The 144,179-nt window shown below is 40.9% G+C and overlaps 1 protein-coding gene across 3 annotated transcripts; it reads left to right on the forward strand.

Moving 5' to 3' along the window:
* Positions 1-1,914: 1,914 nt before the first annotated feature.
* TLL1 (tolloid like 1) lies at positions 1,915-120,054 on the forward strand. Of its 3 annotated transcripts, XM_081925993.1 has the most exons (22): positions 2,215-2,757; positions 54,428-54,538; positions 61,082-61,162; positions 62,823-62,975; positions 65,858-65,975; positions 73,930-74,108; positions 76,112-76,217; positions 77,575-77,699; positions 82,260-82,375; positions 88,063-88,165; positions 90,593-90,709; positions 94,783-94,928; positions 96,581-96,776; positions 99,262-99,387; positions 100,859-101,019; positions 101,447-101,627; positions 107,712-107,831; positions 112,037-112,162; positions 112,945-113,072; positions 115,374-115,587; positions 116,104-116,354; positions 118,017-120,054. In XM_081925993.1, the coding sequence occupies exons 1-22, from the start codon at positions 2,604-2,606 to the stop codon at positions 118,149-118,151; spliced, it is 3,147 nt and encodes a 1,048-aa protein (XP_081782119.1). In that variant the 5' UTR covers positions 2,215-2,603; the 3' UTR covers positions 118,152-120,054. The 3 variants fall into 3 exon arrangements, with proteins under 3 accessions (XP_081782117.1, XP_081782119.1, XP_081782118.1); XM_081925991.1 differs by lacking the exon at positions 107,712-107,831 and having other exon boundaries at positions 1,915-2,757; XM_081925992.1 differs by lacking the exons at positions 2,215-2,757; positions 54,428-54,538; positions 61,082-61,162; ... (1 more) ...; positions 65,858-65,975; positions 107,712-107,831 and having other exon boundaries at positions 73,975-74,108; positions 76,112-76,230.
* The last annotated feature ends 24,125 nt before the right edge of the window (positions 120,055-144,179 follow it).

The following is a 144,179-nucleotide window of genomic DNA, read 5'->3' on the forward strand; positions in this document are numbered from 1 at the left end:
TTCGTGCCTACCGGGAAGTTTAATCAACGCTCTGGACAAAGCCCTCTTTCCCTCTCTCTCAACCTTTCCAGGTTTTTGTACTAATCATCACATCTACCAGGCTCCTATTGTGCCTGGGTATCTTCTTTTCCAAACATCCCACCATCCTTCCAGGGCCCTGTAGTCAGCAGCAATTCTAACTGTAGATGTGATGATGAAGCAGTTTCATTGTAGATGTGATGATGAAGCTCACACATACTTTAACCTCTGGAAGGAAACTCTGTGGCTGGAGATTCCCGGAAGGCCAGCATCCCAAGTCCTGATCCGAGAGGCCTTTGGAGCTGCCTGTTTCTTTTCTTTGCTGCCCTCCTGGGAAGGGAAGCCAGGGTCAGTCTGCATGGCATTTGTTACCATCTTGCCGCTCTGTTTGTTGCTGGTGTTGTTTGTGTGTTTTGGTGGGCCGGAAGCACCCTGTGAGCATGTCCACTTGTAGGGAGATGAGGCCGTTTTCCTCTCCATCTTTTGCCCAGAAGGGGAATAATTCCGAGAAGCTATTAAGATAGAGAGGAGCCTTTGGAGAGCTCTGTTGTATAACAAAGCCAAGAGCAACTTCGCAGCGGCCCTTTCAAATGCCTGTTAAATGTGACACCACAATGTCAGCATCAGCGAAACCTGCCAGTTAACTTGCGCCTCTTCCCTCCTCTCCGCCTTCCGAGGAGACTTGTAAAAAAAAGAGGCGGGGAAGTGTTGTTGCTGTTTTCTGCCTCCTTTCTACAGTAAAACTCTCACCTTTTGACAGATTTACACAACTCCAATGTGTCTCTTTGGCGAGCCACCCCCTCCATCCCAGACTCAACGGTGTCATTTCTATCTGGATGTGTTGGTTAGGGTTGATGTTTGATTTGATATATATATATATTTAATTTTTAACCATTTAGGAGAGCTATGCCTTTTCTTCTCCTAGGCTTGATCTGAGACTTGCCTGGGGGAAAGAAGGAAAATCCAGCTCTCTCTCGCACTGACTCCGTTTTCCAACTGAACGCCCCGTTTCCAAGGGAAGGAGCTGTAGCTGCGACGGAAACTTTGCTGCTGGAAGAAAACAAAAAACAAAAACCCTCTCTTAACCTTTCGCATCCGCTGGAAAGCCAGAGCCGAGCTGTCTGCAAAAATAGATAAATAAATAAATAAATTTCTACCGCGCTGTTGGTGCACAACCTGCTTTTCCTCATTTATTTATTTATTTTTGTTAATTTTGCATTTGCCTTCACGTGTGTGCATACTTTTTTTTTTAATGTACAGCTGAAACGGCTTTCGTTGGCTGAACTTTGCTGATCAATGGTCCTCTTATACCCTTTTATTTAAACAAACTGTGCTAGGAAAAGAGAGAGAGAGAGAAACTTTCCTTCCTTCCCTCTCGCCTTTGCACGCTGGCAGCTGAAAGTGAGCGGCGGCAGCAGCAGCTCTCCTCCTCGAGCGAGCGCGGAAGGCGCTGCACTTCTCCTTCATCGCCGTTCTTGTCGTCGCCGCCGCCGCCGGGCGCGCTTCCCTTCTGCCCGCGCCCGGATGCCGGCGACCCCTGGACGGAGCATGGCTTCGCTCTGATCGCCGCCGCCGCCCTCCGCCCGCCCCGCCAAGCCCTGCTATGCCTCGCTTCTCCGGGCAGACAGCAGCCCTATGGCGAGGGAGGCGCCCCGGGCAGGCGCGCGTGGTGTTTCCCTAAGGCCGTCGAGGGAGCCGAGCAGCAGCAGCAGCAGCCCGGATCCTGACCCGGATTGTATGAATAAGTAAGCAGGATGCTGGCGGCCAGGACGAGAATTAAGAGGAGTGGAGGGAAGAGGAGGAGTGGGGTAGGGGTGGGGGTGGAGGGAAGCCCAGAGAACAACAAAAAAGAAGAAGAAGGGGGGGGGAGAGAGAAGCCTTGGCACTTTTCCTGGCTCCCTCCAGTGCAAGCGCTTTGCCATCACTGCAGGGCTACGGTGGTGGGAACAGACTTGTGACCCCCCCCCCTTCTCTCTTCTTCTTCTTCCCTCTCTCTCCTCTCGGCAGCTCGCCGATGTGCAGCCCGACTCCGCCGCCCAGTAGCAGGCGAGCAGGGAGCAGCGACGGGATCCGGAGCGGCGCGAGGCGATCGGCGGACCGGAGGATCCCCCGCGCTTGCCTCCGCCGCTGGACAGCCCAGGCGACCAGAGCCCCCGCGCGCAGCCCCGCGACGCCGCCGCTGCTGTGGCGGGAGAATTTGCAAGAGCAGCGGCGGAGGCGGCGGCAGAAGCAGCGCGGAGGAGAAGGGGAACCCGGGAAAGTTTGCTTGGCCTTTGACAGAGGCGAGGAGGGCAGTCAGACGTGGTGAGAGGAGCGGGCGAGCGAGCGCCTCTCCGCCGGGCGCGGCGGAACAGAGAAGCCTTTGCCGCCCCGCGCGCGTTTTCCTTCGCGAGTGGGGAAGCGCCAGGTCCGGATCGGACACCCCCAGAGAGGAGCGCGGACGGCCAAGCGAGCCCAGCACACAAACACACACACACCACTCTCTCACACACAAATACACTCGCGCGCGCGCCCCCCTCTCTTGCTGACACTCGGCGGCGCCTTGGCTCTCTCTCTCCCCGTCTGGGCTGGGGAGGAGCGTGACCATGCTGGCTTGGAGGGTGGCTCTGTGGCTGGCCGGCGTGACCCTGTGCGGCAAGCTCGCCCGCAGCTCCGGGATCGAATACGACGACTACGCGTACGAGCTCGACGGAGGGGACGAGGCGGAAGCGATCGATTATAAGGATCCCTGCAAAGCCGGTGAGTTCAGGGGACCTAGTTGGGCTCGCCGCCCAGACCCCGGTGCTTTCCCGTGCGCTCTTTTCCCAAAGTAGGGGCTGTCTGGTTTCCCTTGCCTGGGGGGTTGTGTCTGTGTGCGTGGAGGGGGAGAGAGGAGAGGAACGGGGGCAGCTCACCTGCTTCCTCCTCCGGATCGGCGTGGGACACTCCAAACAGGCATGGCCAGGAGGAAGCGTGAGAAGCCGGGGCAGGCGCAGTGGGGCTCGCGCTAGTCTTCCTTTTTTGCAATAATGCCGCTGGGGGCAGTTTTCGAAGAACCTGCTTTTTCCTCGGGCTTACGAGCCTGTGTCCTCAAGAGTGCATACACAAACGTGCTTTCCAGGCGCAGCAACCACAACAGAGAGAAATCTGGAGTTTGTTTCCCGTGCCCCTTGATGACGGCAGGAATCCTAACTTTCTCCGGGACGATTTCATCTTCTCTCTTTCTCTGTGTCTTTCCCCAAATCTCCGTCTCTCCACATTGAGGCGCTAGTCAAAACAGGTTTCTTCTGCTTGGGGCTACAGAGGAGAGAGAGGATGGGGGGGGGGACTGGCAGGGAGCAGAGCAGTCCTATGGCCCTTTCAAGATTTTTAATTCTGAATTGAGAAGGTCAAGGTTGTCAGGAAATCACTCTTCCACCCTCTGCCCCCACTTCATCTCATAGCTTTGCAGCGCAGCAGCAGTTTATTGGGCAGGGTAAGGTAATCTATGAACACATTTCTATTTGGATTGGATCCTGCCTGAACCAGAACAGACCCTCTGAAATCAAAAGGATTTAAGCTAATTATTATTAACACAAGTCTCATTGATTTCAATGGGTTTGCCAACCCAAATCCTCTTGATTTCAGTGGGTCTAAGCTTAGCTAAGTCTGGATCCAACTCTTTGTTAGTACATCTCATGCGCCAAGATTGAGAACTTGCATTGAAATGGGTCCTGGGGAGTCAGACTCAGTGAACCCTGACTCAGATTGACTTACAGGGGGGGGGGGAGCTGGACTAGATGACACATGGGGTCCCTTCCAACTATACATGATAGGCATTGGTGGGCTCCTCCTGCCACCAACTGCAGAATGGCCAATGGTCAAGAATGACAGAAGCTGGAGAGCCACACAGGTTCTCCGTCCCTCATGTAGAGGCTGCTACTCATGTTGAATCAATACTTGCTTGGCGAGGGATAGAATCGACTCAGTTGATCTGAGAATTAAATTGTTTCCACTACAGTACATAATCCAGGAGCTCTGCAATATGCAGCTGCCTTGCCTGTGCATCTTTACTCAAAACAAACTCCTACTGAAGTCCGTAACTTCCAGGCAGAGCTTTAGATAGTTTTCCACTTGCACCGCTAAACCGAACAAGTGTCCCATGTTCTCTCTGTCTGAACATTTGTGAACTTCTTGGTTATAGAACGCAGGAAATGGAGTTGATTGTTCATAATCTTTCCCATGTGGTTTTTGCATTCATACTATATAGACAAAATGTAATCCTGGTGTGAACAAAGATAGATTGTAAACATGGCTCTGTCCCGAGCTCTCCTTCCTTTATTTACAGCACAAGGCGATCTTTGGATCACCTGTGGTAGACATTTCTTCTGAGGGTAGAAAACCCATTCTCTGGCAGGCTTTGCTGAGTCAGTGATTTTCTTAATGGGAATGAGAGGGGGTGGGTGGGATTGCTGGCCCGTAATCACCCTCTGGAACCGGCAGGTTTATGGCTCCAGCGAAAATGCATGGAGAGAGAGAGAGAAATGCAGTTCAGTAGCTGGAGTCTTTGTGTGCTTTTCACTTAGGAAGCGGTAGCAACAGTAGCAGCAGCAGCAGTAGCAGATGATTCAGTCTTCAGCTTCCCATTTAGTGTACTGGAGATGGGAGGGTACTGCCCTTGTGGTCAGAGATGGGGGGAAAGTGCCCTTGATGTCAGGGATGGGGAACGTGTGGCTTTCCAGATGCTGCTCCCATCAACTCTGGCCACTGGGCATGCTGGCTGTGGCTGATGGGATATATTCAGGGTTTCCCATCCCTGCTCTAGGTAAGCCCTTCTTTTGCATTAAGGAAGAATTCCTGCAAACTATGTCCATTCTGCATGGGACGTGGCTTTCCCATGGCAATATCTTACTTCTCCAGACTTTATCATCTCCAGCTGCAAAACAGATAGGAGCTTTCCAGTGCAGTGGAGTTTGGGATCAAGTCCAAGGTGCCAATTCAGTTACAGCATAATTCCTCCACAGAGGAAAACACTTAAAGAGGCATACATGTGGAAGACATTATAGAGGAAGACAAAATGCAGGTGGATCTTGGGGGAAATACTCAGGAGTAGTAACCAGAAAGACTCAAGTCTCCTGTTCATGTATCATTGCTATGTATTCACTGGATCCCTGCCCCCACAACACACACACATTCCACATACAGTGGTACCTTGGTTTACAACCATAATCCATTCCGGAGGTCCATTTGTAAACCAAAACAGGTTGTAACCCAAGGCGCACTTTCACCAATGGGGCCTCCAGAAAAAAATGGGTTGTAATCCCAAAAAAGTTTGCAAACCAGGACACGCACTTCTGGGTTTGACGTGTTTGTAATCCAGAATGTATGCAAACCAGACTGTTTGTAAACTAAGGTACCGCTGTATCACTGTAAGAAAAGTGTTACATCAGAGTTGATCCCACAAAAATATATTTTCACAGCAGAAGCCTGTGGAGGTTTACTCTTAAGTAAATCCTGCTGGATTCAGTTGCACTTTCCCCAGAGAGAGTGTGCATAGGTTTGTAGCCTGAACCAGACTGTTCACTGAACAGTTACTGAATGGCAGATCTAAAGAGATTAAGGCCACTCTGGATTAGGAAACATGGCAAATTTTGCCTTTCAAATCATGGAACAAGTTTTTTTGAGTCTCTAAAGTCACTTTGACTGACAGTTAATTTTTGATCCAGGCAAATCAGCAGCAGTGGGTAGGATCAGAACTATGCCACTGGACTTTAGGAAAGCAGTTTTATTTTTTAAATAACCAAAACTGTTTTTAAAAGGATTTTTTTTTAAAAAAAAACCTGCAAAAAGCAAATAAAATAAAATAAAAAATGTATGCTGTAAAAGTTTCTACCAAGGTTGGTCAATAAATAATCACTGACATAGCAACTTAAGTGTCACTGGTTGGAATAAGAAAGAGGAAAGATCAATTCAGGGAAGATGATTTTACCACCTTTGGACAAGCAAAGTGGATCAGATTCCAACGTATGGGCGGTGGCGATGCTCATTCCTTCAACCAAGCTTTTGAATATTTCTCATTTGGGCTAGAAACCAAATATTCAAATGCTTGGCTGGAGTGCATGGAAGAGCCTTATGCCTCCCACGTGAATTGCTTCCATGCTTAAGGTGAAAACCCTGGATCTATCCAACTGTCTCGCCTTGAGGCAAGGAACTCTAAACTGAATTGCATCTAAGAGAGGCTTGCCTCACATGTTGGATGAACATGTAAGGCCACGCCCACTAGCCCTGTCCCTGGCTTCTGCTCAATGAACAACGGTAGGGAGGCCAATTTTGCATGCATAGATTGCAGGCATGAAGGATCCTCCCTTCAGACTTTCTGTCTGTACAAGGGGATGCCAGGAGGCAGAGCTAGTTGGTGCTGATGGGGCTGGTCAGTGCTCAAGTGCAGATCTAGTGTGCAAGAGAGACTTCTGCATTGGGCAATATCTGTGGTTCTTTCAGAAGGCTTTTAGTAGTAGTAATTGTGTGCTGTACGCTCTAGGGGTAGGTAGTAAATCTTAGCAAAGTTTGCTTCCACCCTGTGAATAGTGCTTTATATTATTAAATCTGGTGCTTGGGTTTTTTGTGGTCAAAAGTTATGATGAAATTGAATGTGCCTTAGGATAACCTCAAATTCAGTTTTCATTACAGATGAGTTAATATTTCAAAGTTCTCAATAAATGGAAGATCTGCTTTTCCAGATTTCCATGAAACATCAGCTTGATCGTGTGACGTGCATGTTAGATTTAAAGGCTATTTAAGTGGCTTGAGTGAGTTCATATTGGATCTGTTGGATCCCACTCAGTGACTTTCCTGGCATTGGAGTTATGGTTTTTGAGTCATGGCTTTTGAGCTCAAAAATGACATATTTTTGCAGTGTGTGTATATGCCAAATTCATTTTGAAAGAGTATTATAAACAACATTGGTCCATGTGCTGCAGCTGGAGAGTAAAACAAGTGCTTGAGCTTTGTGGTCCCTTCTTTTGCATTACTTATTTTGTTCCATGAGACTTAGTTCAGCCAAAGTTAGTGTTCCTTTTGGCCACAATCCTCAATTATTTATTCTTTTCGTGAAGAATGGGATCAAGTGGTTTGAGGTTGGAGGAGTGGTGGGTGCACCCCAGAGTAAGTGATTTGAGTAATGGCTGTGTTACTTGGTTGCTTTTAGTCATAATTATTGAGGAGTATGTGTTGACAGTGCCAGATATGCTCTCTATCGCATGATTCCTTTTCTAATCGTAGAAATATGTATCACCTTGGTATAAATTGTTAAACATTCTTTGCCTGTAGATGAGGAATGTACAACAGCAGAAGTCAAATGAATTTGCATCTGCTCAGCTCACACACAAAAATTAGAGACATTTTGAGCACAGCTATTTCAAGCTTCTGAGCTCTCCGGTTTTATCTATGTTTACTTAGAAGTAAACCCTGCTGAATTCAGTGTGGTTCGTTCCCAGCTAGGAATTCCAGCTATTGAACTTTCGGAGCCTGCCCCTGACTGGGTTTACTCAGACGTAAGTCCTATTGATGTTGATAGGGCTTACTTCCAAGTTTTGCAGCCAGGTTTGCAGGCTAAGGCTCTGGCAGTTACCTGGCTATGCTCACGTACCTGGTAATAAGTCCCATGGAGCATTGCAGCACTTCTGAATCAAGTTGTGCGGGATAGCATTGCCGGTGTTAAATGGGAAAAATTAATTTGTGTCATATTTTTGTAAGGTTTTGAAACGGTTAGCACAATGAAATGCTTAAAGTTCTGCTCAGTCCCAAGGCACATGTTCTAAAATGTTAGTGGCATGGATATTCTGGAGTAAATAAGAAAGGAAAAGAATGAAAACATATTGGTGATGTCAGATGTTATATATATATATATATATATATATATATATATATATATATTGCTGAGAATCAATGCATTTGATTTAATATTTCATGCAGAATAAACAGTTTATATAAACAAATATATATTATTTATGATATTGAGAACTTTAAGCAATGCCCTTGCTTTGAGCTGAGTTGTTTACAGATGCCTTTGGTGAAAACACAGAAAGAAAAACACTCAGCCTGGGAGAGATGTGAATTGTGCACTCTGCAACCATTGATATGATCTTGTCTTCCACTGGAGCTGCCTATCTCCTTCACTTCGAGGATACTGTATGTGCGAAGATGGATTAACCCATTTCCAGGCTTACATTTCTGGCGGCCACAACAAATGGCCTTCCTGCCATGCAGAGAGTGGTTTCAAATCCCTACAACTTTTGGCCTTACCTTATGTCCTGGCTCGCTAGGTTCAGGAAGGCTGATCACTGTGCTCAGAGTTCAGTGCTATTTTTTTCTAGAAAAAGAGGTGCCAGAACTCTCCATGAACTCCTCCCTTGTTCTCTTATAATGGCAATGGAGCCCACCTGAGAGGTGCCAGAACTGAGTTCCAGTGAGTTCCGGCTGAAAAACCCCCCTGCCAGAGTTTTGAGGGAGAGGAGCAACATGTCACGTTTTTAGATTTTTCTAGAAATCGGAATGTTGAAGAATGTGAGTGGCAAAGTTTAGCTTTCTTTGAGCTGTGGAGCTATTTTGAGATGAAGCAGAATTTCACGTTTTCTGGCTTTCGGGTAGTGGGGCTGACTGGGACTCAGATGACTTGAGGCGTGTGTGTTGGCTAAAGAAACTGGCCTTTCTACAGCATTATAGAGGCCCCAGAGAGCCAAGCGGATGTCTTCAAACTAGGTGTACTGGTGAAATGCAAGAGTTACACAGCTTTAGCTTTCTGGGCAAGGAAGTGACCAAGGACATAGCAAGCCCAACTAGACATCGATGGCTCTTCCTGTCCTATCTGTGTTGCAACTATAGCAACTATCATGCTCTTATTTTTAGCTTTCTTTTATGGTTATACCCCCCATCCTTTGTGAGGAAAGTTAGTCACACTGTCTACATTTACACTTCATTTTGTCTCAACCTCCCATCTGTTCAGTAGTTCTTCAACTGTTGCTCTGAGCAAATTTCCTTGCTGGCTGTGGCAAGCAACCCCATTCGCTTGTCCTTGTCATCTTCTTCTTTGCTTGTGGCATCCGGTTTCTTAAGGCTCACCTCCTCACATCTGCCACAGCCTTTCTGTTGGGCTGACATCTTCCACTGCTTCACCAGCAGCATTTGTGGCACCCTGTGCTTGTCTCCTGTACATGTGCTTCCTCCTATGTTGCAGAATATGAGGAGTGTGGAGAGCTAGTTTGCTCATCCTGTCTCAAGGCATAAGGGTTCTCCCAACTCTGCAAAGCTTCTCAGAAATAAGAAAGGGCGGGGGGAGAACTGGGTAAGGTGAAATGAAGATGGCTTTGCTAGAGAGACAGAGGGAATAGCGGGCAGGACTTTGGGGCAGTGGTACCAAGTGAGAGAGCAAGCAAAAGTGATTTGCTTCAACCAGTGTTTTGATTCACCAGCATCGTGGTCTGTTAGTTGGAAAGATGCCTTTTGCAGGACAGCTGAAGAATATGCTGTGAACGCTGGACCTTGATGAAGTCAGTCTTCAGCAGGCATAGGCAAACTCTGGCCCTCCAGATGTTTGGGACTACAATGCCCATCATCCCTATCTAGTAGGACCAGTGGTCAGGGATGATGGGAATTGTAGTCCCAAACATCTGGAGGGCCAGAGTTTGCCTATGCCTGGTCTTCGAAAGCACGTCAAAGTGCAAGTAGATAAATAGGTACTGCTCTGGCGGGAAGGTAAATTTCGTTTCCATGCGCTGCTCTGGTTTGCCAGAAGCGGCTTAGTTATGCTGGCCACAAGACCCAGAAGCTGTACGCTAGCTCCCTTGGCCAGTAACCTCAGAGTCGTCTGCGACTGGACCTAATGGTCAGGGGTTCCTTTACCTTTACCTAGGTAATAATTTCATCCATTTATTACAAGTGGGCAATGTTCAGCTTCTAGGTCAGGAGCAGGGCTTCTTTTTCACCCCTGGGGCATTTCCTTCTGTGTAACTGTCCAGGGGCCACGTACCAATAGTGAGCAATGCCAGAGGCAAAAGAGGACAGAGCAATCGATGTAATTTTTACTTTTGTACAGTAAGCCAGTTTCTCTCACATCACTACTCTCTATCTTCCTCCAGCCAGGCAAGTCAGAGGCACTATAAGAGTTCAAGGATATATTCCATACAGGCAAAAACACTTGAGGAGGATCGTGTGAAGCAGAGCTGGTGAGGGGTGTGGCTTGGAAGAATCCCAAGGGCCAGAGGGAGAGGCATAGAGGCCACATTTGGCCACCAGGCTTCAAATTCCCACCCCCAATCTGCAGGCTATATGTAACAATTTTGTTTTTGTTTTAATCCTGAAAACTCTGTATATAAAAAGGTAAAGGGACCCCTGGCCATTAGGTCCAGTCGTGATCAACTCTGGGGTTGCGGTGCTCATCTCGCTTTATTGGCCGAGGGAGCCAGTGCACAGCTTCTGGGTCATGTGGACAGCATGACTAAGCCACTTCTGGCAAACCAGAGCAGCGCACGGAAACGCCGTTTACCTTCCCGCCGGAGCGGTACCTAGTTATCTACTTTTGAGTCATTGTGGTATGAGAGAGTAAACTGAATATGTTGTTGGCATCCATCTGTCTCGAGAAACAATGGGGTGCACATCTGGGGATGCAGCCATACCACTGGAGAATCACAGCAGCTGCTGTGGCTGCAGAGACCAGTAACTCCTAACTGCTGCCTCCCGCATTGTTTTTGCTGCATTAGTAGCGCCAAAGTGACCTCTCCTGGGTGCAAGCCTTGGCAGCGTATATGGAGGTCCTGGGCTGCCCAGATGAGAAGACAAAACCCCCGCTCTCGGCCTGCAGAACAATATTTTTGGCACCAGATTGGTTGCAGGAGTTTCCAGAAGGAGGCATGCAAGCCACCATCCAACCACCTTAGGGTCTCCACTCTGGATTTGTGTAGGGTTTACTCCTTAGCCTTTTCTTTTCCCAAAGACTCTGTGGTTTAAAAAAGCAAGTGGTATAGTTTGCAGTGTCTGACAGATTATTACATGCCTTCATTGTCTCATTTAGCCCCACAAAATTAATTTTGAAGAAGAAAGCCTCTGTTTCTGCTGCTAGACAGATGGCAGTCTGAGAAGGTCCGCTTGACAAAGGCCAAGCAGTGAGTTGGGATATTCAACCCCAAAGGCTCAGATTCAGCACTCTGTCTGCTGGGCAGCACTAGCTTCTACGGACATTCGAATGTGAGTCTGTGGTTTTTCCCTTCAATATTTAAAAGTAGAGATTGTAATGATTCAAAGAGGAAGAGATCAATTTTGGTCTAAAATAGCTCCTGGGCTCTTGTTTTATCGAAGTATGTGAAAGATGATGCCTGAGGGGAGGCAGTCTTGGTAATTAGCCACCTGCTCTGAATACTTAGCATTGCTAAGGTGATGTTTGCCTGAGAAGAGGACCAATAAATGAATAGGTGACAGATCTTAGGCTGCTTTTATTGGCAAGAACACACATTGTATTTGTCGTGGGATTTCATAGAATCATAAAATTGTAGAGGGCCCAACCCCCTGCAATGAAGGAATCTCAACTCTGCTTAAAAACCTCCAAGGAAGGAGAATCCACCACCTTCTGGGGGAATTCGTTCCACTGTCAAACAGCTGCTACCATCAGAAAATGCTTCAGAAGTTTAGTCAGAATATTATTTCATGTAACTTGAAGTACAAGACATCCTTTTCGCATGTACCACTGGCAATCCAGGTGTCTCCATTTTATATTTGTGCAGCTGGTTCTTCCTGCCTAAGTGCAGAACCTTACATTTGTCTGTATTCATTTTGTTAGTTTGGGTCCAGTTCTCCAGTCCATTAAGTTCTTCTTGAATCCCGGTTCCTGTCTTCTGCAGCATTGGCTACCCCTCCCAGTTTGGTATCATATGCAAATTTGATGAGCATCCCCTCATTTCCTTCATGCAAGTCATTTTTAAAAGACTTCAAGCAACAACGGACCCAAGACAAGAATTGCTTGCTACTTTTTTCCAGGATGTTGAGGAACCATTGGTGAGCACTCTTTGGGTTTGGTCAGTCAACCAGCTACAAATCCACCTAACAGTTACCTCATCCAGCCCACATTTTACCAGCTTCTCCACAATAATATCATGGGGAACTATGTCAAAAGCTTTACTGAAATCAAGATACCCTACATCCACAGCATTCCCCTTATCAACCAAGCTTGTAACTCTATCCAAAAGAAAAGAAAAGAAAAGGAAATTCAACTGGCATGAGTTATATTTGAAAAACCCATACTGTGTCTTACTAATTATAATATCATTTTCTAAGTGCTCACAGACCAATTGTTTAATTATCTGTTCTAGCACCTTTCCTGGTATTGAAGTCAAGTTCAGCAGTTGGCAGTCACCTGGGTCTTCTCCCTGCCCCCGCCCCCCATTTTTGAAGATGGGGACATCATTTGCCCACCTCCAGTCCACAGGGACCTCACTTGTTCTCCAAAAATTCTCAAATATTATAGACAGAGTCTCTGAAATTATATCTGCAAGCTACTCTAGTACCCTTGGTTTATTTTGCAGGGCAGCTTTGAGTTGCTCTCTGAAGCAGTTAGCTATGTAAATAAACTCTTATTTATACTTTGTGTTACAACAGTTGCATAAATGTTAGATAGCAGTTGTAAAACTCTTGAATGGAAACTTTTTCCACACTTATCATGAGCTGGCATATTTACTAGCTAGTCAGAAAGAGGATTTCCATATATTTGAATAAACATGGTGGGATTCTGACATCTAATGGACCAATTGACCTCATTCTGTGAACTCCACATATAATTCTGAAAACAGTGATGTGACAGGCATAATTCCTTGACCTATTTCAGCCTGGCTTCTGGCCTGGATAAAGAACAGAAAGGATATTAGTTGCCCTGGTGAACAATCTTTGCCTAGAGATAGAGGCCAGAAGCTTTAGGAGCCAGGCCGTTACCTGCTATTGGTGCTGTGCATGTTAACACTGGGAGAGCATTGAGGTCTGCTTCTGAACCTGATGCTACTATAGGAGGATCAAGGTCATTAATTAGGTACATCTGATATGCTGACTGCTTCACTTCCCACATCATCAGAACCTTGTAACAGATACCCATGCTTTTGCAGCCTCGGAAGCGCTAACTACTGTAATGTACCCTATGGAGGGATGCCCCGGACAGCAGTCCAGAAACTGAATTCAGTGCACATTGCTGCAGCCAACCTTCTGAAAGTTGCTGCCACTGGAGCAATCTAGGATTGAGGGAGGGAGGCCTTTACCTCTGCCACCCTTGCCCACTACCACTACTGTATTGAGCTGTCACTGCAACTGGGGAGTGATGGATTGGCAGGGTTTGGGAGAATTGCAGGGAAGTTGAACCCAGTCTGAAACATAACACCAGCCCATAGAAATAAGCCATTGATCCATCTGACTCAGTATTGACTATAATCACTTGTGGTGGCTTTCCAGGGTAATCAGATACTGTAAGAGTCTTTTCCAGCTTTTTTCTGGAGGTGCCATAAAATGAATCTGGAAGCTTTTACATTCAGAGCTTGTGTCCCACCATTTCCCTGTGGTCATCAGGACCGTAACAGTTTTCAAATTTGGGATTAAGCTGAGAAAAAGAAGTATCTTTTCTAATTTTGAATTAAAGGAGGGAAGCTTGTCTATCACTATTCTTCGCTTTTATTTCAGGAAGTTTGGGGAAAAATATCCACAAGGCTTTCAAAGCTGTCCCATCCAGTGTGATAGATGGGAATTACTGAAATACTCCACGCTTTCCAGTTCATGGAGATTGCTAATTTATTATGTACAGTAGTTATAATTAATTTGGGAGAATTCTTTTCTCGTTTCCCCTGTTTGGACCTATTATAAGAACTCAAACGTTCTGCTAATAATACATTACAAGTAGTTCATACAGAAATCCGAGTCCTCACATTTTGCACAACAATGCCATGCAGCCAACCTTTTGTTATGACCAGCCTCATACCCTCAAATAAATGATGAGCAGAATTTTAGATATACCTCTTACATAATATCAGTGTTTATTTCAGCATTTTGCATACACAAGCCAATTTTATTTGGTTTCATGAAAGATAGTTTTAGAACAACTCAGTGGGTGTGAGAACATGATGGTGATGAATATCTGAGGTGAATTGCCCAATTTCACCATCTGGCAAAATTTGCTTTTCTGCATTTATATAAATAAATGGCACGTTCTGTAATTTCATCCCACGTATTGAAAGTGTAATTTCCCCCCTTTCTAATGTTTGAAAAAATGTAGCCTATAAGTATTGGAATTAATGAGTAACCAAATATTGCACTATAGATGAATATTTCCTGAGTCAGCAATAAGCTATCTAACTATTTTTTTTAAAAAAAGACTTTATATTAGAGACCAAGACCTGCTAGAAAGTTAGGCATGTTTAAGTACACTTAGGTATGCTTGAGGATGCACCTGTGATACTTTCACTGGCTGCTGAATCACATATCTATTGTTTACCAGCCTTCCCCAACCCGGTGCCCTCCAGGTGTTTTGTGTTACAATTCTGATCACCCCATCCAGCATGACCAATGGTAAAGGATGATGGGAGCTGTAGTCTAGCAAATCTGGAGGATACCTGGGTTGGGGAAGACTGTTACATATGGTCCTCAAATGACCTTGGCAGATAAATTGCACTCTTCTCATTTGGCTGTACAAGAATCAACTGACATCGCCACTATTTCATAACCTGTCAGGTTCTGCATCCTCCACTCTCCAACAAACCACTCTCTTGTCAAGTGGTTCTTACCGAAAGAGTTTTGACAGATGTATGGTTGACATTCGCTACCTGAAACTTAACTCTGTGTTTTCAGCCAAATAGTTGCCGTGATGACGTAAAATGCGTTTACACCAATGAGTTTTCCCATGCTTTCAAGTACAGAAGGAAAAAGTGAGTGTGTTAAGGGACATCCTTTCACCTAGTAGTCATCTCTGTGATCACTGTTTGCCAGAGAAGCATGCCTGTGATCAAAGAGATGACTGGTGTCTTACATGACTGCATGGGAAAATTTGGTAGAGACTAGGTTCCAATTGAAACTTTTGTGTATACAGTAGCTCATTTGTATTCCTGTTCCAAAAATATATATACTGTATGTATGTGTGACTAAATATTGATGGAAATATCAGCATTCATAGTTCATTGCAAAAAATAATAATGGAAACATATATATGGTCTTGTGAATCAGGAGTCACTCCTGCTGGTGGAAATGCAATTCAGTTTCTTGTAGGAGTGTCAATTTTTGTTCCAAAGTAGTCAGAATTTAAATTACTGTAGCTGTGCTTGCATGATTACAGATCTGTCTTTCCATATATTTTTAATTGTTAAAATCACAAGTGGAAACCATTACGATAGTCCTGCTAGTATTTAGACACATGTTACTTGAAAGTAGTACAAAGAAGTAAGTATTAATAAGAATAGCTTGGCTAGAATCAGACCCTCATAATCTATTATTATTAATTAAATTTCTGTACTGCCCTTCATCCAAGGATCACAGATACATACCATAGAAACAAACAAAAACAATAATCCTGCCCCTCACAGTTTAAAAGGCCATAAATTGTTTAATGGACCAAAGACCTGGGAGAAGAGAAATGTTTTTGCCTGGCACCTAAAGGTATGTAATGAAGGCATCAGGCCCATTCTCATGTTGTTGCCCATTGGATGTCTTGTGGAGGAGGCACACAAAGAAGGGCCTCAGATGATGATTGCAGGGTCCAGGTTGGTTCATATGGGGAGAGACAGTCCTTGAGGTATTGCGGGTCTGTGCTGTTTAAGGCTTTATAGTCAACACCTATGAATTTGGCTGGGAAACAAATTGGCAGCCAGTGCAGTCAAGCCAGGATTAGTGTTATATGCTCAAACTGTCTTGCCTTGCTGAGCAACCCAGCCACTGAATTCTGTACCAGCTGAAGTTTCTGAACAGTCCTCAGAGGCAGGCCCAGGTATAATGTGTTGCAGTAGTCTAACCTGCAGTAGGTTACCAGAGGATAGACAACAGACATGTCATTCTCTTATATTCTTTAGTCAAGAATTTTCTGATCAGTGATAAATAGGAATAGGAATCAGCTTATTTGTCCTGATTCCCCCTTAAAAGGTATATGGATTGTCATGGCTTTGTCCTCTTCTTATAGTTTAAGTGAGAGAGCTGAAAATGTAAATTCCATGTTTTTTAGAAGGAAAAACAAAGCTGATAGTAATATTCTAGAACCCTCAGTCAGACTTCATCTTGGAGTAATGTATTCAGCAATTCCTCTTGATATCAACCCAGTTGTAGAACCAGTTGTGATTATTGTATTCAGCTTACGATTTATGGAATGTGAGTGATCTGGAGACATTGAAACAGCAGATAGTGTGTTGTTCACCCAGTACTAGAAGCCTCCCAGAGGGATGATAAAGACAATGGGTGATCAAAATGACTTTCTGTGACTCAGACATCTAGAGAAGACAAACTGTCGAAGGATTTGGGTGCAATTTGCCTCATCAGCACTTTAAACTGGACTTCAGCAGTGAATCATTCTGCCTGAAATAAAGAGCTCTTGGTCTCCAGAAGGTTTGTGGGTGTTAGAGATTTTGGAAGAACAGCAGGAGTTCAGAGAAAATCTGAGTATCCCAAGGAACACGGCTTTCTTTTTTCTTTCTTGTTATTGTTTTTAGGCCACAGTGAATAGTTTCATCTGTTGCATACTCTTAGCAAAGTGTGCCTGTTTGCGCTTGCCTTATTCTAAACAAGTGACTGTGCTCTGTCTCAAATTGTATTTTGGGATAGATGGTGCTGCTTCTTACTGCTTATTCATCATGCAATTGCTTGGTGAGCAAATTCATTTCCACTGGGAAATGTTCTTTGTTATGCCTTTTCCCATTTCTTTTTAAGTTTGTTTTTAGTTTTGTAAGTTTGCATGTTCTCTAGGTTTTCCCTCCACCTCTTTTTATTTTGGTGATAGGCTGATTGTTTGCCCCCTAGTTCAGGAAGATTAACTGTATACATAGTTCTCTCAAATATTTCTTTACAAGAAAGTTGTTTTAGTCTAAAAAGGGGCTATGTGCGTATGTGTGTTTTTAAACCTTTGAAGTATTGTACTATGAAAAACGTTAAAACTTGGGTAGTTGAAAAAAGTAGTTAAATCTATTTGAAGCAAAGGTCTCTCTCTGCAAAAGTCGCTCAGTGCAAGCTGCATTAAATTATTCAAATGCTATGTTTGGAGTTCTTTCTTTTGCTGGAGCACTGAATGCATTCATAATAACTATAAAATATGCAATAAAAACTTCCTAAATTCGCTGTAAAAATACATTAGAATTTTGTGGCAGGTAACCTGTTTATTCAGCCCAGATTTTATAAGCTATATAATTTGGGAACAGATAAGGGTTTTATTTGCATTAGTGCAAATGTTAACACCGATTCAGCTGCACACAGGAATGTAACTCTGTAGGACTGATAAGATAAGGGGAAGGCTTATAATCCAAAATAGTCAAAACATTGGAAAAGTCCAGAGTTATTTAGTGGGTTTTGCTTATATACAAAAAAGTGGACTTGCATTTGACTTGTTGAGCTTGAGGATCAAGGAAGATTAAAGCAGTGGTAAATCCATGGGGCCTCAGGGTAGATCAGGTCTTCTATTTGGCCCAGAGAGCAAAGTTAGTGCAAAATGATGCACACTTGGAAAACATGTCCCAGCTTGATATGTGAACCAGCAGGGCGATTGCTAGCAACTTTCCCCTGGTGGACATGAATTCATCTCCAACTTGTTTTGACCTTAGCACAGCCCCATTTTGTGGGTGAAATCAACAGACAAGGGGCTCCAAAATGTCTGAGCTCACCCTGGAGGGTTACTGCCCTTCCTCTGTGGACATACCCAAAGAAAGGATGCAGATTCATCAGCGTGTGTGAGAGACTGTATTCGTAGATGTCTCATGTGCAGGGGGTGGAGAGAACCATGCCTATATGACTTCTTAGGAAGTATTAGCACATACCCTGCAACATTTCTCCGATGAAAATAGGGACATCCCATTCCATAATGATAATTTTACTATTTATACCCCACACATCTTACTGGGTTGCCCTAGCTACTCTGGGCAGCTTCCAACATATATAAAAACATAATAAAACATTTTAAAAAACCCTTCCCTATACAGGAGTGCCTTCAGATGGCTAGGGAGTCAGATAACTCCATACCCTCCAACATTTATCCAATGAAAATCAGGACATCCTATGGAAAAGTGGGACATTCTGGGATCAAATCAGAAACCGACTTCTCTAAATTAGGGATGTCCCTGGAAAATAAAGACACTTGGAGGGTCTGTTAGCATTTTTATTATTATTATTATTTAAAAACGTGTCCTTCACTCATATTGTCAAACAGAGTAACACATTTTATTACAGACAGTGTCTTCATTCTGTTGTATAAATCCCATTAGAGCTATAATTTTGGACAGGGACAGTTTTTTAGAGAGACTGTCAGGGCTTGTAGTACAGCACACAGAGATATCAAGACAGTTAATAAATAAATCAAACACATGAAGTGCATTAACGTGACTGTGTTCATTGTGTTGGTTTTTTCGAATCTGGTAGTATAAATGAAAAATGAGTACTTGGTGCCACTATATGCTCTCAGTAAAATCATGCTGACGCGTTCACCAAAAATTTCATTGCTGTATGATTATTATTTTTTTAAGTTAAGTACTTTTTAAAAAGTTTCCACATTGGCCTTGGCGAATGTTATGCCATGCACAGGAAAACATAGAAATACTTCTTCTTTTTTTAAAAATATTTATTGGGGTTTTTAATAAAAGAAATACAAAAATAATAAACAACATTGCTTTGTTTTAACAAAATTTCATAACTTCTTTAGACTTCCTCACGTCTCCCGCTCCCACTTACATCGTTAATAAATTTTTCCAAGCAAATTATCATCTTATTTGCCATTTTGTAACCACTCATTTAAATATAATATAACAGTTCTCCAACAAATTTTGTTTCTCTTAATCTCACTTATCATCAAATTCCGATCCAATTTAGTGATGGCCAATTATTTATAACCAAGCATCCTTCTTAACATTCCACTAAATCACAATATTTCTGTAGATAAATCTTAAATTTCTTCCAATCTTCTTCGATCCTTTCTTCTCCCAGGTCTCGAATTCTGCCAGTCATCTCCGCCAGTTGCATATAGTCCATCAGTTGCATCTGCCATTCTTCCAGTGTGGGTAGATCTTGAGTTTTCCAATTCTTAGCGACAAGTATCCTTGCTGCTGTTGTTGCATACATAAAGAATGTTCTATCCTTCTTTAACACCTTCTGGCCGACAATACCCAGAAGGAAGGCCTCTGGTTTCTTAGTGAAGGTATACTTAAATACCTTTTTCAACTCATTATATATCATTTCCCAGAAGGCCTTCACTTTAGGGCAGGTCCACCAGAGGTGAAAGAATGTTCCTTCATTTTCTTTACATTTCCAGCATTTGTTATCAGACAAATGGTATATTTTGGCAAGTTTAACTGGGGTCATGTACCATCTGTATATCATTTTCATTACATTTTCCTTCAAAGCATTACATGCAGTAAAGTTCAACCCAGTGGTCCACAACCTTTCCCAGTCTTCAAAGGAAAACATAGAAATACTTCAATACCCATATTCTGCATATGCTATCATCCTACATCAGACATAGCTGTGCCTGCTTTTATCCTCAAGTACTTATGACACAAAGAAAGGGTAGGATTTGCTGATTAAAGTAGATGTGATTTTGCATTTTTGATCCTTCGCAATCAAATATGAATAATGAACATGTGCCAAATCAAGTGCACATATATTTAGAAGGTTCAGTAGTAGTGGCATGGGTGTTGTTGTTTAGTCGTTTAGTTGTGTCCGACTCTTCGTGACCCCATGGACCAGAGCACGCCAGGCACTCCTGTCTTCCACTGCCTCCCGCAGTTTGGTCAGACTAATGTTTGTAGCTTCGAGAACACTGTCCAACCATCTCGTCCTCTGTCGTCCCCTTCTCCTTGTGCCCTCCATCTTTCCCAGCATCAGGGTCTTTTCCAGGGAGTCTTCTCTTCTCATGAGGTGGCCAAAGTATTGGAGCCTCAGCTTCAGGATCTGTCCTTCCAGTGAGCACTCAGGGCTGATTTCCTTAAGAATGGATACGTTTGATCTTCTTGCAGTCCATGGGACTCTCAAGAGTCTCCTCCAGCAGGCATGGGTGTAGCCAGGATTTTTGTTACGGGGGGGGGCAGGCCTTTAGTTAGGGGGAGCAGAACCTCAGTTTGCTATGTATTTTTCTTGATTTTTTTTGATGGGGGGGGCAGCTGCCCCCTGTCCCCCCTTGGCTACGCCCATGAATAGTGCTTAGGAAAGGCTAGGGCAATGCTTCTGAGGTTTCACACTAGATAGGGTGTTTTTTGTACTTTGGGTATGAGGACTGCTTAAGAAAGATTCAGAACTTGTCTGACCAAGATGGGAGCTCTCTAAGGCACACTGAACTGAAGCAGCAAACTCCAAAACGATCCAAGGTGCTTTGGATGTGGAAATAACCCCACAGACACAGCATTTCTGCCCCAAATGAAACTTTTCTCCCCAGCCTTGCCCTATATGGAAAGCACCAAGGTAGGAAAAGAGCGGGGGGAGTTCTTTTGTGACTGACAGGTCTAGCTTCTAAACAGGGATTGATTCCACTCTAATCACAGTACTCTGAGAAGGGATGCTGACATATCACCTTGTTCTGTACTTTTTCTAGTTCTGCCAGTGGTGCTTGCTTGCAAGAGGCTGGGAATATCTGCTCACCTGGGGCTTTGGGGGAGTGGCATTTGCTGCACGGCCTGGCCAGTTCTGGGAGAAATCAACTTCTCGAATGGCCAGGGAGGGAGGGGATGGCCACTGGGTGCTGCCCTCCCCCGACCGTGCCAGACCCACCATCCAGGGTGAGCTTCACCCACAAGCCAACTGGGGCAGGGGCACTGGGGCTGTGCACTCCCCACACCTGGCATATTTAGCAGGGCGACCTTGCCACCTACCTACCCAGACTGCTTAGGGACCTGCTCAGCAGGGGAGCAGGCAAGGTGTAAGACACCTTGCTATGATTTATGTGTTCAGAGCCAGGGAGGAATTTTCTCTGGAAATCATATTGGCCAGCTTCAGGCTTCTGCCTGCCTCATAACAACTGTCACAACTTTGGCGGATAATATGTTGGGCTGTATCCTTAATCATGCAGGTTCCCCACTAAAGGGGTCCAGGAGGGTGACTCTGTCCAGGAGTCCACACAGGGACCAATGAGCCAATGCATCTCTCCCAGTGGCAGCCTGTGAGGGATGTGTGTGTCAGCCGATCCATGTTGGGGGTGACTCCCCACCAAGTTCCTATCTGGTAGCAGGTGGGCTGCCTGATGCTGAATTCATGCCCAATGCCTTAGCCAAACCTACTCTTACCTGTAATTGATAAAGTTGTGGCCTAATTCAACCCAATATCAATCTCCTGTGTTCATTTCCTTGGTCTTCCCCACACTGGCCGTAGACATCATGTATCTGTGGCAGCAACAGGGATATATGGATGTGCCTCAATCCATCCTGACATTCATTTGCGGTCATGTTCATTTCATATTTCATTTTCTGTTCCTCTGCAGTTGGCTTATTTGGCACAACTCTATTTTAAAGGTTTATTTTCCCTCTGCCAGGCTTGTAGCTCTGGTCCTGAATGGAGTTTTGGAATAGTGGGAAATTAAACCAGCATGATTTATCCTGGAGTAAATCACTCAGGTTTCCTTATAGATTGGATTATTCTGTCCAATGTACATTTTGAGATGTTGGATATGTCTGCCATTTTGTCGAGAAATCCACTGGGGATGGGCGAATCTCTGTATTTCCTCTGTATTTGACACTTCCGTATGTTTTAAGCCATAATCCCATTCCATCTCATCTCTACATTAATGTGTGATTTAATTAAAAACATAAAAAGTAGGAGCTTGAAAATATTACATTCCTCAGGCATTCCTAGATGTGATGGTTATTTCCCTGTGGTGCAATCCTATAGAAATGAAGAATGTCCATGCAGTCATTTCTGTGAGCCAATTCCATGGGTGGTGCTTTCCACCTGATTGGCACTGAGAAGAGAGATGTCAGCTGAGCAGAATTTCTCTGGATATTTAGAAGTACCGTATATACTTGAGTATAAGCCGAGGCACCTAACTTTAGTACAATATGCTGGGAAAACCTATTGCCTCGAGTATAAGCTGATTCACCACACCACAAACCTCCTAGTGGGCCGGAGTGCATGTGTGTCCGTGTGCAAGTGCACGCGCACATGACAGAGGCGGCTTCTCTCTCCCCTCCAGCCCCTCCTGTCCCCCTGCCTACCTAGGGTGCTGCCAAGAGGCAGAGGCAGGTGGTGGCAGCAGCAGAGGAAGAACAAGCAGCCTGAAAGGGCTGCTTTTGGGCTGCTCGTTCCTCTGCCGCCGCTGCCAGCCTCTGCCGCTCACAAGGCCATGCACAGGAGCCATGACAATGTCCTGTGTTAGGTGACTACACTTCCTGTACACTGTAAATATGTACAGCTTTCATCTTGCTTGCTTCAGTTTCCTCCATCTTCGGCAGAATAGGCCAGTCAAAAAAACTGATTTATGTCTGGAAATATGCAAATCAAGAATAAAAAAGTTGATAGGTTTGTTTCAATCTGGGGAAACCTTTAGTTCTGTGAAAGTCTGTGGAGCTTTGCAAAAATGACGTTTTAGAAGCAGAAGCCATCCGAAGAGTTTTCATAATCTCATTTTAATGAAAGAAGAATGGAAATGATAGTATTTTCAAGCCTTACAAGATGGAAATCCATGACAGTAAATATTAGAGCACAATCCTATGCATGTGAATTCAGAAGTGAGTTCAGTGGATACAGAATTGCAGCTTTAAGCGATGAAATAGATGCAAAAGAGCTGTATGACTGGATGATACTATCCCACCTGCTAGCTTCTGAAGATAAAAAATCCCAAACCCTAGGGCTGAAAATGTTATACTGTAGGCAAAAGATTTCCAGAATAACAGGTGACATTTGAAAAGAAAAGAGCTGCTGTTTGACGTATTAGCGTATGATGTGTTCTGCTTGGTTATGTTGTAAATCTGTTCTGAGGTGGTTACCATTTTTGGATCTTGTGCTTGGCCTTGTTCTATAGCACAGTAAACAGGAGGTTAGCAGAATATATTTCTCACGCCATTTAGCAACCAACATTCATACTTAATGACACAACAGGGTGATGTCACCCTTCAGATAAATTCTTGGTCATTTGATGGCAGTTGGTGGGCTTTCTTTGCTGTCAGACTAATTAATCAGTCATCAGGACTCTGGATATGGAAAGCAGAAGAATGTAAAGCCTTTTTTTGCCATAATTGAAATTTCTCCTTCCTGCACTGAACATATAATTTTAAAGGGCCATCTTTAACTTCTATTGCATGTACCAAAATCTTAAAGAGGCAGTGGAAGGCAAGAAAAAGTTTCTACTGTAAAAAGCTGAGTCACTGTTAACAAGTTGGTTACCGCTATAAATGGCTTGCCCTTTCTGAATAGCTCTTGTGGAGCACAATAGGCCAGAGAAAGACATTTATTGTACCCAAAGACATTCACTTTCTGCTTCTAACAACATGCCAATAGGGTTTCTACACCTAGATACCATTTCTAAGAAATAAGGAAGACTTTAAGGTGGTGGAAGCAATTTGGAAAGAACTCACTTGCAAAACATAAACATATTTTATTAATGAAAAAGAAACATTTTTAAAATGTTAGTGAAACTTAACATACAAATAAAAGAGCAAGCCATTCAGAGTGAGAATCATATGTGAAGTGTTTATAGTGGTTGCAAGGAATAAGTGAACTCTTTCTTCTAAGGAAAATACAAGGAAAATACAGCACCATCATTTCCATCCAGAAGCCGGAAGGCACCTGTTAACGAGCCAATGACTGAGACCTAGACTTTAATGAATTGTGTTTTCCCTTCAAAATATTGTAAAAGGAAAAGCCAAGAAGCTTTTCTAATTTGTGGGAAAACAGCAATGGAAGTGGAGACAGCATTGAACTTAGACTACATACCCAAAGATAACCCTTTATTTATTTTGTTTAAAGAAACATACAAAGAAAAGTCTTGCACTTGAGCTTTCATTTTCAGATTTTGGATTCAGTGGTATAGCCTGGGTGCTGACATCCAGCACGTGACAGTTTAAGGGGCCCCAAATGACTACTCAGTGGCGTAGCGTGGGGGGTGCAGGGGGGCCGGCCGCACCGGGCGCAACATCTGGGGGTTAGGGTTAGGGGGCGCAAATCCACGGGTTAGGGGGTGCAAATCCACGGGTTAGGGGGTGCAAATCCACGGGTTAGGGGGAACAAATTACTTGCCTTGCCCTGGGTGCTGACAACCCACGCTACGCCACTGTGACTACTCAGAAAGTTGTAGGCTGCTGCTGGTCACTGTGGCATCTTTTATTTCTGTTTTTAAAACATGGCTGGCCATGCGTGTACATGATTGTGGGTGATAATTTTATTATTTCTACTTCAAAAACATAACCTTTTCTGCAACAAAATGATGATTATTCTCAAGTAAATGTTTTTAGAATCTGGGCAGCAGAAGCAAACTCTGTTTTATTCCTGTATTTGTGATGGTACTATGATGTGAAGCTGCACATGCTCAGAGTATTTATTTTTCTTCAGCATATTAGGAATGTAGAGTAGTGGTGATGGTCAGGGAAGGACAGAAATGTTAACTATGTAGCCTTCACAACTAAATTAATGAACATGGCTTTCTAAAGCACCACTCCGGGAAGGTGTCCTGGATGTAAAATTACTTTGGGGGGTTTGTGAAGTTTTGTTTTTATATTTTTAAAAATCTGAACAGACAACTCAGCTTGCTAGCTGAGGGATACCTGTCTTTCCATGTATGCTTTCAAAATCTGTACACAAGTGCTGAAAATTCTGTTCATTCTTAACAAATGAGAGATGCACAATAATTGCTCTCAGGCCAAGGGAGCCAGCGTTTGTTCACAGACAACTTTCCGGGTCATGTGGCCAGCATGATTAAACTGCTTCTGGTGCAACGGAACACCGTCACAAGTGCCAGAGTGCATGGAAACACCGTTTACCTTCCCGCCACAGCGGTACCTGTTCATCTACTTGCCTGCTTTTGAACTGCTAGGTTGGCAGGAGCTGGGACATAGCAATGGGAGCTCACCCCGTCGCAGAGATTCAAACCGCCAACCTTCCGATCAGCAAGCCCAAGAGGCTCAGCGGTTGAGACCACAGCTGAAAAGCTGATCTACATGTCCCTTTCTCCACATACATCATATGCAGATAACATTCATGATCTGATCTTGTGGAGAGTTATGCAGCATGGTTGGACGTTCCTGGTGATGGGTACTGTTGTGAAAACTCTCCATGTGGATTGAGAGGATGCTCATAGGAAGCCAAGCAAGCCATTAGAGCAGCAGTGATGCATGAATTCTCCCCGGTTTGATTTGGAAACAAGTTATTTTCAAAAAATTGGTAAATAGGTTGCTGGAGCCCAGTTCTGAAATTTGAAAACCCTGTTATGCGGCTGCTGACATCATTGGGAGCACAATAGAATCTAATTTCCTTCTCCTTTGAAAAGCCTCCAAATGGCCCACCTTCGAGCACTTATGCAATCCCTGCTCCTTCTTTCCCTTCATCCCAGAGTTCATGGTATTCCTTTCACTTAGAATGCTGCTGAGCACGTTCACTGTCCCTTAAGAGCATCAATAAGCACGTAAATGTAATATATTATGTGCTTGAACTGGTAAAGCTTTTGACAAGCCTACTCTTCGCCATGATAGACTGAATGCACCAGATACAGTGGAGGTAGCAACCCAATGACATAACAGGAGAGGACAACATTGTAGGGAGGCCTGCCAAAAACCAGGGCTGGGCTTTCAGAGACTGAAAGTAGTCCAAGCGCAGAAAAATCTGTGACTTTTTCAGGTACAATAAATCACAGTGTGGAATTTCAGGATAGTTTTAAGAGTGGAGGGATGGTGGAAAGCAAATAATAGTTTGCATATTGCTTTCCTTTTTAAAAAATCAGATAGGGTCCATCTGCAGTAGTTAACAAACACACAAAATCACAATCAATTATGTTATTGAGTGAAAGGCAATTGGAGTGCTTCAACAACAGATCTTGAGCAATCCTAGGCAGGTTTACTGAATTCAGTTGGACCTACCTCCTGGTAAGTGTGCTTAGACTTGCAAGTACTACTGAAATTAGTCTTGGTGCAGAAATGCTGACCACCACATAGCTGCAGTACATCATATTCAGCATTGTTGAATTTCCCTTACACACAATTGCTGGAAGTAATACGGTGTATTGAATATGAAGAAAAAGTGTATGTTAAATAGGTGCCTTAAAGGGGAGTGTGATTGTACCCTTATTACTCCTACTGGAAGTGCCTAATAGCATGGTTGGGTTTTTAATGAGTCCCTGTTGATTTGAATCACACGTAATGCATGTCTGATGTGTATTTCCTGCACTATTAACGTCAGAAAATCTTTGAGGAGTAGCACATTCCCTGCGTTGGTTGACTGTCCTTCAAAACATGGGTGGGTGCAATTCGCACACAAGGAATGTTGCAACTGATGACTGGACAGAGTATGTCATGACCTTGCTATCTCCCTTGTCATCTGCAGCTTTGTCCTCAACTCATGAGGGTTGTGGTTTTAATTATTTTTTCTTGTATATACATTACACGACTGATTACACAACCCCACAAATGGGTTGCGTAATCATATGACGTTCAGTCACCAAGATGGGGATTAAGACAGAAAATGAAAAAGGATGTTTATTGAGAAGCAGATTTTGGCATGATGGCTAATGTCCTATTGCAGAATTCCCCCAAAATATTCTTTTTAAAGGGTGGAAGACCTAGGATAACTGCTGAAAGAGAACCACACCTATACATCTCTAGTGACAATACAATGCCAGATTTGCTCCCAGTAAGAGTGCCTGATAGATGTGATCAAACACACAGTAAGCAAGGCAAACCTACTGTGTTTTCACCAGGATTAGGATAGTTAAGTGCCAGTTCAGATTATAGATTGAAGAATGTCATACAAATTAAAATTCCAATATTATTACAGAGCAAGTGTAAATTTAGACAGTTGGACAGAATGCATTTTGTCTAGCATAAAAGGGAGCTGTGACAAGGTAAAACAAAGCAGTTCAGTATGTTTATGGATGTGAGATGATTTTTTTGGGCAGCTTGTTCCATTTATTCACATATACTAAAATGTGTTCCATTTGGCTAGATATTGATAATTCTTAAATGTTTACTTTTCCTGAGCTGCCTCTTTTTCCTTTCTGATTTGGTGTATGTTTGCACCAAAGATTAACCCACATGAAAAGGCAGAGTGCCCCCCCCCCAGCAAACATTTTACACCTGAAATATTTTTTATTGTTCTTAGAGCTGTTCAATATATTTCCATTGAACTACATACTTTTTTGTCCTTGTTTCTGTCATCTATCACTGGAAATGTATTGTAACTATGATCCTACCTGGCAGGTTATGATTTTCCAGTTTTTCTTACCGTAGGTCTCCTTAAGAGAGGGATATTAAAGCCATGCTTTCTCATGAAAATGTTTATATTTTATATTTTTATTTCAGCCATACATCTAGAAATGTGTATGGTGTGTGCATGCTTTAAACTAAAAAGCTATTAAAAAGTTAAAATACAACAATATACAGTGGTACCTCAGGTTACATACGCTTCAGGTTACAGACTCCGCTAACCCAGAAATAGTGCTTCAGGTTAAGAACTTTGCTTCAGGATGTGAACAGAAATGCTCCGGCGGCGCAGCAGCAGCAAGAGGCCCCATTAGCTAAAGTGGTGCTTCAGGTTAAGAACAGTTTCAGGTTAAGTACAGACCTCCGGAACGAATTAAGTACTTAACCTGAGGTACCACTGTATAATCTCCTTATATTTCTGTATTTCAAATCTTCAGTGTACAATGTTTTATACATTTTAGTTATGGATGAATCAGTCCAGTTCCACTCCATGTCACACTTGTTGACCCACAAGACTGTTCTGTTTTGGTGGAAGGTAACAAACCTACATTTCCCCAATGACAGGAAAATGCACCGGGAAGTTTGCAATACCTTGACTCAAGTTGTATAACCTCCCCACAAACAAATAAAAATGAATGGCTGCTAAGTAGCTGGTGCCTGCAAACTTCACGAAATTTGTGCAAACAAATGAGGATGAATGCTCTCTAAACAGGTCATCTGGAAGCAACCAGTAATATAAACAGGTTCTCATTGTAAAAAAAAGGCAGTGTACTTATAGCAATTAACTCCTTGAAGTGGTCGTTTTATTACAGATTTCAAGCTCTTCATCCTCATAAATAATGTTTCTGATATCCTGTATATGGATGGGCCTGCCATGCCACCGCAACTGTTTTTAAAATGTCCACAGCTAGCTGTGACATTTTCTGTTAACTATATACTTTGAGCTGTATGCAACATCCTCTCTCGTGGCCTCTCTTTGATATGTGAGATTAAATCCCACTGACATGGCGAGCTTTGCTCTTGTCAGTTTTCCCTGACAAATGTCTATGACATGTTTCTCAACTCTGTTCTCTCCCACAGCTGTGGCCTCTGTTTGAAGCACTTGTCTGCTAATTGTCTTGGCAATAGGGGCCCCATTGACAGTTATCTTTACGGGGCTGTTTTATCCTTAATGTATGTGCCTAAGTCCCTGTTGACGTTAATTGGACTTAATCACACATATCAAAGGGATAATAAACCACTTATAAGAGTCTACAGCCACCACTTGGGAAATGCACCTAATTACCATTAGTTCGGCAACAGGATTGCTTCAAAATATGTTTCTTATTGCCCTGCCATGAAACACACTGCCCACTTTGCTAATTCGAAACACTTTGGTTCCACTTTAGTGTGCCTGAGAAAGGGGTTCTGTTTCTTTGATTTGGTTTGAGTTCCTGCAATTAAAGTGCATCTCTTCCTGTTTTAAATCCCTGTCTCCGTGGCTCTGTAGTGTGAAGGATCACAGAATGGTTATTCCGAGTCTTACACTGCAATCCTACGCATGCTTACCCAGAAGTAAATCCTGCTGTGTTCAACTGAGCTTTCTTCCTAGTAAGTGTGTTTAACGAATGATGCCTGAGGCTAAAATCCTATATGTACACGCATACCGGGGAGTAAGGGCTATCGAAAACAATAATTACTTTTGAGCAGACATACTTTCAACCCTAGTATATAGTTTCTAAAATGAAAGGTTCCGGAAGCTGTCTGAATGTCACAGTCGTCTACCCTCATCCCAGCTCTCTGTGTTGCTGTTGCTCAGGCTGCTTCGTACATTACAGTGGTACCTCGGGTTAAGTACTTAATTCGTTCCGGAGGTCTGTACTTAACCTGAAACTGTTCTTAACCTGAAGCACCACTTTAGCTAATGGGGCCTCCTGCTGCTGCTGCGCCGCCAGAGCACAATTTCTGTTCAGTGGTGTAGCGTGGGTTGTCAGCACCCGGGGCAAGGCAAGTAATTTGCACCCCCTAACCCGTGGATTTGCGCCCCCTAACCCTAACCCCCAGATGTTGCGCCCAGTGCGGCCGGCCCCCCCTGCACCCCCACGCTACGCCACTGTTTCTGTTCTCATCCTGAAGCAAAGTTCTTAACCCGAGGTACTATTTCTGGGCTAGCAGAGTCTGTAACCTGAAGCTTATGTAACCTGAAGCATATGTAACCCGAGGTACCACTGTACATTTTTTACAAGTACTATCTAAACATGATGGGCAGGCTCCAGTTACAATTAAGCAACTTTTAATCCTGATTGCTTTTAACTGGAAAACTAAGAATTTGCTTAAAGCTCTTCCACTGAAATCAGTGGGATTTAAGACTATGTGATTTGGCTGGGTGATATCTGTGTACCCCTAAAATTGAGATTTAGTGTGGTGCAGTGGTCCGAGTGTTAGACCGGGACACAGAAGACTTGGATTCAAATTCTCATTCAGCCATGAAGCTCCCTAGATGACCTACCTCAAAAATTTGGGAGGGGGGGAGGCAGAAGAGAGAGATAATGGCACCCCTTAGAGGAAAAGGTCTGATAAAAATGTAATTATTATTAATAATAATAATGATTTATAATAATGTGAAAATATGTGTTTCAAGTTTCATGGATCATTCATGCATTAGGGCTCTTTGTCCTGCATTTGAAGTTGGCTAATAGATGTAGTATCAGTTAGTGTTGAGGGTAAGACAATATTCTTTAGCGTTACTTTTCATGCCTTAGGATTCGGACTTTGCACTATGAACAGTTTCTGGCATGAGCCCTGGTTCAAATTAAGGCATGCTATGGACTAGTTTTATTTGCAGTTTCTTGTTACTCATTCTTTTTCTGTGTGGTTTAAAATTCTGCTAAATTAGTTTCCCCACAATACTGTTAGTGTGTGTTTTAAAGGCAGGTGTTGTGGTGGAACATGGCCATAGTAACATTTACTTAATTAATAATTTTAAACTTCCTTAACTTTCAAGATGGTGCTTAAAGTAGATTTCACTTTTCTCCAGACCAAAAATGAGTCTGTAGTAAGGTTACTTCATGTTTTGGCACCTTATTTAGACAAGCCTGACCAGATGTTTGGAAAGTTTGCAGAAGTTTTAATTTGTTTTAACTTTATGCTTTAAATTGTGCATATTAGATTTTTAAAAATGATAACTGTATAGTTTTATCCTTTTTGTAAACTGATTTGAAGTTTCCCCCCTAAAATTAAGCAGTATATAAATTTTATGAAACAGATTAACAAATAAATGTTTATATAACACTAGAAGTTTTGACTGAAAGGATTAGCTAAGTGCAACCTTATTGTTCTAAATAAAATATATAATAGGATTAGGTGTTTCAGTTCCTGTTTTTACACCTAATTGAGGCATGTTGTTTTAGAAGTAACATATATTAAATGAAAAATTACTTATCACACACTGAAGTACTCTAATTTTTTTATTCCTGGAAAAATTATCAGTAAAATATTGACAAGCTGGAATGTGTGCAGAGGAAGGTGACCAAGATGATCAGTGGTCTGTAAACCAATCCTTATGAAGAATGGTTGAGGGAGTTGGGTATGTTTGGCCTGGAAAAGGGAAGACTGGGAGGAGATATGAAAGCCATTTTCAGATATCTAAAGGGCTGTCACTTAGAAGTATGGAGCAAGCTTGTTTTCTCCTGTTTTGGAATCCAAACCAGTGGATTCAAGTTCCAAGATATATGATTCTGACTAAACATCAGGAAGAACTTTCTGACAATAAGAGCTGCTCAATAGTGAAATGGACTCCCTTGGGAGGTTGTGGGCTCTTCATCATTGGAGGTTTTTAAGCAGAGGTTGGATGGCCATCTGTCATGGATGCTTTAATTGAGATTCCTGCAGTACAGAGGGTTGGACCTTCTAACTCTATAATTTTACAACTCTATGATTCTTTCCCCATCTTGTCATTCTCATCAAGTCCTCAGGGAAGGCCATGACATCTTTCCTCAAGGTAATGCACATGATTACAGCCCTACCAATTTTAGCCTTACAACAACCCTGTGAAATAGACTGAAAAACGGTAACTTCCCCAATGTCACCCAGTGAGCTTCCTGGCTAAGGAGGCGTTCAAATCCTGGTCTCCCCGGTTTGAGCCCAAGTGCACCACACTGACTCTCCATCTGGATTTTTGGAAGGTGTCTATGGAGTTGTACACCGTGCTGATCTTTTGAAAGCTGAAATAGTTGCCTTTTTATCATAGAATTCCAGTCAGCGCGACTGGGGGCCTTGAAGAACTGGCTTGTTGGTTAGGTGGCATGCTTAGTTACACATTCATCCCGTTGCTGTGGAATCCACTCCTCCTGTAGGCCCCTTGAGATGTGGATGGCTGCAAAGTGATCAAGCCTCTAACACCTGGTGAAAACATACCTTTTCCCTCAGGTCTTTGTAGGAATCTAAGCTATTCTGTTGTGGCTATTAGGGCCTGCTGTTTACTTGAAATGGTCTTATGCTGAACTTTATTTCATGGGAATCGTATGGTTTATTTATTTTTATTTTTATTTTTATTTTATTTTGGTTTTAGTTACTATGTGGGAAACCACCCTGTAGTTACTTAGTGACGAAGGGTGGTTTTGTTAATTAAGTGTTAATTAATTAAATAAATGGCCCTCTTGTTTCAAGCTAGACTCTGACTGTTCCACTGTATTAGCATTTTCCCTCCAAGAGCTGGCAACCCTAACAAAATGCCATAGAACAGATGTCCCCTCTGAACGTATTCCATCTATTTAATAAATTCCCATACTAGAGTGGTTATGTGCTGGCACAGTTAAGGATTGGGCTGTTAGTCAAGTATTTAAATCAATTAGCTGTTAAAGAAACTAAATATACAGTCTGAAAAGACTGGAACTACAAAACCTATTCAGCCAGAAATGATGGATAAGGCCGGCACATGCATTGATAGGTAGCAGATAGAAGGAATTTTGCAAATGCAGAGCAATTGCTAATCCTTATTGTCAATTCAGATTTTATTACTTTCATGTTCTTTGTCCACTTACGCTAATATAAAGCCTTTTATAAATTTTGAAGAGCCACTTTAGATGAGAGATTTTCAGGTCTTGTACAAACAGAAGAATGTTGCGGTGCCAGCTGTTGAATACTGTGTGGAATTCAGTAAAGAAAGCATGCGAGGAGGACTGGAGTTGTAGTCTGACATGTGTACTTAATGTATTCAGGACCATATACCATCAGAGTGCCATTGCACCTGCATTTAATCCCACCCCCTTAATTTCAATTTAAAATCTTATTTCAATTTAATTTGTTAAACATTCCCTTGTATTTATGTATAGTTTTAGCAACATGAAATCTGATACATTTTTGCAAATGTTGTACACCATCCAGGCATGAATTATGCAGCATAAAAACCTTTGCAACTCTGCAACATTTCCATGTATCAAATCAGGGAGTTTCACATGTCCCCACAAATTTGGAGGCGCTAAATGTAATAATAATAACAACTAACATTTAATCCTTCCACATTGTTGAATAAAAAACAAGCTACAGACACCAAATGGTAGTTTGATTTAAGCATGCATTTTCAACAAATCAATTACTTGGGGTGGGAGTGATTGGACTTTATCAAACAGAAGACTTTCTGCTTTATGAGTGATAATACCGTGTCCCTGAAAATGCATTTTATGCAATTATGTATTATGCGTTGATAAGAAAAAGGCAGTTTCAGTCTGGTGATGTCTTGCAACACAATTCAGGGATTATGAATGGAATCAGAACTTTGGATCAATGTAACTAATGGTCTGTTCTTACTGCTTTCTGGGTATGGAAGATGCATGTGGAAAAGATAAATGATTTAATTCCTTCTCAGGCTAGCATGACACTTCAGGTTGAATGAACCTAATCCAGGCATAAGCAAACTCCGGCCCTCCAGATGTTTGGGACTACAATTCCAACCATCCCTGACCACTGGTCCTGTTAGCTAGGGATGATGGGCATTGTAGTCCCAAACATCTGGAGGGCCGGAGTTTGCCTATGCCTGACTAATCATCCTTACCTAGATTGTAGATTGAATATTGAGGAAGCTTTCACAGTAATGTACGCTGAATTAGGTCTTATTTTGCCAGTGTCACAAGGATTGTCAAGCCAAATTCAGGATACCTGTAGCCTAGACCCCTGAGAAAATCACATTTGAAGTCACATTGAATAGTATTGGAAACAGCGGATGAGCCATGAAATACACTGTGTTTATCCTCTTTGGTTGACATGGTGACAGGTATATGTGGGATGGTATAATTAATCAGCACTATGGTTAACAAATTTGCACTTTTTAGCTAACAAACACACAAGCTAAAACTAGGCACAACCACAAAAAGCCTCATAGATTTTAACAGAGAAGTGCAGAAAAATACATGCCCTGAAACCTAAAGTCTACTCCAGGTTTAAAAAATATCTCACTTTCTTTCCTTTCAGCTTTCCACCAAGAAGTGTGGGATTTTCTTACCAGAAGACAATTTTACCCACAACTTTGCCATTTGGAATGCTTTGTCAGTTTTCAGGTGAATAGGAGAAGAAGAATAGATCATGTCCTTAAACACTCAGGCACTGTGTAAGCAACTGTGTTAAGTTCATCTGTACATTATGCAGGAAGTTTTTTTTTTTTTGTAAAGGGGAATGCTAGTTTTATAAGTATGCACAAACAAACAAACAAACAAAAAAGCAATTTTAGTGGACAAATGTTCAAAGTAACGTTTTCTTCTAACCATAATATTACCATTTTTTATCACTGCTAGGTGTTCCTGTTTATGTTATTGTTAGGAAAGCCATGATGTGAGTATTTGGCTGTTCACTTATCTGATATAATCTGTTCTCTTCAAGAGCAAAATACACATTGCCAACCTTTTGTTATCTAATTTCCCGACTGCAGTACAGTATTGAGTCCTGCCAAACTTGCTTACATATTAGAAGTGCTCACTATTGCCTTAGTTATCTCTTCCTGGTAGCCTGCATCCTGCCACTTAGCTGGAAGTCTCCCTCACAAACAAACACCCCACATACACACACACTCATTCATGCTTCCTACTTACAATTTTTTTTAAAACCGGAGTCACGTGCAGAAACAATAAACTAGCACATGCAGGGGAAAATCAGACATATCCTCAGTGTTGGGCTCCCCCCTCCAGAATAATATTTCTTAGTGTTAAAAATATCTAATAAAATAGAAGAATCTGTGAAAATGTGGGGAAAGTGTCAGATTCTTAGTTTCCGGTGTTATTTTTCTAGAGTCAGGTCTTTAGATATTGGCCATACGAAGAGCTGAAGAAACCTTTAGAATTTATTAGTATCAGCATCCTTTTGTTTTAGTACCTATAGAAGTAAGTCCCTGGGGTTTAGCTGGTCCTGATGTTGAAGAATGGTTATACCCTGAGTCAGGGGTAAGCAAACTTTTTCAGTAGGGGGCCAGTCCACTTGTGGGGGGCCGGATTATATTTTGAAAAAGAAAAAAGAATGATTTCCTATGTCCCACAAATAACCCAGAGATGCATTTTAAATAAAAGCACACATTCTACTCATATAAAAACACCAGGCAGGCCCCACAAATAACCCAGAGATACATTTTAAATAAAAGCACACATACTACTCATGTAAAAGCATGCTGATTTCCGGACCGCCCGTGATTGAGAAGGTGATTGGGCCGCATTCGGTCCCTGGGCCTTAGGTTGCCTACCCCTCTTCTAGTTGGTTAATTGGTTTGCCAACTTCCATGCATATGACGCGTGATGCTAATTATTGTCCCCAAGAGTTAAATGATAACTAATCAGAGGCAGCTACAGTTGCAAATGGCAACAAAATGTCTGTGAAAGGAAGAGGAGCAGGTTTGCTCAAGTGTGTTTCAGGTAGAAATACTGTTTGTAATGAAGTGAGAGCAGTAGTTTACTCGCTCGAATTAACAAATAAGAAGGTTTTGAGAATTTAAATTCTAGATTAAAATTGAGTACTTAATTGAGAAGGGGATCGTAACAAAACCACTGGGGCTAATTTGAATAGTAGAGTGCCTGATATCTAGTGCGCAATCTCATCCTTTGGTTCCACACTGTGGCTGCAGACCAAATCACCTGTCAGGAGAGTTATGAGATTCAGGTGAGGGTGAGATGCCTTGTCAATCCCAGCTGGTGTATAAGAGGCCTTTGCCCAGGCCCCGCGATCTACCAGGATCAGCCAGGGATCTACCGGTAGATAATGATCTACTGGTTGGACATCCCTTTATAGAGTATTGAAATGTGCCATTTTTCATATAAAAATATTACTATACATCATCCATATATCAACAAATGTTGCTGCCATAAGACAGGTAGTGATTCATAATTGTTTAAACTGTTTCCCCATCATATTCCCCTTCATTCCTCGTATCAGAGAAAAATTGGCATAATGCTCGTCTAAAGAATGTCTAGCTTTGAAGGGCTTTCTGTAATGTAGGAGTGGTGTGAATCTGACTGCTAAAAGAGCAGAAAGAGGAGATGTTTTTAAAAAGTATGTTTGGAGGAAGATTACGAGGATAAAATAAAGTTGCCTAATGTGCACTTTAATCTTGTATCATTTTACAATATTTAAGGGGTATTGTTGGCATCTATCTGTCTCAAGAGACAATGGAGTGTGCTTCTGGGATTAAAGTCAAAATGCTTTTTTTGGTAAGCAAAGTGTACAAACCTGAGCAGTGTGTATGAGGGTCCTGGGCTGACTCCATTGCCTACCCACAGCTGATTTCACCGTCCAGTTGAAGCTGCTTCCCATGGCATGGCTACTGTCACATGCTGACAGCTTCTAGGAGCCACAGGTGATTGCTGAGTGCGCAGTGGGGACCAGTGGTGGACAAACTACACCAGAAGACGTATCGGAACATCATGATTTATTGCTGCTGTAGCAAGAAAACACTAGACTGATGGCCATTTTATTTATTTTTAAGAAAGAGATGTACCAAGGGCAGTTTGTACAACCTTAGCTTTCATTTAGATAGACTTGTTTAGACATCTTTTAGTAAAAAAAAAGGTTGGGGTGGATAAACTTTCAAAACAAAAGCCAAAAGATTAGATTGTACCAGTTAATCATTGGGATCAGCAGTTTCTGAGCTTCAATAAATCGTAGTGATGGAAGGGAGCCAAATAAAGCAATGCGCTGCCTTAAGACGGGATATCCTACAGAAAAGCTTGGCTGACAAAGTTTTGGAAACCTTCAGCAAAGGTGATGCCTCCTCAAATCCTCAAAGCATTATGGCCAGCATACACTTACAACTAGGAAGTTTAAAAGCATTCTGTCACACGGGTTTCAGTGGGTAGAGGGTAAGAGTAGTATTATTTTTGGACACCCTGTTTCTCTATCATTTTTCTTTACAAAAAAGGGTTTTCAGTTACCCTATCCTTTCCAGAAGATTTATCTCATTGATCGCTGTTATTTGTAGCTCTGGTCTGAATCCTTTGCATCTTCTTAAGCTCTGGTTCCCAGAACGGAATACATTATTCTTAAATTTAGCTTGATATGCAAACTTACACTACAGGAGCATTCATTTCAACGGGACTGGTTTCTGAGTAAATGTGCATTGGTACGGATCGCAGATGTCTTATCACAGCTTCTTTTCTTTTTGAAAGTTTCATAACTTTACCAAAAACCATGCTCAACCCACCCATCCCCCACTTCTAGCAGGGCAGAGGCAATCGGAGCTATGTGCTTTCCTTATTCTCTTCCTTTGACAATGCCATAAGGATTTCTCTCTGGTTGCATTCCCACCCCCCACCCCCGTTGAGGCAAATCAAGACTTTGGGGAGTTGCATTTTTGTGCCGTGATGCATTAAATATATCAGTGAGCATTGCTGTGTGCTCCTGGTCATCTTAATTGATTATGATAATACCAGATGACCCTAAAAAACAGTCTCTGCTAATGCAGACATACCAAAGATGCCATTCTTGAAAAGCTCCATTAACTTTATGGGAAAACTACTTTTGACAGAGCCAGTAGGAAGACTGCTAAAACAGGTGAACAGATTAGATTAGACACGATGTGTTTTCCGAAGGGTGAAAACCAGGTAATATTTTTCACCTGATTTTGCTTTGTAAAGAAACTCTTCACAGCTCAGACCTTGTTTAGTATGGTTTTCCTTTTGAGATAGTTATTTATTCAGCATTAGACTTACAGGTGTTGCAGGGAATGCAAAGTTTTCTGTTCACAACTCTTTAAAATCGTGGAATGGATGTAATAAGGAAACTTATTCTGTATTTTTATTATATTTAAAAACATACACACTACCTTTCAAAGCAATTTTTCCCCCCCTAGGCATCTTATGATCAATGTAATTGAAACTTCTTAGCACCTCATGCTTTATAAACAGAGCAGGATAGATTCCCACGCAGCATATATAGCATATAATTCATTGACATAGGGTACAGAGATGACCATTAGTTAATATGGCTTTAAAAGGGAATTATATATATTCCCATAAGGCTCTTAAAAGATACAGGTTCTGATAACTAAATGTCCTGTAAAAATAATAAAGTTATGTATTTCAAAAGTTGTGATAAGCACTGGCAGGGAGATGGCTATTTGAACCTGCTAATCTATAGCAAAATAAATTTTAATCTGAAAAATTATGGGTATGGGAATCTTGCTGCAACAGACACATTATGTTTCCTGTATCTTCAGGAAGGCAATCTTAGCAAGAAGGATGAACTTTTCCCTGTGTTGGGTGTGAAGCAAAAGGCTTCAGGAAGCTAAATTGTAGACTCATCCCCAGTTTAGCAATGGATTTTGTTTGGTCCTACATCTTTATTTATTGGATGCAATCTTTTCACCTTAATAAGCATCCTGTTTAGGGAGGGGGAAGCTTTAACGTTTTCTTGCCAGTTTTCTTTCCAGATACCCTGTCTTTGTAAAAGAGTGTTCACGTATAGCAGGAGTTTGCAAATAGCTCCCCTGAGATCATGGGAAATTTTTTAAAATGTGAAATAAACCTGCCATGACATTATTGTGCTGATGGAAAACAAACTTGTGGAAATTAACATTCAGGTGTATTCATGGAATAATATTCCTTAGTGTATGAATTTCCACTTTCCTTTTCCTGTACATGATGGGGTGGCCAGGGGTGAGTGGAAGAATTATTGCCCTGCTCATTTAGCTTGTCTATATCAGCTTCCAGCTCCTCTTCCTTGCCTTAGGCTTTCTTCTACAGTTCTCTTCCAGACTGGAGAAGGGTCAGAAACGCTCACAGGAACTTGCACATTTACAGGAAACCTTTCTCTTTTTCCTGAGGAACATTCCCTCCTGCTCTGTGCCACATTGCAAGCTGCTTTTTCCGTTCCCGGAGCAGCCTGTGAAATGGTATAAAGGAGCTGTTGAATGGAGGAGCAAGATGAGGGAAGCACACTATTAATGCACGCTTCCCTGGGTCGCAGCCAATATCTCTTGCTCCCTTCCTCTTATTTGCCTTCTTGCATCCTCTACTCCGTGAGCACTCCCAAGACCGTGCTGTTCCCAAAGTTATTCCTCCCAGTTCCATCTTCCTATGTGATGTTCCTTATTAATTTCTTCAGTTTCCACAGCCTTCAAATAATAGCAGTTTTTGTTCCCACACATTTGATCAGAATTTACTGCTACATTTTTTACAATATAGCACCATTGTTAAAGACAGCCCAAAGTTCTATGAATCTACATATTCTCCAGGTCAACTCTGTACATCTGACATGCCACTTTAACATTTAGGCACTGCTTAATTTATTCTACATTACTGAAAAAACACCGAGAATCTGGCATCCCAAATCAGTAGAACCCTTTTATTAATTTCTTACATTTATACATGCATTTAAACATCATTTGACACATACTTCTTAATATATTATTAGTTTTCTAGGCAGCATAATTCTTAGATCTGCCAGGAATGTGAGCAGTAGCTATCAATTTGGAAAGCCTTTCAGTCCTTCAATTCTCTTAGAAATGCTGCTCAGTTTATCTCTTAAGTATAATGTTGCCTGATTAGCACTGATAAGTTAAATTCTTGTTACCAAGTTGCCAAGATAGAATTCACTTCCTTTCAGCATTTACCCAAGGAGTTTTAGCATTAACTGAATCTGTCTTTCTGTAAATTTGGCTTTCGGCTTCTTGAATTAACACACATGCTGTTTACTGATGGTAACATGACATGAAACACTGCTATCAGTTAAATACCTTCAGCAAACACTTTGGAACAATACACATGCCCTTTTCACAAGGTAGCATTTTTAACTTAATGAATTAAGGTGATGCTGTCCATCCACACAGGTACAATCCAGACTAATCTGTTTTTCTTAATTATATTGTTACTGAACCCTTCCCTTGAAATAATATTAAGTGAACATTTTTTTAAAACCCTAAACCTGAAGTAGACAAAAAATTGCAATACATTCATCTAGAACCATAACTGAATACTGTCATCAGTTAAGATAGACCTTCATAGAGTTAACGGTCATAGAAAAAGATCTGTATCCACTTGACAACTCTATTCTAAAGAATTATTGTTTATCAATTATTGTACATTTTTAAAATCAACACTACTCTTGGGCTACTCCTGTTCGTATGTATTCACATTTTTTGTTAATACATTGAACTGTGCCATGATAGGAAGATCCCCCTTTTCCAAGGAACATATCTGTGTACTGAAAAGCAAGTTATATTTTGTTTTATGTGGGAAAAGAAAAAGCAGAGGCAAAGCCAGAATCTCTTCCTCATCGCCAACTCCTGTTGACAGAGGTTGTGGCCTACATCTGTTATTCTTGTAAGGTGGTTTAAGTCTACTGCTGGTATGTTTTTAAAAATGTCTTCTTTTTCACTTCTTCAATAATTTACCAAAAAGAAACACTTTCTCCTCACAATAATGCATCATATATTTCACAGTCGTGAAGTCGAAAATCTGAGAGGAACTTCATTGAGTGTGTGAAAATTGTGCGACACAGTGAGCTGTGCAGGCAAGGACAGCTGCTATATAGCATCTATAGTGCAACTTAAGAGGTCGAAAGGAACCTTGAAAAGTGAGCGTTCTTGGAAGGTGGACGGGAGTAATGAGAGTTCAGACACATGGAGGTATATAGTTGAATACTTCATGCCAGTGCTGTTTATAGAAATTTTATTTTTAGAGGAAATATTTCAGAAATAAATATTTAAATGTAAAGCTCCACCCTTCCCTAGATGAATAAGGAAACAAGATGGAATGAATTTATCGATTACTTCATGTTAACCTATAACATGGGTAGGCAAACTAAGGCCCGGGGGCCAGATCCGGCCCAATCACCTTCTAAATCTGGCCCGTGGACGGTCTGGGAATCAGCGTGTTTTTACATGAGTATTTAAAATGCATCTCTGGGTTATTTGTGGGGCCTGCCTGGTATTTTTACATGAGTAGAATGTGTGCTTTTATTTAAAATGCACCTCTGGGTTATTTGTGGGGCATAGGAATTTGTTCATTCCCCCCCTTCAAAATATAGTCCAGCCCCCCACAAGGTTTGAGGGACAGTGGACTGGCCCCCTGCTGAAAAGGTTTGCTGACCCCCCCCCGACCTACAGGGTTGTGTGGATAAATTCTGGTGAGGTAAAAGACACCGTTGTTTAGCAGCTTCTGTGGACCACATTGATGTCCTTGGAAATGTTAACTGCAATCTGTTGTTCTTTGTTTTTCCTGCGTGGCTATGATGCACATCTTATGATCTTTTTAACACACTGGAAACATAATGTCTCTCCCAAACTTCCCTATCCCATCTTTTCTCTCCCGCCCAGGGCCAGAACTCGAGAGAGTTTTCAACCTGGAGGCTATCACTGCCAGTAAAAAAATAGCTTTTTATGAACTAGGTGGTCTGGAAACCTTGTGGGAGGCAAATACACAGCAAATTACTGGCTTCATAAAAGCTCCAGTAACTTTCCATACAAATCCAAACAAATAAAGCTCTATATGAGAATTATTTGCCAGTGAGCAATTCATAGAGAAATAAAATACATGAATTTTAGGTTTTGTTTTGGGTTTTTTTAAAATATATTTTCAGCCAGATTTAATACATGCATTTTTCTGAATTGCCACTGTCCTCCTTCAGCAGAGCAGGATTTCCCCTTTCCCTTTTTGGAAGTCTTTGAAAGATTTCACATCTATATATACTGTTTCTGATTGTTCTTTTTTTAGAGGTGCAGAAAAGCAGTGCCTCCAATACAAAGATCTTATGTTACATTAGCAAAAGTGTTTTCTGTTATATTATTTATACACTTATAAATTCTTTAGGCACTGCAGCATTCTGTGTGGAATGGGCTGCAGGAAGGAAGACGGAATAAGGTGGCATCATGTTCAGACCATAATAAGGAGGAGGAGGATATGAAAATCATCTGGTAAAAAGTAGCACAAGGCATCATATGCTAATATTGGTTATAGCAGACCAACTGAACTGAATGGGCACTGATTTCAATGGAAGTATCCCGAGTGTAGAATTAGCCAGATACAACCCATTGGAGAACTCTTAATAGCCTCTTAATTTATCAGAATTCTTAATTAATAATTTCAAGGCTCCCCCAACCTCTTAGATCTAGGGATGAAACTCTACTAAATGAGCCCCACTTAAAGACAAGTTCCATTTGAGTTTTGAGCAGGCGATTCTCACAGAGTACATCCATTGTGGAATAATCCCAGCTACGATACCCCATCCTTGTTTTTGTGTTTTACTGGAGGGTCTCCCTGGTTCACTGTATCCAAACCTGCAGCAGGACGTTTGGATTTTTGTTGAAAAGTAAGGAATATAAAATATAGGGAATGCATAACTGAGAATTAAATACGGATGATTGGCAGAGAAGCTGAAGGAAGTCCAAAAAGAAATAATTTGTGAAAATTTGGATAAGAAATTATTGTATATTTGTGTTGAAAATTAATAAAAATTATTATAAAAAAAGAAAAGTAAGGAAGAAACAGCTGAGTTTCTTCCTTGTATAGGACAGCAGTAGGGCTCTGTTTAACGAACTCTCACTAGAGCTATGCAAGCATGGCAGACTTTGCAACAAGTGATCTCAGCAGCATGGAAGATAACAATACCGTCACAGAGGTTTTAATATTTCAATTTTGTTACTGTTCAAACTGATTTTTTTTGGGGGGGGGGTATTTTATTTTCTTGTAAATTGCTTTGGGGGCACTTGTTAGGGCCAAAAGCTGATATAAAATGCTTTACCATGTAAAATAAAGATATAGAAAACTATATTGGAGTAAATTTAAGCACAATCAAATTAGACTTACCGGTACTTCCTCCTAGTCAGCCTGCATAGGACCATACTGCTTGATTACTGGTAGTAAATTGTCTCTATTCCAGCATGATTCTAACCCTATGGTGGAATTTGGCAGTTTCCTTGCTATATTCGTGTGTGCTGTTTTTCATGTGTGCTGTTACTAATACGTGTAAGTTTTGGCAGCGCTCAACCTCCCATTTACTGTGCACTGTGTTTCCAAAGCTGGGTTTTTCATCCATGTTCACACAGCAGCGTGTTATCTAAAATGCATATGTATCCTGTACTTTGGTACTACTGTCTGATGTGTGTTTCTCAAAACAACTTCACACCCCCTTGGAGTCCTTAAGCTGTTCCTAATTTGTCTCTAGGCAAAGTGTGAACATCTTTTCATGGGGTAAATACATCCCCAACCCCTTCAATGTCCTTGGTGTGTACACAAACAGAAACTAAGCTGCCACTAATGTAGCTGTGCTGATGTGAACAGCTGGGAGTGGGCTCGCAAAGTTGCGAAACACACTAAAAACTCAGCTGTACTGTGCTCTAAGGTGATAATGTGAACATGCACTTAGAATTAGGTTGGTTGACTGTACATGTGCTGCTTTAGCTAACCTTGTAAGATAGTTGGCCTATAGTGTATATTAAAATTATATGTTTTACAGCAAGGGTGAAAGTGCAAAAGGTGCCTATGGTTGCAACCTGCTCACTAAAAAGGATGTTGCTTAGGATACTTGGTATTTATCACGATTTTGGTTCAGAAGTCTATGCAGCTACTGAGCAAAGGTCACTAGTCCATTGTACCTATTGAATTCTTTTTGCAACTTGATGGCAATCTGTACGGCTGGCCATCTCTGTGGTTATCTATGTTAACTGTATTATAGTTTGGGCTACCTGAGAAACTAGAAACAGGTTTGATAAAAATAGGCAACTTAGTTTGGGAGTTTCAGTTATTATGAACAACAATTCATGTTTCATGTTTGTACCTGCTTGGCATTTACAGTTGGGAGTTGTATGAAAGGAAAAATCAATAAGATAATTTTAACAAAGTCCCTGCCCTGTTAATATGATATGTTGTTCTAAAAACACATAAGAGGCAAATGTCAATTTACAAATGGAAAATGATTCAGTTATCAGGAGAAAATTATATTTTTGTGCTTCTGCGATGGAATTAATAACAATGAGACAAAGAAAAATCAATAGACTATTCAGTTATATTTCACAATAAACAATTACATAATTCTAGGGGGTATTTCTCATATTTCTGATGTACATCTCATTTTTCCCAGGGCAAGCAGAAAATCAGTACCTCTAGACTTGTATGAACCTGGTGAACTTCCCTCCAAACTTTTTTTAATCAGCTGACATACATGGAGTATTACAAAATATTTTTAAGCTCCCTTCTCTTTTGATAACAGGTAGCAATAGAGAGCATTTTTTTTTTTAATGATAAAGTTAAAATGAGATCAAGACAGCCATACAAAAATAGAGAAGTGCTAAGGGCTAATTTAATATCTTCTGTGGGTTTAAAAAAGAAAACCACCAGGAAAAATGTATATCTACATATGCATCTCCCATATAACATCTAGCTTGTGTAGATGGCCCAATGGGTGGAGCTCAAACAACATTTTCCAACCTGTGGGTCATGAGCCACAAGTGGGTTGTGAAGCCTGTGCAAATTGGTTGTGGGCTTTATAAGCAATTCCAAAGTAATAATTGATTGTAACCCTTAATGAGAGTCCCATGGACTACAAGAAGATCAAACCTATCTATTCTTAAGGAAATCAGCCCTGAGCGCTCACTGGAAGGACAGATCCTGAAGCTGAGGCTCCAAGACTTTGGCCACCTCATGAGAAGAGAAGATTCCCTGGAAAAGACCCTGATGTTGGGAAAGATTGAGGGCACAAGGAGAAGGGGACGACAGAGGATGAGATGGTTGGACAGTGTTCTCGAAGCTACAAACATGAGTTTGACCAAACTGTGAGAGGCAGTGGAAGACAGGAGTGCCTGGCCTGCTCTGGTCCATGAGGTCACAAAGAGTCGGACACAACTAAACAACTAAACAACAACAACAACCAATTCTTAATGATGAATACCTCTTACACCTTTTTGTTTCGTTGTCTTATTATAATGCCATGTTGACATTTGTAACCAAACACCAGGAAGGCTGAATCTTGGGAACTCCTCTCTGAGGCAGATCCAGTGATGGTTTGCCCCAAGCTGCTCATACAGGCAGTTGTTTTAGTGACTATTTCAGCTCAACTCCAATGCACAGGAGCTGCCTTTGGTTGGGCTAGGTGAAGTACTGGTACTTCATGAAGTATTTACCAATGCCATGAAAATTGTAAACTTTCTCAACACCAATTTGCTCAGTGCACATGTGTCTGAAATCTTATATTTGGAGATGGATTTTGAACATGTACGCTTACAACTTCACACAGATGTTTGCTGGCTGTCAAGGGGGCTTGTGCTGCAGAGACTCTTTGAGTTACACAAGTACATGTGTTTCTTTTGATCAAGAAGTCCTGACTTGCAAATAATTTAGCCAAGACAATTGGCTAGCAAAGTTAGCATACCACACTGACATGTTTTGTAATCTGAATGACTTGAACTTAAGCCTACAAGGTTGAGACAAAAAGATCTTTGTACATGCCACAACTTTCATGAGAAAAATTGAGTTCTGGGCAGTTTGGGTTTGGCAGAGGACAATGGATTCTTTTACATGCTTGATAGAATTTCTTGTTTCACTTGACGATAAAGAAAGTGAGATTAAAACTAACATTAAGCAAACAATCACAAGCCATTTGAATTTGCTGCATGGAAAATTTATCAGCTGAAGAAACGGGAGAACGTGCAAAGCACACTTGCCACTGATGCTGCAAAATTGTCTTTGTGAAAAAAGAACTACGGATTGGAACTATCTTGTGATAATTTTTTGGAAGTGAGGTTATTTGAATGCTAGATTCATGTTACCATTGAGTATCTCGAGCCTGGTGATGAAGCAGTATCTGTGCTGCTGTCATTTGGTAGTACCGTATTTTTCCATCTATAGGATGCCCCCGTGTATAATACCCCTCCCCCTATTTTAGGGGAATCAATTTTAGGAAAATGAGGGAAGATGGCCCAAAGTTGTTGAGCCTCTCCCCACACACAGCTGGGGGCAGGAAACACTTCCTAGATTGTTTCCCGTGTGCATCGGGGGAATTTGCGCTCCTGCCAGCCATTACGCTCCGATGCCACCGCGCACAGGAAACAACCCAGGGAGCACCTGCCGTGGTTGCACTCCCACCAATGAGCTGGCTGGTGGTGCACCGCTTCTCCACCCCATACCACTATCCGTGTATTGGACGACCCCAGTTTTTTGACGTAAATTTTGAGTCAAAAAACCTTGTCCAATACACAGAAAAATACGGATATATCTTTGCAAGACAGGTTTTTCAGCAGTGGCTGCTATAAAGATGAAATACAGAAGCAGGGTGTGTGTACCACTAATGATCTGAGACAGTTTGACAACAGTCAAAGCCCATACTGACCTAAAAAATGCAGGCCCAGCCATCCTACTTATAGTTGCCAAAATAGACTTCATGGTTAATAAAGTTTTTCTCTCTTTCATTGTTTGTTGTATCTAACACTGCTTTTGTAACCTTACGTTTTAAGGATAATTTTTATAGCTTATGAAGTGATATCCTGCAGTCAAATGGTTGATGTACTTACATCCTCATAAACAAAACTGTGAATAGCTTTGTAAGTGCTGTAAGTATTCCAACAAATTCCACTGCCTTTCTGCAGATCCCTCTGCTATCTCAGGAAGCAAGTGGTGTCCAAGGATGGGTTTTTTCTGTCATATTTCATCTCTGGAACACTCTCACTGTAAGGCTTGCTAAGAAGCAACTGTGCTATCCTTTCAGTGCTTAAGTGAATACATTTTTAGTATTTCTGCTAGTTGTTATCTGCTTCTGCTAGTTTTTATCTGCTTCTGTTGCTCATCTTTGCTGCTTTATTTTATACATGTTTATCAACACTTGATTATTTTATAACCATAAATTTCCTTCTGTGTGGAAATCTCTAGTAAAAGGTGAAAGATTAATGCAAACTGAACAGAAACCAGAGTGCAGCTTATTAAATTTTAGGTTACTGCTTTTATTGGTGAAATTCACCTATAACATATAGAAAGAAAATCTGTCTCAATTATCATGGGGGGGGGGGAGTTTAAGAATAGGAAATGAAGAATCCCCAAGGCTCACAGCTGCAGTCCATTAAATCCCCATTCTGATGTTCTCAAAAAAGGATGTCTGTCAAGAATTTAGTATAAAGTACTCTTTTTGTCTCATATATCCTTTAAATCTCAGATTAATGGAGTTAAAGCATCTCACTTCAGACTGAATGTCATGTCCTTGCATAGTATTCTATGTTACAAAGCAGATCAGAAAACCCAGTGCTCAGTGAACAAAGGGCAGCCACCTATGTGACAATGAGCTCACTTTAATGCAGAAACATTTTCTTAAAAGGAAAAATATATTAAAATCAGATTTTAACAAATCTTCTTCCCTTAATGAATGTGTAAGTTATCCTCCCATATCAAATCTGATTTGCTCATCTGTGGGCCAGGCTGGTAGTTAATTAATAATTGTACTTCTTGGTACCACATTATTATTTTAATTTTATTCCGGCGCATAAGGAGGGGAGGTTTAACCTTACCCTTCTGTCTCTAGCAACAAGCCTGATGAAAATCTGCCCTCTAATGTACTGAAATTAGCATGTGGGGACAATCTCCCATTGATGTAAAGGGGAGCCCTTTCCTTTCTAATGTTATATAATGCCTTGATGTCAGACATTTAAGTTTATTTGTAGATTTACAGGTGATACATTAACTGTGTTATAGAAACACACGCTATTAATAAATGAAAACAGGAAGTACTTTTAGACATAGTAGCTATTGGCTTCACAGCCAAGTTGGTTGATTTATTCAAGTTAGGGGTTTGTTGTTGCTTTTTACTGAAATTGTATAAAATGCCTGCAACGTGAATGAACGCTTAAGTACGAAGCATCTGCTATGTCTGTTTCCTAGTTCTAGCAGCTGTTTCATGTAGGTGGCAACTTAAACACAATGGTTTATTTCTGCTGCGGCTTTTGTTCATTCTTTTGCTCACAGCTTGTTAAAGCCATGAAATGGGTTTTTGTTTTGCTTTGTTTGTTTCTGTGTGCAAGGAGCAATCATAAACCGGTGAAACTTTTCTGCCTATATCTTTGCCCAGAGGTCACCTAGTAAGGTTACCAGCTCACTGGTAGCAAGTGTACATGGAATTCTGGTGATTAACAGAATTAGGAACTTCCATTTGGATAAATGGGTGTTGGATTTTACCCCAGGGTAGCCAAACACTGTTAGATCTTTTCCCGCCCCTTTTACATTGGGTATTGGTTTGATTTTATACCTGCTCTCCCTTCCAAAGGATCCCAGGAAGGAAGGATCTCTCCCTCTTATTGACAAGAAGAGTTATGGGGGGGGGGCAGGATCCCATGGTTAGAATCATAGAATCATAGAGTTGGAAGAGACCACAAGGGCCATCGAGTCCAACCCCCTGCCAAGCAGGAAACACCATCAGAGCACTCCTGACATATGGTTGTCAAGCCTCTGCTTAAAGACCTCCAAAGAAGGAGACTCCACCACACTCCTTGGCAGCAAATTCCACTGTCGAACAGCTCTTACTGTCAGGAAGTTCTTCCTAATGTTTAGGTGGAATCTTCTTTCTTGTAGTTTGGATCCATTGCTCCGTGTCCGCTTCTCTGGAGCAGCAGAAAACAACCTTTCTCCCTCCTCTATGTGACATCCTTTTATATATTTGAACATGGCTATCATATCACCCCTTAACCTCCTCTTCTCCAGGCTAAACATGCCCAGCTCCCTTAGCCGTTCCTCATAAGGCATCGTTTCCAGGCCTTTGACCATTTTGGTTGCCCTCCTCTGGACACGTTCCAGTTTGTCAGTGTCCTTCTTGAACTGCGGTGCCCAGAACTGGACACAGTACTCCAGGTTAAAGCATCTCTTCCCTCACCACTGATTTATAAAGATTACTGTATTGCCTTTCCTAGAGCAATACAGTAGTCAAGGAAGCTATGGAATGGCTACTATTGCTCATAGTTTTGGAAAATGTCACAGCGTTAAAGCAGGGAGAGCATAGATTGTGTATTGGTATGAATGTGGTGCTGAATGGGACAGTGTTTCCAGCTGATATTACCACATTGGTGCTTGATGTGACTTTCGATGGGTTATACCAGGCACAATGTTGTTGTCTTTGACAGATGCAATTTGAGGTCACGTGTGCCAGGTCATCAAGAACTAACTTTGCAACTCTGGGCTACTCCAAAATGATGAGGAAAAATACTTAATGTTTGCCAATCATCTTGTTCAATGAAACCTTCTGCTCCCTTATATCAGGCAGGCAACAGAAAGAGGATGTTAGTTGAGTCCCCGGCTAGGTTGCATTGGGTTGAGTGGGGCCCTAGTTTGCACACCTGTCTTATTCATGGACATCTGTGTTAGCTTTCCAGGTTCTTGGCAGTTTTAAAATGCTCTTTCAAACAGAAGCATGTCAGTGAACCCTGTTGAAGGTGGTCCTTTAATGCAGCAGTTACCTTTTGGGAGACCTGAGCTTCCTCAGTTGTTGTAGAAGAGGAGCTATGTGTATCTTAAATATTGTATCCACTCAGAAACTCCTGAGGTAATATAATATGAGGTAGGTCAATTTTTTATATTTTCCACAAATTTCCTAGACTAAATTGTGAACTTGACATGATCCAACATACACAAAAGGTGTTGGCAATTTCCCATAATTATAAAAATAATAATTTAAAAGGCCATTTATTTTCAGACCAACTTCTGATATGTAACAACTCTGGTGATGTCTGAATGTTTAAGTTAGCAATTATATGGTGCCAGGCACCTGCATTTTTCTTTCTTTAAAGGTGAACTGGGTTTGAATAGTATGCATGGCTAAAAGCTAGTATTTGAGAATTCCAGTACTTTGTATCACAAAAATACTGAAGATCTGTGTTAATGGATTTTACCATGAATTACTCTTTTGAAAGAAAGATTACTTATGAGGTGGTGAATCTTATAATTTTCTGAACTAAAGATAGCATGGATTCAACTTCAGTTTATTATAAGCTGTATTAATAGCCTTTGCCAATATACAGAGCTCAGCTTACTGAACACTGTCCTAGAAGACCTTTATTATGAAATTATAAATTTCCTGGCCTAAGTTAAACTTCCAAGCACTTATCTGTAGTTAGTAGATATGTAAGCATTTACAATTTTGGTGCAAAAGTCCTATAATTATTTTGACTTCTAGGGCACTTCTCATCTCAGTGACTTCTCATCTTAATTATCGTCTGTTTACACTATGCCATTTTCCTATCAGAAAAGATTATTCTACCTTAATACTGGTACAAGATTAGTCTTCCAGCTTCATTTAATGAACTCGTACCCTTTAACATTTCTCCGTTGAAAATAGAGATGTCTCATTCCATACAGATAATTTTACTATATTTATACCTCACACATCTTACTGGGTTGCCCCAGCCACCCTGGGCAGCTTTTTATTATATATAAAAACATAATAAAACATTAAACATTAAAAAAATATTCCCTATACAGGATTGCCTTTAGACAGCTCAGGAGCCAAATAACTCCATACCCTCCAACATTTCTCCAATGTAAATAGGGACATCCTAAGGAAAAGTGGAACATTCCAGGATTAAATCAGAAACCAGGACCGCTTCTCTAAATCAGGGATGTCCCTGGAAAATAGGGACACTTGGAGGGTTTATGAACTCCTTGCTTTACTGTTCACCCTTTGGCATGTTAAACCTGTTATATGAATTCTTATGTTCAAGAAAGGCCTGAAAGACCATTCAGTTATTAATTAGACCTGCTATATAGAGGCTTCCAGTTACGCTATGCTCCTTCCTCCATACTTCTTCTTAAATAGTTTTCATAAATGAGGCCAAATTGCCCTTCAGCCTCTCATTCTGGCAAATGGCATTTCCATTTACAAAACCACAAGCTACAGCCTGCTCTATAAGAGGGAAGGGCAAAGGGAGACAAGCAAACCTGGCAACCCAGCCCCACTTTCTTCTTAACTCAATCACCACCATCTTGTGAATTTTTCCACTCTCCCCACCGCTACCCTCATCCCCACCCTCACCCCGGCTGCCTTCCCTAATAGCCCTTTAAGCTGAGGAACTGAACCTGAATTGGAAAAAATAATAACGAGAGCTTTGTTTTAAGCTAGAATTTGGGTAAAGCCTTCAAGAGTGTGTGTCTGATAGAGAGGGTTGGTTGTGGAATCACAGTTAGAGGAGGCTCAGTGCACCACAGAGAGGGACAGAAAGTCTGAGGGGGAAATGAGGCGAGGGTGATATTGAACTTTATATTTAAAACAGAATAGCTGTTACCAGTGCTTTTTTCCTGGAGGTACGCAGGGGTACACATACCCCTAAGCATTTGTACTTTTGAATCTTTGTATTTTTGTCCATTTACTGCATTTATTTTCCCCAATTTGAACTATAAAATGGTGATATTGTTGAGTCAAAATGAGAGAACCTCTAAACATTTTTTTTAGGAAAGAAAGCACTGGCTGCTACGGAACTTTAAATAGACAGTTATGTTAGATCAGAAAAGGGGAAAGATAAGAACCCTATACAGTCATGCTTCGGGTTGCGCGATTTCGGGTTGTGCACCGTGTTGAACCTGGAAGTACCGGAACGGTTACTTCCAGGTTTCGGCACTTGCGCATGCTCAGAAGTGCTAAATCACGCTTTGCACATGTGCAGAAGCGCTGAATCGCGACCCGCGTGTATGCAGACACACGGGTCATGGGTTGCAAGCACTGCGGGTTGCGAACGTGCCTCCCGCACGGATCACGTTCGCAACCCGAGCATCCACTGTATATAAAGACTACCGGTTGAAGATGCGTTGTCCCTTAATTAAAGATGAGTTTGTGGTTGAACTGTTGGTGTTCTGGGTGGATTCTTCAGTAAATATGGCTCACTCCATGACTAAAGTGTAGATGCACTTGATTAATGTTGTACAAAGGGATTCCTGCTGCTCTCCATAAGTCAAACAGATGATGGCACTAGGTGTTTTGAGGAAAGTCTGTGCTCAGCAGCGTATCTTAGTGATCACTTGGACTTAGGCCTCTGTGAGGAACCCTTGGCTCATTAACATGTAACCCTGAAATTTTGGATCCCCTCCAAAATTTTGGGGTTACACGCTAATGAAGCTCCTTGTCTTTAGGTTATGTTTTCTCCTTAACTACCAAACTGAACTTTTAACCTCCTGTGCAGTACGGAGAAATGTTCTTATTGAAATATCTACAAGGGGCCACAATGTGTGTATGGCATTGACCACATAGCTGGAATGTATGTGTGCATGCAAGAAAGATAAAACAGAGAAAGCTTAAACAGACTCCCTTCCTAACTGTGAAAATGTTAGGAGAAATATGAATTTATTTCTTTATATCTCAGTACCCCTGCAGTGTAGGTATTCTGGCACTTTCCCAAAAGAATAAAGAAAATAAAGAAAAGCAATTCGCTCTCCCTGGGGAGCGGACAAGACTGGGCACGTGCTTGATCTCTTAATTTCAAACGTACTCACTACAAATGAAAATAGTTAAATTACTGTAGATTTGCTTTCACCTCCAAGTCAGTATTATCTGGCTTCTTGCCCTTTCTGTGCTTTTAGCTATTTTAGAATATCAAGTTTTTAGACTTGGTGGAATATGTCAATCAAACTGGGATGCCGAACTGTATCTCATTTCAAGAAAGTAAGTGAGGCTGGAGACATATTGAGCATGATTTGTTCTTCTTAGTTGCCTTCCTCTGTGAAATAAGGGATGATGGGCAAATGTTGCTGACATTCCTAAACAAGAGCAAACATAATTATCAGCAAATGAAAGGAAGTCTAACCCAGTACAGCCAGCTCTTATTATAATTACTTGATGAGAGAGATTGATAAACAGCAGGATTGTAGGTAAATTAAAACTATAGGCATTCTGCTTTATGTAATACGAATGTCTAAAAGTTTTAATTTGCCTACGGTCCTGCTCTTTATCGATCTTACTCATCAAGTAATAAAAATTTATATATTCTATTGTGTTCTGCATTTTTTATTGCACAGTCAGAATTGATTTTGCAATGGGGTAAGTAAAGTTTGAGTTTTAGAAAGTTAAAAGCTTTTTCAGTATGCTTGATGAGGACATTAAGTTACGAAATGTTTCTTAAAAGTTGGGGTACTGTTTGGCTGAATCTACACATGTATAAATAACCCTGTGATAATTCTTTTTTTTTTAAAAAAAAAATGTTTAAAAATATATATGGAATTTCTCATTAGCTCACCATCGCCATCTAGTGTCACTTTTGTATAATGTACTTAAAACACATTTAAAATGTTATATTTGCAGCTGTATAACCGAGTCCTTGGTTGTTGCTAAGTTCCCAGTATGGCACCTGTGGGCATCATTGCATCCCCAGACATTTCTCTGATGCTAGTCAAGGCTCCCAGTCCCTCCCATTACTTTTTTTTTTACTGGTTTTTTTTTTACTGCTTGAGAAGGTTTCTTCTTTGTGGAGGTACTGCCAGCTTTTTCTGTGCTTTATTGGTTTTTTTGGGTGCAGATGTTTTGCCTGTGGTTGGTTATTCTAAGCATCACTAGTTTCTATGAAAAGTGTATTTTGAGATATCCACTATAGTTTCTTAGACTTCAAAAGTCCTCCCAGGGCCAAAATGTTGTTTGTGGCACTGGTCTATTGAGTTTTTAAGATGTGAGAAAGTTGAGTCTGAAGGGCACACTCTTTGGGAGGTGTTCTTGAATTACTTTGCTCAAGAGATAAAACGAATTATACTAGTAGTTACAGTTAGAAAGCAACATTGCGAGTGAAAATAAGAAAGGTTGGACTTTGCAAGAAATTTTTCAAAAAGGACAGAGTGACAAGAAAGCGGTATAATTGTATCAGCTCTGAAATTTACTGAGTGTGTGAGGAAATGTACAGCAATACTTCGCTCAGCTCCAGCCTATTTTGCCTGCTGGTGGACTCTGAATTTCACCATAGCTTCTCAAAAAGTCTTCTGTTAAAGAATTCTCTTCTTCTTACCTCTTTGGTAAGTGGTTATTAGGCATGAGAGGTGAATCAGATACTCTTAATGGGTTTCTTTAAAAAGAAACAGTTTCTCCCTAAGTGGAGAAAACAAGCAAAAACAAAGCAGCCAAAATCTTTTTTGAAAATGTCAGCTTTGTGATTAAAGTAATTAACTAAAATACTTCCTTTCCCCCTCTGTCACAACCTCTTCAATCTGTTACTTATGTTTAATATTAAAAAAACTTTTCACTAACACACACAAACACATGTGTGTGTGCATGTAATACTGTTTATATACTGTATGTATATGTTTCCCAGATATTTATTTATAGGTCATACAATCCAAACAGAACTAAATTCACACAAGACAATTGATTCAAATGGGCTACAGTATATTTAATTCTGTGCTGGAATATGGCCATAGTGTTTAGTCAATGTTTGTGTAATTCTGCTCTTAATATATTTAAAGTAAGCTCTCTTTTTGTATTTAAAGCTGTCTTTTGGGGAGATATTGCCTTAGATGATGAAGACTTAAAAATGTTTCATATTGACAGAACAATTGATCTTACGCAACATTCAAATGAAAGACTTGGACATAATACAGGTAAGCTGCTAAATATTTCAATTTATTAGAATGTAACCAGTGTTTTGTCATGAGCACTTGCAATACATTTGTTTTCTTATGGAGCAAAAAATCCCATATGAATAAAGATATTTATTCAAAACATTTATGCCTCACCTTCATGTTACATATAGCAATTGCCTACAATAAACACAACTATAATCACAGTACAGTAACGTAAAGCACAATTCAAAATGAGAGATTGAGAAATAATCAGTTTGAGAGATCACAATGATAAAGTCAGACAAGCACATAAGCTTGTTGCTATAAAATACTGTTTACCCATCATGGAAATGTCATCAGAGGTGGGGCAGGTTGATCTCTTGCAGCAGGGACTTGCAGAATCTAAGTGCTATGGAGAAGGCTATCCTGTTCCATACCTGCTAACTGAATTTCTGGTAGTGACCTTCCTCCTGTGACTTGAGGGGAAGCTAATGAAGGTAGGAATGATCCTTTAGGTATCCTCCCCCCCCAAAAAAAATTCAGTCTTTAAAGAAAATAACCAGCACTTTGACAGTGATGTTGCTGTAACAATTCATTCAGATTAGCTGGCTCCAAGTGACTTTCCATCACGAAACATTTGATGTAAATGGTTCAACCTTTACCTGACCATGGGCCTCGTTGTTTTGTTAATTCTGTGCTCCCTAGGTACAAAGACTAGGAATAAATCAGCATTTCTCCCAATGCAGTGGTGTAAAAAGTAGAGTTCTCCAAGGTTCAATATCAGGACCTGATCTTTTTAATTTCTTCATAAATGACTGGAAGTTAGGGGTGAGCAATAAGGTAACCAAGTTGGCTGGACTCACCAAAGTTCATACAAAACATTCTCCTTCTGAGTGTGTTGTCTGGGGATTGAGTGGAGACAAAAATGACCTTATATACCATGCCTACCATGTGCATAAGGACCAGGGAAAATGTTATAGATACCTATGGGGCTTTCCATGGGAAGAAATGCTGAGAACAGTTTGTTAATGCATGGTACAGCTGTGTAAATACCCAGCTTACGTTAACAAGCCTGGGAAGTACAGTGTGATGATGAGGAAACTGCAGGCCATCCTTATTAGTGAGTGTCGATTGTAACGGAGAGGATCTGATCTATGCTGCACCCCAGATCTATGCAGAAGGAAGCAGAGAGCAGCTTGGATGAATTTCATATCCTCATTCCACTTTCCCATGACCTGCCAACGAAATCTGTTTGGTGTGTGTGAAACAGAAACCAATTCTATTTCAAGCCAACCCCATACCTGATGACGAGGATATATGCACTATGCAATCCCTGGCTTTTTGTCCATACTTCAGACATGGGCAGGAGAATATATTTCTGTGTTTCTGCTTTGGAGAAGCTGTTGGATGCAGCATACCTACTTGAATCAGCCTGACAGCCTTTTAAGCACCACAGAGCCTAGGACTTGCCGATCAGAAGGTTGGTGGTTCGAATCCCCGCGACAGGGTGAGCTCCCATTGCTCGGTCCCTGCTCCTGCCAACCTAGCAGTTCGAAAGCACATTAAAGTGCAAGTAGATAAATAGGTACTGCTCCTGCGGGAAGGTAAACGGCGTTTCCGTGCACTGCTCTGGTTCGCCAGAAGAGGCTTAGTCATGCTGGCCACATGACCAGGAAGCTGTACGCTGGCTCCCTTGGCCAATAAAGCGAGATGAGCACCGTAACCCCAGAGTCGGTCACGACTGGACCTAATGGTCAGGGGTCCCTTTACCTTTTTAATAACCTCTGCATATGGATAAATTTCCTTGGATAGAAACAGCGAAGGAAAATAATCTCAACTACGGTTCCATTCTACTTACCTGTTTATAACTAAGGTGGAGCCCAAATTTTAAATGTTCAAACTATTGACTTGAATTAAATGAAAGAAATGAAAATGGATGGGCAAAACTGGGAGCTTATTTCTGGGGTGGTGTCCTGCAGATCATAACCTGGAGCAGGGGAGGACCAGAGAAGCTCAACAGATGAGCAGGACCACGGATAGCTCCCTGTGGAGCTGTGTGCTTTCTGGCCAGATATAGCACACCCAAGCCAGGGCGGCACTCCAGACAGGATTTGAAAGGAAATTGCAGTCTTAAGTAGTCATGCTGCACCTGTTGGTAGTTATTCCTCTGCCCCTCTAAATAATGGCTATTAAAGAGGCTGCACACCCTATTATTCAGGTGCTGGCTGCAGTGGAGGAGGTGACCCTCCTGCTGCTCTTAGAGATGGCATGGAGGCCAAAAGGGGTCTTCTTGCACTGTGAAGCATTCTCAGACTGGGAGGAGTAAGACAGAGTTACCACCTTGTACAAGCAAAGACTGCTTGCTCTTGGGGCTCTTTTCCTGTGGGAACTGCTGGTAAGATGAAATCTTTTGTACACTTTCTGGGGATGATTCTACCCCCAAACATCCCAGTCCTTGATGTCCTGTGCCCCTCCTTGAAAAATGGGCAAGATAAATGGATTGACAAATTGGTAAAAACTGGTAAGAGAATGTGGGTTGTTGCTTTTTGGTTAGGTGCTTTTCTCTCTGTCTCTTTCTCTATTTTCCTTTCACATCTGTGTCAGCAGTAGCACTTCTTTCAGATACCACCAGCTGCAAGTTGCTGTCTCCCACCCCCTGAATGTAGTGTTGACCAAAGCATGGATGCCACCATATCCCATGCCTTTGAATGATAGGGACATTCTGGGGGGAAATGTCAGCCAATAAGAGCAGATTTTACTTACTTACTCACTTGCCAGCTTATATGCTATCTCTCCCTTCCTTCAAAGGAGCCCAGGGCAGCAAACACATTAAAACTAAAACAATGCAATTGAAACATTTAAAAACAACCTTTTAAGATCAATCATCTGCTCTCATCTGGGACAGGCCTTTCAGCCATCAAACGCCTGGGATTTGGCATTGGGGGTAAGTTTGCTGTTCACCCCCGAAATTTGTCCCATGCCTGAAAAGCAGCACCATAATTTCCTATTAAAACCAATTCAGCCTCAGGTCTCTTCCCTCCTTTGCAAGCTTTTTCCTTTACACCGTGGCTGGCTGGACAGTTCTGCATCACAACTGCCATGTACACAATGTTCTTCCCTGCCATACAGCCTTGAAACAAGTTACCTTTCATCCAAAGAGAACTGCGTAGGAGCAGTGCAACAAAGCACAGTCTTCACCTTAAGATCTGAAGGTGTTTTTGTGCAATTCATAATAGATAGAGATTTGTTTCATCAGTTAAGTAATGCCAGAATGAGTTTTTAATAGGAAAAAATGCCCCGAGAAAAATTCTTTAGAACTTCCATAATTATATCCCTGATTTATTAACATGAAATCTGCGTACAGCATGCAAACAATTATAAAGCACTAATCTGTGCTAACATGTTTACATTGTTAGCAGTGGAGTCTAATTCAAAGAAAATACATCTGTTTACTTCTCTGGGAAACACTTCCAACTGCTGCTGTGATGTCTATCTATACTAACAACCATGTAACTGTTGACTCGGGGCAGGACTTTGGGTCCCATTTAGAAGTGAGACCCAAAATGCAGCAGGTCAGCTGCATATTCCTGCATTGGAGGGGGTCAGACTAGATTTCCCTCAGAGTCACTTCCAGATCTATAAATCTATGATCTGTATTTTGAAGCGATTGCAGTTGTACATATAATCATATAAAGAGGATGTAAGACTATTCAAAATAATACTAATACTAATATTAATACTAATACTAATATAATGTATTACTTATATCCTGCTCATCTGGATGGGTTTCCCCAGCCACTCTGGGCAGCTTCCAACAGGAGATTAAAAATACATTAAAACATCAGTCATTAAAAAACTTCCCTAAACAGGGCTGCCTTCAGAGGTCTTCTAAATGTCATATAGTTTTTTATTTCCTTGACATCTGGTGGGAGGGCGTTCCACAGCGTGGGTGCCACTACCGAGAAGGCCCTCTCCCTGGTTCCCTGTAGCTTTGCTTCTCACAGTGAGGGAACCGCTAGAAGGCCCTCGGCGCTGGACCTCAGTGTCCGGGCCGAACGAAGTATGTGAAGTAGTGCACTTTCATATCTAAAGAGAGCCCACCTCCATCCCCCAGTAAGACCAGTTGTAGTATAAGATCACGTAACTATTCTGCTTGTTTCAGTTGCGATTCACCTGGAAGTGAAAGCACTTCATTTTCTTCTCCTCTGGCCAAATGAATTGCCAAATGACCAGGATTAAATGGCCTGACCTGCTCTTCCTTCTTTAACAGCACCGTGATATTCAGAGATCAGAAAGTTTAGCTTTCTACAGTATGGGAGAGAAATATTATCACCTCAGAATATCTGCAACCTGCTGTTCAAAGCATAGCTAGAATTGCCAGAATCAATCCCTTTCCCCAGTCCATGGGCATTTTTTTTTACAAAAGTAATTTTTAGAGTTCTGCCTTCTGGTCAATTAAAAATAATAATGAATGTACTATTTTTACACTTTCTCGTCATTTTTTTGCTTATCTTTTCTTAAAATCACCTGTTTGTTCTAAGTAGTAGAATCTTTTGATCTTTTTAAAGATCTTGATTTAAATGTTAATAGATTCAGTTAATTCCACCCACCCCCACCACAACAAGTAGTTTTAATTAGCTTTGAACTGTTTCACAGTCTAATTTTGCTGACAGATAAACACAGCAAGGTGAATCACTTCTCAGACTTGAACATAAGTGATTATTTTGTTTAGCCTGCATTCTTGCTTTGGATTCACAAACATCTGAAAAACCATTATATATATATATTACAATATACAACACCTCTCAGATTAATATTCTTCATGTCTTTCTTGGGAAACATGCATGCTCACTGCCAGAAAAAGCAGAATATTATTCTTTAGGCAAAGTTATGTTATTTCAGGAAATGTTACTTTCTATAGCTGCATTACTATGACACATTGTGAAAAAAGTGGAAATATTTAGAATCAGGGAGTTTTTCATTCTAATTCTTGAAGTAGAACTATTATATATTTTTAAACATGAACAATAGTGCAGTTTATCTGTACATTAATCTAACATTTCTTATAGAATCAAAAATTCATTTTTGGAATCTGAAGGTATGGGACTATTAATAAATTTGAACAATGAACAACAAATGAAAATTATTGTCTTTAAGGCAGCGGTACGACTTACTTGGGAGCAAGCCCCATTGAACTCTATGGCACTTATATCTGAGTAGACCTGTATGGAATTCCACTGCTAAGGATACTTACCGGTATCTCTTCTGTGTAGTTATTCACTTTCTTTCGTTGTGTTTGTTTTTTCATAAATAAAGTATTACATCAATGGGCAGTAAATGTTGGTGTGCTGTCTAGTACACTCTGGTGCTATAAAATATCTCATTCAGAAGGAATGTCTTAAAGTATTGTCTCATTCCCTTAAAATCTAAGCAAAAATTTGAGAAATTTTTCTTGAGGGCCGCTGCAGCTATGTGACAGTGTAAAGCAAATAATTACACAGATTATTGAGCAACCATGCAACTAGCTTGCCTTTTATGGCACTGTGTACTTTGTAATATGTCTTTGAAGATTGCCATTTGGGAAGCTCGCGTGGAAACTGTATGTCAAAAGAATTCAGAGAATTGCTGAAATGGCTAACCTATGTTTCATTGTACCGCTTTAAGCCTTTTTTTTAAAAAAAATCATTCCAGTGCTTCTGTAACAAGCAGGAATAATGGTTCTTTAGTATTAGATATTTTTTACAAATATCAGTAATGGGGATTTTATGAAGTCACCCAAAAGCCCTCTATACAATGAAGCTGCTGGTGATACATTTAACGCTTGAAGACAATTGCAGACAGACCGTTCAAAGGCAAAAGAAGTCAAACAAATGCTATCAGAAGAGATCTGATTTTTGTGGCATGGTGAATATTGAGATAAAGGATCTGGCTGTTCCTGTAATTCATTTTTAGGACTCTATCCATCAGTTCCTCAGCTATTAGTACTAGAGTTACTGGAGTACCTGATAACTTAGCATCCTTGTATGCCTTCCAGTCTTAGTAAAAACCACACGTATGTCAATAACTTTAAGTGTATCATAGTTTGACATCACACCTGGAGGTACACACTCTACTGTGAATTGCATCCAATGTGAATTCAACTATCTTGTATTTTTTAAATCGTATTTTTTATCTGTCTCCTCAGTACTCTCGGATACCTGTGCTTTATCCAAGTCTGTAGAATTGCGTATCTCTGAAATAATAATAAAGTTTGCCATTCATAGTACTGAGACTTGTCAAGGCCCTGGGGGGAATTGGCAAATTGTAATTAGATGATGTAACTGTTGTAAATTGTTGAAATGCCAAAGTTATGCTGGCTGGCATTTTGGAATGCATGCTAAAAAAAACCCAAAACCTTATGACAACAAATTTGTTTTTGTTTCATTCTCAATAGAATGTTAATGGTCAAAAGAATGTTAAAGACACATTTCTTTAGCATCTCCTCACATTCAGAAAATTTCTTTCCCCCCACCTCAGTTTTTTGTAAACTCATGTGCTCAATGTATGCGTGCAGTTTCTTATTGAATTTTCTTCTTTTAAAAGGTGGTTTTGGAGAGCGTGCAGTGTCAAAAAAAAGTGATGCCCTGTTTCAGCTTATAGACAGCATAAGAAGATTTGGTTCAGGTATTGTACAATTCCAGTAGGTAAATGGCCAGATTTTACAATGCCACTGAGTACTGTAAGATTTGTCTCCATCACAATCCACAGAGGAGTGCACACATTGATTTGCTAGCTCTTGCATGTACCAGCTTCTCTGAGATCAGTGGAGGCACACAAACTGCGTACAGACGGGGTTTCTCTATTGAGATCAGTGGACAAGCTCTATATATGCTGTGAGTAAAAGAGACCCTAAAAAAATTAAAAATGATTGGGCTGAACTGCTTAAGCCTAGTTTATGAGAAATGGGAAACTCTGAAAAGTGACTAAATTTATCCCAAAGTTCAAGTTTGACAGATCCTATTTTACATTTAATTTCTGGAATCTAAATATGGAAGGCAAATCCAAATTACAATTACCGCTTGGTGCCTCTCAGTATATGACTTACTGTTCATTCATTGGGAAATGCAATAATATAGGTTGGTGCTATGGTCACTGATACGTTAGTGGCTGAGATAAATTTGCATCCACTGTTGAGGGAAAAAGTGGTGGGGTGTCAAGGCTCAGAGAATACTATCCCTCCCCAAAGAAAAGTCCTTACCATGTCATTTATTCAGTATTCACACAGAGAGAGAAAGGGGCATAGTCTATATGCAATGATGGTGTTGCTCCAAGTAAAGTCCCACCCCCATTCGTCTCCCCTAATCTACGTTATAATCTGAGCCTTCTGCCACTGAGCTCTCTGTTCTACTACTCTCAACGCCCATCTGGTCCTGGGAGAAGGGTGTGTGTGTCAGGAATGCTTTCCAAGGACATTGAGTCTGTCAGCTGTCTCTCCCCTCTTCCTCCTTCTCCTTGCTATTCCTCTTCCAATATTCCCCAGCTTCTCCGCTCTGCACCCTCTGAACTATGCCCTTCTGCAAACCACTGATCTAAATCTATACTGTCCTCCTGTTCTCAGGAAGGGTCAGGAGAAGGGGGGTGTCGGTTCCAACCATTCCTCCTCAGTCCAGTTTCTGACATAGGGGAAGTAGCTGCAGAAGGAATGAGGTATCTACAGGAGAAGAGTTAGGATCCTCTTTCTGCCTACCGCCTACCACCATCTCTCTTGCAAATTTTCCTTCAACAGGGGCACCCAGTTTTGGAAAACTGACTTGGCTGTGTAACATCATGCAGCCCTGGTAGTCTTAATTTGCCTGCTTCTTTTGAATGTTTAAGTGCTTTTTATATAACAACGTGTGTGAATCCTTATAAATAAAGATTCAGTTATACAACTGTATCTGACTAACCACTGCATTAAGGCAAAGTTTCATAGGACTGGCAACAGGATCCTGTGTGCCAGTTCAAGGAAGCTGTTCTGCTGTCTCAGGACTTCAACCCAGTTCCAAGTCTGGTACTATGGCACCAGCATGCCTGTTTTCCAGGGATTTTTCAAGCAAGTGCAAACATGGCAACGAAGAAATGAGCTGCATGGTTGCATGGATTTGGCATCGGTGCATGATAAACAGCTCCATAGTATTGAGCTGTTAGTTCAATTCATTTTAAGTATTTGTTAATTCATGTTTGTCCATTGCATTGCAAGTCTGGGTATATATAGGGGGGAAATCCTTCTATCTTTGAAGAAGATATTTTCATTAATGAAATTTTAAGCATTTTGTTCCATTTTCTATTATAAATATCATTGCAGGTTTCCAGCAAAATAATATAACAAAGGGAAGAGCAGCTCTAACATTCTCAGGGAGCTATGAGAAGAAACGGTTTCCACGAGCAGCTACATCACGCACAGAACGGATATGGCCTGGGGGTGTCATTCCATATGTTATAGGAGGAAATTTCACTGGTAAGAAAGACAAAAGATACACTTTTATCCTTGAAGGAATTGACCCTTAGAATTAGTAGAATTTAAAAAAAATGAAACAGAGGTCTTGAAATGGATTCTCTCTTTCTTGTTTTCTAGGTGTCCTGGCTATATATTACAATTACAAACTCTGAAATAAATGCATATTTTATAGTACAAGTGTCTTTATACAATTGTAGCTCATTTAAAGCTTTCTTTACAAATGCTTTAATTCCTAAAAATTAAATGTAACTTGAAAATGCTGTGAATCAAGTAGCACTCAAGTGACTAAGGGGCAGTGTGTGGTAGCAAACTAACTCAACTTTTCCTTTTATCATAATACCTTGAGATTCAGGTCAACTTAAATACACATATAGTTTAGCTTATACGAAAATGTTGCAGTTCCTGTGCTCAATGACTCCAAGATGCCTCTTTTCCACTGAAACAGATTCAATGTACATTTCACATGGTTGGCTAAAAGAAATAGCCATACATCACAGTTAAATATCAGGAGAGCTTTCTAATATATTTAAAAGCATGTGTGACATGATAAAACAACACACAGGTTCTTATCCAGCAAGGGATATGTTCCCAGAAACCTGCATCAACATGCATTTGCCCTCCAAGTGGATAGGAGCATGTGATGGTGGAAGGAGATAGGGAGAGAGAGGAATAAGGGCAATTTTCTTGCCAAAAAAGTATACTGGAACACAGATATATCTATCTCTGCTTCCCAATTAAAATGAATAGTCTTTCTCGGTCAGAGATTTCTAATTTAAATGATACGGAATGGGAGCTAATTGTTTAGAACGAGTGATTGGGACCAGTCTTACTCCAAAATTATTGTATGCCAAAGGCAATGTACATCAGATTTGGCAAAAAAAAAAAAGGCTCAGAAAAGGGAGAAAGACTCCTATTAGTTGCCAAGCAAATGAAAAGTCCAGTCACTGTGTCAGCTCATCATTCACTCCTCTTTCATCTACTGCTCATTATCTCCTGCAATATTGTATGGAAATTTATCCTGGAATCATGCAGCTGTGTTTGGCAAACCTGCATAGATTAGAGAGCTCTGAGCACTGTGTGTTCTGTAGCCCAGTCTCCGTTCTGTTGGTATAGGTGGTTTTTGATGCCAGAATGCCGAAGCAATGATCAGGTCCATGTGTGCAAGAAATTCTGTTGCAGTTTGTGTTATGCTTTTGTCGGGTCAGCTCTTTTTCCCCACATAAGCTATGCATGCACACCATTAGGAAGAGAGGTCTGCACATGGCATGCCTATTGCACAAACCAACAGATGAAACAGTTGTGTGAGTCTGCACTCTCTGAAGTTACACTCTGCTCATTCCTGTTTTTGGAATGCATGCATATTGTAGAGGCAGCTGAAGAAATGTGAAAACACATGCAGGAGTGACCAGTCAGTAATGTCTGTGCATTCAAAGCATCCTGCAAATATTTCATTCTGCTGCCTATAGCTTAGTTCAGTGCTGTTTTTTCACATTGCTTTTAGCCTCTCAGTCTGACATTTCTATCAATGTAAATTTTTGTCTCTTGCATGCACAAAGAAGACGACACAATGGTAGACTGTTTTTGTATCAGTAGCATCTAATGCAGGAGCTTTTAAACTTCCAGATGTTGCTGGTTTCCACCTCCCATGAGACTTAGCTAACATGGCCTTGGATAATGGGAGTTGTACTTCAGCCACCATCTGGAGGACCCCAAGTTCTCTTCCCCTGACCCAACGGACTAATACTGAAGTCCCAGTACAACAATAAAGAAACCAAACGTCATGGCTTCTCAACATGCAGCACACCTGCACCAGTTGGGACTCACTAACTTAAGCCATTCCAGGTGTGATGTTCCAACAGTGGCTCAATAAACCTCTTCTGCTGCTTGCCTTGCATTGTAAAATGGGGTGGGGTTGACAGGGCGTTGCTATAATTTACCACAAATTAAAACACATTAAAACAGATTAAAGTTATTTAAAATTTTTAAAAATTGGATAGGTCATAAAATATCAAGAACTCTACCATCAGCATTCTCCAAGAACTCTATAGCGAAGGAGCCAGATGTTTTGTAGTTTTATATTTTGATTTTGTTCTGTGAACCACCTTGAGACTTTCAGGTATATGGCGGTATATAAATAATAATAATAATAATAATAATAATAATAATAATAATAATAATAATAATACCTTTGTGGAGAGTGATTTCCACAACTTAGGGGCTTGCATAGACAATATGTTATCAAACGTTTGACAAGATGTGGGTGATGGACTGTGCCTTTGCATTTAGAGGTCACAGGATGTTCAAACCTGGGGTGAAGAGTCAATCTGACATTTCACCCATTTCCTTCTGAACACAGGGTTGTATCTACTGGTGGCTTTGTGCTAAAGGAAGCACTGCCACTCGTGTAACTTAACACACCCATTTTTATCAATCCCTCCTACCAGTTGCAGCCCTCTATGCCATATCCTGTGCTGTTCTGGAGGATCCCGCAGCTGTCAAGCGTAGCTTTTGAGTAGGGTAGGATGACAAGAAAATCACTTCTGCTAGCACAAAGCCACTGTTGGATATAACTTAGAAGTAATGAAAAAATGTAATGTTATGAATTCACCTTGTAGGATTTGTGTGCATATTGGGGTACATTTTGGAAAATGTTGCCCTTGCTGTGCAAAGTTTATACTATTTGCTAGTCACTGTTTTCATTGCTTATTTCCCAAAACCTGCATTCAGTATTAGTTTGCGCTTGAAACACTCTTGCTTGTTTCAAGTGCAAGTGTTTCCCCCCCAAAACTATCAAATTTACTTGAATGGTGTTGGCGTGAAACAGGATACATTTTTTCTCTCTAAAAATCATTTGTGTATTTCATTGCAAACATTGATTCCAGGCAGTCAACGAGCAATGTTCAAGCAGGCAATGCGGCATTGGGAAAAATATACCTGCGTTACATTCATTGAGCGAAGTGACGAAGAAAGTTACATTGTGTTTACATACAGGCCTTGTGGGTAAGTTGGTGAAAGTATGCTTAATGTACTCATGTGGTATGCTTAGAAGCACACAACTGGAACGGATGAGAAGATTGTTGCTGCAAGGCACACAGATCTACACTCTCTGCCTTGATCACAGTGCGCCAGTTGAGATGGTGCACTGCAGAAAGTTACGCGTAGAGCAAATTGCTTCAGTTGACTCAAGCAAGTGAGATGACTTAGGGGAAAGCCAAGTCCTATCAAAAAGTATGTGTACGTGCACGTGTGTATTTTAAATTTAAAAGATATTTACAATGATCCCCTCTTTGTGTATTGAATATCAATTTGCAGCATCGCCTTCTTTGCAAATGTGCATCGTACATGCATGTGGTACATGAGAAGAGTTTTATTACTATTTATCTGAAGCCAAATATAAAAAGTATAATGTAAACTCAAGACCCATGTCTGAGGTTTTCCAAGTATGCAAATGCTCCACATGTATGTGGAGCTTACATGTGTAGAATGACTTTGCCATTCATTGCAACATTTGAGACAGTTTTCTACATGTATCCTATTGTATGTACAAAGCTACCTCAGAATTTGAAGAAATTGAAGATTCTACGTTATTTGAAAGTTTTATAGACACCAGCTGGTGAACACACAAAGCTCTGAATAAGGCTCACAGTATCCATTTGATGTATATAATCAGCTTTCTGTAATTAAATATGCCTTTATAGGGGGCAGGGAAATCAGTTAGTGAATCTGAGGCACATTTATCAGTATTGTAAGCATACATACACTTTGAAGTTAATTCTGTTGAAAATGAAACTTTGTCATCCCCCATGTGGTCTACACTTAGCTCTCCTACATGTTTTTGTAGGAAATCTTTAAACCTTGTCAAAGTCAGCAGTGTTGTTGTATTACACATAAAGGTAAAGGTACCCCTGACCATTAGGTCCAGTCGCTGATGACTCTGGGGTTGTTTGCTCATCTTACTCTATAGGCCGAGGGAGCCTGCGTTTGTCGGCAGACAGCTTCTGGGTCATGTGGCCAGCATGACTAAGCCGCTTCTGGCGAACCAGAGCAGCGCACGGAGTTTACCTTCCCGGCAGAGTGCTACCTATTGACGTGTTTTTGAACTGCTAGGTGGGCAGGAGCTGGGACTGAACAACAGGAGTTCACCCCGCCGTGGGGATTCAAACTGCTGACCTTCCAATTGGCAAGCCCTAGGCTCTGTGGTTTAGAGCACAGCTCCACCCACGTCCCCTTGTATTACACATATTGCAGCATATAATGCTGGTTACAAAAGAATGGATGTGTGATGGCACCCTGTGTTGTAATGAGCATTTGTGTCAAAACTAGTTCAAGACTGTGGTACTCATAGTTGTTATTAGGGCAACTACCCTGCAATGTATACCACATGTGTATTAGATATTCTGCTCGCTGCAAGCATATAAAGAGCTAGTCCCTTGTAACCTTATCTGGTGGGCATACCCAGTGGGATTTTAGTTTTTCTCTCCCATTTGAATGGCAAACCTTGTGCCATATCACAATGACTTTGAACCCCTCTTTGCTTTCAGGAGGTTTGCCATGCAACATGCAGGGCTGGCTGTTTGAAAAAGCTCTTTGCTTTGCACAACTAGCTGCATAGTTCTTAGTATCCAGGTCCCTTGTTCAGTGGAATCTAAGATATGGTGCACTCTCTGAGTCCTCTCCAAGGTAAATAGGACTTCTAGTGCCGCCTTTGAATAATTTTGATTTAGAAGTTGAAATCATGGGGGGGGGTGTTTCATTAATAGTCTCTGCCTACCAATGATAATTACTTAGAGTAACCTCTTTGACAGAGGAACAGGGGAACTGTGATCCTGTTGTTTCTTCTCAATCTCTCAGTGACTTTCAATGCCATTGACCACAGTATCATCTGGACTATCTTCTTGTGTTGGGAGGGGGGCACTGTTTTATAGTGGCTCTACTGCTACTTGTGGGGCCAGGTTCAGTGAGTTGCACTGGGTGACTATGAATCGTAGCCGGTTCAGAGTAGACCCAATGAAATTCATTGACCTAAATGTCATTAATTTCAATAAGTCTCCTCTAGTTGCGACTTGTTGTTGTTGTTTAGTCGTTTAGTCGTGTCCGACTTTTTGTGACCCAATGGACCAGAGCACACCAGGCATTCCTGTCTTCCATTGCCTCCCGCAGTTGGGTCAGGCTCATGTTTGTAGCTTCGAGAACACTGTCCAGCCATCTCGTCCTCTGTCGTCCCCTTCTCCTTGTGCCCTCAATCTTTCCTAACTTCAGGGTCTTTTCCAGGGAGTCTTCTCTTCTCATGAGGTGGCCAAAGTATTGGAGCCTCAGCTTCAGGATCTGTCCTTCCAGTGAGCACTCAGGGCTGATTTCCTTCAGAATGGATACGTTTGATCTTCTTGCAGCCCATGGGACTCTCAAGAGTCTCCTCCAGCACCATAATTCAAAAGCATCAATTCTTCGGTAATCAGCCTTCTTTATGGTCCAGCTCTCACTTCCATACATCACTACTGGGAAAACCATGGCTTTAACTATACGGACCTTTGTTGGCAAGGTGATGTCAACTAGTTGTGACTAATATTAGATATAACTCTATGTGCCTCCCACCTGGCAATTATGTTGTGTGATGCCTCAGGGCACTATTTTGTCTCCAGTGCTTTTCAACATCTATATGAAACTCTTGAGAGCCGTTATTAGGAGATTTGGGTTGCAGTGTCATCAGTTAATATTTACAAACCCTCCAAAGGTCAGATTCATGTGCTTTCCCATACAGTAACAAGAAAACACAGGCAGCAAAACTTAGTTTCAAAAAGTGGTAAAATGTTTCTAAATTATTTATATAGAAACACAATGATGACTTGCTAAAGCCGCACGGTCTGGGCTTAGAGCGATTATCTCAGACGTCCTTTCTGGTTGGATTCACATGGTGGAAGAGAGAGGAAACAAGGTTTTTGGTAAACTTCCATCCCAAGGTGAGGGGGTGTGACTTAGTTTAGTCTGACAGAACTGTGTACTCGGCTCAAATAACCTTGATGGAGGGAGTTCCTATAACCAACTTCAGGTGATCTTTTTATCAGGACAGGGATACCCTAGCCACTGTGGTTCATGTGTTGGTAACCTCACGCCTGGATTATTGTAATGTGCTTGGAATTAGTTCGGAAACTGTAGCTAGTACAGAATCTGGCAGTAATGCTTGCTTTTGCACATACTGTATCTATTTTAAAAGTGCTGCACTATCTGCCTGTTAGGTACAGAGCCATTTTCAAAGTTTTGTTGGTGGCATAGAATGTCCTAAATAACTCAGGACCACAATACCTGAATGGTCACCTCCCCCTGCTGAGAGCCTGAGGGCCCTCCTCCTGCCTCAATCCACCTGGCCTAGGGCAAGGCCTGGCAGGTTTTATAAGACTGATGCTGCTCCTCAACAGAGCAGCATTCTTTTAAATTGTTTTTTATATTCTTTAAAATTCCTTTTTTTAGTGTAAGGGCATTTTGTGGGATGTGCCTGGGAGGAAAGGAGTGGGGGAGAGCAGTGGGAGGCCCAGTTACAGTGGTTCTGGGTAGGAGGAGAAGGTATGGTGTGGGAGGAGGGGGAGGCCAGGTAGGGGGCAGCCGGCACAGGCTGTTAGTGACTGTGCCATGTGCCATGTGCCATGTGCCAGCCCCTCCGGTCTGCAACTGCTGCTGTTGAATGCCAGGTCAGCCCAGAATAAAATCTCCCTCATCCACGATCTGATTATACAGTGATTTTGACAGCAAAGTATGTATTTCACAAACGATCTTAAGACTTACTTAGTCAAAACAAAGTTAGTTCTGAATTTTCATATGCAGAGTAATAGTTCTGCTTTCTGGCTTAAAGGGAAACTGCAGACTCATTAACGAGAAAACTAGCTAGATGATCTCATAAACTGACTTTTGCATTGTGAATTATCTTGCAACTAGAGATGGAAGGTATTTCGAGTTATCGTGCTCATGCAAGGGGGTGTTCAGTTCATATAATGTTAGCCTTCTGCTGTCATTGTATAAGATGCTTTAGACTATCACACCTTTTACAGTCCAGCTGCCTAAATAAACACTAAGCACTTGACCTGGTTCTGTTTCCAAATTCCTCTAATCAGCTTAAAGCCCATCTTTAGGCTTTTAACTCTCAGGAGCATGAAAAAAAGATATTACTCAAACAGCAAGTTTAATGTCATCTTTAGAATGTTTCGCGCTCTCTCAGACTGTCAGGTATTGCACTTTACTTGCCATTATTGATAAGCTAGAATGATTAAATGGAATTAGAGATTCATAAATAGTTAGTGCCTTTAACTACTGTCTGGTGCAATAAAGATTAAAGAAATCAAGATCTGGAAAGTCAGGCTTTTGGCATGGTTTGCAGAGGATTGCTGGGCTTTGTGCCAAACACACCTAGCAGAAGTGGCCGCAATAGTGACACAGACCACAGTGTTCTTTTTGAGCATCACTCTTTTGTATTCCTAACCCTTTGACTCAGTACTGTTGCCTTAGTGGTAGTCTAGGCACTTAATTGGATGAATCAGATATGTTCTTGGCAGGCCACTCCAAGCAGTGAGTCCCAATGACCCTGTTGTGGTCTATAGTAAGGCGGTCATTTTAAGACTCTGTTGCTGATGATGGCTGCTTTCTTTTGAAGTACATCTAATTATCAGCATGAAACTCCTAAAATGCACTAAGTGTTATGAGCATTAAGAAACTGCTGTGGACAGCTGATTTTGAAAATACACTGGTGCCTCGGGTTACAGACGCTTCAGGTTACAGACTCGCTGACCCAGAAATAGTACTTCGGGTTAAGAACTTTACCTCAGGATGAGAACAGAAATCATGCGGCAGCGACACGGCGGCAGCGGGAGGCCCCATTAGCTAAAGTGGTACCAGGTTAAGAACAGTTTCAGGTTAAGAACGGACCGAATTAAGTTCTTAACCTGAGGTACCACTGTATTCTAATATTTAGTTCTTTTTCAGTAATGTAACTGCATATGTACATAGCAAGCTGCCTTATACTGAGTTAGACCATTGATTTATCCAGCTCAGCGTTGGCTACACTAGCTAGAAGCGGCTCTCTGTGGCAACAAGTCTTTCCCAGCCCTACTCTTACTTGTTTTCTCCTGCCTGGACAGCTCAGTTGGTTAGAGCATGGTGCTAATAACGCCAAGGTTGCAGGTTAACTAGATTTTTATGAATTAAGATATGCAGCGCTATTAGAAGGTAACAAATGTATTCATTGGTGATCTACAGAGAGCAGCAAGACGCTTGTGGGGGAGCAGGTGGGGATATTGGGGCTGAACAGATGGGAAGAAGAGATTATATGTAGTACAGACTTAGAATGATTAACTTTTGTTTTTCAAAAAGGAAAAAAAAGGAAAAAGGAAAAATAATTTTCCTAAGATGTGGTGCTTATAACTAAAATACTTTACACCCCCCCTACTCCAACATGACGTACATGACCTTAAAAAGCAGTGGATTGCTGAAATGGGTCAGAAGCTGATCATAAGTTACTATCTTCAGAGGATTTAAATCCCCTGTCTTAAACAGAGAGCTCTATTTCACTAACCCATTAGCTTTAAAAGAGTATTGTTTTGCAAAGTGGGTTTTCATAAAGCTTGTTTTTATGCAGACCTATGCCTACTCTGGGCTAAAAATATTCAGTTTATACATAAAGGATCCTGCTTGCATAATAAATTATATAAACACATAATATATGTATTTAATTCATTCAATTTAAGCTGTGAGTCAAACTGTATTTTTTAAAAAAAGGTCCATTGACACCAAGAGGACTTTAAATTGACTGAATCATCATATTTTAGACAAACTTATATTCTATAGCAGTTTGTAGTGTGGTGGAGGTGAGCTCAGGCAAGGGCATTTCCTAGGCATCTTTCAAAAATCATGTGAACTAGTATCCTCTTTCAGAACATTTTATCCAAAGTGTGATTCTAATGGAATCTTTTTGCCACATAATCCGGCTATCACATCTTTGCTCATGTTCGAAGTTTTATTTCTGTGATGTTTAGGATTAGTTTGCTCCAAGCCAATATAGAAGGTTGTCATTCATCATTTCTGAGAGCATTGCCACATCAATATGATTCCCAGTCAGGAGAACCCTTGAGGGAAGAATTTAAGGGAACAATACGTGTGTAGATACTTAAGCGTTGTGATTTTATTGCGGAGGAGTTCAGAAGCAAAAAAAATCGGGGAGTGTGAACTAGGAGGCTACAGACCAGCAGCTCAACCACTGTACAATGCAGAGTTCAGAGAATGTGGTGTGGGCATTGACTTCCTGGGACCCAAAGTTATTCCATGGGACTGCTATTCTTTTTAACTGAGTCCAAACTTGAGCAAGCCCTGTGCTTGCAGTGGCTATAACAGATGATGTGGTCCCTTCTTCTTCTTCTTCTTCTTCTTCTTCTTCTTCTTCTTCTTCTTCTTCTTCTTCTTCTTCTTCTTCTTCTTCTTCTTCTTCTTCTCCTTCTTCTCCTCCTCCTCCTCCTCCTCCTCCTCCTCCTCCTCCTCCTTCGGATGAGGGTTCTGAATTGCGTCACTCTCAGCAGGAGGGATCAGTTTTGGATCTAGTAGATTCATGGGCAGCTTTGTTCTGCCTTCCACCAGTTCAAGGCCCTGTGGTTTATGCCACTGGTGGGAACACAATGGTCTGTAGTTTCATGATGGCAACACTTTCCGTGGGGGCCTCCGGACCACTCACAACCAGCAGATGTTGGCAGATGACCACCTCTGCCATATCCTAAACCCCTCCAGCAGCAAAGATCAGGGGATTAGGACTTTCCACCCTTCAACCTCAACATGTATTTGGGGACACATTTCTTAATTTTGTAATATTTATTTGTATTGTTGCTGTTGTAGCTCATCACCCATTAGTATGTTCCAAATTGCCAGATGAAGTCCATTGCTTTAAAAGTTGTATTCTGCTGAGTCACATTCGTAGCAGATCCACTGAAATCAATGAACGAGTGAGTCATAAGTCACAAGTCCATTGGATTCAGTGGGTTTACTCTGAGTTGGACTTAATTGGATACAACCCTGCTTATATCCTCTGTGGTAAATAATTGTTTCAGTCTCATTAGTCATGTCTCTGTGCTCCTAAATTGCTTAGAGGTTTTATCAAGTGGTATACAAAATATAAGTAAAGGGGGGAAAATTGGCTAAATCTACTACCATCCAGAATTCCCAGGGCCTTTATGCTTTAAAAAAAGATATTTGGCAAAAGGTGCATCTAAACATCATATATGATACCTGGAAATTCAAGAGGAATTTAAGTTGGTGAATTGGCACCGGAAGAAATGATTAGCCCCTCTCCCAGAGTTCCACAGAGACAAAAAAATTATTCAGGCTACCATCAATGGTAGCTACTATTAAAGCTTTTAAGTGACACCAGAATCTCCTGTCATCATGTCTGGTTTGTGTTAGAACTGACTAGAAAAAATAATAATTAATGGCTTTCTTTTTATAAATATGTTTTATATCACAGTTTGGAATACTCCACAACTTGAAAGCATATTTAATGACTTTCAAATCACTAGGTGTTAAAAATATTTAAATGTATCTGCAGCCCCACATTAAACTGATAGAATTTGAGGGGGAAGTGACGTTGCACCATTTTTTCCTCAGAAATGCTTTCCTTTGTGAGTCATTTACTTTTGCTGGTGATTGAATTAATTTTGGCTGACCTCCTCAAGGACCATATGATTTTAAGCGTTCATGCTGTAAAAACAAATGCTTCTTATACCTCCACCCCTATCTCCAAGAAGAAAATTGTACAATTAAACGTTTACTTTTTTTATCTAAAAAGAGAGAGAGAGCCAAAGTTTAATCTTCTTGACAAACCACAGAAAAGTAATGATTTTCAGAAGATTAAAATGCAAATTGCAGCACCTTTTTGGCAACGAGCAATATTCACATAAGTTTTCATCTGTGTTCTTCTTCTAAATTACAGGTGCTGTTCTTATGTAGGCCGAAGGGGTAATGGCCCTCAGGCAATTTCTATTGGCAAGAACTGTGATAAATTTGGAATTGTTGTTCATGAGCTGGGACATGTGATAGGATTTTGGCATGAACACACAAGACCAGACAGAGATGATCATGTAACCATCATCAGAGAAAACATTCAGCCAGGTGAGACCATTTTAGTGTGCTTTCTTATATTTTAGTGTAGTGTCTTATATTTTAAAATGCTGCTCCATTTTATTTGCTTGTGGCTCTTGAGGTTCTTGCACATTGGTTTAACTGGATAGTGCTAAAACAGCAAAATTCAGCTGTGCTGATCAGAGTGGGTGTTTATATGAGACATTTGCATTATGCAAGGTAAAGGTAAAGGACCCCTGGCAGTTAAGTCCAGTCGTGAACAACTCTGGGGTTGCAGTGCTCATATCGCTTTACTGGCTGAGGGAGCTGACATTTGTCCGCAGACAGTTTTTCTGGGTCATGTGGCCAGCATGAGTAAGCAACTTCTGGTGAAACCACGGAAGTGCCATTTACCTTCTTGCCGGAGCAGTACCTATTAATCTAGTTGCACTTTGATGTGCTTTTGAACTGCTAGGTTGGCAGGAGCAGGGACCAAGCAACAGGAGCTCACCCTGTTGTGGGGATTTGAACTGCCGACCTTCTGATCGGCAAGTCCTAGGCTCTGTGGTTTAACCCACAGCGCCACCCGCATCCCAACAGCGCCACCTGCGTCCCTATTATGCAAGGTACTTTGTGTTAATACAGTGAATACTTAGTAAAAGCAATTGAATAGCTTACGCAGTCTCCATAGCCTCAAGCTGCCTGCTTGGCAGTTTACCCTTGTTTGAAAAAGCTGTTGTTGTTGTTGTTAATTGGTTATATTGAAGGTATGTGCCCCTAGACATCTTTGCAGATGATTTATTTGTCTCTAACACTTGAGTGAGTGAACCACATCTTTAAACCCTGTAAGAAACTATTTGAATGTCCTGGGTGCATAGAGAGAAATGTCTCTATATTTGGAAATGAAGAATAGGAGCAGCCAGTAGAATATGGAAAAGGGTTGGTTGTGAGGAGAAACTATGCGATGGTTGAAATTATGTTCATACATGGTAGTACAAGGCTCCAATGAAGATGATAAAGACCTTTGAAAATTAAAAATATGCTGTAGATAATAAATAATAATGAGTGTATGAATGGGTTACAAAATCAGTTCCACATTATGTTAACAGCATCAAAAAACCTTGATTTTTATGTTCCCACAGCAACAGTCAGAGTAGCAAACATGACATTAAGAATATATAATGAATGAGTCAGATAAGGACAGAAAGTAGTCCCAGAATATTTGTCTCCATTTGGCTTTCTTCCTATTCAGCATAGCACGTAGCACAGTAAGATGGGGTTTCATAGGACTGTTAAAAGAATAATTTGATTCATGAGGAAAAATTGATATTTAAGAATGATTGCATTAAGAATGAATCAAAAAGCTGTTGATAGTTGTGCAGAAACGTTTAGCTTCATCAGTACTGAGTTTCTCTGACTGAATGAGGAATGGCTAAGGCGAACTTGCCAGATTATGAACAGGTGATACCTGAGAGTCTGACATATAAATGTAATATTTGTTCCTGAGGGGCATAGCATCAAAACCTTAAAAAACACTATACCACCAGTACTTTGCAATAGTTGTAAGATGTGAAAACTCACCTTTGGATCCCAATGTTGTGGCAGGAATTGGTCAAGGTTGCCCAGAAACACCATTCAGTGCTCCAAACAAATGGATAGAGGAAAAGTTAGGATAGAGTTTAAAACTTGATGTGCCCCTCCTCTCCTGCCTCCCTTTCTCTCTGCCTAATGTGTCCAGTTATAGAGAGGCTGGATGTGCTTCAGGAAATACTAAAATGCATTGTACTGGGCCAGAAAAATAAAACATCCTACAAAAGTCCTGAGGTGGTTTCAAAGTCTCAAGATCAGCCCATTCCATCTCAGACCACTATGGGTTGCCTCGAATTCTGAGGAGGTCTAAATATCTCCAAAGTGCCTATATTCACTCATGCATTGTCAGAGATGAATGCACAGCAGTACTGTATGTAAGTAGAAGGGCTGGGACTTCTGTTTTCTTCTGTTTTTCTCTTTCTTTTTAGGAAAGGCTTACATGAGATCTTGCTTATGAATTATAGGTCAGGAGTACAACTTTTTGAAGATGGAGCCTGGAGAAGTGAATTCTCTGGGGGAGCCATATGATTTTGATAGCATTATGCACTATGCCAGGAACACCTTCTCAAGGTTGGAGTCTCAGGTTATACCTTTTGACTTTTAATTCCATTCTTCTTTGTGTATATATTTTATAGATGTAGTAGTTTTGATTCAGGCAATTGACCAAAGAGGTTTCTCATGTTGTAGCTCCTCAAGCTAATAGTTGTGAAAATGGTTCTCTTAGATATGTCTGATTATTTTATAAGTATGTTCTCATAATGATCATTGATAGACTTTTCTTACACTTGTCTTACAGTAATCCCCACTTTAAAAGAAAAAGAAAAAAACTGCTCCCTTGCTCTCAGAGTTTTCTTGTTCATAGTAGACAATGGGGAACTTCCTGGGCTAGGTTGCTAGATCATAGCCATTACCTTCAACGGGAACAAGTCCTATTTTGTCACTAGGAGGGAGCAAAATAGAATAAACCTTCTCAGAACACAAAGGGATAAAGGTGCCAAGGTGAAAAAGGGTTATTCCAGGCTACTATATAAAACATTTTGCCAGTAACAGGAACAATGCGGAATGTTCCCAGCCATTATATATTAGAATTTCTGTTACTCGTAGAGATTAGATCTTTTCTTAATTGTGAGTGACACTAATTTGATCATTTTTAGATTACTGTGGTGGAAAATGAAACCTTCAGAAAGCACTCATGGTGCTTGGTAACAGGATGAATCAATCTGACTTTGTTCTTTTATGCATTTCTTTTGAATGTGGTCCCCCATAGACAGGCAGGCTTTTTATTTATTGATTTCCCCCCATAATCAATTCCACCACAGTTCAAAAGATTGCGTCTACCGTTGACTATGATTATAAAAGTAAGAGTTTTCTGATAGACCTATGACCCTTTTCAAAGATTGCATTGATAAATAAATGCTTAGAATAAAGTATGCTAGCATGGTGAACAGCACCTGATCGAAGCAGTCTATAAAAATAATTTACCTTGTATATATTCAAGCAGTTGTGGAAACGATTGGGAACAAGAAAATGATTATGGTTCCTCAAAAGCAAATGCAGCATTTGAAGCAGATTTCATTGTACTAATTATATGAAAACTAACAGTTTAGTGTGGGATATGTTGCTCTTGATATTAATTTAATTTCATTGCACGATATCAATTGATGTTCGGAATTGTTGACAGTTTCCTAAGGAATAGGGACTTGAGCAGAACAGTTTCCCAAACTGTTGTTGCATGGTTGTCAACAACAAACCAATTTAATCAAACAAGCCACTCTCGAGTTTTCCATTATGCCTGCTATTTATTAATTATATTATTTTAGATCTAATTTGGCCAAGAACATTGCAATATACATAAGCAAAAGTTAGATTTTGATAGCTTAGTTTGATATGAAACCTGATTGGGTTTCTTGTTTTTTGTTTTTTTTAGGGGCATGTTTCTGGACACCATCCTTCCTTCCCGTGATGATAATGGAATCCGACCAGCCATTGGTCAGCGCACAAGATTAAGTAAAGGAGATATTGCACAAGCCAGAAAGCTGTACAGATGTCCAGGTACCGCACCATAAAACATATGCCCAATAAAGCATGCTTTCCTGCAGAATTCATGAGCACTAACGGATAGTTTTGAATAATCTGTTTCTAATCGATTTTCATTCAGGCAGTTAATGCATATTTGAAAGCTGAGATCGTAAGCATTTTAAAGTGTGGTAGCTCTGGGACATTAGGCACTAAGGTATGAATGGCCTGAATCTGAATTTACTGACTCATATGGCATTTCTGTGCTTGCCTACTGTAGCTGTTCACTTGCTGGATAAGGAAGTGGGGAAAAACATGATTCATTCTCTCAGTTCTTATTTAAGATATTGTACTTTAAGCCTGGAGCTATGTTTAGATGAATGATGGGTTTGTTTAACATATCTCAGCAGCGGAATCCAGATGCCCTGCAAAACAATTGCACCGAACAGCTCTTTGTACAGGAATTCTTTATACAATAACCATCATGCTTGGTCTGGACCTCTTGCTGCAGAGAGTCTTGATAGTACCTTGGTCACTTGGTCCGAAACTTTATTTCTTTGGCCACTCTCCCTCTCTTGCAGATCAGTTAACTAGTTCCTAGATCAGGCATAGGCAAACTCGGCCGTCCAGATGTTTAGGACTACAACGCCCATCATCCCTGACCACGGGTCCTGTTAGCTAGGAATGATGGGAGTTGTAGCCCCAAAACATCTGGAGGGCCAAGTTTGCCTATGCCTGTCCTAGATCCATGAAGCCTTAACTGCATCTTCTCACAATCTTACCTCCTAAAAATGTGATTGGTCACCATTCACCCTTGTCCATGTATAACTGCTCTTTCCTGCCCATAGCCCTTGCCTCTGCAACACAGAGCATGTCTTGTGTGATGCTAATCTCTCACACCTGCTAGTTCTTGTCTGTTTCAGAGGCACCAATTAGAGAGGGAAGAAAGCAGATAGGCATCCCCCAGCTTCAGCTAAGTATTTTTTTCCCTTCAGGAGCATTTTTTTTTTACCACTCAGTAGTTCTGATAATTATTATAAACAATTCACAAGGCATATGTGTGATATAAGCATGCCAAAGAGACAACTCATGGTAGAAGAACTGGCATCTAACCAGGCAATACAGGCAATATAAACTTCATAAAATTTCTTAATCTCTCTCTCTGTGTATGTCTGTGTCTGTATGTAAGTAAGTAAGTAAGTAATAAGGTTTTTGTGGCATGAAAAATGCTGAAGTTAGTCGTTAGGAATTGTGAATAAATAAGGCACTGTAACCCTCTTCAATATATTTAAAAAGAAATGTAAATTAAAAAATACCAAAGGGGCTACAGTGCCTTATTCACATTTTCTAAGGACTAACTTCAGCATAATGAAACCTATTATTAACAGGTTGTAACATATAATTAAAGTTTGTTAACAGCAAGCCATTTTATAAGCTTACAAATAATGTGTATGTTGCAAATTTTGGCAGTAGCAAATGAACTGAAATCCTTCGAATTCTCATGTGTTGGGATTTTAACTAATAACATTAGGAACTACAGACCCACTGTAATGAATTCCACCTTTCAACTAGGACAACCAAAGTGTTACCTAACCAAAAGCAGAATAAGAAATTTGTCAAGGGTAGCATTTAATTTGTGACAAATGGCATCATGGTCTTTTCTGAGCAGGCTATGTTTTAGATCAGTTAGCTACAAATGACAGGGCTTGTGGGGTGGTGCAGGTCTTCTTGAATTAATCCAATGAATGCTAATAGGACATTTGCACTGAACACTTGGAATAACTGGGGTGAATGCCCTTTTTTTTGACATGGCTTTAAGCTAAAGAAATGAAGGAAATGTAGGCAAAGGGATAGCTAGTAAAGCCTATAAGAAAAATATTTCCATATGTTAATGGACGCCTGGGTTGGGAAGTTTCCCAGTGCTTTGACAGAAAATCTCAGGCCCTGAAACTTTTCTTTCCCTTCCTGTGCTCCATCAGCTCTGGGGGGCTGGGAGAACCCCAGATCTGTCCCCTGTGAGGGCGGAGGAGAGAGATTGTTCCCTTTGGCAAGCATAAGTGCTTTTGCTGATGGAACAATCTTAATAGTACTACACGGTATTCCTCCCCCAATATATTAATCTCTGCAGTTTAGTGGAGTTACCAACAATTGCGGTGTTAAAAATAAACTGGTGTGGTCATTTGATGTGGTACTGAAGACATTATTTAATATGTAGCTATACTTTGATTAAATGTCATGTGATGTGTGCTTTGTGGAGAGACAGAGAGGAAAAGGTTTTAGGCTAAGCCAGGGCTTGTCTTTATTCCTCAACATATACTTTAAGTCCCGTGTTTTCATGTACTGCCTCATTCAACCTTAAATAAGATTTAGCATTATTGAACATTATTGTCTGTCTTTAAACAAAATCTTGTGGGTTTTCCCCCTCCCATATGTTTAAAGATTCTGCAAATCATTTATATTTAATTTGACTTTTGATTACACTTGTAATCTTGCCAGCTGGCAGCTCTTACACTGTCATTTACTGTTGATCTGATGTTCAGACAGATTTCTGTTTGTAGCCAATGGCGATTACAGCATAACTCACAAAAACAAATGAGGCAATCCAAGAGTAAGTTAAACATCAGATATGCAAGTTGTCAAAATTTGAAATAGTTAAGTTCCCCAAATTATTTAGATTTTTTTTAAAAAATCTCCTTGACAGTCAACTATGCTTTGGGTCAAAAAAGTAGCCTGTAACTTTTTTGCTCTTAGTGCATATAAAACTATCTATAGGAATGGAGTTGTCTACATTAGCCAGCAACCATCTAATTTTGAAATCATCTGACTGATCTTATAGAACATTCTTAAGTGAATAGAGGTATCTACAGTCCTCATAAACAAAGACAACCATTTTTTTTTTTTTGGCCTGCTAAAATAGTTTACCAGTCAGATATACTGCGAGCATAGTTCAAAAACCGAGGCTGAGTAAACACGTATCTTACCAGGAGGTGGGGTGAGGAGGTTTATTCACACAGATACCCAGCACTTTGTGGTCAGATTTAATATTAATATACCACACAGAGGTCTTAGAATTTTTCATAACTTCAAAGTCCATTTTGGCATCTTCAGCAAACATTACATTTTGGGTTTTTTATTGTCAGAATTGTCCTGAGGTGACATTACAGGGGAAATTGAATAACTTTACACCAAACAGCAGCAAGTTTGTACGCAGCTTTCTCTCGTCTGCAGGTCTAAACTCACAGTTTTGTTAAGTGTTCTTGCATTAGTCAGAGATTTTTCCAGTGCAGAACCCTGAATTTATGAATGTGTGCTTTTAAGGAAGGGAGATCAAAAAAATTGGGGTTGTTTTATACATGGGTAGTTCTGAGAGGGATGGGTGATTGGTCGCCGCTTCAAGTAGGAGATTGTCATCTGTGTTTTTTGGGGGTGATTGGTGGCTGCAGCGAGGGCTGCGGTTGACTGGCTGTTGTTGCAGCAACTGGCCAGACGATTTTCGGCTTCTGCTACATGTGATATTGGCAGTGTTAGCCAGACGTGTGAGTGATTTCCCCCCTCCAAAAAAGCTCAACAACTCTGGGCAATCTCCCCCTATTTTCCTAATTTCGAGTCCCCCAAAATAGTGGGCATCTTATACACGGGAGCCTGTTATACACAGAAAAATACAGTAAGCTCTAAACAGTGTACCAGATGTACAATGTGGGACACTAGGTAGTGCACAAATGTTGTTGTTGTTACCACCACCAATTCAGCCATCACAGATTGCTGCATCATATAACAAAATATGGATAAATGATGATGCTTGTAGTCCTCAATGAGTAGCAGGTGGCATTTTAAGGTCCTCAAAATGGATGTGACAGAGTATTTTAGCAAAATCTGATCTTACTCTTACTAATGGCAAGGTAACGAGCTTCAAACAGGAGAAACAAGTTGTTGATTTAAAGTTATAAGGATAAATGGCAGATAAGCTGGAGTGAAAAGTGAATGATATTTAATAGCAGATAAATACTTCAGTTTCTACTGAAATTCACTGGGAAGGGAAAAATTAGTCAGAACCCCGTTCTGCCCTGAAACAGTATGATAGACAGCTAAGTAGGAAATAGAGTAAAAGAATAAGGTATAGCAATAAAATAAATGTCATTGGTTGTTATATTTGCTATGCTTTATTATCAGTATTGTTACAAGAAATTTATGCACATATTTTAAAAATAATTTTTAGTTTAATATGAATATATCCTCATCTAACATATAAAATACATGAACAATTCTGGTTAGTGTTCAGCATCATGACAATTGTTCCACTTATTTTTCTGTTGTGTGGAAACATAAGGTTGTTTTTACTATTTACTTGCCTGATGGTCAGCAGTGACATTTAAAGGCATGCTGTATTATTATTATTTTTATTTAAAGTAAGGGGAAAGGACATGGAAATAATATTTTGGACTGGACAAAATGTCCTTGTCAGATTGTTTCAAAAATGTTGGTTTGTATAAAGCATCTCCCGCCTCTGCTGTTAATTATTCACAGTAAAGAAGAAACACAATTTCTTTGCACTTTGTCAGGCAACCCTCAGCTGCTATAATATCTAATTTCTTTCAGCGTGTGGAGAAACACTGCAAGAGTCTACAGGCAACTTCTCCTCTCCCGGGTTTCCAAATGGCTACCCTTCGTATACACACTGCATATGGAGAATTTCAGTGACGCCTGGAGAGAAGGTACTTTGCAATTATTCCCAAGGGTTGGCGCTTTGTTCAAACCAAATTTTGTTTGTTTGTTCATGTTTCTCCTGATCTTGAGGGGTTTTTTATTTTATTTTTAAGCTTCATATTTATTTATTCACTCATTCATGACATTTGTCTAATGCCCCGTAACATGTTGCTCTCTGGGCAGCTTTCCATGAAGAAGGGATGAAAACAATTTAAAAATAAAAGATAAAACCAGGAAACCAAAGGCAACGAAAATGCTGCAAATCCACTCTCTCTCAGCCCAACTCAGCCCAGTTCTACACAGATACAACCACAAAGTGAAAATGCTTTGGTTTAAAACTCCTCTGCAACGAGTGTGTGGTTTTAAGAGTGGTTAATGAGACAAAGCCTTTGAACTGTACATTAGTCAATTTATTCAACTTTGGCTTTAGTTAGCAGTTCAGATCCATTTTTGTCTGAAGCTCCATCTGAGTGCCTGGTCCTAATCTTCCGGGCTTTCATACTGGGAATTGGTTCCTGGGGTGGCGGTTTTAACATCTCATGGGATGAGAGATAACCATGAGCATATTCTGGCTGTTCCTTCTATTCAGTCTAACAGGGGCAGGGAATCTTTTTCAGATTGAGAGCTGCACTCCCTCACAGTTATCCTGTGGTGGTGAGAATGCATGATGGCAGTGGGTGGGGCTAGACAGGGGCGGAGGAAGGGTTTGCGGTGGGGGCGGTCTGACCCGGGTGTCACCACTGAGGTGGTGACAAAATGCCAGGTGGCACTCACTGTATTAGGGCCTGCAGCACGCCCGAGTCACGCATCTATCCTGGGAGTGACGTGGTGGCTTGGGTGCCTGCAGGTTCCGCGCTGCCCCAAACGGTCTGCCCGCTGCCTCCCCCTCAGCTGTAGGGCGGCTGAGTGGGAGCAGTGGCATAGCGTGGAGGTGCAGGGGGGGCGGCCACACCAGGCGCAACATCTGGGGGCGCATTCGCACTCGCAGCTCTCTGCCCCTACTAAAATCCACGGGTTAGGGGGCGCAAATTACTTGCCTTGCCCCGGGTGCTGACAACCCATGCTACGCCACTGAGTGGGAGGAGACAGGCAGACTCCTCAGAGGTCCCACAGCGTGTCCTGCCCCTGGGCACAGGGACCCATGCCGCCCCAGGCACCCAATCGGCTCGTTCTGCCACTGGGGCTAGAGGCAAAGGTGCATGGGGCAATGGATGCAATTCTTAGCTTTGTATAGTTGGCTACATTTTACCAGGAAAAGCCAGAGGTTTCCCTCACATGTTCACTCTGTCCAGGCAAGCGCAAAGATTTATTTCTGTTCAAGGACACATTCCAAGTAAAAAAAGTACTTGAGGGCATGGAGCAGGGTCATAAGGCAATCCTGCAAGTAAACTAGTCCCAAGACCTGATAAGAAATCAGCAGCCAGTACAGATCTCTGAGCTGAAGTGTATGCTGGCAGGGTAGTGTGACTGCCATCATCTATGCTGCAGCATTCTGCACTAAGTGCAGCTTTGCAAGTGCAACGGAACCCCCACATAGAGTTGCATTGCAGCAACCCACTCTTGAAGTCATCAATATACAGTATATTCTGTAATTTGTTAAACAGAATAAAATAGCCTGCCTGCATATGCTATGTTTGCTTTTAGGATATTTCTTATTAATCACAAAACTCTTTTATTTTTTTAAAAATGCGTGGTTGGTCCTAAAGATGCAAAACAGCCAACAAAATGCCCAGCAGCCTTTGAAAAGCATGACTGTATGACATGCTTAACACTACTAAACCGTAAAACAAATATTTTGCATTCTGCACTAGCCACAGCTTTCAAATTTTGAGATCCGAGCTCTCATGGAGATGCAAAATAATGCGAGTTAATTTTTCAAAGGTTGTGTTCTTCTCTTTGAAAGTATAGTAATTGCCAAACGGCATAGCTGTTTTCACTGTCATTTTTATATAAATAATTTGCTTTACTTTAAATTTTCTCAGTTTTTCTAAGTACGGTTTTGCTAAAATGGTTCTGAATATATATTATGTTTCATTTTCCCTTTCCATAATGTATTGTGGGCTTTCCTGTTCCAGCAGTGAAAATGTGTGATTCATTATTCTGCATGAGACAGCAGTGCTACTACTGAATTTGCTTACGTTACCATTAATTTCTCAGTTGTGCTGACAAATGTTCATTGATTGTTTATCTCTGGAGACTTGCAGCCATCCTGTCCTCTTGAACTGTTGATCTGCCTTGTCTCCAGTTCTTCTTCTGTGTCTGCTGAGTTGCAAATTGAAGTTAAATGTTTCTTCGTAGACCACAATTAATGTAATGTTGCCATAAGAAAAACAGAACATTTGTAACTGAAGATTTCAGTATATCGTGCCTATTATACTACATCTTCATTTATTTCTCTTTTTGGAGTGACCACATTACTTTGCCAGCTTGCCTTATGTCATAAATGTCACAAATAGTGTTTCGCTGAACTTGTCTGACTTTTACAATCTCAGAGCAGCATAGTACAATAAGCCTGCAACTTAAATGCATTTAACTTATACGTATTCAGCTTTACGTGCTTCACATTATTATTTTTTTTAAAAAAGGAGGGGGATGGAAAGGGGATGGGTGTCCAGGAAATAAGAATATCCTGCCCACCATTGCACCCAGTGTGTTTGACAATACTGTACGCAGTTTTGACTTTAGGTGTGATCCCTGGAATGTAAGCCTTGCATTAGTTGCAGGCTTGCTGTAGTTTGAAATAAGTCTTGAAATATAACAAATATGAATGCTATAATGTGCTTCCTTCAGTTGAAGTAATTTAGGCTACTATGTATTGGTGCTTACATTTAAAGGAAGCGAAGTCAGTATTGCTGATTTAGGAACACCAGAATATAGGTTCTGAAATAATTAGTTCTACACTCAAAGACTGAAGCCTGGCACATAAGCCATCATTGCATATTTCCTGCTTACAATAAAAATAACTATGACTCAGAATTTCTACGGCTTTATGTTGACGAGAGGATTAAACAAACATTTTCCAAGTATATCAGTTTTTAGTGAAAGTGTCATGTCAGCAGCCCAACAAAATGCTCAGCATGCTAAAATCTATTGATTCCAATGGGCTTGAACATGCTTAACTTGCTGTTGGATTGTGGCAGAGGCTGACAATCCTGCTCATAGCTGACTACTTAAATCCTACTTATTTCAGCTTAATAAACGGGCTGAACTGGATCTCAGCCCACTTATTTCCTTCAACATTTGGATTCTAGGCCTAGAGAAAAGGTCTTGGAAATAAAGCACATGAATATCAATGGTCTACTCATGAACAAAATTAGGGAGGTGGGAGATTAGGAAAAGATGCCCACTGACACAGTTGTAGCCATAGGCACCTAAACTGTTGGGCTTGAGGAACACATTGCTAAAAACATGACCAACAGAAACGTCTCTGTAGCAGGAAACTTGTCTTGTCATCCCTTGGATGACAAGGGAGTCAAGGGAGTGTTAAAAGGAGGATAAGGATTTTGCAGAGAAGCTGAATGAAGCAGGGAACTTGATTCCCTCAAACTCCCTCAGCAAGAGAGCAATAATGTAGTAACTGGCTCTCAGTGTAACTTTTCTTCCCTACAGTTTTGTTTAGGTAACCGTTACAAACCCATAATGCATATTTTGTGACCATTTCAAATGTATATAAGCTTATTTCTATTGTTGCAAGGGTTTCCAGTCTAAAATCAAAATGTTTGCAAAAGTTCGATACAATGCTACTTAATTGAGTTCTGTGTGTATATCTGAAGTGCAGTAAGAAACCAGTTAATGATATTTTAGGCTCCTTGTCCACATAGCAGTGTTATATTTCCCTGTTACAACTTGAGGAAAGGATAGATTCTCACACAGATACAGAAAACACGTACAGCTGGCAAAGTAGCTGCCGAAGGAGAGTATACAGTTGCAGTATGAAATTGGATTTACTGCACAGTAGCAAATGGTTCTTTTACAGAAAATGCTCAAAATCTGATCTGTCCAGTGTTAAAGCAAAACTGCTCTAGCCAAACTACTGGCAAAGCTTATTTGACTGTGCTGCTTTAGGCTGTGGTCAGTTGAAGCAGCAGTTCCTGAATCATTCGTTCGGTTAATGTCATGTGTTTTCAGAAGTGTTTGCTATTTAAAATTCTCCTCTAATTTGTAATGGGAAGCTTCTATTTCTTCCTAATGTTTCAAGCCTCCCCCACCTGCTTGAAACGATTCAGACTGGATTCATTACATTCAGTTCATCTGGCATCACAAAACATATTTGCCAATCATTGACATATTATTTATCAAAATTTGAACATATGCAAAATAGCTGCTTCTTCTTTTTACCACACAAGGCATTTCAAAGGTTGTCTTCTGTGCTGATTGCTGTGTAATTCTTACACCAGATGCTCAATGTAAATTCATTTTTTTTTCATTGGTTAAAGGTGGTAAGTAAGTAGCAGCTGCTGTTACGTCTGCCTATTGAAGTGGCCCGGCATATGCTGTCAGGACATAGTAGGGATGTACCTCTATAAATGAGTACATAGTATGTGAATTCTGTGGTAAAGTGAAATGTTCTTGTGCCAACTGCTATTTTAGCAGTTCTGGTGTCACTGTCTAAAAATATGTGTTATTAATGGATGCAATCTGTTATGTTCATCATGACTAACAAGATGAAAGATCCAGCTTCTCATTACTGCGGGGGGGGGGGGTTGGGGGTGGGTCTTAGTCAAGAAATTAACAGTTCCTTCCTCTGCAAAGATGTCACTGTAGGGACAGTGCAGGATAAGGCTGTCTCGCAGACTGCTATATCCTGCATTTCAGATCACATACTCCATCTGACCCTATTTCTTCCATAACAAAGGCTTCTCCTCTAATTTCATAAAGTTTAAGTTTAAGCCCATGGATCAGATTGTAACTAATGAGATGGTATATTCTGCACCTCTCTAGTCACTAAAATTGAAGGTGGAATAGAGCCACATGATATCTATAGTTCCCTGCTCTCCACCTTCACAGATCTGGTACACAGTCATGCTTAAAGCTTGTATTCCAACATTTAGCAAAAGTTTTAAAATTCAGGATCCTCATTATAAATTTACTGTCGTCGTGTCGGCTCCTTCAATAAATGGCCCAGGTGCCCCATCACCAACTTCCTTCCTCTCCCTGCTGATCATTTGGGGAGGCTTTGGGCTGGGTAGGGGCTGGATTTAAACCCTGCACCATTGAGCACAGTTTCATTTAGCATGCTGATGCAGGCAAGGATTTGTTGATTCAGGCACCAACCCAACACTGACATTATGAGAGGACTGCTCTGGCTATTGTCACCCCAATAAACCATTCACACAGGGAACCCTTGGAAATTAATGTGGATCACTAAAAATTCTCTGTTAGGGGATAGTGAGCTCTTGCTTGATGGGGCAAGGAAGGCACTCCCTGTCTAAATATTTGTGTTTGCTATTCCAAGTCAGGACAGAGTGTCCTCCCCACAGTTTCAGAATCTAGGCCCTAAGGAGCTAAGCCCTTAAATGCTTATTAGATAGAGGGTTATCTTAGTTACGTAGAAAATCAGAGGAAATAGTGACACTATTCAGATGTTAACATTTCTGACATTTATGGTTAGCATAGGAATATCTGTATTCTGGTTCAGAGCAGAAACCAAACCACGTGTCTGACATACTGTACTCCTCTCTTTTGCACTTTTCAGATTGTTTTAAACTTCACTACAATGGACCTCTATAAGAGCAGCCTCTGCTGGTATGACTATATTGAAGTAAGAGATGGCTACTGGAAAAAATCACCTCTGCTTGGTATGAAACCTCTGTTGTGATCAATTCTGAATAACCGGGACATAGAAACAGTAGCTAAATAAAAAAAATGATCTGGAATTAGCTTATTAGTTGGGAGATGTTTGTAGCACAAGCCATGAGAGAGCTGTGTGCCTCTCGTCATTGCAAAGTGTGAGAGAAACATAACTTCTGCCCTCAATTATTACCTGCTCTAGTGAGCCCTGTCATGTGTATATGCTGGTGAGTTTGAGGTAGAAGAAAGGGTTGTATCTCTCTTGCACATTACAGGGTGCACTTTGGGTACACCCAGTAAACATGCACTACAGCCAGCAATTCTGTAAAACGTGAAGAAGGGTTTGGATTTGATATCCCGCTTTATCACTACCCGAAGGAGTCTCAAAGCGGCTAACATTCTCCTTTCCCTTCCTCCCCCACAACAAACACTCTGTGAGGTGAGTGGGGCTGAGAGAATTCAGAGAAGTGTGACTGGCCCAATGTCACCCAGCAGCTGCATGTGGAGGAGGGGAGACGCGAACCCGGTTCCCCAGATTACGAATCTACCGCTCTTAACCACTACACCACACTGGCTCTGAAACAGTGAACAGTGAAAAATCCAGAGTGGAAGAGCACTGTCTAAGCATGCATGGTAGTGAACAACCAGCTTTTGAAACTCCTTCTTCATCAGGCAACACAGATGCCCCTGCTGTGTTTTGATTGTTTGCTTCTTGCAGCCGGAAGTCACTTATAAATAGTTGCAAGGTTTAATTTCCTAGTGAAAAGCTTTAAGTTTAAGCAGATCTAGGTGATAATATATGTAATAGGTCTATATGCAAGTGTTTGCTGCTCTCCCACCTGCTTATTCACCTGCATTATTTCTACTTCACAAAGATGTTATGTCAATATTTTCAGATGTCTCTTCTGGACATTCTGCTTTGCCCTGATTTTGTTTTTACTGTTTTGATTGATATGTGTAAACTGCTTCGAGGTCATTTGTGACAGCAAGTGGTGTACACAAGATTTAAATACATAAATTTTAGAATTCCCACAGGACATTTAAGAAATCAGTTGTTGCCTTAGGATATCTGACACCACATGACCCATGGTAACACGCGCAGTCCGACATTATTCAGGAGTTTCCATAGTAGGGTGTGATCTGTGTGCCCATATAATAAGGAGTTTTCTCTGCTGTCACTACAAAAATTAAAAAGGGGAGTAAGACAAGTGGAAGCTGGAGGAGGGTCAAAAGTATCAGGAAAGGAAGAAGGAAGAAGCAGAAAATTTTTAAAAAGGAAGGAAAAGGTGACTAACATAGTAGACTTAAAAAAATTCTTCCTAGTAAGGAAAGAGCTTCTGTACCAAACCCAAATAACAATTGCATTCTCAAAGCATGTTGTAGACTGGAATAAATGTTTGTTATTGCTACTGCTTTCTAGCTAGTGTTCCAGTTTACAGAAGACTTTCAAAAATAAGGGCAACTTTTTGTTAATACTTAATGACCATAATATATATGTTTATTATTTAGACTGTAAATCCTATCTGTGCATCAAAAGGGCTAACCCTGGCACAGCCGTTACTGAAACCAGGAGGCCAAACTATACATAACGCATGTGCACACCCACCCACCCCGTGTTTGTTTATTTATTTAATTAAATAATTTTACCCTACTCATCAGCCACAAAGGCTGAGCTGGCTTAGCAATGGGCATTATGTGTATTTTAATGAACTGAACAGAATGAAAGATTATGAGTCCTGGGGGCATTGAAAATGTGTGTAAGAGCTTAACAGTGCTTAGTTTATTTTCTTTAGTTGCTATTTTTTTACATGCTTTTAATATTGTTTTATGGATTATAAATGCCGTATTGATTTGGTAATCATATAATATGACTTTTGCTGTAATTGTGAGGTTTTTTTATTTTTCAGTTGCTGTTTCGTTGGCAGAGTTTTGTAGTTGTTTTATTGGTGATCTGTTTATTATTTTAGGTGATTTATGCTGTATTTGCGGTGTTCTATGAATGTTTTATTATATTATTGTTATTTAATGTTTATAAGCAGCTTTGAGATCATTTGATTGAAAACTGGCATAGAAATACATTTAATCAAATAGAATCAATCAGTGGTGGTTCTCCACCTTCTGTGCTGTGACTTCTTCCCCATGTGCAGGGTTCCTCTGCCCCCCTCACTCCCTTTCCCCGCATTTGGGCTATGATACTAGAAATAAACTGGGGTGAAACAGGTGGGGAGAGGTTGTGGGGAGGAGGGGAAGCAGCAGCCAGGGTTTTAAATTGTACCCCAACTCCAACTGTACTTTACACATAATTGGGGCAGAACGTCTGTCCATGGAATCTGCCTTCATCAAGTGTAGTTTGGCCCTGACATTAATTATGTTAAATTGCAGGATTTGGCCTGGAGAAGGAGGCCTTAAAATGTGTTTTCTTATTGTTCTTTTAGGCAGATTCTGTGGTGACAAACTCCCAGATGTCCTTACCTCCAGTGACAGCAGAATGTGGATAGAGTTCCGTGGCAGCAGTACCTGGGTAGGAAAAGGTTTTTCAGCCACTTACGAAGGTGAGTTGCTCTTGTAATCAAATTGACTAAAGTTTATTCCTTTGAAACTATATGAGCTTCAAAGTGTTGTAATAATTTAAACTTGATCAAATGAGTGGTTAAATTGGCTGCATGTATCTTCCTGCAACAGGTTTTTAAATCATCATCTTCATCATTATTTTTTTGCCCAAAGCTACTTTGAGAAGCTGTGAGTTTGAGCAGAGGAAAGACAGTGGGTGGGTTCTGCTGAATCCTTGCCCTTCTTAACTGCTTTTCTGCTCTAATTGTCCTTCTGGAATTTTGGGATATTGGCTAGGAACCTAAGATATTTGGGGCACCAGCCTGCATAGAAACTGCATATGTTTATTTCTATGTATAGTTGCAAATGGAATTTATAGGTCACAGAAGGCAAGTCAACTAATTTACAAATCACCCCAGATAAAATATACAGTTGGTTTACATGCCACCCCAGATCACCCCTCAAATTAGTTCCTTTTCTATTAATTTACTCCAAATATCTAAACATACTTTTCTCCAAATAAATTCAATTTCCCTTCATTAATACTCATTTAATACTCTGAAATCAATTATAGGTAAAGTCATATAAAATGATTTGTTAATTTGCTTACCCAAAAGAATATTCTATCCAGTCACCCAGTTCCATTTCCCCCGGAATCATCACCCAAAAACATTTACGACTCTCACAAAAAGATCTGGGACTTGTAACCTAGCAACACCCCTGCTGCAACCGTTTTTCTACCTCCAGGAGAGAAAAATGCAGAAGATTTAAGCATGCTTTTGTGCAGCATACAATGAATAATGAATGCTTAAGATCTACTCGATCATTTCATATTGGTGTAGTTCTCTAATGTATGTACATAGTCTTTAAGGAAAGGCGAGAACCTCAATATTCTTTTTCTTTAGCTATATCGGTCTAGGATTCCCAAATTCTGATCCTGAAGTACTGTCAGGTGCTTCTTATCTAGTTGGATAATATGATTGTTCTCTTGCAAAACTCTAATTTATTTTAATGTTCTTTATGTGCCCAAACCTCTCAGAAGGCTGGGCCTCTTCTGAACAGTAGTAATGACATTTTTCAATTCTTAATCAACTATAAACTGTGGCAGCTGACCAAGTTCTGCATGCTAAGAGACTTCCTTTCCTCTGAGAAGGGAATGTTCCATGCAAAGCACAGATATTTCCCATTGTGGGTGCCAAGCATTTCCCTCTCTTAGATGACAAAGGGAAGTCCCGGCATCAGTGGGGTTTTGGTTCAGACATTGAAGCTGCTGGGTCATGTCCTATGGCTGCAATCCAACCTGAAGTTTATACACACTGTGTGTAACAACGGTAAAATTACAATACAAAGTAAAACAGCAGAGACAGATCAGGGCGGACATAAAAGAAATACAACAAATTTGTACCGGAAGGAGCGTCTCCACTCCATCATTCAGCCCAGATGCTGTGGTCCAGCTCCAAGGGCCTTCAAGTGGTTCCCTCACTGCAAGGCTACAGGGAACCAGGCAGAGGGCCTTCTCAGTAGTCCCACCTGCTCTGTGGAGCACCCTCCCATCAGATGTCAATGAGAAAAATAGCTATGCAAATTTTAGAAGACATTAGCCAAGGGTGCACAGGCCCTGGATGGGCTGGATAAAGGCCAACAATTTAATGCTGAATTATTACAAGGCAGAGTTTCTGTAGGTTGGTGGTTCCTAGGTCTGGGAATTGATTGTGCTGGATGGAGTTGCAATCCCTTTGAAATAACAGGTTTGAGGCTAGGTTGCTCACTGATCCAACACTGTTGCTGGAGGCCCAAGTAGACTCAGTGGCAAAGAGTGTCTTTTACAGCTTTGGTTGGTTTGCCTGCTGTGGTTATTCCTGAACAAGGAATAGTTATATGGTCTGTCTGAGACTACCCTTGAAGCTGGTTTGGAAGCTGCAGCTAGTGCGGAATGTAGCAGCAAGAATGCTGAGTAGTTCAGCTCCCTGGTATCATATTACACCAATTCCAAAATAATTGCATTGGCTGCCAATCTGTTACTGAGCCAAATTCAAGGTGGTAGTAGTAATTTACAAAAGAACTTGGGATCTATATATTTGAAGGAGTGCCTCTTCCCATACCATTCCACCTGTGAGTTAAGAACAGCAGCTGAAGGTCTCTTAACTGTTCTGTATCCAAAGAAAATACATTATGTGGCAATTAGGAAAAGGGCATATTCTATGGTGATGTCCCAATTATAAATGCTCTCCCCCTTGAAATTTGATGAGTTTCTGGTACTAATTAATGGGTGGTTTTAGCAGTCTTGTTGTTGTTTAGTTGTTTAGTCGTGTCTGACTCTTCATGATCCCATGGACCAGAGCACACCAGGCACTCCTGTCTTCCACTGCCTCCTGCAGTCTGGTCAAACTCATGCTGGTAGCTTCGAGAACACTGTCCTACCATCTCATCCTCTGTCGTCCCCTTCTCCTTGTGCCCTCCATCTTTCCCAACATCAGCGTCTTTTCCAGGGAGTGTTCTCTTCTCATGAGGTGGCCAAAGTATTGGAGCCTCAGCTTCAGGATCTGTCCTTCCAGTGAGCACTCAGGGCTGATTTCCTTAAGAATAGATAGGTTTGATCTTCTTACAGTCCACAGGACTCTCAAGAGTCTCCTCCAGCACCATAATTCAAAAGCATCAATTCTTCGGCGATCAGCCTTCTTTATGGTCCAGCTCTCACTTCCATACACCACTACTGGGAAAACCATAGCTTTAGCTATACGGACCTTTGTTGGCAAGGTGATGTCTCTGCTTTTTAAGATGTTCTCAAGGTTTGTCATTGCTTTTCTCCCAAGAAGCAGGAGTCTTTTAATTTTGTGACTGCTGTCACCATCTGCAGTGATCATGGAACCCAAGAAAGTAAAATCTCTCACTGCCTCCATTTCTTCCCCTTCTATTTGCCAGGAGGTGATGGGACCAGTGACCATGATCTTAATTTTTTTGATGTTGAGCTTCAGACCATATTTTGCGCTCTCCTGTTTCAACCTCATTAAAATGTTCTTTAAATCCTCCTCACTTTCTGCCATCAAGGTTGTATCATCTGCATATCTGAGGTTGTTGATATTTCTTCTGGCAATCTTAATTTTGGTTTGGGATTCATCCAACCCAGCCTTTCGCATGATGAATTCTGCATATGTTAAATAAGCAGGGAGACAATTTACAGCCTTGTCGTCCTTTCCCAATTTTGAACCAATCAGTTATTCCATATCCAGTTTTAACTGTAGCTTCTTGTCCCACATAGAGATTTCTCAGGAGACAGATGAGATGATCAGGCACTCCCATTTCTTTAAGAACTTGCCATAGTTTGCTGTGGTCGACACAGTCAAAGGCTTTTGCATAGTCAATGAAGCAGAAATAGATGTTTTTCTGGAACGCTCTAGCTTTCTCCATAACCCAGTGCATGTTTGCAATTTGGTCTCTGGTTCCTGTACGAGACATTCATATCTTTCTGGTATAATTCCTCTGTGTATTCTTGCCACCTCTTCTTGATGTCTTCTGCTTCTGCTAGGTCCTTACCACTTTTGTCCTTTATTATGGTAATCTTTGTACGAAATGTTCCTTTCATATCTCCAATTTTCTTGAACAGATCTCTAGTTTTTCCCATTCTGTTGTTTTCCTCTATTTCTTTGCATTGCTTGTTTAAGAAGGCCCTCTTGTCTCTCCTTGCTATTTTTTGGAAATCTGCATTCAATTTCTTGTATCTTTCACTATCTCCCTTGCATTTTGCTTGTCTTCTCTCCCCCACTATTTGTAAGGTCTTAATAGGAGGTTAATTGGCTTGAACAGACTTTGATACTGTTATTGCTATGGACATTGCTGTGTATGTATGCGTGTTTTTTAAAATTACAAAGCTTACTTATTTACCCCCCAAAATCAGTTTTTGCTGTGGTATTATGTCTTCTTGTTATCGGTTTATTTGCTGAGACCCTTTGGTTTAAATTTCTATTATTGTACCTCTCCCAGGCATTGCTAAGCAATGAAGTGTGGGTTTGTTTTTTCCGTATTAATAATAAAAAAATTGAAAATGTGCTCAGCCTGATTCTTATGTATTCTTCAGCAATTTGTGGAGGTGAAATACACAAGAATGAAGGCCAGATCCAGTCTCCTAATTATCCTGATGACTACAGACCAATGAAGGAATGTGTGTGGAAAATAACAGTGTCAGAGAACTACAATGTCGGATTAACCTTTCAGGCATTTGAGGTAAAGCCTTTTAACTGATCTGAGCAAACCATCTGTGGATAAGTGACAGTGACATTTAAGGGAATCCTCATTAAGCCAATGAAGAAACAAAGCATTCTCTATATATTGTAACCCCTATAGTTAATATTTCCTTTCACTGAGACTTTTCCCATTGCATAAATTTCAAGAAGATTAAAGGGATTTTATGTTATCTGTGGTATTTAAATTGGATTTTTTTTTAAAACTGACAATAGTTTCTTTTGACAAATGACTAATCCTGTTCCACAAGGCTGCATTAGGAATCTATTAAATAATAGGCCTATTATTTCTTTCCTAAATGTATATCTTTTCTTTTTTTAATTAGGGTTACTATTACTAATGTTACTATTATTCAGAGATAAATATTAGTGTTCCTCCCGCCAAATTGTTACAAATTATCCTAGAGCTGTTAGTTTTATTTTTGACACTTCTACAGAATACCTCTGTGTGTCATTTGCTGCTATAAGCTATGCACTGCTGAATAAGCCTGTAACTCTAGTTGCGAACTATATATCATGTTTTGGGTCAGGGAAATATTTTTTTATAGAATGATTTGAATACTCTCCTAGGGTTCAATAATATATATATATATATATATATATAGAGAGAGAGAGAGAGAGAGAGAGAGAGAGAGAGAGAGAGAAACATAAATGTAATGTATTCAAACGGGATTTCATAAGGCTAGTCATTAATACTTTATGCATGGGGTTGAGATTTACAGCTGGTGTATGTGATATTTGCATTCCAGTTTGGAATAACCTTTTTGCATTTTTCTATTATATAAGCTTGATCCGTTATCCTCACAGCAGATGTTTAAAACAATGGGAGCTTAGAGAATGGAAATCTCAAGGGATCAGAGCATAGGCAGCCAACTTCATGACAATAATCTGGCCTGAAAGCTGAGGCCAAAGTTATAACTTCTTCACTGAGCTACCGGAACCCTCCGTGCATAGCTCAGTGGTAGGGTGCCGACTTTACAAGTTTACTGGCATGAGTTGAGCTCCCAACATCTTCAGATAAAGGATCTCAGGCAGGTTGGTTGAGTAAGTCTCTTGCTTGAAAAGCTAAAAAGCTACTGCCTATCAAGTAGGACAAAGCTGGCATGATGGACCAATGACCGGTATCATGTGTTCATTGTTTCATTGTCCATCACTAGGTCAAAGATCTATGCTGTCTTTGATGTATGTATATGTGTACTGCTAGGTAGCCAGTGTTGCTTCAGATTTTTATTCAAATGAGCGAAACCCTTCCTTAATTGCTGGACCCCCAATACTCATTTCTTTTCCTTCACCTGACTTAGCTGTGCATCTGCTTCAAGTTCATACCACGCCTCTGACTCTTATACCAGTTTAACTCTTGATTTGAACACGTCCTTCATTTCATTTTACAAATTAGCTTCATTTGTAAAATGTGTATTGCTGCAAAACCTCATGTGCTTTTGCACTGGCCAATGCTATACTGCAATCCCTTGGAATTGAAAAAACAAAACAAAACCCTACATAATTATCAGGTTTACAGTGAAACTCAATGATATGCTGAACCCCCAAAGTAAGGTTTTTAAAAATGTGTTTTACATTGAGTAGCAGGAAAAGGACCAGCTATAATATTGGTCATGTATTGCTTTGTATTTGCAGATTGAGAGACATGACAACTGTGCCTATGATTACTTAGAAGTCCGAGATGGAACCAGTGAAAGCAGTCCTTTGATTGGCCATTTTTGTGGCTATGATAAACCTGAAGACATCAGATCTACCTCTAATACCCTGTGGATGAAGTTTGTTTCTGATGGAACAGTCAACAAAGCAGGGTTTGCTGCTAACTTTTTTAAAGGTACCAGTTTTGGAAAGTGAGAATCTAGTTGCACTTGACGGTGCAATTCAGAAAAAAATGCCAATTTTCAGTGTGTTAAAATTTAAATATCTTGTTTTACCCACAGGAAACATACAACACTTGTTTTATATGAACTTCACTGTTTGTGTGCTGAATTCAAGGCACTAGCGCTTATTTTTTGATCTGGAATATCCAAAGCAGTAGCACTTTTGTCTGCATTTAGCTTCCTATTCTTTCATTGTTTGGCGGTCTTAGCATCTATAAGACTGAGAGCCACTGCTGAGTGCCAATGAGCCTTTATAGTGGTGGCTTTTGAGTCTGCTTCCCAGTGCTGTGCATCGGATCTTAGAACTTGTCACTTTTCGCAGTATAGGCTTTTACAGAGGCTTTTAATGCTTCATCTTGTTTAATGCCGGCTTTTAATTTTATCCAGTCACTCTGCAGCTTTATTGTATCTTTATTTTATTTGTGATGATGCTTTAAGAACCTTTTGATGAGAAGGGGGCTAAGATTTGTTCCTGAAAATAAAAAAGAACCTCTCTACAGACCTTGATAAGTAATCAGAATTTTATATTGCTTAATGTGTCCCTCTCATATAGCCATTCATGTTCTTTACACATATAAACATTACCAAAGCACAGAGGTATACATTTTACACATTTATTCAATATCAACTGTTTTTTTTTTCGTTTATGAAAATAATGCAACACATAAAGCATGACATACCATGATTCTGTATCAAATACTTAACTATTGTTACAAAATCAAACAGAGACAGGAGATCAGCTGTCTTTCGTATTTGCTATTACCGATGTATCAGGTGTATGCTTTTATTACCTATTTTAAATGGATGATTCGGAACCCACTGTTACCGAAATCAAGAGAACTAGTGATGAAAGAAGTGATGACTAAAATGTTCATAAGTATGTCATGCTGCTTGTAGAGATAATACTGTATTCTACGTTTCCCTCTTTCTCTCTGTTGCATCTTGTTTCCTTTAATATCAGTAGAATAAAAATGTGGGATTTGAGGATTCAGTTAATCTGGGTTTGAGTATAAAATTCAAGATAATGTATCAATTCGTTCTGTTGGAGATAAAGTGCCCTTTGAGTGACCCTGCTGGATTTTCAGCCTTTTCTCTTAGTATTTTACACAACCTTTAAATTCCTGCAGCCTAAATTATTGCTTATCTGCAACACAATTCTTAGGGCATGAATCTTCTACACACAGGTGTAGAGTACAATACCTGTGTGCAAAAGGATGCCCCACCTCAGGCCCCACAACAAGCTGTACAGAGATGGGATGCCAACGCATGCTTCTCATCAAAAGAGTGTGGGAATGTTGTGGATAGTAGGAGAGGATATATTGATTAAATATTATCCTTCCTCACTCAAGCTAGTGAGTCAGTAGCAGAGTGCATTCCCCAGTATATAGCAGTTAGTAGATTCGTTTGAATCTCTTTACTTAAGCACTTCAATGTGGCTTGTCCAGATTGGGTTTGATCCTAGCAAATCCCCTTTGTTCCCTCTTAAAAAGAATAAAGACACAGCAGTCTCCTTTAAAAACAATGATGAGAAGTTTTCTTACATTCAGTTCACAGTAGGTTCCCTGAAGGCAGGCTTTAGCTTGTAGTTACAGAAAAGAGAGTGGCTTCATCCCATGTGGGGAAATGAGCCCATGTGCTGCTGGCTGAGAGCTAGCACACAGCAAAAGTATCAGGTTGGAATAAAACGAAGGAGGAGGAGGGAAGATGGCAGCTTGGCCAGCTTTTTTATGGGGTCTCCCAGGGTCACGCCCATCTACCTGGTCACACGCAGGGGGAGGATGCTTCAGACCAGGTGTGACAGGAAGTCCTCCTGGCTGGAGTAACATACACCTGTGTGTCCACCCTGGGCAAACAGGAAGTGTTATACTTGACTGCTTATGTTACATCCCACAAAGAGATGCAGGTCACCCTCTATATTTAGTCAAGGGATGTAAGCTGAGTACTTGTGCCCCTGGACCAAAAGGAGAGGAGAAGTCTAGACAGGGATTTGGGAGGCAAACACAGACCTCTTATTTACCAAAGCAGCCTGTAATGCTGAGTGCCTGCATCTCCACTCCGAAGAGAGAAGCAGCCTTCTGGAGAGCCCTCCCCAAACAGCTACAGTGTCTGTGCAAGGAAGGATCATGCACTTATAATAAATCTAAAGCTAGAAGCTTAATACAATCTGAATTATAGGGAAATAATCCGATGGGCTGTCATTGTGTTTTCACTATAGTCAAGAGACAAAGAAGTCAATGATTTTATTTTAACGCTGATTTGAATTTGAATCTGTTTTAGTAATTCAACTCCCCGTATGTTTTGCTGTATTGCAATTGTTTTCCTGATTTTACGGTTTTCTCTTTTTGCAAACCGCTCTGAGGTTTTTCTGACAATCAAGCGGTGTATAGGTTTTATGAAATGGATAAGTAAATGCAATTCTGTCTTTCCATTTCTTCACAGAGGAAGATGAATGTGCCAAACCTGACAATGGTGGATGTGAACAACGGTGTGTGAATACACTGGGCAGCTATCAGTGTGCTTGTGATCCAGGTTATGAGCTTGGGCCTGACAAGAAGAGTTGTGAAGGTAAGGCTGCTCAGGGTCTCAAAGATTCTGTAGTTTTATTTCATGATAGGCTTACTCAGGCCCAGATTTAGGAACTTGGATATGCCAAAACTCAATCGTGCACCAAGAGTCTATGTCAAGACTGACTTTTGTGCATGTGTCTTTATAATTCACATAACAGATACGTGTCAAAACAGTGACCAGATGATAGGTAGTATGGTGGCTTTACATATGTGTCATAACTGCATGTGGTGATCATTTAGCAGCTCAACATATTCTATGTGAACTCGAATTCAGGTATGTTATTTCAGACAGGAAAGCCTTTTTAAGTACAATAAGCCCGCAACTTATGTGCGTAACTTTAATTTACTCACATTCAGCTTTACTCACTTAGGAAACAAATTAAAAGTAAATAAAAAGGGGTTGGAATGGGAGTGAGCTTATGGGGAAAAATACTTTGGCAATCCCACCCACCATTGAATCCAATGTGTTTTGACTATGCAGTCATACCTTGAATCTCAAATGCCTTGGTTCCCAAACAAATCGGCTCCCGAACGATCTAAACCCGGAAGTGAGTGTTCCAGTTTTCAAATGTTCTTTTGGAAGCTGAACATCTGGCGCTGCTTCCGATTGGCTGCAGAAGCTTCCTGCAGCCAATCTGAAGCCGTGCTTTGGTTTCCGAATGTTTTGGAAGTTGAACGGACTTCCAGAACCAATTCCATACAACATCCAAGGCACGACTGTATGTGATTTCGGCTTTAGGTGCAATTCCCGGAACCTGAGCCCCACCTAAGTTGCAGGCTTATTGTATGTATGTCTGCAAATATGCATTTGAAATTTGTGGAGTCTCTAGGTTTAATGTTCATACACTAAAATGGAAGTTCAAAATGAAAGTCATGAGACAGACATAACTGTGCTGGAATACAATATGAACTGTGCATGGAAATTTAGTATGTTATTACTGTGCATGTTATATGTACTGATGGATCTCAACTTCAGTTGAAGAACATTCTAATAAAAGCTTGCTTCTTTTCTCTGTGGACTGATTTTCACAGTACCCCCATATTTCAAATGGTAAAGCATGGGGAGTCAGCTTCTTCTTCAACATGTATAAAATAGGCATTGATTCACACAAAATGCATTCATGCATATGTGATTTATTAGTATGCAAGTATACCTTGCTACAAAATCAGTCTATTTTAAAAAATGGGAGGAGGCTGGATCATGGTGACAGAGCAGATTCACATATTTCACACAAGATGTGCTGTGTGTTGTGCAGAACAAACATGTAGGAGAGCCCAAGCTTGCTTCTACATTTTGCCACATGCAATAAATAGATGCCAGGTGGCAGTAAGAACCGGCTTTGAATTGTGAGGGTCTCTGGTTTGGTCTGTCTGATCCATATTACCATATGAGCAACCAGTCCATCTCCCAAAATGTGGTTTCTTGGGTCTATAAATAAGTAATAGGATTTCCTTCTCTTTTGTTTCAGCGGCTTGTGGAGGACTTTTGACAAAGCTGAATGGGACTATAACAACACCAGGATGGCCCAAAGAATATCCTCCTAATAAAAACTGTGTGTGGCAGGTGGTTGCTCCCACCCAGTATAGAATCTCAGTGAAGTTTGAGTTTTTTGAATTGGAAGGAAATGAAGTAAGTTAACTGAAGACAGATACTAATGCCTAATTACATAATAAATAGTGGTAGAATTGTCAAGTTCTAAGCATACATTTTCATTGCCTGGGAATATTCCTGGACTGCTTAAAAAGTCATGCAAAAAAACTCCTTACCCTCTCAAACAGCTTAACTAGACTAGGATCCTGGGTTTGTAGTTAGTTAAAGGAAATATTAAATATTATCATAATATGATACAATGTTAACTCTGGTCCCTTCACCCCAGAGGCCTCCAGTAAAACTATTCATGGTGGGTAAAATATAATGATGTGTGAGCAAAATTCAGAAAAAAGCAGCAAATTGTTGTAAAGTCAGTCTATTTCTATCTATATCTGAGGTTATAGATAAAATATAAACACAAATTATAGTTTATTATTTGACTAATACTGGATCTTTCGTTTCTTAGGTCTGTAAATATGATTATGTAGAAATCCGTAGTGGCCTTTCTTCTGATTCCAAACTGCATGGCAAATTTTGTGGTACAGAAGTGCCTGAAGTTATCACATCACAATATAACAACATGAGAATCGAGTTCAGGTCGGATAACACAGTCTCAAAAAAGGGTTTCAAGGCTCACTTCTTTTCAGGTATTAAAACAAACACCTTGGCTGCAGTCTCTATGAATTCTGTGTTGTTTATGGTGTCCGTAATCTAGGGAAAGTTTTTGCATGCAATTTTTGCTCATTGATGCTGATGAATGAACATTCTCTTAACATGTTTAGTTGCAATTTTCTACTCAATAAATCAAATATGATATTAATTGTAAGATTTAGACAGCCATAATGATCATGAAGAGGAAGATCATGAAGGGGAACATACCTGACCAAATTCTGAATATCTCATTTATGGTCCTAGTAATCCTAGCTTTCTTTAAGAAAGAATATGAATGGTATCTATTTGAACCTGCCTCCAAACAGAATGGATGTCAGAGCAGCTTTAAGGGGGCGAGTAGGGGGTCTTCACGAAAGGAGAGGACGGGAGTGTCATTGCTTGAATCGATTTCCTCTTGGGCAACATTGGGTATCACATTATAAATGGATTTAGTATCACTTTGGTATTCATATTAAATACCGTAACCTTTTCTGTTTTCTAAAGTTTCTCCACCTAGGAAAGGTAGAGAAGCATGACATAAAAGGGGCACTTACCCAAACAGATACCTTTTTTACATGAAATTTCAGAGAAAGAGAAAATCTTCCTTCCTTACCTGTGCTTTCTGCTCTAATAATTTTAGGCTAAGCTGACATTTCCAAATACTTGCACATTCTGGTTGCACATTCTGGAAGAGGTTAATGTGGCTCATGCATATGATACCACAAGTCAAATTTCATAAAGAGTCTGAGCTCTACTAAGGGCTGAGTGGAAGTTGAAGAGGCAAGCAAAAGGGTTTGATGATGTTAATATTTGTGGCACCTAGGAAACAGGAAAGATTCCCCCTTTATCAAGACAGAAGCCTTATGACCCCTGACAGGAAGTCCCGATATACTAAAACAAACTTGTGTATTTGGGCCAAAGACATTTCTTTTCCGTTTTAAGTAAATAAACCATCTTTAATACAACAACCCTGAAATAAGTAGGTTCCGAAAACTGCAATCCGAATTCCTGGCTGGCCAGGCTGGAGGAGGAAGAATGCCTGTTTGCTACATCGGCTCCCAGTCTGGTGCAGCAAAGAGGTGTTGCCACCATATCCCAGTCCAACTCCTTCCTTTCCTACACCCAACACCCTTCATTACATAGGTTTCTGCTCACAGGCAGTGGATACCACCAACAGGTTATGTCTGCCATTTGGGCAGCTGCCTTGCAGCCCTTCTTATCAGTAGAGCTCCTTTGCCAACAACCAGACAAGGCTGAATGGAGGACCATTTCTACCTTATCCAAAACCCCTCCATCCTGGTGGATTGGAATAGTGGTGGTGTATTGTTCTGTAAATGACATTCTAAGAGTCGAGGCCTTCAGTCATAGAATGTAGTTCAGCTTTTCCATTTTAGCTAGCTTTTGGGACAGCCTGCAAGAGTGTACTCCAACCAAAGTTAAGCTGCTTGAAATCCAATTGATTTCAGTATGTGCTTAAATCCCGCACACCAAAGGCAATGCAGATTAAAATCACTTTGGTTGAATAACACCCCATTGCAATAATCAGGATGTCTGGGCTAGATTGCACACTGTATCAATGATTATGGTTTGAGTCCTATATCTTAAAGTCATGCATTTTCAACTGATGGACAGTAATCTTGCTGTGTCTTTTGTTTTAAATTTTAAAACGTTTTGGCTCAAAATGATTGCCTGTTCCAAAGTGATGTTTGTATGTTAACCTAAAGGCTTTGACCACAGATTACAGCGGAGATCCACTGTTGAAACTTTTTTGCAGGGCTCCTTAAGCACCTCCCATATATAGCATTGGAACTTGAGCAGGGGAATATCTTAATGGATTGTGCAATACTTAATTAACTGCAACAGTTTCCCCCTTGTAGTTTTGATAAAATGTTATCTAGCGTAAGTGTAGGTAAAGGTGTTTCCACTCTGGTCGGCTTTGCTAATAGCTGGATGATTTACTACAGCCTGTGTGTTGTTACTTAGAAATTCAAGAAAGCAGATAAGTAATCTGACAGAAGTTATAATTTGTAAAGACAAGAAGGTTAAAGGACTGCAGACCTGAAGGGCGGGTTTCTTAAAATAATTATGATTGTTTAGAAATGTTAGCAGACCAGGAAAGAAAATCTCAGACTCAGATTAATATGTGCTTTGTTTCATGGAGACTTATAAAGAACTTTATTTACTTACAGTTAAATGTTTATGTTCAGTGTTATTCTGATTTATTGTGTAGTGTAGGTGGTCAAAAGGGATATTACATTTCTGTAGCTTGCCATTTTGGATTTCCATCATCAAGCCATAAAAGCAAAGCAGAATTTAATAACTATACATCTAAGCCAGGGATTGCTAAATTCCCCAGAACATTCAAGAATCCACCAGATTCTATCAGTCTCTAGGAGCAGATCAGCCTGTACACCTGCCCCTGCAGGGAGGGTTAGTCACTACCAGTTCAAACTTCACTGGGGTCCATCCATGTCAACGTGATGACAGTCAACCCCTGCCCTAACCACTATATCCCTTGCAATCCTCTATGTTGTGTTTCTGACACAATGAATTGAGACAGCCTCAAGGTTGTCATGGTGGCCATGAAGTCCTGAGCTGGTCCAGGCAAAATAGAATTGGCATGGATATCAAAGTCCTCCAAGATTAATATTCTGGGTACTCTAAAACCACCTCTGCCAGCTCAGTGAGGGAGGTGGTTGGCAATGCAGTGGGTGGTACACTAACAATATCTCCTTTCCCCATAACCCAACATCAAATCCAAACCCTCACATCCAGCTATTACATTTGGATTGGTTTCTTGGTGAAATTTATGTTGTTTTTTTCTATGGATTACTGCCACGCATCCCTTCCCTCAAACTTCATCTGGTGCTTCGCAAAAGAAGAAAACTGAGTAAGGACAGGGTCCCCTAGCAAACTTCGTCCATAATCAGAGTTCTTTTACAGTGGTTGGATGTGGCCTTAAATAATGGCACCACCAGATGAGAGGACAGGTCAACATAGCTACTCAAATCTCTGTTGAGGGTTGGCTGAGCAGGAGCAAGACATCAAGTGTCTCTTACCCCCTCCTGTGATGATAATATTGCTTACCCACCATTCTATACTTCCCCTTCCCCTAAACGCATCTTAGAAACCTCACAAATAAATGAGAGATTCATAGATGAACTAATACGATGGTTCTGTATTTCCTAGCTATACACAGAAATGTCTGTACAGTTGTACCTTGGTTGTCCTGAACACTGCAAACACTGCAAAGTAAGTGTTCCGGTCTGCGAATGTTTTTCAGAAGCCGAACGTCTGACGTGGCTTCTGCTGGACTGCAGGAAACGCCTGCAGCCAATCGGAAGCCGTGCCTTGGTTGTCAAACAGTTTCGGGAGTCAAACGGACTCCCGGAACGGATTAAGTTTGACAACCAAGGTGCCACTGTATATGTATTTTCTGCAAAACACAGAAGATAGGCCCATCTGATGAAGTTAGCTTCTTCTTTTACTACAACAAATTGTTTGGATTCTTTTATGATGGCTTTGTACACCAAATGCTCACAGTGAGTTAAATTTTGAATGTCCTTTCAGAAAATACCTGCTCATTTCTGAAGTTTAAACAATATTCAACCTGGCAGGCTAAAATCCTAAAGTTATGGGGAGTAAGCTCCATTGGGACTGTCAACCCCTCCATGTATCCATGGTGCCCTGGTACTCTACCTATTCCAAAGCATGTGATAGTCAGGGCAGAGAGGTGGTGTTTGTGTTTGGGGTGGGGGCTTGGCATTTCCTCACACCCCAGAGTGACCAGTAGTCCTGGGCACTGCGGGGCTGTTTGGAAGGCTGGGCTGACCACTGCAGAGGATGGCTATTACTGGCCATCCACATAAGGAACTGGGGTGTTGTTGAGGGATCTCCTGGGATCCCCTTCCTAGTCTGATGTTGTTTTTTGTCTCCATGGCTGCAACTCCTTGTGATTCCTTCCTGACTCTCTAGACCAGGGGTCAGCAAGCTTTTTCAGCCATGGGTCGGTCCACCGTCCCTCAGACCATGTGGTGGGCCGGACTATATTCTGAGGGGGGAAATGAACGAATTCCTATTCTCCACAAATAACCCAGAGATGCATTTTAAATAAAAGCATGCATTCTACTCATGTAAAAACACGCTGATTCCCTAACTGTCCGTGGGCCGGATTGAGAAGGCAATTGGGCCACATCTGGCCCCTGGGCCTTACATTGCCTACCCCTGCTCTAGACTGCAGCTGCCCCATTACTGCTGGGAAAAGAAGCTTGGAAGAGACGTGTTAGCATAAACACATTGTTTCCATTCCTGGGGTGTTTGGTCTCTGTTAGACAATTGCTCAAAGTGTCCGTTTTTTGTGGAGCAGATTCCCCAAGCGCAAAGTCCCTGAGCCCCTCTCCTGAGTGGGCTAAACCTTAATGCAGGAAGACTGAAGTAAGGTGAAGTGAGACTGGGAGATGTGCAGCTTATATCCTGCTGTTCTGGCTGTGTAATTGGCCAGGAGTTATAACAAATCCTGAGTTGTCTACCATGGCAGTGTGGCCAGGGCTGCCGGCTGAGCCTGCTCCTGAGGATCAGGTCCCCTCCACTGACGATTATGCGGCGACGAGTAGGAGACGATTATGCGGCTAAGGGCAGTGGGACTCTTCAAGTGATTACTGAATCTCACTAACAATTTAACATAAATAATTAGTAGCGTTGATAGCATAATCTAATCCTGTACGCCAGACGCTGTTGGAAATAGCATTTCCTGGACATCAGTGCTGAATGGAGAGCTGAATAACTGCTACTATAGTATGAATATAGCTAAACATTCCCACTGAAATAACACCATTGGTAATCTTTTCTTGGCTACATGCAGAAACTTCTAGGCCAAAAACACGCTATGAGAAATATACAGATGGCATATTCAGGATACTAATTTAAAGCACTGACATCTTTTGAAAAATATCTGACTGTGTATACAAAGATGACTTTATGCTTACAAGAGGCAGTGTAAGTTCATATGTTAGAAGTCATTTGTTAGAAGTCAGGATGCTTATCAGGCCACTGAAGTCAGGTTCTGAAGGACTATTATTGTGACTATTGTCGTGTATGTGCTAATAGTGATGAAATAAAGATCCTATGAATCATAAAGAATAAAAAAAAATAATTTGGAAAGGTGAATTATATGAAAACATGCCCATCTGGTTGGATTTCTACAGCTCAGTTAGGAAACAGAATCATGGGATCAATGGAGTTTTTTGATTAGAACAAAGAAGATGGCAGAATTGGCCTGGGACTATAGCACTAGTGGTGGGGATTTAACCCTTTTCAACTTCCATTTTTCTGATTTAAACCCTCCGTATTTTCCCTTTCAGTGTGAATAGCAGCTCTGGGTGTATTTATACAGAGCAAATAGCTCAGATATAAGGGTTGAATCCCTCTACGCAGCTAACATGGCATCAATAAAATCTTCCCAAGACCTTCAAACTTCAGAATAACCCACAGAAAATCCTAATCATAGATCCCCTGCATTGCAGTCCAGTTTGACACTGAGTGACAGCTTCAAAGTCCAGAGTCTGCATAAGTTTTAATAGGAAAAAAATATACAGGAAACCAAATCTAGAGGATCATTGGATACATAAGAAGAAATCTTAACATATGATAGACTGCAGTGGGTTCAGAGCAGAGTAAACACAGAATTCTACTTCACCCCCCCCCAAAAAGAAACTTTTATAAATAAATGAAGTATTATAATTTTAATTCTTTAAAATAGCAACAACAGCAGCATCTTATTAATTAGTTTGTTTAATTCCAAGCTGAAAGACACAACCGCTAACATTTCAATGTTCCAGTGACGTTTGTTCTTTGTATGATCAGTTTTGTATAATTGGTTTTGTTCCATTCTGAAAATGAATTCATTTTATTTAACTATATGACTGTATATTGGCAGAGAAGGTGGGATTGTAGAATAGCGATGATCATGTTACTATAAACAGATGAAAAGTTATAATGAAACTGCCCTTGAGCAGATTGATGTTTGAAGAATCACTCAGTCACTCATTTTTGGTGCCATCCTGGTACATTTTTTCCTACAGACAAGAGAGCTGCCTGCAAGGAGAAAATTTTTGTTTTTGAATCATGCAAGGACTTGATAGAGGTTGCCCCTTCAGGCCAAGTACGTATAATTCACAGACTGGCCTCTGAGGGTCTCAGAGGTATGACCTTATGTCTTGTGAATGGTTAAAATCTAACATATTGCTGAGAATGGATCATTCCCTTTTATAATTACTGACAGAGAGAAATACACAAAGGATCCATTCAAAACTGGGAGACAGAGTTCCATCTCTTGAGCACAACAAATGGTTTGCATTTAGTCAGCAAAACATTTGTTTCTCTAACTAATCACTAATTTTTCCCCCTTCTAAGATTTTCAATTTGGAATGCACATGGTGGAAAATCTACACTGGCTTATGTAAAATGTAGATAAGACTTTTGCTGCACCATTCACTAACCGTGCCAAACTATTGTATTCTGCTGAAGTTTCACTTTCTGTCCTGTGATCATTATACAACACCGCTAGAGAGGGAACAAAAGATTTGTTTCAATAAAGCAGATATACCTTGAGCAAAACAGCTTTTGACTGAATATACACAAACATGACTTTTCCATTTCAGGTATTTTGATTGAACAGAGAGGGCTTTGATAGCCTCTGAGAAATTAGAGCTCTTTATTCATGGGCCTGCTATTTGCAATAAGTACGTTTGAGCTCACTTTCTATACATTTGACTGGTTTGCTAGACAACTGCTTGTTAAGGAGAAGAAATGCTAGACAGGTCACCATTCCCTGGTCAGTTCTCTGCTTGCCTTTCCCATTACCTTTTGCAGGAGAAAGTTTGTCGCAGGTTTGCTTTCTAAAGAGATAAAAAGCAAGCTTTCTGACACTAAATAGGTATATCTGTATTGTTGCTCTAGGGTCTAGGATGAACTTCAACAGTCTAAGTTGGAATCTTTCCACCAATTAATGCTCATTTGTTTTGGCTGGAGTCCAGAGTCTGCATGTAGTATTTCTTTGCATGCATCACAGCCTTCTAGGCTTCCTTGGGTATACACAGGGGCTCTTCAGATGCTGGCTTTCCTGATCCCTGCAAGATCACAAATGTAAACGGCACATTTCTATTTAATTAAATTGCAGTCTAGCGTTTAGATTAGTTAACGTTTTCAGAACCCCGCAAGTCAGTAACCTGCTGGCAGACTACATTTGTACTGGGCCAGCAGAAACTTTGCATAGAACTTGGTCCCTTTGTTTTGTTGTAGAGTGACACAAAGCTTGTGTCTTTAGCTTATAAAAGGGACTCTCACCAGGAAGTGAGAATCTTGTGTAGTTTTTACAAAGGCTTCCCCATGTGGTGAAACAGAGAGAGAAATATCTGCAGGAAAAGGAGTACTAGAGAGAATTATTTCCAATAACTGATGTGTTATTGGAAATATTCTAAGCTGCTTGAAGAGGGGTCTGTGTGGGTCATACATTTCAGCATGTAGGATGTTGGAGTGCTGGACAATACAGCTATTTTGTTCCTTTGGATTACTGTACACAAGTTTCAGTTAAAGAAGAGGGACAAAGAACACAGGGCAAATAAAAAGCTGTTGCCAGAAACTGATGGTAAAAGGCAGCTTGTGCACGTGCAGTAATTTTGGCTGTACCAATAACAGACAATAACACTTCCTTTATTGTGTCCTAATGGAGGGGAGGGCTTTGCCTCCCTAAATCTGCATTTCTGTAACAGCATTGTAGTGCTGTATCCAGCCCCTATTAGCTATAGTTCCCCCTGGAGAGTCTTAAAATGCAATTAATGCATTGCACCTAAACACACACACACACACACACACACACACACACACACACACACACACACACACTTTTCAATACGTAGCTTAATACCCAGTCACAGTCACTGTAATCCTATGCATAGTGTCCTTAGGAGTAAGCTCAGTTGAACTCAGTGGGGCTCACTTCACACTGTATAGGTTTAATTTCAGAAGTGGCTCAGCCAGTGGCATTCAGTTGCAAAGCTGCCTTCCTGGTAGGTATGTTGCTGCCACTTGTTGAAATGGAGAGGGGGTGAGGTGTCGGAGTCAGGGCTGTGTGGGCACATACTGGCAGCAGTGCCAGAATGGCTTTGCCAGTGTGACCGCACAGTCCTGAGCTCCCTGCCACCTCTCCCTCTTGGTACGTAGCTGCAATGACGCTGCCCAGAAGTTATCATTGTGGCTCTGCCCCACCAGCCGAGCTGCTTTTGTTCCATCTGTAAAACACATCGAACTTTAACAAAACACCTTAAGCCAGCTGAAACGCAGCCCTTTCACTTTCAACCAGAAATGCCAGCCATTTCGCAAATAAGTGTCACAATTTACACGGCTGGCATGAAGTAGGAGCCCCATCCAAATAAAAAGAAAGAGGTACCCCCCCCCCCTCAGCTTGATGAGCTTCTTCATTCTCTGTGTGAATCTGTCCCTCTATACTAATCTGGAGCTAACGAACTTGAAAGCCTTGTTATTATCGCCGCATGGCAAGGAAGGCTTGCTGGTAACTTTATCACTCCAGTAGAAGACATCGTCATTCCTGCTCTGAGAAAAGTCCTGGAGCTCTGCTTCTTTTCATTCTGCCTCCACTGTGCCACTGTCCTCCAGTCTCTGATATAACCATCAACAACTCTGATTATTTTAGCTTTGTTGAAAAGAGAGGGCCTTATAAACATCTAGTGTGGCGTGTCATTTTGAATATGTTTCAGAAATAAGTCTTGCCAGTTTTGATTTAATGGATCAGCCCCACCTAAAATAAGAACAGCTGAATGGGGGTAGCAGATGCCTCTGTCTTGCTGGAATGACTGCCTGTTAATCTAGTTTGGCTTTTCTCCTTGCAAATGAATTTTTATGCTGTTTAGTTCAGCTCACATTACCCCCACCCCCACCCCCACCCTGCTTTACGCCTAACACACTAAAAGCTTTTTTAGAGGATTACTACTCAGCAAACAGGGTACTACTGCCTGCCATGTTGCAGATTTTCCTGCAATACATAACATCTATTTCTTTCATGTACTGTTTAAATATGTTTTGCTTTCTAAGGTGTTATGCCATGTCCAGATTCATTGCGATCAAAGCGCCTTTGTCACTCTCTCGAGAGGGGAAAACTGTAATAAATCACAATGTATTATGAAGAAGTACCAGCATGTGCTGAGCTTGGAATCTTGTTCAGCCTAATTTTATTTCGTCTCACTTTTGGTACTGCTGCCAAAATGCCACTGGTATAAATCCAATACTTTTGTTTTTGTTTTGGTTTTTTGCGTGCATCTAAATAGTACTGATTAGAACTGCACGAGTCGTGACCCATGAAGCCAAATGCAGCCCTTCAGAGGATCAATCAGCAATGTTTTTGCTTCCTGTTTGGGACTGTAAAGCAAGGGGAGGTTTTGTCAGACACCCAGCATAAACTCAAATGCTGCCACACTTGCTGGTGAAATATTGTTGGAACAAAGAAAATTAGTTATAATTTAAAATTATAAACATGGGCCCATTTCCCCCCCAGAGAGTCTTTTCTCTTCTGTGCAACCCCCTCCCCCCCAAAAAAATGGGTGGAGTCAGGATGAAATGAGAGAAATATAACAAGAATATGGGGATCAGGAATAAGAAATTCTAGATGTTCACAGAGCAGGGTGTTTACTGAGATGGCACCATCTTCCCCCAAATGCCTCACTCGGATGTACAGTGGTACCTCGGTTTACAAACTTAATCTGTTCTGGAAGTCCATTCTTAAACCAAAACTGTTCTTAAACCGAGGCACGCTTTCCCTAATGAGGCACCCTCTGCCTTTTGGATTCCGTTCTTAGACTGAGGTAAAGTTCGCAAACCAGGACACTACTTCCGGTTTTGCGGAGTTCGTAAACCGAATCGTCCTTAAACAGGACTGTTCTTAAACCAAGGTACCACTGTAGTGTCATTCAAAAGGCATTGTGGTGGAAATTACGGTGACCTTCATTGACCCCTCTCTTCTTGGTAAAGCCATAGTCCCTTGTTTATTTCTAGAATTTATTTTGCTTCCCCTCAGGATGGCGGGAATTTCCCAATGCCTCCCCAGTTTTGTGGCCTAAAGGTGGAGCTGTAAGAGTGCGGAGGCATTTTGGGCTTTGCACTAAAAATTAAATATGGGCAGTGGTTTGTTGGCCTGGGTGTTAATGATTTGCTTGAGAGTGGCCATTGCACTAGGTTGCAGGTTGAGCAATGAATGGGCATACAAAGGAGGATAAAATGAGTGCCTTGGTTTTTCCCCTTTCTGGACTTAAACGTAACTAAACCATTGTATACCTTATTCTGGAAACTGGAGGAAGATATTCCACTCACAATGAATGTCCTGTGTATCTTGTAGATAAGGATGAATGTTCTAAAGACAATGGTGGCTGCCAGCATGAATGCATCAACACTGTAGGAAGCTATGTATGTCAATGTCGCAATGGATTTGTGCTACATGAAAACAAACACGACTGCAAGGAAGGTAAGAAACAGTAGTATGAAAGAGCTGCTTACTTTGAAAGCTTTGCCAGATGTAGCTTGCATTCAGACATGGGGTTTATTGTGTTAATTTTACTAGTAATAATACTCATGCTTCCTGTCTCAATTAATAAGGACCTTTTACAGTGCATTATGAAATTGTGGCTTTTTGATAGATATACTGCCACATTGTGCTAAATTTTAACATGGCAATAAAGAACTGTATACTGGGATTACCAGCCCAAATTTTGCAACGTGAGATTACAGCACAAACCTCCCATGGTTTTTGGGGTGTTGCAAACAAGTCCCCGCCCCCCGGAAAAACATAACACAGAAATACGCTCTAAATTTTCAATAGTTTCCACCAGATTTCCAGAAGCTGCTTTTACATGCTGTGAAAGATCACAGAAAATGTGGCTGATATCTCTTAAGGAAACATCAGGAAAACAAGTTCTGCCTGAACGCTGCCCAAGCCGTTTGGGCATTTGTACCTGTTGCAAGGTGCATTATGGAAAAGTTCTGTATAATTTGTAGTGGACACTGCCATAAATGCAAAGCCAAATGCTAAACTACAACTATGGATTATTGTCTGTTAGACTAAATAATTAGTTTGTAAGTGGCGATGGTGGTGACCATGAAATGGTGGTGACCATGAAATTAGGAGGATTACTAGTCTGGACTAACTTCCAGACAATTTTGCCATTGCCATGAAATGATGCTTTTCTGTTTACATGGTATACATGTTCATTCAGACTCACTCAGTCTTTCTGTCAATTATTGATGCAGCCGAGTGTGAACAAAAGATCCATAGTCCCAATGGAATTATCACGAGCCCTAACTGGCCTGACAAATATCCAAGCAGGAAGGAATGCACATGGGAAATCAGCGCTACTCCTGGTCACAGAATCAAAATAGTAAGTAGCTTCCATATTATGAGCAAAAGCCCTTTGCAGTTCACCTGTAGATGATCGCAATGTTGTTTTAAGATTAAGATGAGTCATGGTTGAAGGTAAATGGTTAAATATACACGACCAGGTTGAAAAGTTTCCTTCACACCATGATGGGGAATCTGTGGACCTGGTTGTTGACTCTGAGTCTGCTAGCTCTGGAGTCTGTACTCTGAATAGTGGCAGCAGGGACCTAGACGGGGCAGGGCTTGTCAGTCCAACCCCTGCACAGTCTTATCAGGGCTAACCTTAAGGCAATTGGAGCAATTGGGCCAAATTGGACCACGTGGGCGACTCCTAAGGGGCCCCACACACCAGGGCACTCTAGATGGATTTTATTTATAGCTCTAAGATTCTGCAGACTTTGGCTGTGAACTGGGGCCCCACGAAACATTTCAAGTTGGGCCTCAGAGTTTCAAATGGCTGGCCCTGAGTCTTATTGTTGCTGGGCTCGAGTTCTCCTGCCCTCGCATGAAGTCTTGGGTTTGCAATTTTGGGAGAGGGGAGACTGCCTGCTGGGGGGCAGGTGGGCTGGGGAGGCCCCCTAGATTTAGAGGCCCTAGGCTTCAGCCTACTTAGCCTGTACATAAATCCAATACTTTAGAATGATTAGAGTTATGATTGTGAAAGATTCCCATTATGTTCTCCTTTAGAAAGAGTGTAAAAGTTTTGTTATACCAAGGTCATGGATATGATTCCTATATGGGCTACCTGGATGTTCCTTCATTGCAGGCGGTTGGACTGGATTACCCTCAGAGTCCCTTCCAATTCTGATTCTATGAAACGTTTTTTTAGGGATTATTTTCTACAAGTACTATTCTCATGTACTGCATGTGCAATTAAGACAAGAGAAGATCGTCTTCTCATTACTATTCAGATGAGCGAATCCTTAAGCACAGTGCAATACAGAACCTTTTAGATTAAAACGCAACCTAGCTCTCAGTTTGGATGGAATGAGTCCTGTTTTTAACCAGCTTCTTGTGGAGCTTTTTTGTATCCACGAGAGGCCAAATAGCACAATACTTGGTCATATGAGAATAGTCTGGTTGAACAAAATTTATGAGTAGCAACTGGGATAGTTGTACAGCTGTTTTATGGTGCATCTGCAGTTTCCTTCTATTACAGATGCCTAATCTTCCTAAAAAATAAAAGCCAGGAAAGTATTGGTGTTTCAATTTGCAGAGCTTTGTGATTATTCTGACTGTTTTCTCTCCACTGCCAAAACATCGGCACTTGAGCTACATGAGGTTCCTCAAGGCCAGCTGTTAACATAAACTGGCATCACATTGTACTTTGGATGGCTTCCACTGGGGATTCAGTAGATTAGAGCTGCTTTATTGTCCCAGACACAACTCGACAGCAGTTCTGTTTGCTCTCCACTTGACTTTTGTTTGGTTTCATCGCTTTTAAAATATTGCCTCTGAATATATTGCCTTGCTGTACTGGAAAGTTCCTCAGATGCTCCTGCTCCCTGCCTGATGGGACTGGGGCAGGAGGGAGGAAAGCGAGGGAAAAGATGTGGGGAAGCCCATGCCAGGCATGCGTCAGAACAGTATGAAAGGGAACCTTCTTTCTTTTTAAAACTGATGTGAAATGGCCTTTTCATAAATAGTTTTCAGGTTGCAACCCTAAACACTCTTAGAATAAGCCCCATTGGCCACAGTGTTCTTAACCTGAGATGCCACTTTAGCAGAAAGGACTGTAAGCTGTTTTTATATGCAATGATGGCAGCAAGAATATTATTGGCACAAAAATGGAAGCAAGAAGAAATGGATTGTCCTGAATGAGTCTCTTCTTCAACATTTAATTTAGTATACAAGGTTGTTGTTTTTTTAAAAACAGACTAACTTCTGCTGTGATGGTACAATTGCATTCAATGAGAACTTTCTGACCACAGAAGACTTTTGATCTGGTGAAGGAATCCCTTTGGCAATCCAGGAAAGGAGACATTTTGTGTAGATTCTGTACTGGCTTTTCAGCTCCCTGTACCCCCACCCATCTGCTCCAGATGGTTGAGGGACTCTCTGGAAGGAGAAATGGGCAAAAATGGCTCCTTCCTATGCTTTTAGGAAAGGCTACCACTATCACGGAAGAGTCTGGATCCAACCCACTTTCTTTGCTAGTTCATTATTACACTACTTATAAAAGTTTCATGCCATTAAAAATCCAAAATGCCCAGAGTAGCAAAACCATAGCATGGACCTGACCTCAGGTTCACATTCAGAACACACCTGAAGTAATGGATCAATACTTTGTTAAACTTTTCAGGTTTTTAATGAGTTTGAAATTGAGCAACATCAAGAATGTGCCTACGACCATTTGGAAGTTTTTGATGGGGAAACGGATAAGTCACCAATTCTTGGACGTTTGTGTGGAAGTAAGATACCAGATCCACTTGTCGCTACTGGAAATAAGATGTTCCTTAGGTTTGTCTCTGATGCATCAGTACAGAGAAAAGGCTTTCAAGCTACTCACACTACAGGTATGAAAATAATTCCAAGTACTTTTGTTGATAAATGTTTAAAACTGTTTGGGGCCAAATTTTAATGTGGGCTGCATTTCCATTAAGCAAAAAGGGGAGCAAATATTAGTTATATGTTCCTAATACAACATTATTGCCTGTGCTTCTAATGCCCTCCGTCTTTTTATTATCGGTGGAACAAAAACTGGTAGTATTGAGCCAATGTGCTTTTTAATGAAGATGAAATACGGGGCTTCAACACTGGAAGCACATTGCATCCTTCAGACACTCAAAATTCTGTTAGAAAAAGCAGCTGCCAACATACTAATGTCTGTTATTTTTTCCAGGTCAAATATTAATTCTAGTTTCTTGTTATTTCAATTCCTTGGTTTATACTGGCCCCTAGCGGTGGTTCTAATATTATTCTCACCACCATGATGATTCAGAAACACAGGGTGGGAAATTATGTGTGGTTCTTTTTAAAACAAGATCAGAAGAAGTGTATATTTGTTTTTTCTTCTTCCTTACTTTGCACAGAGTGTGGTGGTCGTCTGAAAGCTGAGAGCAAAGCAAGAGATCTCTACTCTCATGCTCAGTTTGGTGACAACAACTATCCAGTTCAAGCGGATTGTGAATGGCTAATAGTATCAGACCGTGGTTACCGAATAGAGTTAACTTTTCAGACTTTTGAGGTGGAGGAAGAAGCAGACTGTGGTTATGACTACCTAGAGCTCTTTGATGGTCATGATACAACTTCTCTGAGGCTTGGTCGGTTTTGTGGATCAGGGGTATGTAATCTTGAAGTTATTCCAATGATAAAGACTCTTCCAAATATGAATAAATAAAATGACTATCTATGGATGTGAGATATAGATGTTAACAACTTTTTGTTGTCTATCTCTATACAGAAGAAAGAAACACACCCCTATCCACCTTATCACAACCTGCTTTTTTAAAAAAAACTCTTCTGAGTTTTAAAAGCAGGTTGCAGTGCAGTGATAGGGTTCCCTATTTGAGAAAAAAAGAAGTATCAAAGCCCCACTGCTTCTGCTTAGCAAAGTATATGTACAGGGATGTATTGTACTTCTGCCAGTGTTTTGGCCTTTATAACCTACATGCTCATTGAAGTTAACAAAATTAAGTAATACCTGTTTTGACAAGGCTGCTTTTATTCTTCAAGGTGAGAAAAGTCAAACAGTAAGCAAAGGAGCTATACATACATAGAAAACCCAGAATTTTAGAAACTCATTCTGCTTTCATCACTGAATGCTAAAAGCAAGACATGATATAAAATCCAATTTTGTGCTTCCTTCGTGAAAGCCATCTAGTTCATTTAATATTTAATCAAAACTAAATTCATTATATTTCCCTGAACTTGCTTTTAAAGAACTTTTTCTGAGAGATGAAACTACACAATTTCAGAAGGTTCTGTGCATGGGTTTTCCACATTAAGAGAAACTTAGGAGGAACTTTTCAATGTGAGTTAGTTTATTTCAAGTAGAGAACTGTTCCAAGGGGGAACTAAACTCTTCAAATAAAGTTTTAGTTGGGTGTAATGGAAAGGAGAGTATAGTATGTGCCTTATGGGTAGCACAACATAGTGGTGGGCACCTGAAGTTTGAAACTATAGTTATCTCTTAGCATGGCCCTCAGACAAGATAGGGCAAGTATCAGTATCAGAGCTTGGAGTGCACAGTATACAAACACTGATGTAGGGGGTGGGGAATTGTTGAAGCAAGTGATGACAGTAATTGGGGCCATCCGCAAACACTATTTCATAGGATGCTTAAAAGCTCAGGACTGCAAATCTTTGGAGAAAGATCATGATATATTAAAGGGAGGAAATTAAATTTAAAGGTAGTACGTTGAATGAAAATCTGCTAAAGGGAAGGATTTTCTGTACTGCATCAATAGCTAGAAGACAGATTTTTGCCATGAGGACAAAAAATAGACACAAACTTACATAGATTTCCATGATTTTTTGTTCACTTTTTTTTAGCTCAAAGCTGTCTTTCAGATGAAGTATGCTAAGCAGAGAGTGTCTGCTTAATTCTTTCCCCCTTTAAGCTCAAAGGTGCCCTTCCCAAGTTGCTTTTACCACAAAGAGGAGAGCAATTCTGAGCTGAAAAATGACAGGTGTAAGGGTACAGCAACCACACACCCATTACTGTTCCAATCATATGTAGCCTGGTTCCAGGCTGCTTTAGTCTTAAGCAGCAGCAGCAGCAACAACAACACAGAATTCTAAAGCTCTGCTTGGTGTGTAGTTTGAGCCTCAGAAGCAAGCATGCTCTCAAAGCACTACTCTGTTCAGTGTTGATAGCAGAACAAACATCAGCAGACTGTGGCCTCGTCTAGAGAAAGGAAGACCACACTATTAATTGTTGCAACATGCTTAACTGTGCTCATGGTAACCTTGGCAACCCCCTTTTTTCCCCCTTTCCCTGCAGCCGCAAGAAGAGATTTATTCGGCAGGTGATTCTATTTTACTTCATTTTCACACGGATGATACAATCAACAAGAAAGGATTCCATATACGATACAAAAGCATAAAACATCAAGACAGTGTTCACACCAAAAAATAACAGAAGATCCCTTAGGCCACAGAATGAGACAGAAAGAGTGACTGTTGCGGAGAGAGGGGGGAATGGGTTTTGTTTTGTGTTTTTTTTTTAAATAAAAAGACTGACATTCTTAGTAAACAAACACTTTTACACCATGCGTCCAAACTGAAGGAAACCTGAAACATCTCACTGCTAAATATATTCCTATTCTAGAGGAACAGACATTATAGCAATGATGTGTGGTCTCAGGCGTGGCTGTCTCTGCAAAGCCAGTGGAGGGGCGCTGCATGCTTCCAGGGAGACTATAAGAGCTTTTTGCTCACAGCTTGACAAATGTCATAGTTGCCTGCATACTCAACCAGTTAAGATCCAGGGAAAGGGACCCTGCAGACTCTTGACAAGTGACTGCTGTCCAGGAGGGGGGGATGGAAAATGCCTACCTTCTGCAGGTCATGCACTCAAAAAACAAACAAATGCTGTCCTTATATTTTTCTTATTTTAATTGCTTTGGTGATATATCCAAGATACAGTGAATGCAAAGAAAAGTCAGGGGAAAAGGGGGAGGGGGATCTTCTGAGATTATTATGCACTCGTAATTCATCTGTCCCACCAACGCATTAATGTCATGAAAACTGGAAAACTACATCTGCAAAATCGTTGAAACTTTAGAGAGTTGATCATAGCAACATATTGGAATGTCTGAAGCGTTATACATTCATCATCATTATGGGAACATCCAGACTTTGGACGTTGTCATTTACTGAGGACATTGAGTTTATTGTTGCTGAAGGACTCCATACCTGCTGACCTCTTAAATTTTACACTAAGTACTCATGAGAACGAATCTTTTACAAGCCTGCTGTGGACCTTTATTCAATAAACAACAGAAGTAACCAGGGCCAGGATAATCCGAAACACCAGTTAATGGATTTCGTTTCAGTCATAATGAGCTGCTGCTCAGCATTTCCTTGAAAATGGTTTGTGAATGGTTTCATTTTATTTTTTAATTTTAAACCAGTCAAAATGAATATTAAAAAGTTGGTTTCCAAAAACGTATTTCTCAGCAATTGGGGACAAAGGGGGTGGGTGGGTGTTTTCTGGAAATAAGACTTTTGTGATGGCAAAGATAATTTCTATGGTGCTATTCCATGAACATATTATTAAAAAAAAATAACCACAACGCAAGATGTTTTAGATCTTTTGAGCCAACAATCTGCAGATCATGAATGTCTCACTATGCCTGGCTGCATCTTAAGAAGAACAGACTTTCTAAGCATGTGAAAAAGATAATTGCAATGGCAGCACTAGCCCTGTGGAACAACTACTACTATTGCCTTAGAATTCTTGCACATGATCATACAGATCTTTCTGTAGATACATCCAATTTGATAAAGAACTTGACAATTTGAACATTTCACGTGTGTGTTCACAAAAGTGATCCACGAGCAAATTCCCATCTGCAGAGCAAGATCATCAGTTGTAAATACAGTGGACTTCCTATTGATGTAGAAATAAGTACTTTTAGGAGAAACTATTGTATGTGCTTTAGGCCATACATGGCTTTAGTCACAATGTATATGCATCATGTAAGTATGTATGAATGAGTGCTTTAAAAAGAGTGAGATGTGTTGTGTACGGATGGACAGGTAAATTGTATTTCATGTGCCAAGTTCTACCAGAATTCGGATTGACTGTAGCAACTTCCTTTAAAGGTTTCATAAGCAGGACTTCAATAAAGAATCCAAGAGCTAATGAAATGTTACGTTTCATTTAAAAGAACTATTTTGGTATTATTTGATGCTGATTGCTACACCACTTAGTTTTTGTTTCCTTACCACAATCATACACTGGCATTAATAAATGTGTTGTTGTTTTTTTTTAAAAAAAATAATATTAAAATAAAACTAAGCATGTGCAGGTCTCATTGTTTGTATGTTGTTTCTGTATCACTCCTTTCATCCTCCAAATGACATAAATGTCAAGCGTGCCTCCTAGCCAAAGGAATGCACACAGCAGAGAGTATATCATCATAGATAACACTTATAGTCACTTCTACAGCTCTGGATATCTACGCACACCAGTCTAGCATCTAGGCAGCTGTTCCCAGGTCTGTGTTCCATAGAGCCATTGCAGCAAGAGAAGACCACTCCCTCTCCCCCCATTTACAAACCTTTCCCCGACGGGCTGTGCACCTTTGTGGAAGCTGCTCATCCCTTTTCAATCCCCTCCTGGTTCTGGGAGACAGTGGTTGTCTGGTTGGAAAAGACCTGTGGCAGGTTCTTCTTGGTGGTGGTTCCCTGATTGTGGAGTTAAGTGCCTTAGTTTCCCTATTAACCTTTAGGAGAAATTTAATCAACATTTTTGTTTACCTAGGCATTTGATGGCCAAATGTCCTCTGGAAACTCTAAGAGTAGATTATTGTTTTTAGGAGCTTTTGACTGTTTTTAGAAGGTTGATTTAATTAGTATGTGCAGTTCCTTTTCTCCTTATTCATATGAATGGAATGCATGAGTAGCTATCAGGTATAAGGGTAGTTGAACTTATCATTAAAAATGTTCTGAGCAGGCTGTGAACAGGCTTTTTACCATGTCAATTATGTCAAGAGTCTACAAATTACCCTTCGCTCCATCTTGACACGGGTTGTGTTTTGTCATGATCCACTTAAGTAAAATTTAACACGAAACCTATTTCTCGTTTTTGATGGCACTCTTTCCCCATTAGAAATAACTTTGAGTAATATGACACCTTCTCTGCAGTTGCACTTAATCCTCCAAAGGGCAGTGGTGGCTGGAGGCAAAGGGATTTACTACATAAAAGACGCTCAACTGCAGCACATTACTGACAAGTTATATTGGGCTTTGCTGCTTCTCTTGTACTTAGAATTTTTAAATTTATTCTTAGTTGTTTTTGTTGTTTGAACAATGCCCCTGCCTTTGTCTCCAGTGGGAGGGATGTGAATTATTCCCGTTCCAGGGCTGGCAGATGTATTCCCCTATTTTGGGGGGGTTAGCATGTCAAGGGATTGAGGAAACTATGGCTCCTTCAGGTCCATGCCTTCCCCTGCTCTGCCCTTGTCAACCTTTAGTGATGTCAGAAGTCCTAAGTTGGTGAGACAAGGGCTGCAGGGTTGGGGGGTGTTTCATTGAAGATCCAAAGACTGACCACTCCACCCTTGTGTTAGATTCAAATTTATGACCTAGAATATGAACATACAGTTGCTGAACTACATTTTGTTAAAACCTATGCTTAATTCTCATCCTCAAAAATGTTTCTTATTTGGCTTATTAAATGTTGGTATATTGTAAGGTCTGTAATGCATTAAAAGTGATAGTGTGGGGGGTGGTAAGAAACTCATGTTCACATTCCGTAAGGTGACTGGTTTAATTAATCAACCAGCATATTTTGGATATACACTGAGAAATCTAAAAACACTTCATGCATTTTGTTCTCATTAACCATGATCAGACCATCAGTTAAGGAATTCAGTAGTACTGCCCTAAAAAGGGGCTGATAGTGGATGGTACTCAGAATTCAGGCAACACCTCAAGGCACCTCATCTTAACCAGCAATGCAGTCCACTTCATCATTTGGTGTCTGTTGCCTAAGACTTAGCTGCAATGGTGCACCAGTAGAAAAATGGCCCATGATCTTCAGGCTGGTTTTGAATTATAGAAAGGGAATATAATTTTGAGGTCATGTTTAATCTTAAATATTTCTTCATCAGTGCTTTAACAAATATTCACCACTATTTGAAACAGCATGCTGGGGAGGGGGAAATGAAAGAACTCTCCACATGTGATGGTCCAGCCTAAAATATGAGATAAAGTTTTCTTTAGGAATCCAGTCTCGAGTGTCTTTTTGAAAGAGATTAAAATATCACAAACCCGACATAAAAGTTTACAGTTATTATTAGTTTTAGAACAATAAATTATAGGCACCTCTGAACAAGAAAGATCTCATTGTCTAGCAAAATGGTTTACAAGGATCTGGAGAGTATTAAATGTGGGGGGAAATGTAAGGATGTTAAGAAATATCTACTTGGAATGGCTGACATCTCCAAAGTATGGAGCAAAATCAGACATGGTCAAATCATGCCAAAATGGACAAATAAATCTGTTTCTTCAATTTGTGGCTGTAGACCACAGAGCATTCTCCCTCGCTCACTCTCCTCCCCCCCTTTCCAGATGTAAGACTCTTTTGAAACACTGCATCTCTGGTTTTGGGGTTGTTGTTTTTTAACCCAGACCTTTTTTCAGCACTGATATTCCACAGTCATTACCTGTGTTATAAAAGTTTGATTATGTATTTTCAAGACTATATAAAGGTTTTGGGACGCTTCATAACATACATACAGCATCTTTCATTTAAACTGATATGGTACAGCTGACTTCGATGGAGCAAAGGTGTAACATTAACCATACTGACTCAAAAATAATTTATGTTGGAAATGACTTATAGTCATGCTTACAAGTTCTGGTACTAATATGCTCAACTGCAGCTGTTCTGAGTCAAGTGATTTTATTTTTTTAAGCTGGGCAAGTGCCAGGATTCAAACCCTTTACATATGCTGAACATGGGGTTTGTGTGACCTAAAGGGCAAATTTGGGGCATGCTATGAGGGAACTGCAGGGAAATCAATGAGATCAGCAAGAAAGAAAGAAAGAAAAGCTTTTAATAGTGAAAGGTCAGTGTTTTGTGTGATACTGCTTGATTCCTGTAAAAGTTTCCAGGTAAGACCTGCTGCTCCCTATGACAGATTGATGTTGCCTCTGTCTTTACCATTTTCTTCCTCACAGCTTGATAGGAAGCAAAGAATAACACAAGGCAATTGACAACATTTTATTTAAATCCCTAAAGGAGTTTAAGTTCTCAATATCCCGTTCTCAATATCCCGTGCCACAATCAAGTGCAGATTTATGAAGCGCTTCCAGACAGGCTGCTTATTTGCCCGAAATGTGGTTGCTATCATACACTTTCTGTAGAGTGCAATTATCCCATTACGTTTCTAACCACACAAAAAACAGATATGGGAAAGTGATGGGGAAATAGCAGTGGATAGTGCAGAATAACACCCGCTAGTTGCATAAGCACTACATGAGCATATCAGGATGAATGCTGAATAAACAGCTGGAGTTGTATAACCTCTGCATATTTTGGGGGAAAATATTAACGTGAATGCTGGATAAACAGCTGGTCTAGAAAGTCCCCATGACACCTGGGGCACTTCTCGACTGCCTCTATTTTGGGTTGGGATTGAGTCACATGCCAGTAAATTCAGGTTGTGCAATTGAAGCCAATTTGGAGCTCTTGCAAAACAACCCCCCTTCCCCTCCCCCAAATCTGACTTTTTATGATAAGGGGAAATGCTTTCGAAAGTGTGGAATAATGCATGCTTGGCACAGCACCATATAACCTCCCCACAAATTTTATACAAAGCAAATAAACTGAACGCTCAATAAACAGGCTATCTGAAGCAAATTTAAGCACCATGATTTCATTGAGTTTCATTTAAACACGTTTTGAGCACTTGCTGGATTCTGACCCAGGAATTTGCTATTTGCATTTTCAGAAGACAATTGTGTGTTGTTGTTGTTTTTTTTTAAATTAATAAACTGTCTGCCCCAAAGGTAAATGTGACCTGCTTTTTTTCTTTCTTTAGGACATTTCATTTGAAGAAGTATAAATGCTCTTGTCCAAATGTTAACTGTTCCTTGTGAAGGATATCATTTTCTTGCTTCCTTCGGATGTGCTTTCTCATTGAAATGCCAGAGATAAACTTGCTGGAGAATTTCCCCCAGAAGGCTGCTTTTCTCTTCCTCTTACTGCTGTTTTCTATTTCCCCGTGGAGGGGAGGAAATCAGTTTTCATAGGGCCAAACAATAGGCTGTACTTGCATTGTGCGTGCCTGAAGCCTGACAGGGTCTTTTCTTTTAAAATTCACATTGGGGCAGCAGGATGGACCGGATAGTAGCAGCACTAAGAACGGGCTGGGGGAAAGGAGGTGGTGTTTAGCTCTTTGCCCACATAACACCCACTCTAAATCGCTCCCCCCCTCAAGCAGCTTTCCCTTCAAAGGTTTCAAATATATACTTTTGAAACACTAATAGGGAGGGAAGTCATGACTGGTCCTGTTGGCTAGGGATGATGGGAGTTGTAGTCCAAAAACAGCTGGATATAGACCAAGTTTGTCCATCACTCGTCTATATGCTTTGAAATAGGTAGCAAGTCAATAGATATGTTCACGTTTCATCTACTATGTTAATCTGTGCCTAAAAACAGGTTTGTCTAAAATTGATGCTAATCACTGATTTTATCTGTAATTTTAAGATAGAGTTTATATTTTATGTAAACCATTCACAGGTTTTGATGATTAAGCAGTATATAAATCCTGCTTAAAGATTTTTTTTAAAACAAAACACACCTGACATTTAAAGGAAGACCTGCATTATTTTTGGTTTATGTAATGGCACAATGAAAAGGATTTCTCTTCAGAAAATTTCTATTGATTACAATTTTTTAAACAAGATTTAATCCTAATCATCAAAAGCTTTAAGTGCTTTACTTAAAATATACTTTAAAATTAGCAATAAAATCAGCAGATAAAACCAAGTTAGCTTAAAATCAGTACAAAGTACTTTATAAGAGGCACAGATTAATGTAGCAGATGCAATGTGAATTTATCTCTTCACTTGTTACTTATTTCAAAGCACATACAGGAATTTTCCATGGGTCTTCAACATTAAAGAGACGCTATATGCCTTCAGATTCCAAAGCAACGATCCTATGCACACTTACATGACTGTAAGGTCTATTTAACATAATAGGATTTGGTTCTGAGTAGACATAGATAGGCCTGGACTGCATGCGAACATAGTGCTCTGTTAGTAGGCTTTTATTTCTCCCAACATACCCAACAAATGGTCGGGGGACGACGACTAATATTCCTCAAATTAGGAAAGAATCAAAATGTTCTTATAGTAATTGTTATTATAAAATGAAATAGTCTCCAGTTATTATGAATTGGAGCTAAGGCTTCACCCTTAGATTGTTCTTGTGGTTACTTTTGTTTTTCTATGTAGTTTTGCACCAGCCTCTTGTTCTGAGCTTACATAGTGAGTAGCCTTGCCCGATATATTTACCAGTCCTGATAGCACTTCATAGTCTGGTTCATACAGCTTTGGATGTACCGTAGTTCAGAACTTTCCTTGTTGAGATAGGCTGCCTTTAATTTTGAAGAGCTCTGTCCTTAGCCTGTGTGCTTGAAAAGCTTTTAGGGAGCCATAAAACGTATGTCTGTAATCCTATAGCAGATTTGTAATTAATGGAGAGTACTTCAGCAACAGATCAGAGGAGATGTGTCTGTGCTGCCAAAAAAAAACTACTCACTTCTTTCAGACTGATTCCAAGAAGATTGCTTTACTTGAACACATAGTTCTAACCATTATTTTTCATACTAGCCATCTGCTGCTTCATCACTATGAATTAATGGGGGCAGATTGCCTACAATATCCACATTTGACCCCCAACATTGTTGGATGAGTGCCAGTAAACTGAGTTTGAATCCTGTGAAGATGGAGGTTCTGTGGGTAGGCAGTTCCCATTTCCAGAAGATAAGCCACTTGTCTGTTCTGGATGGGGTTGCACTCCCTCTAAAGGAGCAGGTACATAACTTGGAGGTACACCTGGATACATCTTTGTCATTGGAAGCCCAAGGGACCACTGTGGCCTTTTACCAGCTTTTACCAAAGGCTGTACCTGGACTGGGGTAAACAGGTCAATGTAGTTCAAGCACTGGTAACCTCCCAGTTGGATTACTGTAATACGCTCTGTGTGGGGCTGTCCATAAGCTCCAGCTAGTGCTGAATGCAGCAGCTGGACTGTTGATGGAGGCAGATGACCAACAGCATGTGGCACCTCAGCTAAAACATTTACACTGCCTGTCCATATGCTACCAGGTTCTAGGCAATAATCTTGCTTGCATCACCAAGTAGGATGTTGTGAAGTGAAGTAAGTAGAGCAACTGTTACATCGTTCATAGTCACAAAGCTGTTCAAACAAGCACATGGAATATTCAGGTTTTTTTTTGTTTAGCCGTTTAGTCATGTCCGACTCTTCGTGACCCCATGGACCAGAGCACACCAGGCACTCCTGTCTTCCACTGCCTCCCGCAGTTTGGTCAAACTCATGTTCGTAGCTTCGAGAACACTGTCCAACCATCTCTTCCTCTGTCGTCCCCTTCTCCTTGTGCCCTCTATCTTTCCCAGCATCAGGGTCTTTTCCAGGGAGTCTTCTCTTCTTATGAGGTGGCCAAAGTATTGGAGCCTCAGCTTCACGATCTGTCCTTCCAGTGAGTATTCAGGGCTGATTTCCTTCAAAATGGAGAGGTTTGATCTTCTTGCATTCCATGGGACTCTCAAGAGTCTCCTCCAGCACCATAATTCAAATACATCACTACTGGGAAAATCAAGGCTTTAACTATACGGACCTTTGTTGGCAAGGTGATGTATCTGGTAAAACTCAGACCTACTTCTGAGTCTCCCACCACAAATCCAAAGTGAAGAGGCCAGGGTTAATGGGTGGTGGTGATCTCATCTGGTTTTTTAAAATCCCCATGGTGAGGCTACATCTCCAAGGAGAGTCCAAAACAAGTGGAAGGCACAAGATTAGTGATGGCTGTATTAAAGTGTTTTCATCCTGCCTTTATGGCAACAGACAACAAACAGACAACAAACCACAATAAAAATCATAAATTAACAATTAATAAAACATCAATTCTAAACCTACTGATATTCATTTTTATCAAGTGATCCAGAATTCTGGTATTATGAAGGACTGAAGGAAATCTCTACTATCCACTTTCCCCCTATCATACATAGTGTTCTAATCTTGTCATGTCTCTCTTCAGTTATTTCCTCCTCAGTTGAACAAAGCCCTAAACATTTTAGCCTTTCCAAGATGCTTAACATCCACCCACCCACACCTCACAATTTCAGTTGTTCTTCTTGGTACATTTCCCAGTACTATCATATCCTTTATGAGATGGTGCATCCGCTGTATTCCAGGTGTCACTTGTAACCAGGTCTGGTGGAGAAAGATGGTCCATTCTATGTAGAAGAGCCAACCATACTGACAGATGAATATTTCTTCAATCCTTGTGATGGGTTACAGGGTCCTCTACTACACCCCAAGGCAGCAGCTTATTCTGGGGGGGGGGCACAGGGCAGGCAGTGGGTCTCAAACAGCAGCATCCACTCTCTCATTCCTCAGCATCTGCTGCCTAATGGTGGGGACAACCCTAGCGGCACCATAGTATCATGGGCCAGGAGTCAGCTTCTCCTGCTGAACAGCAGCCTGAAGGGGGAGAAGGCAGAGTGACTCCACCTACAGCTGATCAGCCTTCAGGAACACAGTGGAAAAGGCACTGGCGAGAATCATCTGGCTTCAGCCTTCTTAAGCAGAGCTTCCAGCAGCAGTCAGATGCTGGTAACGACACTTGTAGTTTCTGGTTCTACCTTGATGCTTTCTGCTTGTCTTGACCCCATGACCATCGGATTCCCTGACCCCTGGACTGTCTGACCACATGGATTGCTGTTCATCTGAACCCCGGGACTGGGCCTGACTTTGGATGATGCCTCTGCCTCTGAGACTCTTCTGGTTATCTGGCCTCCCCACTCCACAGATCTTTGCATGTTGCTGTTCAGCAATGAGACTACGACACATAGATTTCGGTAAATACATAATGATACCAGTAATTGCATTTTCAATCCCTATGAATTTCCAATGTTGAGTTTGCCTTTCCCCCACTATTGCTGTCCACTGAGTTGACTTTTCCAGTGGATGCTCTACCACGACTCCAAGGTCATCCACCTATTTAGCCTTCCTTAATGTATATGTGCAGGTGGGATTCCCCTCCCTGCCTCTACATCCATCACTTCACGTACAGTATTCTGTCTCTTTTGTCATTTAGCTGTCCACTCCTTCAGAATACAGTATAGCAATTTTCTTGGATTCTTCATCTGTTTTGGAGTTCACCATGCCTGAGTTGCATGGTTCTAGATTAGGGTAGCCGACACAATGTCCTTTCTATATAATTGGACTCCAACTCCTATCCGCCAACATGGCCAGTGGCTAGGCATTGGCTCATCCATTCTAGATATTTTATTAAATAATAAATAAATAAAGAGTGCTGATCCCCACAACCTAAGTGCTTATGAAATGGCTGTTTTGATTACCCTAACAGGCAGCACTGGATGATTTCCCAGTGGCCTGGTTGGCTTGATGTTTATGTACTTTTCTGCAGTGACTGGTGAAGTATGAAATGTTTGCTAAATCACTCCATAGATTCAGCAGTGGGTATGCTTGAAAGCAGTTTGAGGTGGGGTGGGGGGAACACCAGACAAATTAAGGAGCTCTAATGCATCTTGGAGTGGCATACTGAGAATAAAAGTAGTGAGCATTGCATCCAAACTAAGTTAATCAAACTTATTCCCGGATGTTTCATGCAAGCTGTTAAAATGACTTTCAGCTGAGGTTTCTAAACAACTGAGGCCACTCTCTGGTGAACACGAGCACTGAGCATCCTTAATAATGTGTTCCAAATTTCACAACAAAACGAGGCCTGGTTCACATCTGCTGGTGTTAAATATCCTGATAAGTCATCCACTTAAGAATTTTTGTGTGTTTCCTATGGCAATTTTTTGAAAGCATACTGTGAGTGTCACAACACAGACCAAGAGTCCCTCATCCCAACAGTAGGAAATAAGGAATTCTGCTTATGCAAATTTGGAAGCACAAGAGTGAGAGAGGCATCCTACTTATTAGATAGGTCAAGGTTAATGATTTTTAATTCACAAACAATATCAAAACCATGTTTTGGCATTTCATGAACAACCCTCAGACCTACATACTCTCCCCTTGTGTGCTTCCTTTGGCCTGATTCAGCTGGGCTCTTTTTATGCACTTACAGTACAGGAGCCTTCCAGGTTGTGACCATAGAATTCTATCCTGTACACCTCCTGCCTGTCCCTGATTCATTTAGTGAAGCTCATGCACGATCAGCAGTGGATGGATTATGCCTGAAAACTAATAATACAAGTCTTTTAATTATTATTCTTTTGTGGGGAGGCACTATTAATTTGCTGTGAGGGGCAGAGCCCATGGTACATTCTAAAAGAGCAACAGGCAACAAAAGGGGGTGTATTTTGGAAAATGTGCTTGAAGCGCAGTGGTACGGTTGCATTTTTCATCTCGGCACTGACCTTCCTGACATAATGTAAAAATAAATGGAGCAAAGCAAATTACCAGGGAAGCCAGCGTGTTCTTGGTTTGGCAACCCTGAAGCACTTGTTTATTCTACGGTGCTTTAGGGAAGGAAGCCCCCAAGGCTTTGTAATACCCATAACATCTGGAACAGGTAGGAATGGCTGACCTTCCTATGTAGCAGTTCCTCTAATGTTGTGGCAAACATGAGGTTTTCCAGGGTTACTGAAGCAGATAATGATTTATGTATTCCTTTAAAGCACATTTCAGTGAGTTCTGAATAGAGTTCCATAGACTTTCAAGAGTGATTATGGTTATTTTATTTGTGAAGATGCCCAGCTGTGAGGAGGAAGCCGTGGTGGAGCCAGTGTGATGAACTGTACAACCATATGCATGTGTACAATGGCATATTTTTTTCCCAACTGCTCCATTCATGCAAACCACCTCTGGGAAGCATCAACTTGCAAAATAGTCATGCCAATATAGTCCATGCATTACTTTTTCCACAGGGTTGTTCTGAATGGATGGCTGTGAAGCATGCAAACTGCCTCATTCTTAGTGGCTCAATTGTGCTCCTTGTCCTGGTTTGAAGACATTTCCAAATTAAAAACAAACAAACAAACTGCAGGCCCTAGTGCTCAGGGAAGTGAGAGAGTTCTACTGAGGGAGCTCGTGGAGTGTACAAGCATCATCATATTGTCCCTTGAGTTTCTCAGGAGACGTTGGAATGCCTTGTATTCTGTGGGTGCCACTTTTGTTAGCTCTTCCCCTGAAGAGCTTAGGCTCAAAAGACACCAGGCACATCTGCAGTGAAACCCACAGGAATTTTTTTTCACTTCACTTATAGAGAGCAACGTACATAACCATAGAAAAGGATGGTGGAATCCATGACCACTCCCTTTATCAGCTTCGGACCTGTAGAGAGAACTTGTAGGCCAACAGCTGAGCCCCAAAGAAGCCATTTTACATTGGCCTTATCACCCTTGACTGCCTCTTAGGAATGGCCCTAAGACATTTGGGGGTGGGGGTGGGGAGGCACCCCAGGCAGCTGATTTCGGGTATCATGAAAGGGCAGTGCCTTGTAAACTTCCTGTATTTATTATTGCTGTAGTTTTACTGTCAGGGAGGGTGAGAGAGAGACACTTGTTGGATTTTCTACCTTTGGTGCCAAAATAACTTGACTGACCTTTGCAGGGGCGGCACATCCTATTTCACCTCTTGAGGTGAAACCGAAAGTGCCACCCTGCCCTGCTGCTTTCACTGCCACCTATGCCACCTACCCTACGGCTGGCAGAGAACTGGTGCCAGCTTCAGCACCAATTTATTACGTCTTGCCAATTTCCAGCAAGAACTCTTGTGCTCCACAAGATTTCACTGGAAATCAGCACTGATGGTGACACCACTTCTCCATCAGCGGTGGGGCCGGCGGGGCACCTGAGGGAACAGTACTTCAGGGACTTCTGCCACCTGAGGCTTTACCCTGTCTAATGTCTGGGCCAATCCTGGGCCTCTGGTGCTATGTACATTGGATGGGAGGGGATGTCATTTGCTGCCCTGCCTGAGGCAGGAAAATGTCTTGGCCTGTCCTGCTGCTTGGCTGTGCTTGTTGCTTGGCCAATGAAAAAACTGGCTGCCTGCATACATATGGGTGGCCCCATGGAAACCCCACAGAGACTCCCTCTGCCTGCTCAGGAGAGGATATGTATGACTTCCATTTTGTTTTCTCTCATGCCTGCTCCTTCCTTGCCTCTTATTGTTCTCATGAGCATGTCTTTTAAACTCTAGGCTGTGCCTCATGAATTTACTCTGCTGTCCTTTCTTCGGATAAACCTCCTTGGCAGGTGGCAGTTTTCACCTGAAGGCTGCAAGATGGTTAGTTGTGGTAATAAAATCACAGCAATACAGATCTATGTTGCAGTAGAACAGACCTGGCAGGACAAATTTGGACTGAAGATGTTTCATGAGGTGTTCAAGTAGACCAGGACATATTTCTTACATCATTCACCAGCTGTTACCACCATAACTACAGTTGGTGCTGTTGCCGGGGAACAGAAATCTAGATCAGGGATGAGGAACCTGTACCCTTGCCCCAGATTTTGTAGGACTCCCATCGGCCTCTGCCAGGAAAACCAAATAGTGAGGGAAGATGGGAGTTGTAATCCATCAACATTGGGATGGGGTCACAGATTCTCCTCCCCTTAACTAGGTTTTACCTGTTGCGTGTTGAGTCCCAGTAGCCCCCCAAAAAATTCACACTTCACACATCATTTTTGTTTAAGGTTTTTGGCATAATTTTGGCCACAACTTTATTCAAATACAAAAAATGTGAGTGGTTGCTTAGGCATTGGTTATGACTATCTGTCCTTGCCCTCAGGGACAGAGCTGGCCTTCCGGACACCAACGGAAGCCAGCGTGGGAAACAAGTATTGGGTGAGAAATGAAGCTGGGCATCAGACCATCACTTCTCACCCTCATGTTCCTGTGGGGCTTGCACGGCCCAAGTCCGACTCCGGGGACAAGGACGAAAGAATGGCAAGCCCCTGGATTTCCTTTAACGGAATTCCCTTTCGCATCATTTGGAGGGGTAGGCACTTACCCCTCCAAGCACCAATTTAACCAATGCCTAACCGCCAACCTTACAAGTTGTGACGATTTGCTACGCAGTAGGCAAAAACCAAATGGCACCAGCCAATCAGCCAGATGGCAAAATTCCTACCAGGCCCCCGCACCAAGGCGAACGACCCCATGACAGGTATAGCAAGGTCAAGCGATCAATAAAGACCACCCTAATAAAAGGGAGGGAGGGCGGGTGATCCGATGCAAAACAGCCAAGAGGACGTGCCAACGTCTGGCCCCTGTATATATAGACTCTGACCCCTCCTCCAAATTGGCAACAATCAAAACACCCCAGCAACCCAATTTAACCATTTAAATGCTTGGGTTCCAAACTAAATTTGCCTAGTCACTGGAGGGTGGCCTGTTCCCAACCGCAACACGTGCTCTCTGTTAGGGAGAACACGCTTTGTAGTTAATACTACAGAATTAGCACAGTGGTTGAAAACTAGGGACCAGTGAACTGGATAACCTGCACATCTGTCTCTCTCTGTCCTGCATTGGTCTACTACCACTCCTGTGTTGTTATAATTCTTCCCCGGGGGGGGGGGGGAGAGATTTTGTTCTTGTTCTCCATGGACAGCCTATAATTTCTTCAGCAAATTTGTTTTGAACAAGCTAAACTAGATTACTTCATGATCCCATATTCTTGCTCTCAACAACAACTTTTTATTTTTGGCACATGCATTATTTGGGTGCATTTGTGTAAATTTCAGAATTATCGCTGGAGGGGGAGAAGGAATTAGATGCCTGAAGCTACCATTCTAGGCTGTGATTCAAATGAAACTGTTATCTATTTTTAAATGGATATTTTGCACACCATTAGCCCAGACCATTAGCCTAGAAGGTGTAATAATGCTGAATTGATCCAAGTTGGATCATGTACAAATGCAGTTTACTCTGCATGACCACCAGTTTAATTTTGATTAATCTCTTACTAAAGCGTTTCTGCATACACTGTTCCATTTGCTTCACACAGGCTGCCTGCATACCAAATGCATGTGGGTAGCCTGACAACCTGGCTCAGACAACAGAGAGTCATATGGTTAAACTTTCTTTTGGTGAATCCACAAATAAGTTTACAGGTAGCAGAACTTAACATAATTTCATAAAACTGTTTGGAGCTGGGAGACAGAGCATCTTGCCTAAAGCAACTGCTATAATCAACATTGCTTAGGTAAAGATTGAACCAAAGACCCCTCACAATGCTATGAATTCACAACCAATGAATCTGAATGTTGGAAAATTCAGGGCAGACAAAAGGAAGTAAAGTGGAACCTTGGTTCTCAAACGGCTTAGCCGATGAACAAATCCATTCCCGAACGCCGAAAACCCAGAAGTAAATGTTCCGGTTTTTTAACGTTTTTCAGAAGCTGAATGTCTGATGCGGCTGTCAGCTATGGTTTCCAGCATGCCTGTGCCAATCGGAAGCTGTGCCTTGGTTTTCAAACATTTCAGAAGTTGAATGGACTTCTGGAATGGATTACATTCGAGAACCAAGGTACCACTGTACTTCTTTGCACAGAGCAAGGTATGTCCACAAGGTGTAGTGATGTGCATCAACTGGGATGGCTTTAAAAGAGGATTAGATAAATTCATGGAGGACAAGGCTGCTAGCCTCCATCTACACTGTATGCCTCTGAATGACAGTTACTGGGAATAACAAACTGGGAGAAGGCTGTTTTGCTCAGGTCCTGCCGTGAGGTTTCTCCTAGGCATCTACTTGGCCACTATGAGGAGGATGCTGAAGCAGAAGGGCTATTGGCCTGATCCTGCATTGCTTTTCTTATGTCTTAAAATTCATGTTTCCAGACAGATCAGAGGATGTAGGGCTGTCCTTGACACCTCTTTCCATAATGATTGTGCAAAAAACGTTTTCCCCGTATTTTGCTGAATTCCTTAGATGCATGAAGCAAAACTCAAATGCTAAATAGAAACAACACAGGGTTTGTTAGGCCTTTTGCCTTGACATGAATGCTTATGAACTAGAAAGTATTGTCAAGGCATGGCTGTAATAAGCCTTTGAAATCTATTTGTTACACAATAATAGAAGGACTGAGTTCAGGAGCTTTCATGCTTCTTAATCAAAGAAAAAGAACCAGGAAGGGGATGATGGGAAAATAGAAGGGACAGCATCGTTAAGCATGAACCTACCACCAGCAGGATTTTTTCTTTGCTTGGAAGAATCCTTATCTATCAGTGAAATCCTTGTAGCAGCATACAATTGCAATCCTGCTACCTCACACACAGAGTAGGCATATTGAAATAAATGGACTGAAATTACTAGTCATGATTAGAGATGAGCAAATCTATCTGATCAGCCCCCTCCCCCAGTTTCTCTTTTGTTGCAGTCTTAGGTTCAGTTCTCCACATTTCCACATCAGGTTTTTTTTTAAAATCCTAATGAAATATACAGGCTTTCAAGTAAGTGTTATAATTTAAAGTGTTGCCATGAAATAGCAACACCAATCAAAGCAAAGGAAATGAGTACCTAGCCTCTGCATGAATATTTTGCTAATTCTCTTACTTCATCTAGGCTAATCTGTCACAATCTTGAAAGTCTCTTTGTCACCTAATTCATTCTGTCCAGATCACAGAGAGTATGCCAATTTCAGTGGTGCTCTGGCTGATGATATCATCACTCATACCCACAAAAAACAGTCCTGGAACAGTGCTTCCCTATATTACCACTGATAAAAGGGGAACTTTTTCTTTGTATTATGATAACTAAAGCTTCATCTTTACCTGCTGATTTTTACCTGTCATACAGCTTTTAATAGCTCTCTCTGTTCATGAAAAGGTGTTCCCCTTTAGATGCGCAGGATTGTGCTGTCCAAAACTGTGTGCAGGATCACAGCCATTGCAATTCCTGAATATATTCCTGTTCACAACATTTGCAAGTTTTCTGATCTAAGATTTATTGTGGCAGTCCAAAGCAATTGACATTTCCTAAGTAGTCATTCCACACTAGATGTCACTGTTGTTCTTTTAAAGAAAAGCAGCCTGAGGAATGCTGTCGCATGTTTTGCATGCTGAAAAATCGCTTCACAACAAGATACTTGGGGGAGCGTTTCATTGTAATGATTTTCCTTTATTTAAAATGTTTATTGTGCTTGAATGAAAAATAAAAGCTTTGGACAAGGTAGATCTATCAATAGTTTCTTCTCTAGCCCTTGAATCTGTGAGCGTTTGAAAAGCTAATGCATTAGTAAATTCAGAATACAGTAGTGTATAGAAGAAACATTTGCAGCAGTGAACAAATCTGCTAATGGAAGGAACTAGGAACATTGGGTCAAACTATGTACTTTGTAGAAGCATAAAAAGTGCTATGTTGAAAAGAACTCAACACTCACGTTATTAATGTACCTGTTCAAAATCTTGCAAAGTAGCAGCAGAACTTCCCTCCGACTTAAGGCAGTCTGTTCTGTGCATGGTGTGTGCATGTGTTTTATTTTAAGAGGAGAGTCATTTAGTTGAAGAAGTCCTCCATTTGCAGTTGTTCAGTCCATGGCTGGCTTAAAGATCTGGAACCATAACAAGGGAGGGCAGAGGCACTTGAAATTAACACCTGGACAGGTGCAAACATCATCTGGACAGTCCTTCCCACTATGGTGATATGTGTTGCATTTCTGTTTAAATTAGAGTAATCACTGATAAATTTGAATCTATACATCTAAATTACCACAGCAATTTTTATCCAAATCAGTAGCCTTTGTCACATCAGGCTAATGTTCGTAGACCAGAGCTGATCCCACGAAGAACAAACATAACAACACTGAGTGTTGCTTTTCATGTTTACAATGAGCACCTGATGATCTTGATTTTTTCCCCCCATTTTAAAACATACATGGAAAACTGCATTCCTGGAGAGAGAAGTGGTGAGGTCCCTGACATTTGATTCCCAAGTATTATTCTGCTATAGCAATTATCCTGAACAATAACCAGCTGCAGTGAATTAATTGCAACTTTCTTCAAGTACGAACTGTGAATAGCAGATCACTGCACTTAGGGCAGGCATTTTGCCTATTACTCTTAGCTAACCAGGCACCCTATTTGCTTCTTGCATGAATGTTTGCTTCAGCAGAAGTAAGGAGGATTCCAAATTAATGCCACAGCAGCACCAATTTTTTTTTAAATGCAGATTCAGGCACAACAAGAAGATAGATGCAATTAAAAAATAAATAAATCTCTCCCCCCCCCCAGTTTTTTTTTTTTTAGTCTATTTCAATGGAAAAAGTCTTAGCAGTAGATTCCAAACTCAACAGTTGTGCAGTATCTTTATCAGGACCAACTAAAATGTCACCAAATAGTGAGGAAGTTTTTCAGCCACTAGAACTCTTGATAAGGTCTAGAGGTCGCAAGGAATTCAAAAGCTTGGTGACTATTTTACCAAGGAAATGAAGAGGAAATTAGCAAACTGCTTGGAAGGCGGGCCACTGAGATATGTCAAACTAGACAATGAGGGGAGAAGTGTGTCATTTTGGCTAGTTTACATTTGATAGGCTTCTGAATCGATTTCAAGTGTGCGAAGCTGTTTCTGAATCATGCCAAATACAATTTACTGTATTTTTTGCTCTATAAGACTCACTTTGTCCCTCCTAAAAAGTAAGGGGAAATGTGTGTGTGTCTTATGGAGCGAATGCAGGCTGCGCAGCTATCCCAGAAGCCAGAGCAGCAAGAGGGATTGCTGCTTTCACTGCACAGCTATCCCTCTTGCTGTTCTGGCTTCTGAGATTCAGAATATTTTTTTTCTTGTTTTCCTCCTCCAAAAAATAGATGCGTCTTGTGGTCTGGTGCGTCTTATAGAGCGAAAAATACGGTAGTTTTGTGTGCAAGAGAGCAATCCTATTGGTATGAAAAGTGGACCTTAAAAAAAAAATGCAGCCAACTTTCCAACTCAGTCATAAGCTGCTTATTAACTTTATGGTCTTTTTGCAATATGTCTTGGACACCCAGAGATGAGAGGTAGGGTGTGTCTAGTGTGATTCTGAAGCAGCGCAGTTCACTCTACCATCTTGAGATTCCACCACCTCGTTCTGCTCTATGCAGAGACCAGGCTTAACTCATGCAACCCAATTCTCTTACCATCATTGGTTGAGCAGGTGGGTATGAGTATTAGCTCTTCCAAAGAGGATCTTCCTTAATACAAGAGAGTGAAACAGAGAAGTCAGCCTGAAAGCACAGGAGATGGTTCAATGGGTGGGATATTTACATGTGAACCGCATGTAAGATGCTGCCAGCTCCATGGAGGAAGAAAAGAGACAGAGACATAGCTGACTACTTCATATTATATAAGCTGGGGAGGAACATGAATAATAAGCTCATACTGTTATGAATTTGTGGGTATCAGACTCCTCTTAATCCCTGGATCAAGTTAGTGTTAGAATTTAACCAAGGCTTGGGGTACTAAACTGGTGTGCCACACTGTGTGCCTGTCTCTGGACTCAAAAGCTAGTTAAACCTGTGATGACGTGATCGCCTGAAATGATGGGCTATTAAGAGAACAAAGGATCAAAGGGGCTTGGTATGAGTTGGCAAATGGGTGCCCACCCACCCCTCCAAAACAGATAAAGCCAGAGTTTAGAGTAGAGGGTAGAGTTGGGAGTTATGTGACCAAGGAGCAAGTCAGAAAGCTGGAAAGCCAGAGAGGCAGAGAAATGGTTGAGCTCTGTTTGAATCCAAGACTGTGGCTTTGTGAGAAGCAAAACCCTTTTAGGGTGTTGATGCTGTGAACCCCTCCATCATAGGCTCAGGTTGTATATAGGTGTAAATGAACCATATATCATAAAGACACCACAGTCTCTGCTGTGCCTTCTTCCAAAAGGAAACACAGAGCCTGGCTAACACCTAGAACCCCTGGAATCTCGTAGGTTTGGAGGTTGGGGTAGCATGCAACAACATACTAGTAGCGAGAGGAGGTAAATATAGATCATTCTTTTTCTCTTATCTGAATAAACTGTATGGCTAATAAATCCCTTATACGATTCTTTAAAATTCGTAAAAACAAGTATCTGGCTTGAAAATGCTGCAATCTATTTTTATATGCACTCTCACGCTGATAATTTCTCTGGCTTTCAATTTATTGTGTTTTTATAACTGCCTGTCTCCATTATTTAACCTCATTTAAAGTTGTTGTCATGAAATTCTGACACAACCAGATACATTGCTTCAGTCAAACACTTGAATTTTTTACGATTTCTTTTCATTAAAGAAACAGGAAGAACTCTAATCTCATTTACAAGTTAAGGAGCACAGAGATTCAAAATTGTTGTTTTTAACAGATTAAGTGTCCCTTATTTTTATACTTTTTCTGTGTATCCTCCTACCCAAAGGGTATAATATAGACATAAAACCTCCACTTATCACACCTTTTACAACGTGTATTTTCCTACGATAACAGGGTCCATTATTCTGTGATGCTTGAATATCTCTTCCAGGTGCATTTATTAACACATTTTGAATTTCACTAAAAGGGTATAGTTTAAAGAAATACTATATATTCATAAGACATTAAGTAAGATCCACAAGACTGGACTCTGTTACTATTTTTCTGTTTTTAATGTTTAGTTATGATATTGTTTCACTGTTTTATGTTTGTTCCTAAAATGCTCTGAAATAAAATAAATAGTAAAGGATAATAAATGATACTTAATTCCACCATAACTGCTTTATGCTCAGTGTGTGGTTAAGATAATTAGGTGAGAAGCACATATATTTACAGCACATCCCTCCCTTCAATGAATCCCAGGAGCTATAGTTTATCCCTCCCAAAACTACATTTCTCAGCGCCCTTAACAAACTACAGTTCCCAGGATCAATGGGGGATGTGTGCTTTAAATGTATGGTGTGTACGCATCACATGGAATCCTGTCATGTGACATATCTTCTCCATGTTAATTGAATGATTATTGATGAACCATCTTTTCAGATTTATGAACCAGCTCCTCAATATTACCCATATGGGTTCTGTGAAGGGAATGGAACTCAATTTGCTAAGTGCATCCATCTACTTCTTCTGCCCCCAGTAAGGGGCAGTGCAAGTGTAATTGTGTTGCTCTCCTGACAGTCTCCTAATGCAAGGTGGGGAGCCTGTGGCCATCCAAGTGTTGTTGATTTTGCTGTTCCAATCCTCCTTCTCAACCTATAAATAGTGTACTGTGTAAAGTGATGGAGTCTGTATTGTACAACAGTGAATGGCATATTGACAGTAAATATTTCAGGAGAAAAATCAATTATCCCACCCTGTCTTCCCACATAACTATATGACATGTAAATCTCTAACAAGCCAAGTCAAGAAACAACTTACACCATTCCTGAAAGAACTTCATTGGCTTCAAGTATGTTTCTGGACACAATTCAAAGTGTTGGTGCTGACCTTTAAAGCCCCAAACAGCCTTGGCCATGTATACCTGAAGGAGCGTCTCCACCCCCCTCGTTCAACCTGAGGTCCTTCTCCAAGGGTCTTCTGGCAGTTCCCTCACTGTGAGAAGTGAAGTTACAAGGAACCAGGCCTTCTTGGCAGTGGCACCTGCCCTGTGGAACACCCTCCCATCAGATGTCAAGGAATTAAACAACTATCTGACTTTTAGAAGATATCTGAAGGCAGCCCTGTTTCGGGAAGTTTTTTTTTAATGTTCAATGTTTTATTATGTTTTTATATAGGTTGGACGCTGCCTAGAGTGGCTGGGGCAACCCAGTCAGATGGGCAGGATATAAAATAATAATATTAGTACCAGGTATAAATGGTTCCAAGATAAGTTTTCATCTGGAAAACTGATTAAAACATTTTAGACGTAGTTCACTTCATAGGTAACAAGGTGTGCCAAAGAGTGCATGAACACCATTTTGGAGACTCTCATCTAGGGGTGGCTGAATCTGTCCATTTTGCGTTCTCTCTGTTTCTTACTTTTCTGCTTTTCTGTTCATCCTATTTCCATATCCCTTTGCCATTCTTTTTTTCCCCTTTAAAAACAAAATCCTCATTAAAGTTTGACAGTATTTTAGTGTGCATTTCTCCAAATGTGTACATTTCTTGTATGTTAGTTTCTGAATGTATGCACAATTGTGCACAATTTACTCTAATAGACACGTTTTTGTACACATGCTGTGGGGCTGGAGAACTGCATTGGAAAATTCAGAGCAGGGCACATTTTGAACGATGCCTGTCTTTCAGTTCACGTATTGTTTTGGGAAATGTGAATTAGGTATGTTCATGACTGCAAACAGGTTACTTTTACATTCCCCCTCATCTTCTACTTCTCATAATTTTGAGCACTTATGGTGCTTTTTCTTTTCATTTTTTAGCTGCTAGTCTTTAGTGGTAGCCTTTGGGTAGCAATGCCCTTTATGGTACATAGTTTCCCCTCCTTCAATCATAGCTTTCTCTAAAAAAATAAAATATAAAATAAAATGACACTGCTATTACTGTGTTCTGACATATTTTCACAAGATCTGTGGATCTGGTTTTTATTAATGCATTCCTTTTCCATCCGCTCCAAACATTGGCTGTTGATTCTGTTAGTTACAGTCATTCTGAAGGGCCTGTTGGCACTGCCAAGAGAAAGCCCCTGACAAAGGTAGTAACATTTAACTGTTCTCAGATGGGATTGGTCATTTATGCTCCATTTTACCTTAGGCTTTCTCACCTTTTTTATTTGTGAGAGAAAAGAGGTTCTACATTAAATGCATGTTTATTCAGCCTTTTCTCAAATGAGGAAATGGAAGGTCACTAAAGACGGCTTGTTATGCTAAGAATTAAATGTTGAGCTCTTATTCCAACATAGTTGAACTGGATTTTAAGCTTATTGTATATACTTGTGGGTATGTTGAAGGGAAAGGGCACAAGAATTGTTAGACTAGCCAGGGTGCAAGATACCATACAAATATATTCTTCTACCCCACTCATGCTCCCCTTTCCTTGTTCTTTTGAGAATTACCGTACTCCTCCTCCTGACCAAAACAGTACTGTCCACAGTCAGCCTAGATTAAATGGAATTCCTCCCTTTAATACCACAAAGCATTTAACATTTATGTAACATCAACCATCTGCTAAGTATTAGACAGAACATTGAAAGTGGTCCTTTTTCTGCCAAGCAGGCTTACAATATTACTGAGGTGGGCAAATGTGCCTTCTCTGTTGGATGACAACAGATTTTTCCTCAAACAGGTAAACAGATTTCCTTGTGTGGGCCTGGTGGGTCTCACCCCTTTCTCTATAAGCTGGTATATGAGGGAGGGAGAAAATGTGATGCCTCAGAAATTTGTAGTATGTAAGTGCACATGTGTAAAAAAGAAAGAAAAGAGGTTCAGTTCAACACACAAAGAGCTAAAAGGGAAAGTAGAAAATAATCTAACTTCCCAATGCCTCATCCTTCTCTATATACTTTCCCAAGGAACTTACCCTCACCACTTCATGGCAGAGGGGACAGTGAGAAGGAGGAGGCAGGCCTCAGAGGAAGACCTGTGGGGTAGTATTGCACGCACAGGTACCACATTAGTGACCAGATATATACTAATAGTGACCGCAGCTGTTAAATTACGGTGACTGTAGCCAAAAGAGGGGTACAGTGGTACCTCAGGTTAAGTACTTAATTCCTTCCAGAGGTCCGTTCTTAACCTGAAACTGTTCTTAACCTGAAGCACCACTTTAGCTAATGGGGCCTCCTGCTGCCACCACGCTGCCAGAGCACGATTTCTGTTCTCATCCTGAAGCAAAGTTTTTAACCTGAAGCACTATTTCTGGGTTAGCAGAGTCTGTAACCTGAAGCGTATGTAACCCGAGGTACCACTGTACTGAGAAACAAAAGGGATATGTCAGCACACCTGGCGGGAACCTCAAGGTCTGTAGCAGGAGAAACAAAAATTAGGAAAATCCGCAACCTCAGTGAGGACTGAGCATGATCAGTGGCCATAGAATGCAGTGTGTCTGTTGGGGTGGGATGAAACAGAATTCCAGTGTTTGGGGAGTAATAGGATGGACTATCCTAGAGGCCATGCGTGCAACACTGTCTGCAACACTGAAGAGGAGCTCTCAATTGTTATGGGTCCCACTTGAGTTTTACAAATGCTGACAGGCAATTCCAGTCATTTGGGGCAGAGAGGTACAAATGATGGGCATCTTTGGCACTCAAATACTTTACCTCTGGGCTTCCTAGGTGCTGCCTTGTCAGCTTTCTTTGTGAGGAAATTTGTAGCCCTGTAGTCATAATCCCTGTCTCTGGTAAACTTTGACTTCAGATCCTCACATATTGTTTCCTTCGAGGACCTTGTATAACAAACCGTATCAGGTCGATTCTCAGCCTCATAATTTCAGGTAACTAGGATGTGAGTCAGAGGTGCCAAGGCATTCAGAAGAACCTGCTCTCTTGCTTCGCCAAAACGCTTGTGTGTCTCTCTTCTTCTCTGCCCTGCCTGGTCATGCAGTGCTTGTACCAGCCTCTGGGCAGATGGATGCTCTGGATTTGATCCATAGCCAGCCCTGACCCATCTCAGCATCTGCTTGCCAGATGGTTTCCCCCCGGTAAGCTTTGTTCTCTTTATTTGGGCTTTTGCTTGTGGTTAGCTTTGAGGACTGGTCTGCAAAGCTGAATTGCAGTCTGCCTTTATCAATCTGCTTTGCTGTCATTTTGACTTTGATGACAAATTCAGCTGAACAAACAGGTTGTTCCAAGGTGAGTGCAGTGGACTTTTTAACTTCCTACAAGCTCTTATCAATGGAAACATATTGGTGGCAAAGAATTACTGCAAGGCTTAGTAGGCATGACGGTCAAAATGCAATGCAAGTATAAGTGTTATGTAGCTACACTCAGATGTTTGTTGCATCTTCTTTCTTAATCTGCAAGGGGCTGTTTTATTAAATTCAAAGAATATCCAAGTTACACTTTTGAAAATGAACACTTGTACACATAGTTCCCAGAAATCATAACTTTAAAAAAGACATGCAATAAAAACAAATGGGCAGGAGACCATCATTACTATCTTAAGAAGGTACATGCTATTGAAATATGTATGGCCCTATGTTCTGAAATGTAATGTAAAACTGACGCTCACTGTCTCAGACATTTCTTGTTTGAGCTTAAGGATTTTCATGATCCATAGTTTCTTTCTGGAACTAAAGGGATTTCAGGATCATGTTTATTTAACACATTTAGATAACTCACTTTTCTTCTGTCATGGAAATTGAGGTGGCAGAAAAATGGCTCACTACTGATCTCCCATTCAGGTGTTGAACAGACTCGTGCTTGCAGAGTTGCTGCAAATGTGTTTTCAGGCCATGTTCTGGTCTGAAATGGGTGCATTGTACAAACACCTGGTTAATGCAGTGCTGCAGGTCCATACACCTCTGTGTGCAATATGTGTTCAGGGGCATGTGTAATGAAATGATATTTCTGAAGTAGTTGCCTTTGATCTTGAAGAATCAACCTTATTTTCAAGTATTTGAAAGTTCTCTAAATGGAAAGAAGTTAATTGGAGTGGTTTATTTGCAGAGGCTGGGAGTGCAAAGCAAACAAAAAATCAGAATTAAATAAATAATGAACCCCCATTACAATTTGGAATTAAATCATATGACAATATAATGAATTATGAAGGCTAAATTAGAATAAATGTGGAAAGTGCTGTCTCCAAGTCCCCCCCCCCCCAATGTATGAACTACATAGCAAGATGATTTGCAATTAACTCTTTGATGAGTTGTAATCTGGTGCATAGTAATAATGATCATTTTGCGATGGATTCAGTGCTTACCCCTCACTCTGCAAGTGGTGTCATGACTTGGCAAAAGAATTGCATAGCAATCAGTTTATCCTGACAAGATGGGGTGGGGGGATGATAAGTGAAGGATGTTGAAGAAACTTCCAGAAACTAAGTTTGCAAGATGCGAAGAGGACTTTGGAAATTGTTAGGCTGCTGGGATCATTCTGCTGGTTGGTGAAGAGTCTGAGAGAATGGAGGGAAGATGGGCAAAAACTGCTAAGCTGGAGATGGAATTCAGCTACTCCTGAGAGAACCAGAATAAGGCAGGGAGAATTCAGTGCCCTTGGCCCCTGGTGTCCTAATTTGTAGGTGGCAGAAGCAAAGAGAAAGGACTGGGACAACTCCCCCTGGGACTAACAGGCTATCCTACAGAACTGGTGCAGGAATGGAGAACCTCCCTAAAGTTAAGGTGGTCACACCCCAGAC

The sequence above is a fragment of the Podarcis melisellensis genome, assembly GCF_964234715.1.
Source record: "Podarcis melisellensis genome assembly, chromosome: 9".
In the NCBI taxonomy this organism is placed as follows: domain Eukaryota; kingdom Metazoa; phylum Chordata; class Lepidosauria; order Squamata; family Lacertidae; genus Podarcis; species Podarcis melisellensis.

Bases quoted from the DNA above. Each gene is read 5' to 3' on its own strand.
- TLL1 (XM_081925993.1), top strand. From the start codon at position 2,604: ATGCTGGCTTGGAGGGTGGCTCTGTGGCTGGCCGGCGTGACCCTGTGC. The intron at 2,758-54,427 runs GTGAGTTCAGGG...TTGTATTTAAAG, and splicing joins TAAGGATCCCTGCAAAGCCG to CTGTCTTTTGGGGAGATATT. The intron at 77,700-82,259 runs GTACCGCACCAT...AATTTCTTTCAG, and splicing joins AAAGCTGTACAGATGTCCAG to CGTGTGGAGAAACACTGCAA.